This window comes from Neoarius graeffei, chromosome 4 (genome assembly GCF_027579695.1).
Source record: "Neoarius graeffei isolate fNeoGra1 chromosome 4, fNeoGra1.pri, whole genome shotgun sequence".
In the NCBI taxonomy this organism is placed as follows: Eukaryota; Metazoa; Chordata; class Actinopteri; order Siluriformes; family Ariidae; genus Neoarius; species Neoarius graeffei.
Genome location: NC_083572.1, coordinates 81373911 through 81495806, shown reverse-complemented (window position 1 = coordinate 81495806; position 121896 = coordinate 81373911). Strand labels below are relative to the sequence as shown.

The 121896-nt window shown below is 41.7% G+C and overlaps 1 protein-coding gene across 1 annotated transcript; it reads right to left on the bottom strand.

Moving 5' to 3' along the window:
- Positions 1 to 3811: 3811 nt before the first annotated feature.
- On the bottom strand, positions 3812 to 69982 carry tprg1 (tumor protein p63 regulated 1). Its single transcript, XM_060919817.1, has 6 exons — positions 69880 to 69982; positions 66316 to 66620; positions 65085 to 65176; positions 58805 to 58981; positions 18000 to 18153; positions 3812 to 5142 (listed from the first exon to the last, which is right to left on the bottom strand). Exons 2-6 carry the CDS (start codon positions 66583 to 66585, stop codon positions 4948 to 4950), a joined length of 888 nt encoding a protein of 295 aa, XP_060775800.1. The 5' UTR covers positions 66586 to 66620; positions 69880 to 69982; the 3' UTR covers positions 3812 to 4947.
- Between the last annotated feature and the right edge of the window lie 51914 nt (positions 69983 to 121896).

The following is a 121896-nucleotide window of genomic DNA, read 5'->3' as shown; positions in this document are numbered from 1 at the left end:
CGCTTAAAGTGCATCTCATCTCATCTCATTATCTCTAGCCGCTTTATCCTTCTACAGGGTCGCAGGCAAGCTGGAGCCTATCCCAGCTGACTACGGGCGAAAGGCGGGGTACACCCTGGACAAGTCGCCAGGTCATCACAGGGCTGACACATAGACACAGACAACCATTCACACTCACACCTACGGTCAATTTAGAGTCACCAGTTAACCTAACCTGCATGTCTTTGGACTGTGGGGGAAACCGGAGCACCCGGAGGACACGCGGACACGGGGAGAACATGCAAACTCCACACAGAAAGGCCCTCACCGGCCCCGGGGCTCGAACCCAGGACCTTCTTGCTGTGAGGCGACAGCGCTAACCACTACACCACCGTGCCGCCCGCTTAAAGTGCATATCACGGGTAAATTCAGGAGCAAAATCAATGTAATTCTCCTATTTTATATTAAACTTTGGTCAAATATCTGTCACATTTTGCATTTTGTGCAATTTTTTTACCTTTCGCAATACCAGAAAAATTCAGTTGAAATCAAGCCATTTGAGGCGAATTGGTCCGCCTCTGAAAAAACTTGGCATTTGAATTTCCTGGGAAACATTGATTTTCGTGATGTCACGTGCAGGATGCCTCCTTCTGAATCCTATGTCAGCGCTGGTTTGTTTATGAGAAAACGACCTGGTGGTTTTCTGCAAATTTCTTCAACGTTATCGCGTAATTATTAAAATGGTTAACAGATGTATCGTAGGAGGGTGTCGCAACACCAACCTTGATGGGATTAGTACTCATCGTTTCCCAAAAGACCGGACAATGAGAGAGAAATGGGAGCGCTTGGTCTATACAGGCTGTGCACTGAAACCGTGCAAAGCTCACACAGCCTGCTGGCGCTTCCGCAGGTGACGTCACAAATCTGGCTCCAGACTCCCTTGGGATTTTTCCAGACGTGTTTTGTTATTTTATTTTTTTCTGCTGTAGACAGATGGCCTTGTGCAAAATTACCCTTCTGGATGAGTGTGGAAAGGGACATTCTTTAAATTGGTCCAGAATATGCACTTTAATGCATAATATGCAGTAGGCTAACTGTATTGTGCATGTTTATTAAATTTTTATTCATTTCACATGCTGAACCAGGACAGCAGGCTCCCTTTTGCATAAAACACCGGCAGCTGGAAAGAATGCACTTTATTACTAAGTGCTTTTATAACGTACTGAAAAGACTTTATAAAAACGTATCACTACATACAAACAATTAGTAGATGATAATGAGAGCTGTAAGTTACTCATTAGAAATAGAGCTAAAACTGGATCTACTTTTAGAGTACAAGGAGTGACTGATAAGTTTTGAGCCTCCAGGAAATGACAGCCAATAGAAATCTTTTAATGCTTCATTTTTGAACATAATCTCCCTTCAAGTCAACACACTTCTTCCACCAGTGGTGGAGTGTCTGGATCCCACTGGAGTAGAAGTCCTGTGTTTGGGTCCCAAGGTAGGCTTTCACGGCCTCCATGACCTCCTCATCGGTGGCGTAGCGTTGTCCAGTTAGATCCTTTTTCAGGTTTGGGAACAGGTGGAAATCAGGGGGTACAAGGTCTGGTGAGTATGGTGGGTGAGGGACGAGTTGGAAGCTACAGTCATGGATTTTTTGCCATCGCCACCACTGAGGTGTGGGCCGGAGCATTGTCCTGATAGAACAAGACTCCTCTGGTCAGCATTCCTGGCCTTTTCTTCTTGATGTTCTCACACAGGTATATCAGCAGGTCGGCGTAGTAATGTCCAGTGACGGTGTGGCCCTTTTGGAGATAATCCACCAGCAACATGCCTCATGCATCCCAGAAAAGGGATGCCAAGACCTTTCTGGCTGAGACCATGACCTTGGGCTTCTTTGGGGTCGGAGAGGACGGGCGCTTCCACTGCTGTTTGGTCTCAGTCATGAACTCAGGACTCATCCATGTTAATGAACCGAGCCAGGACATTTTCCAGATCAGCTTCAAAGAGTTCCAAATTGTTGGTGGACAAGGTGCACCATGTGCACTTCTGTTCCTGGGTCAGGAGACGTGGCACCCAGCGAGCGCACTGCAGGTCGGAGAAAAGGCCAGGAATGCTGACCAGAGGGGTCGATAAGTCAAGCTCATTCCTCAGAATGTTGCCAGCTCGCTCCTGGGACATGCCCAAACTGTCTGCTATTAGTCGGGCTGTTAAGGTGAGAAATTGTTTACTTTGTGATAGAAGCATGAAATTTGGCACACTAGCTCAAGTTGATGTACAGGGTGTTTTCAAAAAATTTGATATCATTTCACAATCTAATAACTTTGCCAATTCTCGTTCAATTGATCTCAAATTTTAACAGCATGTGTGGAAACAGATCAAAATTTTATGTTTTTATCTTTTTAGGTATAGAAATGCCATTCACTGGAAAAGAAAAGGCATTTTGTGTGTTAGAGTATGCTCAAACACAGTCGAACAAGACAGCAGCGTGCATTTATGAGAGAATTCTCTAAAAATGCACCAACTGCAATGCAGATTTGGACACTGCACAAAAAGTTCAAAGAGGAAGGCTGGGTTAGGGTTAGGCATGCATATTCAAAATTTGTGAAATCGTCCATGGAATCCGCATACCTTTGAATTTCTCATTCAGATTTTGAGGAATAAATCTTATATTGTTCAACATTAAGCCTGTTCAGTTTCATTTGCCTAGACTGTGTAGTTTCTGGGATATTTACATCTCAAATAATATAAAATTTTTTGAAACATGCTGCATATAATAATTCTTGATATGGGGGCATTTCAAATTCGGCTTCTAAACCCTGGAATGCGTGTGTGCAAAATCAACCCAACATGAAAACGAGGCTAAACGAATTTTCTTTTGTTTTCAAGGTATTTTTATAAGATTGCTTACAAAAAATTACACATTGATTGAATGTCTACCTCACAAATAGAGAATTTCTTATTCTCAAAGATATCACGTGATTAGTCACATGACATAGGGATACAGTATTAAGTAAATAAAAAGGCTGCCAGAAGAGCATTTTTGCAGTTCAAAGTTTTAGATGTTAATATGGATTCATATGATCATGTGATATCAAAATATTGAAAAAATACCTCTCATCATTACTGATTACAGTCCCTGCCACAGAAGCATAACGCTGTACACTGAAGATTAGCCTTCATACACTTACATCAACCCGAACACCCTTTCTTGCAACCACAATGAATCAAATGCCCCCATATCTAGAATTATTACATACATCAACTTGAGCTAGTGTGCCAAATTTCATGCTTCTATCACAAAACAAACAATACCATGTTTTTTGTTGCTCAACAGCCGGACTATATTTGACGAGATGACAGTCGCCGATCCTCCATAACCATCCGAGGACAAGGTCAAGGTTCTCTGGTGTGGTCATGGTCGATGGCCTCCCTGACCTTCAAGGCTCTCCCTGCCATACTTGAATTCTGTGACCCAACATTTGACTGTGGCATACGAAAGAGCATCTTCCCCTAGCTAGTGTGCACACCACATCCTCATGGATCTCAGATGGAGTCATGCCTTTCAACCGAAGATACTTGATCACAGACCGGTACTTGAGTTTCTCCATTTTCATGATACCTGTCAAGCGTGTTCATTTCGAGAGGCCGCAAAAAGGAAATGAAAAGTGTTAGAATCAAGAAACTTGGGTAGCACAGATTATGTAGACTAAATTTAATTTGCCTATCTCATTGTTTTCTGGGTGAGGCTCAAAACTTAGTCACCCCTAGTATTTCAAAAATATTTCCAAAAACATACAAGACATAACCAACTATTCAACACACACCGGCATATATTTCACTGTTTTAATAATGTGGAATGAATGGATTGAACAAAAGGATCGTCTGCACACAGGCAGTGATAGCATCATGGGTGCATTTGAGGATTTCTGACTGACTCCCTAAAGGCAATGGAATGTAAAATCAGTTTCTGCATCAGCTGTACCCAGGGATTTGTGTTTAATCTGTTCACTTTGCTGAAGAAATAAACAAGCAGAACTGCAATTATATAACTGGGAAAATTCCAGCACATTGCTTGGCTGTTCAAAACAAGATTCCTACCATCATGCTAATATAACACACACCGTCATGCTTCAGGGAGCCTGTAAGGAGCGTTGCGTTATTGAAGGGGCAGCAAATGGTGGGACTGATGACAGAATTGTTACAGAGTAAATGAAAAGAGAAAGAGACTCTAAGGACGATGGTAAATGAGCTGCTGTATGAGACACTCCTTATTGTACAAATCATGAGGGATTCACATGATATATGCCATGGATGGTAAAACACTCATTCTCTGTGTTATGTTTTGTATCTCAACATTTATTCTTCATTTTTTCCTTAGTTCTGTCCATTATGTGGTTCAAACCTTCCTTAAACTGTGGTACAACAACAACAACAACAACTGCCTCCTAAAATGCCAACTACCAAAGCGGCCTCTTCTGAAACAGAAACTGGGGTAGAGACAATCTTTTGAAGCATCTAGAAGAAAAATATTGTACACTTTGAATATGATATTGTCTCATTTATTAGTGGCAAATCTCTAGTTCTTAAAGAAGAAGGAGTGAAGCTGACATTCTTTTTTTACCCTTAACTCATTTTCATGGACAACATATAAACATCAAGCGTAAAATTTCATGATTAAAAAGTACATTCTGACAAAATATATTGTTGAATATTTTAACATAGAATGCTACACTACTTTAGTTGACGGCAAAGTAAATCATTTAACCAGTTTCACGGTACCAGTAATCACATTGCTTTGATTTGTCAACATTTTTGGAGATGCTTAACTTGAAAAAGAAACAGTATGTCCAATATGTATACAAAAAAATCAACATTATTAAAAACATTTCAGAATTATATTTTTAGAACATACAACCATTCTTTCACTTCCATAAATCTGTTAACTGATCAAACCAGAATTTCCATTCAGAAACCAACGTTGCCTCTTGCTAAGCAGTAGCCCAGCTTGTTCTGGTTGCCAAGCGTTGACATGAGGCCTACATAAGCCTCGATGAGGATGGGCTGGCTCAGAAACAGAACGCCGTTGGCTTTCCCTGGGACTGGATTCAGACTGTGGGCTTTCTGTGCTGTAGCGATCAACTGCTCCTTAAAACTGTGAAGCTATGAGGAGAAAGCAGATATCAGAGGACGTTAGGCTATGTCTGACCTGAGTGCTCACTGCTCACTCTCTCTGGATTGTTGAACTTACATTTAAGGTAAAGTCTATTTAAAAGTAGCATGGTAGTTATAACTCGATAGTGAGACATTTCAATGGTCAACTCTCGAACATCTTCAAACCAACACTTCTTTAAAGTCAGAGTGGGTGAGTTTGGGGAAACCAGCCAGAGTATGCAAGATTTTGAAAGTATCCAAATGAACCCAGCGCTCCCTCCACAGCCACTCCTCTGAAACACATGGAAAAGCCATGGCCTAATGGTTAGAGAATCAGCTTTGGGACCAAAAGGTCGCCGGTTTGATTCCCTGGACCAGCAGGAATGGCTGAAGTGCCCTTGAGCAAGGCACCTTGCACCTTGGGTATGTTGTATGTCACTCTGGATAAGAGCATCTGCTAAATGTAATTAATATAACACATGAATTGGAGGAGTGTTGGAGGAGAGGAGCAGAGCGAATCATTGTCATATCCAACTAAAAAATTCCTCCAAAAAACAAAACAAACCTGATAACTCCCTCAGTTGTCACCGTCGTTTAAAAGCCATACCATTCATTCTGGTTTGACCTCTTGCTTTTGCTGTCTTCACATGCTAGTTGGAAGATCCTAATTCATGAGGACCTCACGTTCACGTCATGTTCAAGTGCTTTGTTTTGGAGCGAAATGAAAAGTAGCTGACACAAGATTCCTTCCTACTTGTTTCCTGGGGAAATCCTAATTTGATTCCGTAATGCACATGCTAAATAGCATTGCTCTAGATCAAGTCAAGATTACAGATGAGATTATGTACACAAGCAACAGCTAACCTTAGTTGTATTACTAAAAATAAACAATTACGTACCACTGTCTTCTTCTCCGGCATGTTGAAAGGATGAAGATCATCCCAACTCAGGAACTCGGGAATCAAAATTATTTCTAAAGTTCCCAATCAAAATTACAAGCTGAGGGGGGCGTTCATATGTAACTTCCAAGTCAGCAACTTGTATTTACCTTAATTCTGATAGCACGTGAAGACAGCGTTTATCCAATTTCTTTTTTCTCGTAGCCTTTTCTACTACAGTCTTTCTCTTCTTGCTTTGTTTAGCAGTGCAAGCTGTTGTAGATGTAACATTAGGTGGCACTGAAAATTTTAGCTGCCTTTTCTCTGCTATTCTTATGCGACATCTCACTAGCTTCAGCAATATGTCTGTCTAGCCTTGTGGAAAACTCTGGTCACATGCAATGAGTGCATGGGCAGTGTGTGCACAGGTAGGCTGATAGATAGGCCATCCAATCATTTTGATTCGAACAAAACAATTGGATGAGCTTTTTACAGCCCTGTGACAAAAATCACACAGTCAGCTTGATGCTCTCTGCCTGTCAAAACAGTCTTTTATATAAAAAAAACTAATTTCCTCCTTTTTTCTCTCCTTTCTGCTCATGTCCATGGGCGTGGTGGAATGTGAGGAATTGTATTGGGGCTGAAAGCTTTGACACCCTGCCTCTCTAAATGAGTGGTTATATGATCTGTGTGGTCACCTATAAGGACACTGCAACTCCACCCAGGTCCACCACGGCCTGCTAAAAACCACATCATGTCTGAAGGGCTTCACAGTCACAAAAAAGGGTGCCTCAGGGGTATTTTGAGAGTTATGGAGAGTTCAGCTTCATAAAGGGGCCCTAGTTGAACTCAGGGAGGCAAAACTGAAGAACCCTTCAGATGGAAGCATGGGCGTAGCGGATTTGTGCCCTCTGTCCCCCGCACTTTTTACAGCCATTACAACCACTCAATTCATTTTTAACATGTGGAAACGCGTTTTTCCGAGCCACCTCTAAACGCATCATGAGCAGGCGGAGCTCAGGCGGCAAACAAACACCGCTGTCGTGTGTGATCAGAGACGCTTTAGAAAATATTGTATGAGTATCTTTAGTGTGATTCAGATCTGGGCAGCGCTTCTGTATGTTCAGCAAACCAGCCAAGAGGCTAAAGACTTTAGACAGTTTTTTCCAAACAAATCGTGTAAGTTGAGTAATGCTGTTGAATGTAGATAATGTTTAGCTAAAAGATGACGAATAGATGTCAATTTAGTTAGTTAAGCTAGCTAGCTAACTTAGAGGCGGTAGTAACTAGTTACATTTACTCCGTTACATTTACTTGAGTAACTTTTTGGATAAATTGTACTCTTAAGAGTTGTTTTGTTGCAAAATACATTTTACTTTTACTTGAGTAATATTATTCTAAAGTAACAATACTCTTACTTGAGTAACATTACTATTTTGGCTACTCTGGTAGAAAATAAGAATATAAATGTATTTGTGTTCTTTTGACTGTTATTTTTGTAAAGATTTAATTTATTTTTGTGGTAGTTAAAGTTTAAAGTACATCAATTTGCTGATTATTATTACTGTATTCCTAATTCTATTTCAAAATGTTAGTTTCCACATATTATTTTAATCTTCATTGCCACAATAGAAAGAGCAGGGTGAGAGAGGAGACAGTGGACCAGAGGCCAACAGGGATGATTATGCAGGGTCACAGGTGAGAAGAGAATATAACTAGCTATGTCACTACTACTATTCTTAACTCTATTTATAAATTTTACTTTATAGATTTTGAATTTAGATTTTGATATCATTTTAAAGAACTAAAGTCGGTTCCCTGGTGCTGTGCTGTTTGTGGTTATGTGGTTCTTTAGCTGCTAAGGAGAGGTACAACTGAATGCGAGAGGATGATAAATCACTCAACAGACCTCTGAACAATTTGTCCCCCTCACTTCTAAAATGATGGCTATGCCCCTGGATGGAAGAACCTACAAGATGGAAGATGATTTCTGAGAGTGCACTCTATGAACTAGAAAGGAAATGTCTAGATACTGATTAAAAATAAACTGCTGCAAATTTTAAAGGCTAACCAGACAGAAAATCTACAAAATTTACTTCACGCAATAACATTGTTTTCCAAACAGGAATTGTATTTTATATATATCATCACACAGTATTATATACTGCGGCACTCTATTTTTTTCATACAAACTTTGTTATAGTTTTCTTTTTCATGACTTCTACATTAACAAGTCAGTACAAAAACGTTTTAGAGTCCAAATGTTTGTTGTCTATGTTCTATTGTGAATACAACTGATATTGTATTCACAGTAGAACATAGACAACATATCAAATGTTGAATGTGAGACATTTTGAAATCTCATGCCAAATATTGGCTCATTTGAAATTTCATGACAGCAATCTCATCTCATCTCATTATCTCTAGCCGCTTTATCCTTCTACAGGGTCGCAGGCAAGCTGGAGCCTATCCCAGCTGACTACGGGCGAAAGGCGGGGTACACCCTGGACAAGTCGCCAGGTCATCACAGGGCTGACACATAGACACAGACAACCATTCACACTCACATTCACACCTACGGCCAATTTAGAGTCACCAGTTAACCTAACCTGCATGTCTTTGGACTGTGGGGGAAACCGGAGCACCCAGAGGAAACCCACGCGGACACGGGGAGAACATGCAAACTCCACACAGAAAGGCCGGCCACGGGGCTCGAACCCAGGACCTTCTTGCTGTGAGGCGACAGTGCTAACCACTACACCACCGTGCCGCCTCATGACAGCAATACATCTTAAAAAAGTTGGGTCGGGGCAATAAGAGGCTGGAAAAGTTAAAGGTACAAAAAAGGAACAGCTGGAGGACCAAATTGCAACTCATTAGGTCAATTGGCAATAGGTCATTAACATGACTGGGTATAAAAAGAGCATCTTGGAGTGGCAGCGGCTCTCAGAAGTAAAGATGGGAAGAGGATCACCAATCCCCCTAATTCTGCGCCGACAAATAGTGGAGCAATATCAGAAAGGAGTTCGACAGTGTAAAATTGCAAAGAGTTTGAACATATCATCATCTACAGTGCATAATATCATCAAAAGATTCAGAGAATCTGGAAGAATCTCTGTGCGTAAGGGTCAAGGCCGGAAAACCATACTGGGTGCCCGTGATCTTCGGGCCCTTAGACGGCACTGCATCACATACAGGCATGCTTCTGTATTGGAAATCACAAAATGGGCTCAGGAATATTTCCAGAGAACATTATTTGTGAACACAATTCACCGTGCCATCCGCCGTTGCCAGCTAAAACTCTATAGTTCAAAGAAGAAGCCGTATCTAAACATGATCCAGAAGCGCAGACGTCTTCTCTGGGCCAAGGCTCATTTAAAATGGACTGTGGCAAAGTGGAAAACTGTTCTGTGGTCAGACGAATCAAAATTTGAAGTTCTTTATGGAAATCAGGGACGCCGTGTCATTTGGACTAAAGAGGAGAAGGACGACCCAAGTTGTTATCGGCGCTCAGTTCAGAAGCCTGCATCTCTGATGGTATGGGGTTGCATTAGTGCATATGGCATGGGCAGCTTACACATCTGGAAAGACACCATCAATGCTGAAAGGTATATCCAGGTTCTAGAGCAACATATGCTCCCATCCAGACGACGTCTCTTTCAGGGAAGACCTTGCATTTTCCAACATGACAATGCCAAACCACATACTGCATCAATTACAGTATCATGGCTGCGTAGAAGAAGGGTCCGGGTACTGAACTGGCCAGCCTGCAGTCCAGATCTTTCACCCATAGAAAACATTTGGAGCATCATAAAACGGAAGATACGACAAAAAAGACCTAAGACAGTTGAGAAACTAGAATCCTACATTAGACATGAATGGGTTAACATTCCTATCCCTAAACTTGAGCAACTTGTCTCCTCAGTCCCCAGACGTTTACAGACTGTTGTAAAGAGAAAAGGGGATGTCTCACAGTGGTAAACATGGCCTTGTCCCAACTTTGAGATCTCATATCTCATTATCTCTAGCCGCTTTATCCTTCTACAGGGTCGCAGGCAAGCTGGAGCCTATCCCAGCTGACTACGGGCGAAAGGCGGGGTACACCCTGGACAAGTCGCCAGGTCATCACAGGGCTGACACATAGACACAGACAACCATTCACACTCACATTCACACCTACAGTCAATTTAGAGTCACCAGTTAACCTAACCTGCATGTCTTTGGACTGTGGGGGAAACCGGAGCACCCGGAGGAAACCCACGCGGACACGGGGAGAACATGCAAACTTCACACAGAAAGGCCCTCGCCGGCCCCGGGGCTCGAACCCAGGACCTTCTTGCTGTGAGGCGACAGCGCTAACCACTACACCACCGTGCCGCCCCTCCAACTTTGAGATGTGTCATGAAATTTAAAATCACCTAATTTTTCTCTTTAAATGATACATTTTCTCAGTTTAAACATTTGATATGTCATCTATGTTCTATTCTGAATAAAATATGGAATTTTGAAACTTCCACATCATTGCATTCCGTTTTTATTTACAATTTGTACTTTGTCCCAACTTTTTTGGAATTGGGGTTGTATTTTATATTACACACACACACACACACACACAGAGTTGTGGTCAGACGTTTACATACAGTGACATGAATGTCATCTTGGATATGAATGTCATGCCAGTATTTGGGCTTTCAGTCATTTCTTTGAACTGTTGTTCTTCTGTGGCAGAATGATTGTACAGCATACATCTTTAGTAAAAAAAAAAAAAAAAAACACTAGAATTTGGTGCACAAGTTTTAATTTTCTTTGGGTTTTCTGAAATCAATACAGGGTCACAATTATACATACAGGGTCAAAAATATACATACAGCACACCTAGTATTTAGGCAAAATGTCTCTTTGCAAGATTCACCTTGACCAAACATTTTTGTTTACCATGAACAAGCTTCTGGCAGAATTCTGGTTGGATATTTCACTACTCTTCATGGTAGAATTGGTAGAGTTCAATTACATTTTTTTTCTCGGCATGGACTTGACTTATAAGCACAGTCCATATATTTTCAATAGGGTTGAAGTCAGGACTTGTTTTAAGCTTAATGTTAGCCTGCTTTATCCTCCACAACCAGCTCTGATGCGTGTTTGGGTTCACTGTCCTGTTGCAAGTCCCAAGTTTCTGATGGTTTATGCTGAAGAATTCTGAGGTTGTCCTCTTTCTTCATTATTCCATCCACTTTGTGTAATGAACCAGTTCCACTGGCAGCAAAACAGCCCCAGAGCATGATCCTACCACCACCACCAGCTGATACAGTGTCCCTCTGTACATGATGGTCATTGTGGCCAAACAACTCAATCTTTGTCTCATCTGACCATACAGCTATCCTCCCAGAAGGCTTTTTCTTTGTCCGTGTGGTCAGCTTCAAACTTTAGTTAAGCTTGAAGGTGTCAATTTTGGAGCAGGGGGTTATTTCTTGGATAGCAGCCTCTTAGTCCATGTTGAGCTGAACTGTAGACAGTGATCCATCAGCTTCCAGTTCATGGCAGGGCTGTGCCATGGTGGTTCCCAGGTTGTTCCTGACCATCCAAACCAATTTCCTTTCAGCTGAGGATGACAGTTTGGGTTTTCTTGAAGCAAAGTGGGTTGGCAAAGTGACTACACCTCACAATAACTTGCATACAATTGTTTGAACTGATCTTGGACTTTGCAGTTGTTTAGAAATTGCTCCAAGAGACATTCCGGAGTTGTGTATATCTGCGATCCTCTTTCTCAGATCTGCACTGAGCTCCTTGGACTTTCCCATTTTACTGTGTCTTGGTCAATCCAATGAGTGCTGTAAACAAACACTTTTTATGAAGGCACAGAGAAGCTACCAGCTGTAGCCAATCATGATCACTACCAGGAAGTTAAGAGACCTCAGCCTTGGCAAGATAAGAGACATTTTGGAAGTTTCAACAACTTTGAATGCATAATCTAAGTGAACGTATGTAAATTTTTGACCCTGTATGCAGGGCCGTACCCAGGATTTTTCAAATACTGAGGTCAAGCATGGCTGACAGCACCGAAGCCCCCACCACCACCACTTAAATAAATAAATAAATAAATAAATAACAAACCAAGGATAGATTTGGTGGTGGACACATTTATTTTAACAATTCTAAAACTGTGGCACCATAACTGTGGTGTTTTATCTGACATAAAAGTAGAAAGGTAGTGAACTCTTGGACTGAGTATACATACCTAAAGTACCAGTTACCTAAAATATTGGCATTATTTACATTGCAGCATACACATGACAGAAAGGGTGTGAACTGCTGAATTGTAAGCTTTAGTATTACACCTTATAATAATAGTGTGTGTGTGTGTGTGTGTGTGTGTGTGTGTGTGTGTGTGTGTGTGTGTGACAGAGAGAGAGAGAGTGAGTGAGTTTGTGTGTTATTTGTGGGTGTCTGTATGTGGAGAGACATTCTGAGCAGTAATGTAAAGGCATCAGTCTATCTGGCTGTCTTGAATTGAGATCCATTTGCATGCATTCTCTGAAACAGAGTGTTCTCACCATTGCCTGTAATGTAAGTTTGGTTCACAACACATTTACTTTAACAATTCTAAAACTGTGCCATCATAACTGTGGAGTTTTGTCTGACATAAAAGTCAAAACTGAACTGAACTGAGTGTATTGCTCAGCTACCTGAAGTATTGGCATTATTTACATTTCATTATCTTAAATTATATTAGAATGTAGGGCTATTAGTTCTGTGTGAAGACTATGTATTAGAGAGAGTGTGTGAGAGTGTATTATTTGTGTGTATGTGTCTGTATTTGTGTGTCTGTGAGTGAGTGAGTGAGTGAGTGAGTGAGTGAGAGAGAGAGAGTTATGTGTGCTCTATAATACGATGTGACTATTAGCCTACATTAGGTTAGGTAGGCATATGTGATAGAGCGTAGACTACACCCTGCCTGTTTTATCCAAAACCCAACTTCCTCGGCCGACACTAGTATAGGCTACGTCGCGTGACGCTGCGTTAGACATGGCAACGATAGAGATAGAGGCTGAGAGATTTCAGATGACATTAGACGAATGTGAATTTTATTGGGGGGAAATACAGATGGGATGTGGACACTGCATTTTACATTGATCACTGCTCGAATTCAGCGTAGACCAATTTGAAATTTCTGAAAAAAATACCGAGGACATGACCTCGGTGTCCTCAATGGTAGTTACGGCCATGCCTGTATGTATAATTTTGACCCTGTGTTGATTTCAGAAAACCCAAAGAAAATTAAAATTTGTGCGCCAAATTCTAGTGTTTTTTTTTAATTAAAGATGTATGCTGTACATTCTGCCACAGAAAAAGAACAGTTCCAAGAAATGACTGAAAGCCAAAATATTGCCATGACATTCATATCCAAGATGACATTCATGTCACTGTATGGGTCATTCCATGGCAAATCAACAAATATCTGACAAATTTATGCTCGACCATCTCAGATTTCAATGTTGTGGTCTGAAGTTTACATATGGGTCATTCCATGCCAAATCAACAAGAGGTTATGCTCGACCATCTCAGATTTCAATGAAATTTGGAGGGCTCAGAGATACTATTAAAAGAAGTTAATCCCCAAAACTTGAGCTTCCTATCACCAATAGTTTCAGAGATACAGGCATTTGAATTTTTCGATTTTTTTGCATTTTGCTCAAAACATACATATTTCAAAGTGTAATATAATCTTTATTATGCAAGATAGAAACCTAAAATTTTGCACAGAGAGACTCAATGTCTTGTACTACAAGCTTCAACTTAGAATTTCAATGGTCATTGTATATTAGATGGTGATTTTAACAAGGAAATTAAAAAGACAAATTTGCATTTTTTTGCATTTTTAATTCATTCTGGAAGCTTGCCTGTGGCAGTAATGCTTAAACTAAGAATGTTATTCAAATCTACACAGAAATATCTACCAATTTCAGTTTTACCAAGTCTCCACTATTCCTAGTTTGTCTGTAATAGGGTTTTGAAATTCGACGATTTCTAAAACATGCCATTTTCAGTAGCAAGAAATCCAATGTGGGATAGCAGTTAGGAACTTGTAAATTTTTTTCAGTAATCCCCAAGACCCATATTTTATATTTCCAAATTTTTGTTCTGTGTCTCTCAAGTATTTTTAAACTACAGGGGTTTAAAAAATCCATTTTCACCAAATTTGAATTTTTGATATATTTTCATATAACTGATATTTGAGGGTTAATAAATGCTTCAATAAGGCTCAAGTAGGTTAGGAGACATGTTTCTTCCTCAATTTTAAATAAAATTTCAATTAATGCTCAGTATTAATTATTTGTAAATTGATTTTAATCTAGGCGGCATGGTGGTTTAGTGGTTAGCGCTGTCGCCTCACAGCAAGAAGGTCCTGGGTTCGAGCCCCGGGGCCGGCGAGGGCCTTTCTGTGTGGAGTTTGCATGTTCTCCCTGTGTCCGTGTGGGTTTCCTCCGGGTGCTCCGGTTTCCCCCACAGTCCAAAGACATGCAGGTTAGGTTAACTGGTGACTCTAAATTGAGTGTGAATGGTTGTCTGTGTCTATGTGTCAGCCCTGTGATGACCTGGCGACTTGTCCAGGGTGTACCCCGCCTTTCGCCCGTAGTCAGCTGGGATAGGCTCCAGCTTGCCTGCGACCCTGTAGAAGGATGAAGCAGCTAGAGATAATGAGATGAGATTTTAATCTAAGACTGTGTAACATTAGCAATCAATGACCAGCTATTTTGTACCAGTCAACAGCTAGCCTTATCAATATCAACACAGCACAATAGGTGACTTTTGATACCAGAACAGGTGGCTCATATCTTATAGTTTTAGAGTCTGTAAACTGCATACTTGTTCAGATAACATTATATTGCTCGGATTATATTAAATACATTGTAATACAGAGCACTGAGAAAATTTACCAATGTTATTAACTGAATGTGTTTCTTTGCAAGGATTGGATATTTTGAATAGTTGACTAGGGAATTTAATTGTAGTTGCTTTCAATTTGAGATCAGTATAAATGAGTTTTCTTAGACATCTAGAAATGGCTGAACTTCCTCCCTGTTCTATAGGAATTGGACTAAAGAAAGATTCTGACTGCCATAAACTAACATACAACAAATTGTAAGTTAAATACACTCTCTCAGTATAGTTTGGAGCAAATTTCATTAATTAAACAGAGAACTGAACTTGAGAACATTTCAAGCACAAACACAGTATGTCTGCATCATGAGAAACTGTTTCTGATGAAATATGAAGAGCTACAGAAAAGTTGTTGTGATCCATATGAAAGGCACAAGAAAAAAAGTTAAAACAGAATTATGTTCAATTCTTCCTGAAACAGCAGATTCACTTTCAAAACTGATAAATAAAAATATTAAACCTGGACAAAAATTGTGTTCTAAATGTTCACAGAGAGTGAAAGAACATTTAAGCCAAGCAGATTCAGCAGGTTCTACAGAATCAGAATAAGAGAGCATGTGTGTAGATGTGGATCCAACATACACTGGTGAGGTACCGGTAGCTGAATCACTTGACTGAGAGAGTGTATTTAACTTACAATTTCTGTTGTATGTTAGTTTATGGCAGTCAGAATCTTTCTTTAGTCCAATTCCTATAGAACAGGGAGGAAGTTCAGCCATTTCTAGATGTCTAAGAACAAACTTATTTATACTGATCTCAAATTGAAAGCAACTACAATTAAATTCCCTAGTCAACTATTCAAAATATCCAATCCTTGCAAAGAAACACATTCAGTTAATAACATTGGTAAATTTTCTCAGTGCTCTGTATTACAATGTATTTAATATAATCCAAGCAATATAATGTTATCTGAACAAGTATGCAGTTTACAGACTCTAAAACTATAAGATATGAGCCACCTGTTCTGGTATCAAAGGTCACCTATTGTGCTGTGTTGATATTGATAAGGCTGGCTGTTGACTGGTACACAATAGCTGGTCATTGATTGCTAATGTTACACAGTCTTAGATTAAAATCAATTTACAAATAATTAATACTGAGCATTAATTGAAATTTTATTTAAAATTGAGGAAGAAACATGTCTCCTAACCTACTTGAGCCTTATTGAAGCATTTATTAACCCTCAAATATCAGTTATATGAAAATATATCAAAAATTCAAATTTGGTGAAAATGGATTTTTTAAACCCCTGTAGTTTAAAAATACTTGAAAGACACAGAACAAAAATTTGGAAATATAAAATATGGGTCTTGGGGATTACTGAAAAAAATTTACAAGTTCCTAACTGCTATCCCACATTGGATTTCTTGCTACTGAAAATGGCATGTTTTAGAAATCGTCGAATTTCAAAACCCTATTACAGACAAACTAGGAATAGTGGAGACTTGGTAAAACTGAAATTGGTAGATATTTCTGTGTAGATTTGAATAACATTCTTAGTTTAAGCATTACTGCCACAGGCAAGCTTCCAGAATGAATTAAAAATGCAAAAAAATGCAAATTTGTCTTTTTAATTTCCTTGTTAAAATCACCATCTAATATACAATGACCATTGAAATTCTAAGTTGAAGCTTGTAGTACAAGACATTGAGTCTCTCTGTGCAAAATTTTAGGTTTCTAGCTTGCATAATAAAGATTATATTGCACTTTGAAATATGTATGTTTTGAGCAAAAAACAAAAAAATCAAAAAATTCAAATGCCTGTATCTCTGAAACTATTGGTGATAGGAAGCTCAAGTTTTGGGGATTAACTTCTTTTAATAGTATCTCTGAGCCCTCCAAATTTCATTGAAATCTGAGATGGTCGAGCATAACCTCTTGTTGATTTGGCATGGAATGACCCATATGTAAACTTCAGACCACAACTTTGTGTGTATAGGCTTCCAGGGCTTCTCAAACCTTTTGCACCCAGGGACCCATTTAACTGTAAATAAAATGCTACAGATTTATTTCACAAACATAATCCAACTAAATATTAAGCTCATCATTTAAAAGTATACAGTTGATTTTTGCTATTTATTGGAGCCAGACAGTTTTTCTGAACATTACTGCCAGTTTCAGCGTTTCATAGCATATTAATATTGATGATGGTCGGTCCTGATTTCCACCACTATTTAAAATAAATAAAATAAATAAAATAAACATTTAAAAAAAAAAGCACAAAATCCCAGACCCCTTACTGTGCTCCACGGACACTTTTCCGTCAGCAGGAGACAGATTCTGTTCTCATTTGTGCACCAAATTTTGAACCGTTCAGAGTATTTAAACCAAAAATAAATTGCTTCAGAACCTGAAAAGTTGGTTTCCAGCTGGAATCAAAATATAGCTGGTTTTTCCGGAGCGAATCATGATGACATCAGTGGGTGTGACATTAGTTTGTAGAGCGCAGTAATGGAGAACGCAATGGAAAAGGATACGTCTTCAGAAAAAAATGGGATAAAAACAAATATTTGCAATAACAACAAAAGCTTGCAGTTAATCAATCAATATACACTGCCATCTTGCTACTACTGTTTACTTCAGTTGTGCATTGTGCAATACCCTCCTTTCATGACGCATCCTTAATTACAACTGTTCCACTCAAAACTGGTGAAAACACAGGCTGGTTTTTCCACCTGGCACCAAGGTTCAAAGAATTCTGAACGGAGCCGGTTCAAAAACCTGTTCCCTGTTGATTGAAAGGAGTATCAAAGGTGCAATGCCAAGAGCTTAATTAATTACTAAAGACATCAACAACATCATCACCATTATCAACAATGACAAGATTGAATATTCAGACACTTTGCTATAAAATTTCCTTTAAATCCACTTCACAGTATTAAGAATCTGCAGAGATTAGCATCCATAAAACCCTAAAAATAAAACACAGATATGGCAAGAATAAAGTTTCTCCACTCATGCAGTGTCTACACTTTCCTGTATACCTGTAGACATGTTATTAGTTGACGTTAGTAGAAATTAGTTAGGTAGAGTTTTCAGTCTCCTCACCTCACAAATTTTGGACAGCTTCTCATTAACATTTCGAACTGGGTGGTAGGTCAGCGTAGTGTAGGGGTAGTCTGTGGCAAAAGGGTTCCAGCGTGATGCTACTGAGGGCTCTCGAAGCTTGTCCCAAAACACACGCAATCCCTCGCCCTCTCGCCTGAAACAATAATATAAAAACAGAGACATAAATACACACAAAATAGGTTTATTTCACCTCTCGTAAGCACCGGGGGGCAGCATGGTGGTGTAGTGGTTACCACTGTCGCCTCACAGCAAGAAGGTTCTGGGTTGGAACCTCACGGCTGACGAGGGGACTTTCTGTGTAGAGTTTGTATGTTCTCCCTGTGTCTGCATAGGTTTCCTCCGGGTGCTCCGGTTTCCCCCACAGTCCCAAGACATGCAGTTAGGCTAACTGGCTACTTTAAATTGTCCATGATCAAAAAGCAGTGCAGCAGAGGAGTGGCTAGCCAGCTGTACGTACTTAGCCAAGAAACCCTAGGAAAGGGACCCAAACCAGAACACACTGGATGGGCGAAGAAGAAGAAGAAGCAGCAGCACCAGGGGCAGTGTGAAACGTGCATGCTTATGCTCAGGCTGAGATCATGATAGCCACAGTAACCATGTTACAAGATGTGCTCATGCAGCTAGTGTTTGAATCTCTTGGAAAGCAGCGATGTGCTTACTGCCTTGGAAGGGGCCATCTCATGGCCCAAACATAAAACACCCTCCTCATACCGAGTGTGAAGCAATGCTGACGAGACAAGCTCAGCTGGCAGACTGAAATTCTGACTCAGTCAAATCTGGACCAAGATCCCTGGCTTAGCTGCAGACTCCCAGGGCTAGCAACGGACAACAAGCACAACATAAAGCCCTGACAACAATCTGCGTTACTTTGTAGAGGAATCAATAATGTAGCAGGAAACATGGCTCTACTAAAATCACTTATCCAAGTGCTGCGACTATGCAGCATGCAGGTCGTTTGTATTTTCCTTCTTATCGCTCAGTGACCAGTCAGAGCAAAATGAAACATGCGGCGCCTAGAGCTGCATATAGGAGGTTCTTCCAAACTGTTACTGACCTACTAGTTGAGCCACCATTTACAAGAGCCTGAGCTCCAAGGTGAGCCAGGTGCTCCAGGTTAATGTGATGATGGATTATGTGCAGCTTGGGTTTGGCCAGATAGAGTACCATGTCCAGATGAGAACCTGGAGGAAATCCACATGGACATGAAGAGAACATGCACAGAAACTCTAGACAGTAATCTGGAGCCATGGGGCACCATGCCACCACATACTACTATTATTATTATTAACTGCACTACAGGCATTTAACAGACGCTCTTATCCTGAGCGATGTGCAACATACCCAGAGCAGCCTGGAGAGCAGTTGGAGGTTAGGTGCTTTGCTCAAGGGCACTTCAGCCATTCCTGCTTGTCCAGGGAATTGAACCGGTGACCGTTTGGTCCCAAAGCTACTTCTCTAACCATCAGGCCACAGCATCATCATTATTATTGTTATTATTACTACCACCACCACCAGTGTCATCCATCAAAATGGATGGCACATTTTGGGTCTCACCTAAACTGCAAGCGTTTCATTTATTTTTAGCAGGACCACAGTGAAATGTAAAAATGATAAAGGGCTACGAAAGTTTATTAGATACGATGCAAAAACAAATCCAAGTGCACATATATTAGTAACGCATTATCACATTAGCTGCTCACTGATTCTCACACACACACACACTTGCATTTTCAAATAGGTGAGCTTGACCTCTCGAACCTTTCTGTTCTCTTCCAACAAAGCTCAGTCATTGCCAAAATCAGCACCATTCCTCTTTAGGGCACCTCCTTTATGCACGAGCCAATCTAATGTTTACTGAGCTTAAAGGCAATTCCCAGTGTTCATCAGATTTTCTTTCACTCCCCCTTCTTTTCTTTTTGCCATTTTAAGTAAATAGATTTTAATGAAACGCCCAGGGGCCATGTCTTTATTTTCCAGGCTGATGAAACCCCAGAAGACAAGTGTGTGCCTGGCAGCAAACACTGAGCTTTAAACCTGCTCTACATTCAGGCTTTGAAATGGTCTTGGCACCCTTCCATTTTCACTGAGATCTTTCACAATGCTCTATTTACAGGTTGCCCATCAATCACGGTTAAGGCACTGATTTTCGTACATAGCTGTTGGATGCACTCCGGAATTGTTTACGGCACTTATCTGACATGCTAATACGTTTTAAATTAATGCCTTATACGAATACCAAGAGACTAATTATTCGACAGGTCTGAGTGGGATAATAGAGAAAGCTTTCCGATATTACACTGAAATGTTTCTGATACGGGGTGGCATGGTGGTGTAGTGGTTAGCACTGTCGCCTCACAGCAAGAAGGTCCAGGTTCGAGCCCAGCGGCCGGCGAGGGCCTTTCTGTGTGGAGTTTGCATGCTCTCCCCGTGTCCGCGTGGGTTTCCTCCGGGTGCTCCGGTTTCCCCCACAGTCCAAAGACATGCAGGTTAGGTTAACTGGTGACTCTAAATTGACCGTAGGTGTGAATGTGAGTGTGAATGGTTGTCTGTGTCTATGTGTCAGCCCTGTGATGACCTGGTGACTTGTCCAGGGTGTACCCCGCCTTTCGCCCGTAGTCAGCTGGGATAGGCTCCAGCTTGCCTGTGACCCTGTAGAACAGGATAAGCGGCTACAGATAATGGATGGATGGATGTTTCTGATGCTTGTTTTTTCTAGATAACAAGTTGCTCAGAGCAATACTCCTAACTGCCTGAAGGAAAAATATATACAGTGGGGCAAAAAAGTATTTAGTCAGCCACCAATTGTGCAAGTTCTCCCACTTAAAAAGATGAGAGAGGCCTGTAATTTTCATCATAGGTACACTTCAACTATGAGAGACAGAATGGGGGGAAAGAATCCAGGAAATCACATTGTAGGATTTTTAATTAATTAATTGGGTAAATTCCTCGGTAAAATAAGTATTTGGTCACCTACAAACAAGCAAGATTTCTGGCTCTCACAGACCTGTAACAACTTCTTTAAGAGGCTCCTCTGTCCTCCACTCGTTACCTGTATTAATGGCACCTGTTTGAACTCGTTATCAGTATAAAAGACACCTGTCCACATCCTCAAACAGTCACACTCCAAACTCCACTATGGCCAAGACCAAAGAGCTGTCAAAGGACACCAGAAACAAAACTGTAGACCTGCACCAGGCTGGGAAGACTGAATCTGCAATAGGTAAGCAGCTTGGTGTGAAGAAATCAACTGTGAGAGCAATTATTAGAAAATGGAAGACATACAAGACCACTGATAATCTCCCTCGATCTGGGGCTCCACACAAGATCTCACCCCGGGGGGTCAAAATGATCACAAGAACGGTGAGCAAAAATCCCAGAACCACACGGGGGGACCTAGTGAATGACCTGCAGAGAGCTGGGACCAAAGTAACAAAGGCTACCATCAGTAACACACTACACCACCAGGGACTCAAATCCTGCCGTGCCAGACGTGTCCCCCTGCTTAAGCCAGTACATCTCCAGGCCCGTCTGAAGTTTGCTAGAGAGCATTTGGATGATCCAGAAGAGGATTGGGAGAATGTCATATGGTCAGATGAAACCAAAATAGAACTTTTTGGTAAAAACTCAACTTGTCATGTTTGGAGGAGAAAGAATGCTGAGTTGCATCCAAAGAACACCATACCTACTGTGAAGCATGGGGGTGGAAACATCATGCTTTGGGGCTGTTTTTCTGAAAAGGGACCAGGACGACTGATCCATGTAAAGGAAAGAATGAATGGGGCCATGTATCGTGAGATTTTGAGTGAAAACCTCCTTCCATCAGCAAGGGCATTGAAGATGAAATGTGGCTGGGTCTTTCAGCATGACAATGATCCCAAACACACTGCCCGGGCAATGAAGGAGTGGCTTCGTAAGAAGCATTTCAAGGTCCTGGAGTGGCCTAGCCAGTCTCCAGATCTCAACCCCATAGAAAATCTTTGGAGGGAGTTGAAAGTCCATGTTGCCCAGTGACAGCCCCAAAACATCACTGCTCTAGAGGAGATCTGCATGGAGGAATGGGCCAAAATACCAGCAACAGTGAGTGAAAACCTTCTGAAGACTTACAGAAAACATTTGACCTCTGTCATTGCCAACAAAGGGTATATAACAAAGTATTGAGATGGACTTTTGTTATTGACCAAATACTTATTTTCCACCATAATTTACAAATAAATTCTTTAAAAATCAGACAATGTGATTTTTTGTATTTTTTTTTTCTCATTTTGTCTCTCATAGTTGAGGTATACCTATGATGAAAATTACAGGCCTCTCTCATCTTTTTAAGTGGGAGAACTTGCACAATTGGTGACTGACTAAATACTTTTTTGCCCCACTGTATATGTACGCCGATGGACCAGGTGCATTTGAAGATACAAGAGATATTCTCAGCCCGTTTATATACAAATATACAGTAAGGTTGAAATAACATCTCTCTCAGACTTATGGTGCAACATGAGACAAAATACAAGACAAAGGGCAAACAAAAACGCATCGTGTTTTGTAATGTCTAATTTTGTTTTCATCCAGCTAAAGTAAAAAAAAAAATCAGTAACTAGAAGAACAAACACAAGTCAAAACCAGGAAGTATAAATGAGGATATAGAAAATAGATAACAAAGCCCAAGGAAAACAAAGATCAAAACTGAAAGTGATATGCTCATTATGTTGCAAACACAGAAAACAGAAAGCGAGCTAGACACAAGTGAACAAATTCAGGGACGTAGCCAATGACAAAACAAGAGGAGACAAAACAGAAAAACGCTGTATTCTTTACTACAGACAGAAAAATACCAATGTATAAATACATCCTACTAGACATTACTATGGCTTTTGGGTTTTTCGTGTTATGTTAGCACCAAGCTAAAGCATGGACATTCCTGAAAACACATTACCACTTAGGGAAATTATGCGAATACGAAAACACACTGGTTTGTTGGACAACTTGCAACATGTTAAAAGAAGAGAAATACATACAGTGCCTTGCAAAAGTATTCATCCCCCTTGGTGTTTGTCCTGTTTTGTCGCATTATAAGCTGGAATTAAAATGGATTTTTGCAGGGTTAACACCATTTGATTTACACAACTTACCCACCACTTTAAAAGGTGCACATTGTTGTTTTATTGGGACACAAGCCAATAATTAAGATGAAAAAACAGAAATCTGGAGTGTGCATAAGTATTCACCTCCTTTCGTATGAAACCCCTAAATGAGAGCTGGTATAAATCAACCTGTTCTGGAAGGACCCTGACTCTGCAACACTACTAAGCAAGCAACATGAGAACCAAGGAGCACTCCAAACAGGTCAGAGACAAAGCTGGGGAGAAGTATAGATCAGGGTTGGGGTATAAAAAATATCCCAAACTTTGAATATCCCAGGGAGCGCCATTAAATCCATTATAGCAACATGGAAAGAATATGGCACCACTACAAACCTGACAAGAGAAGGCCACCCACCAAAACTCATAGACCGGGCAAGGAGGGCATTAATCAGAGATGCAACAAAGACACCAACGATAACACTGAAGGAGCTGCAAAGATCCACAGTGGAGATGGGAGTATCTGTCCATAGGACCACTTTAAGCCATACACTCCACAAAGTGGGGCTTTATGGAAGAGTGGCCAGAAAAAAGTAATTGCTTAAAAAAAAAAAAATCACATTTGGAGTTTGCCCAGCAGCATGTGGTAGACTCCCCAAACACATGGAAGAAGATTCTCTGGTCAAATGAGAGAAAAATTGATCTTTTTGGCCATCATGGGAAACACCCTGTGTAGCGCAAACCCAACACCCTGAGAATATCATCCCTACAATGAAGCATGGTGGTGGCAGCATCATGCTGTGGGGATGCTTTTCATCTGCAGGAACAGGAAAGCTGGTCAGGACTGAAGGAAAGATGGATGGCACTAAATACAGGGCAATTCTGGAGGAAAACCTGTTTGAGTCAGCCAGAGGTTTGAGACTGGGACGAAGGTTCACGGTCTAGCAGGACAATGACCCTAAACATACTGCTAAAGCTACACTGGAGTGGTTTAAAGGGAAACATTTAAATGTCTTGGAATGGCCTAATCAAAACCCAGACCTTAATCCAACTGAGAATCTGTGGCATAACTTGAAGATTGCTGTACAGCAACACAACCCATCTAACTTGAAGGAGTTGGAGCAGTTTTGCCTTGAGGAATGGACAAAAATCCCAGTATTGACTTTTTTTTTTTGGGGGGGGGGGGATACTTATGCACACTCCCAGATTTCTGTTTTTGCATCTTAATTATTGTTTGTGTCACAATAAAAAAAAAAATGTGCACCTTTAAAGTGGTAGGCATGTTGTGTAAATCAAATGGTGCTAACCCCCCCCAAATCCATTTTAATTCCAGCTTATAATGCAACAAAACAGGACAAACACCAAGGGGGATGAATACTTTTGCAAGGCACTGTATCATACTCTAGGAAATACAGGACTTTTCTCTACCAATTCTATATATATTCACAGCTGTTATTGTGTAAGGATCTATGCACATCTTGCGTTTGTCTAGTATTTATTTTGTCTTGGGTATCATCTGTTTACCTCCTGAATACAGCATGTACAGTATTTTGTAATTCTATATGCTGTCATCACATGTTTGCAGCAAAACCTCAGTCCAAAGTCAATAAAAAGTGTTGTTCAGCTTTGCTCTGTGATTCACTTTTGGCTCAACCAACCAATAATTAGCAAGCAACTTCTCCAGAACACATTAACCTTCTCCTGAATTTGTGTGGAATCACAGTTGACTTTTGCAGGAAAGGTCTTGACTTGCCTCTACTTGCACAAAAAGGAAGTTGTATGAAAATAAAACTTTTTTTTTGCTAGTTATTCTTATCAAAATTAAATTAGTCATGTTCTGAATCAGTCAGAGTTGTCCTTCCAACTCTCAACCCCCTTCTGGGATTAAGCATTACACTTCTGCTGAATTTTGAGGAAACTGACGTGCCCTTCAGCTCCCGCTAAACTGTGTCGTGTTAGTACTACAAAGCGCTCGTAAGCAGCCGCAGGAGCCCTCGATGAAAGGTGTTTTTTTTTAAAGCAGATTGATGGACACATTCGGCTGCAGGGCTGTATCATCTCCTCCTCTCTAACCATCTCTCTTCTTCTTCCTCTGTGTCTCTTCCTCTCTCTGTCACACTGTTCTTGCCCTTTTTCCACCCCGAGTCTGTGCTCATGTTTTAACTGATGAGCGCAAGAGCGAAGTACTACATCAATCTCAGATTTCACTGTCAGATATTTCTTTCTCTTAAGCCACAACACACACACACACACAGTACTGTGCAAAAGTCTTAGGCACCCTACTTTTTTTTCATACAAACTTTGTTACAGATTTCTATTTTATGACTTCTATATTATCGAGTCAGTACAAAAACATTTTGAGTCCAAATGTTCGTTTTCCAGCACAAAATTAAATGTTACGGGGGAAAAAAGTTTTTTTTAAGAGACCACTTTTCAGATTAAAAAAGAAAACATAATGAAGGCTCCTGGGTTTTGCTGCAAAATTAAGAAGAAAGTGTGACAGTCAAAGTGTCCAGAAGAACTGTGAAAAAGAACAACTTTATTTATCACACATACACTTAAGCGCAGTGAAATGTCTCCTCTGCATTTCACCCATCTGAAGCAGTGAACACACACACATACCCAGAGCAGTGGGCAGCTATGCTTCAGCAGCCGGGGAGCAGTTGTGGGTTAGGTGCCTCGCTCAGGGGCACCTCAGCCTAAGGCCGCCCCATGTTGGCCTAACCTGCATGTCTTTGGACTGTGGGGGAAACCGGAGCACCTGGAGAAAACCCATGCACACATGGGGAGAGCATGCAAACTCCACCCAGAAAGGTTTCCGTCAACCACTGGGCTTGAACCCAGAACCTTCTTGCTGTGACACACCAGTGCTAACCACTACACCACCATGCCATGGCTGGTTTTGCAAGATGCTCAGTAAAACCTACAGCTCATTCCCTTATAAAACTGCACTCATCGTGCCTGAGATTACTATTTTTTTTTTTTTGCAAAGGGTCATCTCACACCATATACTGACTTTCATTTATTATAGCTTACTGCTGTTTATAGTATTTTTTTATGTTGAAACATTTAATTTCATTATTTTTAAGACATTTCTTTACATGTGCCTAAGACTTTTGCACAGTACTATAAATCCATCCATTATCTGTAGCCGCTTATCCTGTACGGGGTCACAGGCAAACTGGAGCCTATCCCAGCTGACTACGGATGAGAGGCGGGGTACATCCTGGACAAGTCACCAGGTCATCACAGGGCTGACACATAGAAACAACCAACCATTCACATCTACGGTCAATTTAGAGCCACCAATTAGCCTAACCTAATTCGCCTAACCTACGGTAATCACCGCCAGGGCGGCATGGTGGTGTAGTGGTTAGCACGGTCGCCTCACAGCTAGAAGGTTCCGGGTTCAAACCCAGCGGCAAGCAAGGGCCTTTCTGTGTGGAGTTTGCATGTTCTCCCTGTGTCTGCGTGGGTTTTCTCCGGGTGCTCCGGTTTCCCCCACAGTCCAAAGACATGCAGTTAGGTTGATGTGGGGCAACCTTGGGCTGAAGTGCCCTTGAGCAAGGTACCTGACCCCTGACTGCTCCCCGGGCGCTCTGGTGTGGCTGCCCACTGCTCTGGGTGTGTGTGCACGTGTGTTCACTGCTTCAGATGGGTTAAATGCAGAGGATGAATTTCACTGTGCTTGAAGTGTGCATGTGACGAATAAAGGTTTCTTCTTCTGCATGTCTTTGGACTGTGGGGGAAACCGCAGCACCCGGAGGAAACCCATGCAGACGGGCACTGGGCTCAAACCCAGAACCTTCCTGCTGTGAGGCGACGGTGCTAACCACTGCACCACCGTGCCGCCCACTATATATAAGTATAAACAAAGAAAATGAATGGGTTTTGTGTTTAATATGCTAACAGACACTGTGTTATGAAGATCAAGAGAAAGGACTGCTCTGGAAATAAAAAACTGGAAATGAAAGGTATTTTGCTAAAAACAAAAATGCAATTAAGAATACAATAATTTTTAACTGTTGCAGAAGAAAAACGTTAATTTGAAATCTTTCTTACTGGTTAAAAATGTTGTTTTTTTCCATTCTCTGTCGCTCATTAATTACGTTTTACTGCCAAACTCCCATTATGTCTTCATTCAGTGTATCAATTTACACGCGAGAAAGTTATATGACTTCAGTTCAGTTCAGTTCATGGATAAAGAATCACATGAAAATGAAACTTACTCTAAACTTCACAACACAAAACCTGATTAAGCAGGTCATGCAAGTCATGCATCATTACATTACATGAATGACATTTAGCAGATGCTCTTATCCGGCGCAACATGCAACATACCCATAGCAGTCTGGGGAGCAGTTGGGGGTTAGGTGCCTTGCTCGAGGGCACTTCAGCCCTTGAGGTCCAGAGAATCGAACCAGCAACCTTTTGGTCCCAAAGCTGCTTCTCTAACCATTAGGCCATGATTTCCCTAATGCAGCAGGAAGATTAACCCTGTACCTGGTTATAGTTGTGATGCATTCATAAATATATAAGAAAAAAAACCAGCTTAACCAAGCCTAAGGATAGACACTCTGACTAAATCTTTCTAGCTAATTTTATCTTTGAATACTCAAACACAAAAACCAGCAATCAATCAGTTGATATTTGACGTAACGTTTTGCTTTACTCATTAAATGACCCAAAAGAGCTTTAAATTTAAATAACGATACACAGAAATGTGCATATCTTTGCTGTGTAGAACTTTGTTGCACCAGCAGTGCCTTATAGGATACTCTAAGTGTTTGTTAAGCTACTTAAATGTAAAAGAAACAGAAAAAGAGCTATATGGGTTCTCTGTATTGTTTTACTGTCTTAATTTGTCTTCTCTAATAGGGTTCTACAGATATAGAACTTCTCAGGGTTCCAGCAAAGAGACAAACTAAAGAACTCTCAGGATCATAGTGACTGGGTTAGTACTGGAAAAAAACGCAGATTTTCTATCATATGCTGTGGTTGGGCAGTGGAACGGTTGACACCGCTAGCATGATGTTAGTGATTTTGGAGCAAAGCGTTGGCTCAAGCTGAACTTGATTCAACTTTCTGATGGTAATGCAATGCTCATTAGTGTCAGTTTAGTGTATCTAAGGAACATTTCAGGTGTTTTGACCAATCAAACCAGTATGATTCTTATGGGGTGGGACATATGAAATGATGAGAGGAGTTTTTTCGTGAAAGCAGTGTCTCATGGATCCAAACTGAATGAGCAACAACAACATTTATACTACGTCTGTAAGAGGCTTAATCTTAAAAAGCCACAGACGCACCTGACTCACCTGTGGACTATAGTAAAATGTTTGCACTTATGGTTAACAACAGATTGGTTCATTAATTTCTCTCCCCTTCACTGATTCACAAGCTCTTTTGTTTTGAGTGTACACAGAAACTGGGCACTGCGCCGGCTGATAAATCAGGACTTGGAGACAAGCAGCGAGAGTGTGTTGACATTGGGAGGAGATCTGCATGCACTCTGTGCGTGTGTGCGCGCGCGTGTGTGTGAGACATTTGTGCAGCGTCCCATAACCTGACCAGAGCAAGACCATCCTGAACACACCTTAAGCAGAAGCATTTTCTGATAAAGCAAACACATGGCCCAGGACTACCTACCTACCTACACCCACCCACAGCTTCATAAGAGCAGCAGCAGCCCTGCTGTTTACACTATGCTTTCAGAATGCTGATAATGCATGTGAGACTCCACCCTGATGAGCGTGGACGTGAAAAATGGAAAAAAGCTGAGGCACAAAGACTGATCTTGGACAAAGAGCCTTAAACAATAAGTGTACATTCGAAGCAGGGGCGTAACCTGATGGGGGATTTGTGTTTCCGGTGCCAAGGTTTGTTTTGTGTGCATGCACATGTAAGAAACGTACAACCCCAAATCAGAAAAAGTCAGGATGGCATGTTGAAATTAAAATTAAAACTAAAAACAATGATTTGTAAATAATCTTTGACACGTATTGCATTCAGAACAACACAAGAGCACATTATTGGATGTTTTACCTCATGAATTTTATTGTTTTTACAAAATACACACATTTCAATTTTGACTCTTGCAACACATTTAAAAAAAAAAAGTTGGGACGGTAAAGCATTTACCACTGTGTAATGTTGCCATTACTTCTCACAACACTTAATAGATGTTTAGTGACTGAAACCACCAAGTGATGAAGCGTTTCAGGTGTCATTTTGTCCCATTCTTCCTGCAAACAGGTCTTAAGGTCTCTATTGTGGACAGAGGGGACAGGCACCCTCTTATACCACAGCCATGCCTTTGTAATGTGTGCAGAATGTGGTTTTGCGTTGTCTTGTTGAAATCTCGCTGGAAAAGACGTTGTCTTGAAGGCAGGATATGTTGCTCTAAAATCTCAGTGTACTTTTCTGCATTAATGCTGCCATCACAGAAGTGTAAGTTACCTTTGCCAAGGGCACTGACACAACCCCATACCATGACCGACGCTGGCATTTAGACATATGGCCCTTTTCCACTACCCTTTTTCAGCTCACTTCAGCTCGCTTCAGCTCACTTCAGCCCGACACGGCTCGCGTTTCGACTACCAAAAAAACAGCACGACTCGGCTCGCTTCAGCCCTGCTTAGCCCCTAAAACTCGCACCGTTTTGGAGTGGGGCTGAAGCGAGCCAAACCGAGCTGAGTGAGGCTGGGGGCGTGAGGAGACACTCCCCTGTGCACTGATTGGTGAGGAGGAGTGTCCTCACATGCCCACACACTCCCCGCAAGCACGCTGGGATCTGTAAACACCGCAAACCCGGAAGAAGGAGAATTACGAGAATTATGAAGCCTTATGCGCCTCGCCTCATCTATACGCTCTTGCCAGTATCTGTTGGCGTTGTCGGTGACAACAAGCCACAGCACCAAGACCAGCAACACTAACGACTCCATGTCCTCCATGTTTATTGTTTACTATCCGGGTCGTGAGACTACCGCTTAAAAGCTCACTGATGTCACTGTTTGCGCCGCTTAACGACATCACGTGACGTCCACCCACTTTCGCTAACTCCACCCAATGTGTCCACCCACTTCCAGCCAGCACGGTTCAGCGTGGTTGTAGTCGAAATGCAACCCCAACAGCCCCGCTCAGCCCGACTCAGCACGGCACGGCTCAGCCCGACTCAGCCGCGTTTGTAGTGGAAAAGCGGCATTATTGCTGGTAACAGTCTGGATGGTCCTTTTTGTCTTTGGTCTGGAGCACACGGTGTCCATTTCTTACAAAAAAGACCTGGAATACTGATTCTTCGGACCACAATACATTTTTCCACTGTGTGATGGTCCATCCCAGATGCCTCAGAGCTCAGAGAAGTCGACAGCACTTCTGGACACAGTTAACATAAGGCTTCCTTTTTGCACAGTTAAGTTTTAACTGTCATTTGTGGCTGTAACTCTGCATTCAGTGTTTAACAAAGGTTTACCAAAGTAATCCTGAGACCATGTGGTTATATCAGCTACAGATAAATAACGGTTCTTGATGCAGTGCTGTCTGAGGGAATGGAGATCAGAGATCACGGGTGTTCAGATTAGGCTTGCGCCCTTGCCCTTTACACACCGAAATTCCTCCAGATTCCTTGAATCATTTATTGATATTATGCACCATAGAGGGTGAAATATCCAAAGCCCTTCCTATCTTTCTTTGAGGAAGATTTGTTTCTAAAACATTTCAATATATTTCTCATGCATTTGTTGATAAACTGGAGGTCCTCGGCCCATTTTTGCTCCTCAAAGACTAGGCTTTTCCTGGATACTGATTTTGTACCAAATCGTGATTATAATCACCTGTTGACATCGCCTGTTTCAAATCACATCATTATTTAATTATTTTACCTCATTACTTGCCCTAAATTGCCCCCGTCCCAACTTTTTTGGAATGTGTTGCAGGCCTGAAACACAGGAACGGATGTAAATTAACAAATGAAATGAAGTTGACCAAATAAAACATGAAATATCGTGGGTTCATGCGGTCTAAAATGAAAATTTAGAAATCACTGTTTTCTTTTTTTATTTGCATTTTCCATATCATCCCAACTTTTTTTGATTTGGGGTTGTTTACCCTATATATATATATATATATATACATACATACATACACACACACACACATATATATATATATATATATATATATATATATATATATATGTGTGTGTGTGTGTGTGTGTGAGAGGGAGAGATCCTGCATAATCATGCAGAACCATGCATGTGCTAAAAACATGTTTCTCTAGTGTAGTGTAGTACTGAGCTGCATGTTACTCTTGTGTGTGTATAAGAGAGATGTGTGTGTGTTTGTGTGTAGAGAGAGAGAGAAATCTCCAGATGATTACAGGTAAGCTATCAGAATAGGACCAGTCTAGACAAGCAAGAAAGGGCTGGGCTGCACTCGCCAGTGCTGTTACACACTCACTGTTTATGGTACAAAGCTGAGCTTTCACTGATCAACACACACACACACACACACACACACACACACGTTATATATATCACACCCATTCTGACTCTCTTACTCCATTATTCTAAAAGATTAACCGAGACAAAAGGAGAAGTTGGCGGGATGGATGGGGAAAAAATATCACTACTGTTTATGGATGAATAATGCACTTCCATAAGACACCCTGCATGTACAGAGTGCTTCATGAAATCATGTATCAGAGAACAAAATGTAAAATGTTCCTGTCATAAAACAGAAATAATGCTCATTTCATTGCCCTCCCTTCAGCAGACAAACACACACACACACCCCAGAGTATTTTTAACTAAGCTTCATGACAGCGTCTCCAAATTCCTGCAGTGGCTGAGTGCACTCTGTGAGGATGAGGACTAGTAAGTCAACACATTAGACAAATATCAGCGGCTCACTCCAGCTGTCATGGCAAGTGGCTCACACAGCCAAGCACACAAATCCCCCTGATTGCTCAACGCAGCTCCACAGCCAGCTTACTCCCCGGCCGTTACAGCATGCCATACATGAGCCAGTGGCCCTGCACCACCATCTGCACGTGTGGAAAAGCAGCAAGAGGACATCTTCCAGAAGAAGACGACAGGTGAAAGAATGTGAGAATGGAGTATTGTGCATATGAGTACATGTGTGGGAAGAAAAAAACTGCAGTTACCGTATTTTCCTTTCTCCAAAAGTCCACATGCACTCACTCAAATGTTCGTAACACACACTCTGACGCATCCATTAATCTAAAAGATTATGAGAGAGACACAGAAGAATGAAGTGTGCAGGAAGCGAGACGTTTTATTCAATACCAAAGCTCACAACCATGGAGGAATTTTAATATACACCGTTCAAAGACAAACATGTGAATGAAATGGAGAAATGAGTCAGAAATATGCCACAGAGAATAATTTGTGCTTTTATTGTGATGTTGCTTTTCATTGTTTTTTTTAATTTATTCAGTCAGGGTTGTGGCGGATCTGGAGTCTATCCTGGGAACACTGGGCTCCAGGCAGGAATACACCCTGGATGAGGAATACACCCTGGATGGGGCACACACACAGTCAAACACTCGTTTACATCTAGGAGCAATATTGTGTTGCAAATCCACCTACATGTACGTTTCTGGGAGCTGGGAGGAAACCAGAGAACCCAGAGGAAACCCATATAGACACGGGGAGAACATGCAAAACAACACACAGACAGCAACCTGAGTTCAGGATTGAAGTGGGGACCCTGGAGCTGTGAGGCAGCAACGTGGTGTTACTACACCACCACGTTAATATTTTAAGCCATAATTGTAATACAGTGCCTTGAAAAAGTATTCATACCCCTTGAACTTTTTCACATTTTTCCACCTTACAACCATGAACTTAAGCTTTTTACTGAGATTTTATGTGATAGACCAACACAGAGTAGCACATAATTGTGAAGTGAAACAAAAATGATAAAAATGGTCTTCAAAATTTTAAACAAATAAAAATCTGAAAAATGTGGTGTGCATTAGTATTCAGCCCCCTGTACTCTGATACCTCTAAATACAATCCAGTGCAATCAATTGGCTTCAGAAGTCATCTAATTAGTTAATAGAGTCCTACTGTGTGTAATTTACTCTCAGCATAAATACACTTGTTCTGTGAAGGCCTCGGTGGTTTGTTAGAGAACACTGAAGAACAAACAGCATCATGAAGACCAAAGAACTCACCAGACAGGTCAGGGATAAAGTTCTGGAGAAGTTTAAAGCAGGGTTAGGTTATAAAAAAATATCCCAAGCTCTGAACATCTCAAGAAGCACTGTTCAATCCATCATTCAAAAATGGAAAAAGTACGGCACAACTGCAAACCTACCAAGACATGGCCGTCCACCTAAACTGACAGAGCGAGCAAGGAGAGCACTGGTCAGAGAAGCAGCCAAGAGGCCCATGATCACTCTGGAGGAGCTGCAGAAATCCACAGCTCAGGTGGGAGAATCTGTGCACAGGACAACTAAGTCGTACACTCCACAAATCTGGCCTTTTTGGAAGAGTGGTAAGAAGAAAGCCATTGTTGAATGTCAGGCATAAGAAGTCCTGTTTGCAGTTTGCCAGAAGCCATGTAGGGGACACAGCAAACATGTGGAAGAAGGTGCTTTGGTCAGATGAGACCAAAGTTGAACTTTTTGGCCTAAATCCAAAGCACTATGTGTGGCAGAAAACTAACACTGCTCATCACCCTGCACACACCATCCCCACTTTGAAACATGGTGGTGGCAGCATCATGCTATGGGGATGCTTTTCTTCAGCAGGGACAAGGAAGCTGGTCAGAGTTGATGGGAAGATGGATGGAGCTAAACACAGGGCGATCCTGGAAGAAAACCTGTTGGAGGCTGCAAAAGACTTGAGACTGGGAAGGAGATTCACATTCCAGCAAGACAATGACCCTAAACATACAGCCAGAGCTACAATGGAATGGTTTAGATCAAAGAATATTCATGTGTTAGAATGGCCCAGTCAAAGTCCAGACCTAAATCCCATTGAGCATCTGTGGCAAGACTTGAAAATTGCTGTTCACAGACGCTCTCCATCCAATCTGGCTGAGCTTGAGCTATTTTGCAAAGAAGAATGGGCAAAAATTTCAGTGTCCAGATGTGCAAAGCTGGTAGAGACATACCACAAAAGACTTGCAGCTGTAATTGCAGCAAAAGGTGGCTCTACAAAGCATTGACGCAGGGGGGCTGAATACTAATGCACATCACATTTTTCAGATTTTTATTTGTTTAAAATTTTGAAGACCATTTATAATAATGTAATCTTCTTGTAAACAACTTTACGAAAGGCGTCAAACAGCGCGCTACAATGATACTATCCAATACTTATACATTAATATATTTCTATAAAATGTGAATAATCCTTTGAATAAAAATAATTTAAAAAAATCTTATCTTTGGACTACAAACAGAATAGGGCTCTGTCGTGATACTTTCCCCTAGAGTGTAACCTTTGCTAGCACATTGACCCCCTGTGCACAATACAGATGTACTTCAACACTATGAAATGTATGACAAGCAGCTGCTTGCTGAAAAGAAGTGCTTAACAAATCCAAACACAAGAACGGTTAATCCCTGCCATTCCAAAATCAGGAAGTCGATGCATTCAACACTGTGGGATTGTGCTTCGCTTTTGTTGCTTCTGCTCCACCTCCACACTTTGTGTTGAACAGTAAAGATTTACTGTATTGCTGGGAGAATTCTCAAAAATCAGGACAATGCCACAGGCCGGTTAAGCAGCTGTGGACATCAGATCTATGACAATGTAAAGGTACGTAAAGGGGGGCTAGTGGTCATTGTGCAGCTGGGTACAGATGGAAATGTGTGAAACATCCCCCTCTGCTGGCCACACAGTGCATGACTACTGCTTATAAGTCAAACCCACAGAAACACAACTCAAACAGATTAACACTGACAATGTAACTGCTGCGATTGGCCATGTTCTAAGGTGTTTATTATTCTCATCTCATCTCATTATCTCTAGCCGCTTTATCCTTCTACAGGGTCGCAGGCAAGCTGGAGCCTATCCCAGCTGACTACGGGCGAAAGGCGGGGTACACCCTGGACAAGTCGCCAGGTCATCACAGGGCTGACACATAGACACAGACAACCATTCACACTCACATTCACACCTACGGTCAATTTAGAGTCACCAGTTAACCTAACCTGCATGTCTTTGGACTGTGGGGGAAACCGGAGCACCCGGAGGAAACCCACGCGGACACGGGGAGAACATGCAAACTCCACACAGAAAGGCCCTCGCCGGCCCCGGGGCTCGAACCCAGGACCTTCTTGCTGTGAGGCGACAGCGCTAACCACTACACCACCGTGCCGCCCGTGTTTATTATTATTATTATTATTATCATCATCATCATCAGATCTATGACTCCAGCCTTATTCAAATAATATATATTCAGAAATGAAATCCCTACACATATCGTCACTATTTAAATAAAAATCTCACCTCAACTTGTGTCTTTTGACATTTTAATCCATTGACCTCAAAGAGTAGAGTGAAAACTGATAATATGAGGTCAGGGTTCACATTGGTACATTTATATTTACAGCATTTAACAGATGTCCTTATTCACAGTGACTTACAGATGAGCTTTTTGAGCTGCATCGGAAACATACTGTATCTTCATGCTTACTACACTAGGTCAGGGGACTAATGCTAGTACAAGTGCTTTATATAGAATTAGTAATAAGTTGGGACATCTGCACTCTCAGTAATAAACAACTCTGGTTGTGGCGGTACCATCAAATATCCGTTTTTTGTACCTTTCGTATCTACAGTACTGTGCAAAAGTCTGTACTATTTTTTAGTCCAAACGTTGTTATAGATATTTTATGATGTCTACATACATTAGCAAGTCAGTACAAAAAAAATTTTAGATTTCCAGCACAAAAATTAAAATGTTGCAGAAAAAATGTTTGTACGTCAGTAAAGAAGGCAGCATATTAGGCAAGAGACTCTTTTCAGACCAAAAGAAAACAACAACAACAACACTACTATAATGAAGGCGACTGGGTTTTGCTGCAAAATTAAAAGACGCAAGTGTGACAAAGTGTCCAGGAGAACTGTGGCTGGTTCTGCAAGATGCTCAGTAAAACCTACAGCTCATTTCCTTATAAAACTGCACTCATTGTACCTGAGACTAATAGCTTTGTTTTTTTAAAGCAAAAGGTCGTCTCACCAAATACTGGTTTAGTTTCATCTCATCTCATTATCTCTAGCCGCTTTATCCTGTTCTACAGGGTCGCGGGCAAGCTGGAGCCTATCCCTTATTATTTCATTTACTGATCTTTATAGTATGTTTTTAAACATAGAAACATTTGATGTCATTATTTTTGAAGGCATCTTTGCTCCACAGCATTTCTTTGCATGTGCCTAAGACTTTTGCACGGTACTGCATATTGTTCCTTTAATTAGCTTTGAGAGTAAGGCTTTAAACATACATCATCATGGTCCAATTATGAACCTTAAATCATTCTAAAAGATACACCATATTCACATTCCAGGTACAGATACAGTACATACTAAAGCTAAAAAAGATGTACCCTTGATAGCAGTAGTCGAGCAGCAAGAAAAAGTACAGCTTGGTACCTTTATTTCTGAGACTTCACTGGTACTGAGACTAAAAAACTACAACCCCATGGTTCTCAAACTCTTCAGGTCATTAAACCACTATGAAATATTATTGTGCAAATTTAAATAACGAGACTGATATTTGAATTGTTGGTTTATAATCAGAGAATAAATCTGTATCGAGAAGGTTGAAAAGAAAAGAAACATTTCTCAAAAATTTCTCATTCTGTGTCAATAATGCCATTGGTTTAAAAAGGGGAAATTGCTTGACATTGAAATGTCGCCAATCAAATCACATAGTTCTTGTACACTCCCTATACACTCCCTTTCCCCAAATAAAGAGGCTTGGCAAAGGCTGGATTTTTAGGTTAAAGGTGGTGCTACTGTGTAGCCAGTTCAGACCTTTTACTCAAAGGAGTGTCAGTGGTGATTAGTCTTATTGCTAATATGTGAAGCTGAGTCAGCATCTATTTCCCCATGTTAACACAAGTTACCCGGCTGGTTCATTTCGAAACTTTAAGGTTGTTGTTTTTTTTCCCCCACCACTGTGTCACTCAACGTGCAGACTGAAGGTGTATAGTTGCCATTTGGGCTTGGTCATATTATAAATGATCATATACAGTGCCTTGAAAAAGTATTCATACCCCTTGAACTTTTTCACATTTTTCCACCTTATAACCACAAACTTAAGTTTTTTACTGAGATTTTATGTGAAAGGCCAACACAGAGGAGCACATAATTGTGAAATGAAACGAAAATGATAAAAATGGTCTTCAAAATTTTAAACAAATAAAAATCTGAAAAATGTGGTGTGCATTAGTATTCAGCCCCCTGTACTCTGATACCTCTAAATACAATCCAGTGCAATCAATTGGCTTCAGAAGTCATCTAATTAGTTAATAGAGTCCTACTGTGTGTAATTTACTCTCAGCATAAATACACTTGTTCTGTGAAGGCCTCGGTGGTTTGTTAGAGAACACTGAAGAACAAACAGCATCATGAAGACCAAAGAACTCACCAGACAGGTCAGGGATAAAGTTCTGGAGAAGTTTAAAGCAGGGTTAGGTTATAAAAAATATCCCAAGCTCTGAACATCTCAAGAAGCACTGTTCAATCCATCATTCAAAAATGGAAAAAGTATGGCACAACTGCAAACCTACCAAGACATGGCCGTCCACCTAAACTGACAGAGCGAGCAAGGAGAGCACTGGTCAGAGAAGCAGCCAAGAGGCCCAAGGCAAATCATTCATTCACAGAGTGCAGCTCAGGCCCTGCAATTGTGACTGCTACGCGCACTGCATCACTTTCACAATTTCCCCCATGTAGAACTTTTTTTCTAGATCTATTTTTTTCCATTGTCCCAGGATTGTCCCAGATATGATAATTTTGTGTCCCGATGACATTTTTTATGGTCCCCGGGACGTCGGGACACCGTTAGTTTCGAGTGCTGAAGAGGCCCATGATCACTCTGGAGGAGCTGCAGAAATCCACAGCTCAGGTGGGAGAATCTGTGCACAGGACAACTATAAGTCGTACACTCCACAAATCTGGCCTTTTTGGAAGAGTGGCAAGAAGAAAGCCATTGTTGAAAGACAGGCATAAGAAGTCCCGTTTGCAGTTTGCCAGAAGCCATGTAGGGGACACAGCAAACATGTGGAAGAAGGTGCTTTGGTCAGATGAGACCAAAGTTGAACTTTTTGGCCTAAATGCAAAGCGCTATGTGTGGCGGAAAACTAACACTGCTCATCACCCTGCACACACCATCCCCACTGTGAAACATGGTGGTGGCAGCATCATGCTATGGGGATGCTTTTCTTCAGCAGGGACAGGGAAGCTGGTCAGAGTTGATGGGAAGATGGATGGAGCTAAATACAGGGCAATCCTGGAAGAAAACCTGTTGGAGGCTGCAAAAGACTTGAGACCGGGAAGGAGAGTCAACTTCCAGCAAGACAATGACCCTAAACATACAGCCAGAGCTACAATGGAATGGTTTAGATCAAAGAATATTCATGTGTTAGAATGGCCCAGTCAAAGTCCAGACCTAAATCCCATTGAGCATCTGTGGCAAGACTTGAAAATTGCTGTTCACAGACGCTCTCCATCCAATCTGGCTGAGCTTGAGCTATTTTGCAAAGAAGAATGGGCAAAAATTTCAGGCTACATCCACACGACAACGGCAACGAGATGTTATTTAAAAATATATCGCGTCCAAATGGGCAACAATCAGTAAAATATCAGGTCCATATGGCAACGCAACGCTTGCTGAAAACGATGCAATACACATGCCACACCTCTAGGGGCGCTGTAAGACGGTCCCTTCGGAGACACCAGAACAATAGAAGTAGTAAGGACGCATGCGCATAAACTATTATGCGCGAGACTTCATATTAGTCACAAAGTCAGGAAAATCTGTTTGTAAAATTACATTATAATGACCAAATACAATGAAAAGTATTTTTCCAGTCTCACCTGTGAAAGGTAAACCCATGTGATCTCGTTTGGACGGCAAACCTGTTGGTACAGTTAAACACAGCTAATCTTTATTCTCCGCTTTGACCTCTCCAAAATGGCGGCGAGGATGACATGATTCTATGCGGAAGGCGGCGTCTTTAATGGTCCGGAATAAATTGAATGATACACGTTGATGGATTAATTTGTTGTTTCTCACCTGTGAAAGGTAATCCCATGTGATCTCGTTTGGACGGTAAACCTGTTGGTACAGTTAAACGCAGCACATGAATCTTTATTCTCCGCTTTGACCTATCCAATATGGCGACGAGGATGACGTATGATTCTACGCGGAAGGCGGCGTCTTTAATGGTCCGGAATAAATTGAATGATACACGTTGATGGATTAATTTCTTCTACGCCCTTTTTGAGGAATGTATTGTAGGACTTAAACCCACATCTGAAGAGGTGAGATCGCTCCTTTTTTTCCCCTATTTTTGCTGGCGGGATTGACTCTACCCTAAGAGCTATTCTCTCTCTCACTTTGCACCATTACATAATAAATATTCACAGTGAAAATATTTTGTAAGCGCGTTTCATGAACCAAGTTATAGGATTTGCTGACAACTCGCATCGAGTTCGTTACACTTCTACCCGGCGTGAAGCACTCACAGTCATGTGGTTGCGACGTCATCGTAAACAAATCCGTTCTACTCATCCAGACGACTTCACAACGGCAACGTTGCCAGATCTTTCCACTCTGGAACCCGTTCTCAAAAAGATTGGGTTTTGGGCACCCAAAACGCCGGTGCCGTGTGGACGCCAGGCCTATCGGAGTCACCTGAATCCGTTGCCGTGTGGACAGGGCCTCAGTGTCCAGATGTGCAAAGCTGGTAGAGACATACCACAAAAGACTTGCAGCTGTAACTGCAGCAAAAGGTGGCTCTACAAAGGATTGATGCAGGGGGGCTGAATACTAATGCACATCACATTTTTCAGATTTTTATTTGTTTAAAATTTTGAAGACCATTTATCATTTTCGTTTCACTTCACAATTATGTGCTACTCTGTGTTGGTCTATCACGTAAAATCTCAATAAAAAACTTTTAAGTTCGTGGTTGTAAGGTGGAAAAATGTGAAAAAGTTCAAGGGATATGAATACTTTTGCAAGGCACTGTAAGCACTGTTTAAACAGCTGAACCATATACTGTAAAGGTCAAAGGTCTAATAAAGAGATAGACATACAGACTGTTATATTACAGCCCTGCCCGTGACTGTTAACTACAGTATTGAGCACAAAAGCGTTTCGCAGAAACCTTCATTCATCTGAATTTAAAATGAGAAGAAAAAAAAACCCACGATAACATTTCTTTTCTAAAGCATTTTGCTGAATGCTACAAATACAGTTTGAAAATCACCACAACAAGGTGTCCTTGGCAGGAATAAAAGAAGACGTGAGTGATGTGCAGTGTAACTGAGTAATCATCTTGTCTAGACAACTAGAGAGAAAAACGCTTTTTAAAAAACACATCTCCAACTCCCACAGCTTCGCCATACTCGGCTCTCTCTACCTCACACTGGCACAGAAAATGGTTTTTAGAAACAACAGGGCTCACACCGAAGCACAATGAACGGTTTCTCCAGCTTATCAAAACGGTTCCAGGGCCTTGAAAGGTTTGTAGCGAAGCCTGCAGTAGAAACCAAAAGCTGCACAATGACTAGGGCACGATGGAGCTGTAACCCCAACTCAACCACAGTGCTTACTGTAAACAAATAACATTATGAACTGTTGCATTATGTTATTTCTTTTGCTTGATGAAGTCACTCGAGAAGGACTGTGAGTCATGGAAAGAGCTTATCATGCTTTCACAAGGCCTTATAAAGAAATAAGAAGAGAAGGAGCAAGAGCATGCTTTCTCAATTTTTTTTTTCAAAGCCTCCTTCCCAAAATGCCGGAAAAATGATTCATGGTCACCCATCCCTTTGTAGATCATGATGAAGTGAACACTCACCCCCCCCCCCCCCCCCCCCCCCCCCCCCCACCGCTCCCTATAAAACTATGCATGCTTCGTTATTAAACTCTACCTTTAAATGAGTCAATCATTAAATGTGACATTTAATGGCCCACAGCTATACAAAATGACTCATTGCCCTGAACCACAAAATATGATCAGGGTCACATCGGGTTGGCTTAGTAATAGAAAAAAAATATTGCTGTATGCATTAACTGAATAATAATAAATTGAAAATGAACAGATATGTTCTAAACAAATACAGATACAAACACACATACAAATAAGAGGTGCACTTCAAGTTTATTTTAAATACAAAAGGTTAACAGAGCATCTGGTTGCGATTAGACATGCACATCAAGACCTTGAAATGTTTTTACTTTCATGTGGGTGAGTGAACCAGATATGAAATTTGTGGGACAAAGAAAGGGCATGTTCGTTAACATAAACATACAGTACAGCGTTTGTTCATTTCATTTATTCAAAACACCACTCTGGTCAGGGATGTGGTGGATTTATATTTAATTAAATAAAAAACCCTTCCGATTTAGGCCACAGCCACTTCAAACTGAATGTAGACATTTGGAGCATACGGTCATGTGAAAAAGTAAGTACATCCCACAGTAGACTTTTCTCAACATATTTAAAAAAGCAAACATTTTACTCTCTTGATACAGTGCCTACAGATAAAGGTGATATACTCCACTAAACGACATGTAACTTGACTAGAAAATGTCATTTTCATAATTTAAAAAAAAAAGTCAAAAAACTAACACCACCTTGGAAAAAGAATAAAGTACACCCTTACATTTATCACACTTTCAAATCCATAAAATTAGATTCAGGTGTCTGGTGTTCTCTTTGCTACTGAAATGTGTGGTGTCATGCCAAGATCTAAAGAGCTCTGTAAGCACCTCAGAAAAAAAGGTTGTGAGTACCTATGCATCTGTCAAGGGATTTAAATAAGATCTCAAAATTATTAGAAATATCATTCCATGGAAGGAAAAATCATCTACAAGTGGCGTAGATTTCAAACAGCTGCCAAACTGTCCAGGACTGGCTGCCCCAGTAAACTCAGCCCAAGAGCAGACTGGTTGATGCTAAAAGTAGTCTACAAGAAGCCCAAAATTTCATCACTGGATCTGCAGGTAACTCTTGCAGCTGTTGGTGTGAAAGTATATACATCTACAATCAGAAAGGGATTGGAAAAATTTGACCTGCAGAAAAGGCATGCCCGGGAAAAAAAAAAAAAAAAAAAAAAAGTGTTCGCTCTCTAAAAGGAACATTAAAGCAAGACTACAATTTGCCAATGAGCACAGGCAAAGACCAGGCCTTTTGGAATAACGTGCTCTGGACAGACGAATCAAAGGTCAGGTTGTTTGGCTACAGTAAGAGGACATGTGTGGCACAGACCAAAGATGGCTTTTCAGGCAAAGAACCTCATGCCAGCTGTGAAGCATTGTGATGGAAATGTTATAGTTTGGGGTTGCTCAGCTGCCTCACAGACCTGGAAGCTTGCATTCATTGATTCAACGATGAATTCTGAAGCATATCAAAAGAGTGCTTGAAGAAAATGTGAGGCCATCTGGTCAAAAGTTGAAGGTAAACCAGAGGTGATGCAAAACCAGTGACGTCATTTCCCCCTGACGAAGACTCTGGATAGAGTTGGAAACTTGGGTAAGCAAGCTTTTTATGCAGTACAAAGTATTAAAAATCACTTAACATTACAGAGGTGGACCTTTCAACAAGATAATGCTCCTCCTAGCAAATCCACTAAGGAATGGCTCAAAAAGAAGAAATGGAGGGTTATTGGCCTTGTCAAAGCTCAGATTTGAACACTATTGAAATGTTGTGGGGAGATTTGAAAATGGCAGTACATGCAAGAAAACCCTCAAACGTCTTGCAGCTGAAGGAATTTTGCATGGAAGAGTGGTCAAAAATTTCAGCAAGCCAATGTCAGAAACTGGTGGACAATTATGTAAAATGCCTACAAGGCCTTATTTCTGTTAGGCCCTGGTCACACCACAACTCATGATGGGTTTGCGAATACTTGATGAAAAATTGGTAGCATCACCACCAATCGTGCAATAAACAGCGACTGTTCTCTGAGCTTTGAGAGTTGTTTTTTGGTGCATCTCCACCTCCTGAGTGGCCAAAAATATCGCAAAAAATTTCAATACATGCATTGAAATTTGGTGGCGATGTTTTCGTCGGCAAACTAAGCAGTGAATACTCGCAGATGGGTTTGGGAAGATTTCCCGAAGCTCTGGGAACCTTCTTCAAGCCTCTTGAGATGTATTTGTATCGAATCCATATCCCAGATGCTTGCAGGAGCCTTGGTGAGACAGTGGCTTGGCATAGCCTAACCTTCCCCAAGACTTAAAAAGTGTATTTACATTCAGGGCTCCTTTGGAGCACGTTGTGCGCACTCTTAGGACCCAGTCGTTATGGGAAACACCTGATGCTGATTTGAGCGCAATCGGCACATGTAAGTAAGGACGCTGTTTTCACAGAGACTTTGCGGAGTATTCTGTCAGGTATGTGGCGGTAGACAGGTCTAAGTGCAGGAAGAGTGTTTATTAGCAGGCATGATATTTACAAAAACAAAAATGAAACCGAAAGCAGTCATAAACATGGCAAGAAACAAACATGACAGTGATAATACTTTGCAAAGCCTCTGCATCCTTATATGCACATGCTGATTGCGCTCAAATCAGCATCATGTGTTTCCCATAACGACTGGGTCCTGTGAGCAAGCGTGGCCACTTGAGCACACGAAGGCATGACAGTCAAGTGTTTAATGTTAACGTGACAGCTCAAAATAGGCAAAAATGTGATATCAGTAACTATGAATGTCGCTGCATGGTTGTTGGTGCCAGACAGGCTGGCTTGAGTATTTTTAAATCTGCCAATCCTCTGGGATTTTTAAGCATAATAATCTCTCAAGTTAACACTGAATGGTGCGAAAAGCAAAAAAAATTCCAGTGAGTTGCAGTTCTGTAGGTAGAAACAGGAAGGCTATGGTAACTCAAATAACCACTCTACAACCGCGATGAGCAGAAAAGCATCTCAAAAAACACGACACACTGAACTTTGAGGTGGATGGACTACAACTGCAGAAAACCACATCAGGTTCCACTCCTGTCATTCTGTCACAGAATCAGGACCAGCGAAAATGGACAGTTAAATATTAGACCAGGTGATGTTTCTTTTGTTCTTGCTATCCATCCATGATCCAATTTATTAGGAACACATTCATGCAGTTATCCAATCAGTGGCAGCAGCACAAATCATGCAGATCCAAGTCAAGCGCTTCAGTTAATGTTCACATCAAACATCAGAATGGGGGAAAAAGTGTGAGATCTATGACTTTAACCATGGCATGGTTGCAGGTCCCAGGTTTGCGCATTTCAGAAACTGCTAATCGACTGGGATTTTCACAAACAAACAAACAGTCTCTAGAGTTTATGCTACAGAATGGTGTGAAAAACAAACATCCTGTGAGTGGAGGGTAGGCAGGCTGAAACACAATGTTGTTGAGAAAATTAAGAAAAAAAATATTGGTCAAACAAAGTTATTGTGCATGCGTAGCTGGAAGTGTTTAGTAGTATCGCCAAGAGGAGCTAACAGTCCAGTGTGGATAACATCATTGAGTTATGATGACTGAGATGATTGATCAGAGCAGAAATGAGGATTTTTCAGTCACAGTGATTGGGTAGCTGTGAAATGTGGAGGTAGGAGTATACAGATCATTACAGGTGATTTGTGCAAGTTCGGAGTATTGATTGTAGACCTGGTTGACAGTCGCATCCTTAAAGATTAGAAAGAAATGATTTGGTCATTTGTCATTTGTGCGTGCGCTCCTGTTTGGAAGAGGCTGTCGTATGGGCTGGATATCTTCAGACATGTCTGAAAAGTGCACTATGAACATCTCACATCAATCACGACTGTTTTGCAGTCAACAGATGCTTCAGGTCACTGAACTCCATCAATTTTCATACCATTTATAGATGTTGAACAGTAGCCAATGTCAATATCTAAAATGTTCTCCCTGAACTTTTGGCTCCTAACTTGCTTCTGCTGTGTAGCTACACTCTCACATGGTGCATCGGCCATAAATAAATAAATAAACCAACCCAAAAAAAACAACCAACCGACCCACAACCTAAATGGGTCCACCCCTTTTTCCTCGCTAACGCAGGCTGCATCAACCAAGCACCAAAAGGGTCTGATATGCCACACTCCATAATACACCATCTTCTCCGTGAAACTTTCTGCACTTGTGACTCACCTTTAGTCCCACATGGACGCCCTAAAGATCTGAACTTCACACTTATACAGCAATGAATCTCACTTGAATACTCTAGATTTGTATGTAAGAATTGCTGTGCTTATCAAAGACTGCCCTGTGTTCATCTCAGGGCTTTTATTCCCAATATACTCATATTGAACATCCTCTTGACACACTTAGTACTGTTCGAATTTATAATATACAGTTGTAGAACAGTAATGATTTATACTCCTCCTATCTGTTGTCATCCAGAAGAAAAAGGGTTTCCTTTTGAGTCTGGTTCGTCTTAAGGTTTTTTGCCATTGTATGCTCTGGTTTGCTCATTACAGATCTAAATCTACATCCAGACTTCTGTAAAGTCGCTTTGTGACAATGTCTGTTATTAAAAGCACTATACAAATAACGCTGAATTGCATCCTCTGCGTAATAAGAGTACATTATAACAGTCAAAAGGTGGGACACTTTTGAATACGTATTTTTGATTGCTTTAAGGACATTCTGATAAATGTTTATGGTTGAAATTAGTCTCTTAGACAAATGTAAAATAAAGTTAAATTTACTTATTCTATGTAAAGCTTTCACATAGAATTAAACTGGAATTTGTTACAAACAAGTAGTCTTCATTTAGAACTTAAGAGCTCATAATCTATCGCAGAATAGAAAAATACACAAATCTGATTTAATCTGAAGTTAGCACAAAGTACTCCCAAACTGAGTTTTGCTAGAATAAAGCACATTGCACTAAAAGTACAGTCTGTGAATTCACCACGGACATCAATGTCATGGCAATATTCAGCTTTCAATTATTATACAATATACATGCTTAAGGCCACACCAATTCGATTAGTTGGTTCTCGGAATTGCCACTTGAAGAAAATGCAAAATGAAAAAAAAAAAATCAAACGCGACTGCAGGTTGAGGTCACGTAACGTCGAAAACCAATCAAATCACCCCTTTCACGTCAGATAAAGACTTGTGGAAGAAACATGGCTGTGGAGGGGAATCCTGCAAAGCCTGTTTGTGATTGTTAGGATATTCAGCGAATAGAAGCGTAAAATCTTTGACAGGTGTGTCGAAATTCAAGAGGGGGAAAACTTTGCACAGCTGTACTCAAGATGCCGTGAGCTTGTTACCCTGTGATGTGCCAACTTGGACTACAATTCTGTGGAGATGGATTGGATTTATATATTTCATTGATTGATGTGAGGAGCAAACAAAAAATCATTCGAAGTATTTAGCCATCAGAAGTAGCCTACTCCTGGTCAAATCTTTTTTTCTGTGCATTGTAGATGTTCAATTGACTGTAATTCAATCGTTTATTTAGCCTATCTGTTTACTGGTTTGCCTGATAAAAGATGTGCAGCCAGAGCTAGCCCTTAATGCATATGGGTGGAAATAAGCTATTAAAAGAGCCATATGAAATGTGTAACAATAATGTATTGTCTTTGTTTTGTTTCTCTGTTATGAAAGCCCTCCATTTCCACCGCTAATTTTACCATCAGAGCATTTTTTAAATTTTATTTTTATTTCGCGCGCTCGCTTCATATTTTTCCTGAAAAAATCCGAGAACCAACTAATTAAATTGGTGTGGCCTAAGAGACAAAAAAAACCCCCCACAACAACAAGAATGTGCTGCACAAATTCTAAATTATTTTGGGTTTTCTGAATTCAACACAGGGTCAAAATTATACATCCACGGTCAAAAATATACATACTGCACACCTAATATTTGGTTACATATCCCTTAGCAAGTTTCATCTTGACCAGACTCTTTTGTTAGCCATCAACATCAACAAGGACTTCTGGCTGGCTATTTGACCACTCCTCTTGGCAGGATTGGTCAAGGTCAGTTAAATATGTGTTTCACAGACCCGACTTTTAAGCACAGTCCACATATTTTTGATAGGGTTGAGGTCAGGACTTGTTTTAAGCTAAATTTTAGCCTGCTTTAGCCATTCCACAACCAGCTTTGATGTCTGTTTGGGGTACCTGTCCTGTTTAACAACCAATTGTGTCCAGCTTTCTGGTGGTTTGAGGTTATACTGAAGAATTCTGAAGTAGTCCTTCTTCATTACTCCATCTACTTTGTGAAATGCACCAGTTCCACTGACAGCAAAACAGCCACAGCACATGGCTACCACCACCATACAGTCTTCCTCTGTATCTCTGGCAACTGTGGCCAAAGAACTCAATCTTTGTCTCATCTGACCATAAAACTGTCCTCCAGAAGGAAAGGAGGGCTTTTGCTTCACCCATGTGGTCAGTAGCAAACTTTAGCTGAGCTTGAATGTGTCGATTTTGGAGCAGGGGCTTCTTTCTTGGATGGCAGCCTTTTGGTCCACGGCAAATGTAAAACTCACTTGAAAGTAGGCAGTGTTCCAGCAGCTTCCAGGCCATGGCAGGCCTGTGCCTTGGTGGTTCCTGACCATCCGAATCAATTTCTTCTCAACTGAGGGTGACAGTTTGGGTCTTCTTCCAGCAATGTGGCTTGTCAAAGTGGCACAAAGAAGCTACCAGCAGCAGTCAATCATTCTCACTAACAATAAGTTCAGAGGCCTTGGCAAGTTAAAAGACGTTTTGGAACTTTCAGATGATTAACCACTGAATTGATAAACCAAGTGTGTACTGTACATGTATATTTTTGACCTTGTGCTGATTTCAGAAATCCCAAAATAAATTAAAACTTGTACACCAAATTCTTGTTTCTTTTTGTTAAAGATGTATGTTATGCAATCATTCTGCCACAGAAAAAGAACAGCTCAAAGAAATAAATGAATTAAAGCCCAATATTGCCATGACATTAATGTCCGTGATGAGTGTATTTAAACTTCGGAACACAACTGTACATGAAGTACATAATTCATGATGTAGTTTTAAAGAAAAAGACTGAGACCAAGAGAAGGAAAATAAATAGTAAATGGAAGAGATGAAAAGATCTGAGACAGGAAAGATGAGATGGAGGAGAAGAGGATAAAAGAGTGACTGTCTATGGTTTGTGGCTGGCTTTTCTTCCTTGCAGCTCTTTAGGGTGGTTTTCACTGGTGATTTTATTTATAATTGATGTAATGTGTAAAGGATAAAGGCCTTCTAGTATCGCCTGTCTCTCCTAAGCACTTTATGCTGCATTATGCTTTATTCATTGAATTAGTTTTACTTGAGTTGGCGTCTCTTGAGCCTGCTTTAAAAAATTTCCCATGAAAGGCTTACATTAATTTCTGCCACTAATCACATGCACTAGAGCGTGGCTGTGTATTCTGCACATTTCTCCCTTATAACATCCCTCCTCGTTCATTTCCATATAATCCCCTCCAGAAATAAGAGAAGAAACAACATTTGCCTCCTTTTGCTCTGCTGCCACTGTTTAAAGAAATAAGCCATTTTACCCTTAACTCACATGTAATAGATTCACTGGGATATGTTTGATAGACATATACCGATTTAGACCTTTTTCAAAAGCAGATTTTACCCATTTGCATTTGCTAAACAATTAGCATTAGCTAAATGGTGAGGTATTAGCTATTATGCAAAAATTCCTCATTCACAAGGTTGTTCGGTCATATGACATTCTACAATGAACACGAAAGTAAAGCTTCTAGCTACCAATTTAACTGGAACGAATTTTTCACAATTTCGCATCATATCTGGTGTGTAAAGGCTCTTAGTGTAATAAAAATAAACAAATCAAATTAACACTGCTCAATGTGATGGCAATAAAGGTACCGAGGGGGGCATCGTGGCTCAGGTGGATAAGGCGCCATACCATAAATCCGGGGACCCGGGTTCGATTTCGGCCCAAGGTCATTTCCCGATCCCTCCCCGTCTCTCTCTCCCGCTCATTTCCTGTCTCTACACTGTCCTATCTGATAATAAAGGTGAAAAAAAAGCCCACAAAAATATCCCAAAAAATAAAAATAAAGGTACCGAGGAAGAAAGTGAAGAATTCTGGCTTCAAGATGGCCATCATCATGAGTGTGTATAGCTATAAACAGATACTCGTTCATTTTTACAGATAGCAGAGTCTCATACAGCACCAGAATCTATCTCAGATTACGTAACATCTTGACATGATCTGATGCTAGCATGTGATTGATCAGATATGCAGCTTGCGAGTGGCATTGCTATTTAGAGACATTAGCTTACAAGTCAAGTGGGTTTTATTGTCATTCCACCATATGACTTGTATATATTGGAGTAAAATGTCAATTCTTCAGGAACATGGTGCAACATGATGGCACGTTACACAGGACTGCATACCGTACAATAAACACACAAGACTGTGGCGGAACATTGGCGTAGTGGTTAGCACTGTCGCCTCACAGCAAGAAGGTTCTGGGCCTTTCTGTGTGGAGTTTGCATGTTCTCGCCATGTCTACGTGGGTTTCTTCCGGGTGCTCCGGTTTCCCCCACAGTCCAAAAGACATGCAGGTTAGGCTAACTGGTGGCTCTAAATTGACTGTAGGTGTGAATGCTTGTTTGTCTCTATGTGTCAGCCCTGTGATGATCTGGTGACTTGTCCAGGGTGTACCCTGCCTCTCGCTCATAGTCAGCTGGGATAGGCTCCAGCTTGCCTGTGACCCTGCACAGGCCTTGGGCTGAGATGCCCTTGAGCGAGGCACCTAACTCCCAACTGCTCCCCGGGCACTGTTAGCATGGCTGCCCACTGCTCTGGGTATGTATGTGTGCTCATTGCTCACGTGTGCGCGCGCATGTGTGTGGTCACTGCTTCAGGTGGGTTAAATGCAGAGAGGAATTTCACAAGCGTGTGATGAATAAAAGTTCTTCTTCTTCTAGGATAACTGGTGGCTCTAAATTGACGGTAGGTGTGAATGTAAATGGTTGTTTGTCTCGACGTGTCAGCTCTGCAATAACCTGGCAACTTGTCCAGGGTGCACCCCGCCTCCCGCCCATAGTCAGCTGGGATAGGCTCCAGCTTGCCTGCGACCCTGCACAGGATAAGCAGGGAGGGAGGGAGGGAGGGAGGGATGGATGGATGGATGGATGGATGGATGGATGGATGGAGGAGGGATGGATGGATGGATGGATACAGTAATTGACAGGACATCCATTCCTCCAGCCATCCATCCATCATCTGTACTGCTTATCTGTCAGGGTTATGGGGAGGCTGGAGCCAATCCCAGCTGACTTCAGGTGAGAAGTGGGGATCACCCTGGGCAGGATGCCAATCAATCGCTGGGCTAAGACACAGATGAAAGAACATTCACACCCAGGAACACTGGACAGGAGGCGGGAATGCACCCTGGAATGGACACCACTCCATCACAGAGCACAAGGTATACACACACCAAGCAGCCAGTTCACCTACCTAAAGTACATGTTTTGGGGAGGTGGGAGGAAACCAGAGAACCTGGAAGAAACCCACGTGGAAATCAAAGAACATGTGAATCTTCACATGGACAATAACCTGAGCTTGGGATTTCAATGGGGATTAAGAAGCTTTGAGGAGCCAACGCTACCCACTCAGACTCTACATCCCTTTTAATACAGCTAGAATATATGATTCATGTTAGTGTACAGCAGAAGTTTTAACCCTGCAGTGAAGATGGAATCCAGAATCAAAGCAGTGGCATTGAGAATATTTAAAAATCAGCATTTTTCATTTCTAATGAGATTGACAGCAGTAAGAAAACATGCATTAAAGTAATATAAAGTGACTGATGCTTCTGTACAGTGCACCATCTACAGTTAAGTAAATGAAAACACAGTGTAACCTAACACCAGTGATGAATATCATGCTTTTCAACACTCACTAAAGTGCCAATGGCACAAATCAGCAATACTTTCCACAGTCTTATTCACTGCTGAGACATGAACTGTTGAATGACGCTACCCATTTCTGCCAGTGATATGGCTTACACTAGTCAACACGCGTATTAATGAATAATCCAGAAAAAGTATGTTTGGAACAGCAGAACATTTCATTGGCTTCCTGAAAGACCTTTTCCACATCTGTTTCACTGGGTTATACTCAAATCACCTCTGCACATGCTACACTTCCCAAAACAGAGTGAGAAACCCAACCCCGGTATACTGTACTTTAGGATCAGCTACAAAAGGTGAGTAGAAGTTTATCAGATATCAGAGAGCAGAAAAAGTGCAAAAGGAGGTGTTTGTGCTTCTGTTTGGATAAGTACTTTCAAGACCAGATGTGCTTCATGCAGCACATGTTACGGTAATAGTGCTTATCTAGCTTAGGTGTGCAAATATGATGAGCTCTGAACTAACAAAAGAATTCAGGAGACAGCTGGCTGCTATGGTGCACAAATTAGTTGCTGCTTTAGTCTTGTGAGAACGAAGGAAATAATCAAAAATAAAACTACTGAATCAGATTCTTCGATCAGTGACCCCCTAACCTTAACTATCGAACAAGAACAACCAAGAGTGCAGCAAGACTGGATCCCTCCATCCATACCATACATGTGTAGACCATTACAACATTCACTCAGACACATACGTATCTACTACATTATACACTTGATGTTGAAAATATCGTTATTACCAGGTTTAACTGCTATACAGTAAATGGGCTAGCAAGGCTAAAAACAGAGTTGTTTATGATTCACGTATTTATAACAATAAGGTTACATACATACAGTGGATATAAAAAGTACACACACCCTGTTAAAATGATAGGTTTTTCTGATGTAAAAAAAAATGAGACCGCAATAAATAATTTCAAAACTTTTCCCACCTTTAATGTGACCTATAACCTGTACAATTCAATTGAAAAACAAACAAAGCTGTTATGGGAAAAACATAAAAAACGTACAATAAGCTGGTTGCATAAGTGTGCACACCCTTAAACTAATACGTTGCTGAAGCACCTTTTGATTTAATTACAGCATTCAGTCTTTTTGGGTCGGAGTCTATCAGCCTGCCACATCTAGACTTGGCAATATTTGCCCACTCTTCTGTGCAAAAGCGCTCCAAATCTGTCAGATTGCAAGGGCATCTCTTGTGCACAGCCCTCTTCAGGTCATCCCACAGATTTAGGTCTGGGCTCTGGCTGGGCCATTTCAAAATTTTAATTTTCTTCTGGTGACACCATTCTTTTGTCGAGTTCGATGCATGCTTGGGGTCATTGTTGTGCCAAAAGAAGAAATTCATCTTCTTCTTCAGCTTTCTAGCAGACACCTGAACGTTTTGGGCCAAAATTGACTGGTATTTAGAACTGTTCATAATTCCTTCCACCTTGACTAAAGCCCCTGTTCCAGCTGAAGAAAAACAACCCCAAAACACGATGCTGCCGCCACCATGCTTCACTGTGGCTATGGTGTTCTTTTGGTGATGTGCAGTGTTGTTTTTGCGCCAAACATACCTTTTGGAATTGTGGCCAAAACGTTCAACCTTGGTTTCATCAGACCATAATACATTTTCCCACATGCTTTTGGGAGAGTTGATGTATTTTTTTTTTTGGTACAAAATTTAGCTGGGCCTGGATGTTTTTTTTCTTTGTAAGAAAAGGCTTCCGTCTTGTGACCCTACCCCATAGTCCAGATGTATGAAGAATACAGGAGATTGTTGTCACATGTAGTACACAACTAGTACTTGCCAGAAATTCCTGCAGCTCCTTCAGTGTTGCTGTAGGCCTCTCGGCAGCCTCCCTGACCAGTTTTTGTCGTCTTTTCATCAATTTTGGAGGGACGTCCAGTTCTCAGTAACGTCACTGTTGTCCCATATTTTCTCCACTTCTTGATGACTGTCTTCACTGTGCTCCATGGTATATCTAATGCTGTGGAAATGTTTTTGTCCCCTTCTCCTGACTGATACCTTTCAACAACGAGATCCCTTTGACGCTTTGTAAGCTCTCTGTGAACGCTGGCTTTTGCTGGAGGATGCAACGGAGTAAATGTCTGAACTTTATTTGGGGTTAATCAGAGTCATTTTAATCGATAGCAGGTGTGAACCCAAAAAGACTGAATACTGTAATTAAATCAAAAGGTGCTTCAACAAAGTATTAGTTTAAGGGTGTGCACACTTATGCAACCAGCTTATTGTATGCTTTTTTATTTTTGATGTTTTTCTGCCTAACAGATTTGTTTGTTTTTCAATTGAATTGTACAGGTTATAGGTCACATTAAAGGTGGGAAAAGTTTTGAAATTATTTATTGTGGTCTCATAGGTTTTTCTGATGTAAAAAAAAAAAATCATTTTAACGGGGTGTGTACACTTTTTATATCCACTGTAAGGTTGCCATCAACATTGTCTTATTTGCTGTTAACAACTGAAGTGGATTATTTTTTATGCCTCTGCCACAAGGTGGTGGAGCCATTATGTTTTTGGTTTATCAGGACGTCCATCTGTCCATCCATCGGAGTTTCTTTTGGTGTGATATCTCAAGAAGGAGTGGTTTAATGTTTATAGAATTCATATGGAACTATCAGATGAAGTGATTAGATTTTGGAATTGATGAAATCAGGAGCAAGATCACACCAAAGACAAATGTCTGAAATAGTTTTTCTTCAATAGCGTCCTTCCTGTTTGAAGTATATTTTAAGGGTATTCCAGGCATGCAGATTAGTAACAAGAAGGATGAGACTGGTTTGTTGGTGGCTGATCCATCCCCATTGACGCTGTTGGTGTTGAGTTTTACTTGTTTACGTTTGTGGAACAAAGACCAATAGTACTAACACCAGTCATAAGAAATAAAATAATTTATGTAGAGGTTAAAGCCAGTGTTGTGTATGACTGCACTAAACGAGTACCGTTCATTGCAGCAACTAATGAACGTAAGTGTTGTTCTCTCTGGCGAGAGTGAATGATGCTTATGCACCAGAAGGTCCCTACAAGGTGGTGGTGATAATGCACTAAAAAGCTGTTTACCAACCATGGCAACGTTTTGCTGTCATGGCAGAAAAAGAAAAACAGAGAAGTATCACTTTCTAATATGAAAAACTTACTGTTATAATATGTTTTTTGTGTTTTAACAAGATATTCTCACATAACACACAGATTTATCACTTTTTAACAATAACCTTTTCTTATTATAACAATATACTATTTATCTTGTTATAATGTCAAATTATTGTTATAACAAAACGTTCCACATTATAACAAGATCATTTTTGAAACTCATGTTTGAATGAGGAAACGGTATGGAGAACGGATAAACTGAGGAAAACAGTATGGCTCATTTACATGATTTGATTAAGTTCTATTTCATGCTTGGACTGAGACATGACAAGATTCTGCTGTTGTTGTGCATGGTGGATGATAATGTAATAAGTATGCTTAAGATAAATAGCATATTGTTATAATGAAATGTTTCTTGTTATAATGTGAGAAGTTTTTATGTTATACTAATGTGAAAATATCTTGTTAAAACATGGAAAACATCTGGTTATCACAAACTTTTCATGTTATAGGGAGGGAAAGTGAAGCACAGCGATCCTAGTGGTAGCGTTCCTAAGCAGAGAGCCATACTATTGAAAATCCCATAGACCCAATTTAAAAAAAAAAAATCCCACAAAGTTATGACGTGGAACTTGTACACCCCCAAAAAATATGTTGTACATGTTGGGATTATCTACTAACTGTGAAAGTATCAGGTGAAATTTCGCTGTCTTTTAAAAGATCGAAATTGCGCCTAACCTGTCAGAAACGGACTACAACCAAACTGTCTAGTCGGAGTCGCTCATATTACGTCAGCAGTAGGCTTAGCTATCCCACGACCAGGAAGATCCGTGTATTTTGATCATGCTATGTTTTGCGCCAGACTGCAACCACCGGTCAGAGACAAATGGTTGCAAATTTTTTACTTTCCCAAAGGATCCCGAACAACGTCAGATTTGGATTGAAATAATCAGGTGAGTTGCATGTACACAGTCCTTTAGTTCGATTTTTTTGCAATCTATGTTAGCTTCTGACTAATGTTAGGCTAACGTGTGATTAATGCTAGCTGTAGTTGAACAGAGGTTTATAGTCAAGTCAAGTGGTTTTTATTGTCATTTCAACCATATACACTGTATACAGTGAGACAAAATACCATTTCACCATGGATCAAGTGGTGTTACATTTAAACTATATAAAAAGACATTCAGGGTGGCACGGTGGTGTAGCGGTTAGCACTGTCGCCTCACAGCAAGAAGGTCCGGGTTCGAGCCCCGTGGCCGGTGAGGGCCTTTCTGTGCGGAGTTTGCATGTTCTCCCCGTGTCCGCGTGGGTTTCCTCCGGGTGCTCCGGTTTCCCCCACAGTCCAAAGACATGCAGGTTAGGTTAACTGGTGACTCTAAATTGACCGTAGATGTGAATGTGAATGGTTGTCTTTGTGTCAGCCCTGTGATGACCTGGCGACTTGTCCAGGGTGTACCCCGCCTTTCGCCTGTAGTCAGCTGGGATAGGCTCCAGCTTGCCTGCGACCCTGTAGAAGAGGATAAAGCGGCTAGAGATAACGAGATGAGAATGAGATGAAAAAGACATTCAAGACAAGGCAACATATTTAGTGCACGCTATACAAATCGGCATGTTGATGTAGGCTACTCGCCGGCCGCTACCTGCTACAGATTTGGAAAGGCGCTAGACTTGCGGTGACGTCACATACGCGATGTCGGGTCCGTGTAGTCTTTGATCAGCTTATTAAAAAACATTCAAAACAATTCAAATCGGTGGAAAAAATAAAGTATGATCACCAGGATCGATAGAGCTGCCCGACATGCACAACATATGGAAGCCATTGTCTTAACTTTGAAGTGTAACCCGAAATGTAATTTTTTGAAAATATATTCCCATTCATTTTGCCATAGAGGTTGGAACGCATCCAGTAGGGGGCGATGAGATTACTTTCCCTCCCTATAATGTGATCCTGATCCATTTTTTTTTTCCTGGGGTGGCAGCAATATGCTTCCATAGCCAACCACCTAAAACATCAGAAGAAGAAGAACCCTGTTTGACAGCAGAAGCTGAGGAATTACATTTGCAAAACAATTATAAATCTGTTTTGAGTTGTCCTGCTCAATGATACAATCCCAAATCAGAAAAAGTTTGGACGGTATGGAAAATGCAAAAAAAAAAGGTGACTTCTAAATTGACTGACTTGTATTTCATTGCAGACAGACCCAAGATATTTCATGTTTTTGTCTGGTCAACTTCATTTCATTTATTAATATACATCCATTCCTGTGTTTCAGGCCTGCAACAAATTCCAACAAAAATTGGGACGGAGGCAATTTAGGATGAGTAATGAGGTAAAACAATTAAATAATGATGTGATTTGAAACAGGTGAGGTCAACAAGTGACTGCAATCATGATTTGATACAAAATCAGTATCCAGGAAAAGCCTAGTCTTTGAGGAGCAAAGATGGGCCGAGGACCTCCAGTTTATCAACAAATGCATGAGAAAATTATTGAAATGTTTAAAAACAATCTTCCTCAAAGAAAGATACCAAGGGCTTTGGATATTTCACCCTCTGGTGCATAATATCAATAAAGGATTCAAAGAATCTGGAGGAATGTGTGTGTAAAGGGCAAGGACGCAAGCTTAAGCTGAACACCCGTGATCTTCGATCCCTCAGACGACACTGTATCAAGAACCGTCATTCATCTATAGCTGATATAACTACATGGGCTCGGGATTACTTTGGCAAACCTTTGTCAAGCACCACAATATGGAGTTACATCCACAAATGTCAGTTAAAACTTTACTATGCAAAACAGAAGCCTTATGTTAGCTGTGTACAGAAGCGCTGTCAACTGCTCCGGGCTCGGAGGGATCTGGGATGGACCATCACACAGTGGAAGTGTGTATTGTGGTCAGACGAATCAGTATTCCAGGTCTTTTTTTGGAAGAAACGGACACCGTGTGCTCTGGATCAAAAACCAAAAGGACCATCCAGACTGTTACCAGCAACAAGTCCATAAGCCAGGGTCGGTCATGGTATGGGGTTGTGTCAGTGCCTTTGGCAAAGGTAGCTTACACTTCTTACTAACATTCTGCACACATTACAAAGGCATGGCTGTGGAAGAAGAGGGTACCTGTCTCCTCTGTCCACAATAGAGGATGTGTGGTGAATTTTGAAAAGAAAAATATGACAATGACGAGCCTGTACTTTTCCACACGTTAAGACCTGTTTGCAGGAAGAATGGGACAAAAATAACACCTGAAACGCTTCATCACTTGGTGTCTTCTGTCCCTAAACATCTTCTAAGTGTTGTGAAAGGGAATGGCAACATTATAAAGTGGTAAATGCTTTATTGTCCCAACACTGTTTTGAAATGTGTTGCAAGAATCAAAATTGAAATGTATTTCTTTTGAAAAAACAAACAAAAAAAAACAAAATTCATGAGGTAAAACATCAAATAATGTGCTCCTGTGTTCTTTTGAATACAATCCAGGTCAAAGATTATTTACAAATCAATGTTTTCAGTTTTAATTTCAGCATACCATTCCACTATTTTCTGATTTGGGATTCTACATTAAGTGGTAAAACATATTCTCACATTGTTTTTTCTCGACTTTTAAATGTAATCTCTGTCTATGATTCTATAGTAGTATCCAGTAATTTATTTGGTTTGGGAAGTGGCAATGATTGGGGATGGGGATGGATGGGTAGGAGGAGGTTAGACTGAAAAAGAATAGCTCAGAGCAGCTAATTAAAAAAAAAATCTGAAGAAATGAACGTGAAATAGTTCATTTTTGGGACTGTGAGCTTGGTTCAAAAATCAAAATCATGAACTATGAATGTGAACTAGTTCATTTTAATCTGTGTGAATTGAACTTTGAGCTAGCTCTTGTTAAGTGTGAACTTGCACAGTGGTTAAAGCTGATTTCGTTCTTGCCCAGACTGTAGATTTATGCAGCATATCATCGAACACTGTATCAAGGGATTACATACACAGTGAAATGCCCCATAGATTTGGTATCCATCAGGTCGAATTTATTTAAGCCTTCTACGCCGACACATTCATTTCACATCATCACCAAATGCTGGTAATGTAATCCGAAGTGATTAAAATGGGAGGAAAGACAAAGTAAATGGGAAAAGGTGCACATTGTCTTGTACAAAGGGATTAATCTACAGAACCTTAAGTTTTGTGTTCCTTGGTCTGAAAGAAAAAGCTGGCTGACTGCAAGTATAGCTTGCTAATCGAGAAATACAGTATAATTGTTGACTAAAAGACGTGAAAAACAGGAATCATGAATGGTGCCTGGCTGTCTTTCGGTGATTGTATATTCCTGTGTCTTGTCACTATATGATCAGACCCTGAGCTAAAAGGTTCAACCATAATGGGATCCTAATAGTAATGATGAGATACTGATAAAAATGCTATATTGGGGTGGGGTAATTGCACAAAGAAGAATGAGATGCTGCACTGCAATCTGTGGTAGATACTCACGTGAGGAGGGAGCGAGGAGGGAAAGTAAAGGCACCATGGGTGATCCGGTCAACAAGATTAAGAGGAATTTTCTGGATCTGCTCGCAGTTTAGCATGATGAAATCGTACTTGCAGATGAGGAGGGACTTCTCTGTGATCAACACCAGTCGCTCTTTTTCATTGTTCCAGTGATCGATCCTGGAGAACAAAGAAATATATTTAATACATACTTAAGATTTAAAAAAAACCCTCTTGACTGCTGTGTTCAGTAATGTATTGTGATTGTCCTGACAGGCCTACATTCACAAGCAAATCCAAAATTCTTCATCAAAATACGAAGACACTAGGGAGGGGGAAAAAACCCAACACTGCTGGAAATGAAATTAAAGAATGATGGATAAGGGATGAAGGTGTCAGTGACAGGACTGGGAGAATGAAACCTGTGACAGATGAGTAGTGTTTCAATCTATTCCGCTTTCCGGGATTACTGAGCATATATTTGCTGAATACATCTTCAAGGAACTTCTGAATAAATTCAGAGTAACAGAGTGAAACAGAGAAATTACATCTCAAACTGTGACACCAAGACAACTAAGCCACTGAACATCAAGTTTAACTACAATACACAGTGGAAACAATGCCATCATAGGCACAGGAAAATACATAAATGACTGTGGTGTGATTCTTAGAAATTAGGAACATATACTGGCATCGCTCTTCCCAGGAGACTGGAACATGACTGCTCAAGAGGTTCACATGAAAATGTAATCCTGCAGTCAGGATGGTATAATTTGACAGTAAGCTATGTTGAGGTAAGACAAATATACAAAACCTCTCAATTATGTAGATACTCTAAAAGCTTCAAAATTTCATGAAGTGCCTTTAGGAAAACCTCATCAAATATGTATGCTTGCATTTTTAGTTCCCAGATGTGATACTGAGCATAAAAGTAAACGAGTTCAGAAGATGAATCATTGATACATAAGCCCTGAATATAAATGACCTTTTTGTGAAACAAAGACAAAGCCAGAAGACAAAACAACAACTTGCAAAGTATTGTTGTGTTCTTGCCTCATTTTGTTGCTGCTGCAGATACGTATGCGAGAAAAGTAAAGAGGAATTTCCAAGGCTGATTTAAAGTGGCAAGCAATTTCAGCCTTTTATTGGCATGCATGTTGTTTCGAAAAGACATTAGTGACTCCTTCTAGCTCAGAATGGATAGGAAATGAAAGGCAGAACATCGAAGGAACATCCAAGTCACACATCTGGAGCTCACATTCAGCTCCAGAGTCTCTAAAATCCCACACCAAGGATACTGAACTTCAACCACAAGAAACACATCGGAAAATCATGAGGAAATTCAATATTTAAATCTGAGGACAGGGCGGCACGGTGGTGTAGTGGTTAGCGCTGTCGCCTCACAGCAAGAAGGTCCGGGTTCGGGGGCGTCGTGGCTCAGGTGGATAAGGCGCCATACCATAAATCCGGGCGACCCGGGTTCGATTCCAGCCCGAGGTCATTTCCCGATCCCTCCCCGTCTCTCTCTCCCGCTCATTTCCTGTCTCTACACTGTCCTATCCAATAAAGGTGCAAAAAGCCTAAAAAATATCTTTAAAAAAAAAAAGAAGGTCCGGGTTCGAGCCCCGTGGCCGGCGAGGGCCTTTCTGTGCGGAGTTTGCATGTTCTCCCCGTGTCCGCGTGGGTTTCCTCCGGGTGCTCCGGTTTCCCCCCACAGTCCAAAGACATGCAGGTTAGGTTAACTGGTGACTCTAAATTGACCGTAGGTGTGAATGTGAGTGTGAATGGTTGTCTGTGTCTATGTGTCAGCCCTGTGATGACCTGGCGACTTGTCCAGGGTGTACCCCGCCTTTCGCCCGTAGTCAGCTGGGATAGGATCCAGCTTGCCTGCGACCCTGTAGAACAGGATAAAGCGGCTAGAGATAACGAGATGAGATGAAATCTGAGGACAACCAGAAAGCCACAGGTGGGCACTTTTGCAAGTTTCTTAACCCTCAACTGTTCAGTTCTATGATTCTGATTGGATTCTTAACCATTTGTCTGACAAATGAATAAATGTAATCATAATCAATCAATCCCTTGTCAATCAAAGTCAGCTCATGTATGCAGAAGAGGGCAGTTAGCGCTTTTCTCTGAAAAAGATGTCATGGCTGGTTTCATGTGTCTTGGAAGAAACGTGCCAGCTTGGGTCATCCTCCTCGGCTGGTAGCTATTATGACATAGGGGAAGGTTAGACAGTGGTGGTAGACAGTAATGACCAAATCGGGGTTTAAAAAAAAAAAAAAAAAAGACAGTAAGACTGCTATAAAGAGTATTTATGTCTCTAGAACAGTTAAAAGAAAAGTACAGTTTGACAAATAAGGATTTCCTTAGTTAACTCCAGTTACGTGACTTTATTAGAGCCAATCAAAAAGGAGATTGGAATTTACCTCCCACATCTCCAGTTGAGCATCTGTGGCATGATGGCCAACCATTATTTAGAACTATCTCAAGAGTGTATACAGCTCTTATGTCGACTTTATCAATACCAGATATGGATAGATCAAGGGTTAAATGGGAGAAGGACCTGGGAAAAAGTATTGAGGAGCAGTTATGGAGGGACTTGTGCAGAGATGGTGTCACCTCTACTTTAAATGCTAGGTATAGGCTGATACAATTCAACTTCCTGAATCAGTTATATATTACCCCATATAAATTACATAAATACAACCCCAATATATTACCTTTTTGTTTTAGATGTGGCACAGAGGAAGGAACACTACTTCATTCTACCTGGCAGTGTTCTAAACTGCAGGGGTTTTGGCAGGGGGTATGTGAAACTTTATCAAACATCCACGGGGTTACATTTCCACTGCACCCTGAAATTTGTTTACTGGGGAACTTTACTAATTCCAATCTTGAGACAAATTAAATGTATAAATTAATTAAGTGTATAAATAAATAAATAAATAAATAAATAAATAAATAAAGTGGAAATCAGACGCCTCCCCTTCCAATTAAAATGTGGCTTCGTGAAATCAATAGTTGTGTGCCTCTAGAGAAAATAACTTATTGGATGCAGAAAAGTAGTAAGATTTTTTACAAAATATGGCAACCATTTTTAATTTATATGGAAAATCTACCAGCACACCAGATTGACCAATTTCCCTGTATTCGAGTTTGACATGATCTAGGAGTAGTGATGCTATCCTTTGTCTTTCTCTGTATCTTCGATTATTGCATAATGCATTTTATTTATTCATTTATTGCTATTATTATTATTATTATTATTATTATTTATTTTTCCACTTTCTATCGTCCTGTCATTGTGAGTTCATTTAATTTTTACTTTGCCACCTTGTGGATATTGAGTTTTTCCTTGATTTGAGTTTGTCTTGTCAGTTTGTAAATGTAATATTTGGTTCTTGTTCTTGAAAAAAAAATCAAAAATAAAATATTCAAAAAAAAAAAGAAAAAAAAAAAAAAAAGACAGTAAGTGCTTTATCCTGGAAAGGGTCGTGAATGATCGAGACTATTCCAGGAACACTGGGTGCAAGGTGGGAGAATTCACTCTGGAAGGGATGCCAGTCCAACACAGGGCACCGATCACACACTCACTGGCACCTTTAATGAAGCAAAATTATCTACCTGCATGTTTTTGGATAATAGGAAGAAACCAGAGAATCCAGTGGAAACCCACATGAACACAGAAAGAAAATATGAAAGTCCACACAGACAGTAACCCAAACTCAGGACTGAACCAGGGCACCTGCAGCTCTAAAATCTGACAATATCCTCGGTGGCAACACGCCACTCTATTTCTTCATATATATTAATGTTATACTTTATTCATTATTTTTTAGAGGAAATTGCTTTGAGCCATATCAATCTTATTATTAAAGCAAGGGTTGGCAACATTTGAGAAACCTGCAAGAGTATGCTAGTATGGCAGTGGGGGCGTGGTTGAGCGTCGGCTGTGAACAGCAAGGAGTCGGGTTGAACTAGTAGGTAACGTGATGAGGTGCACCTGTGTTTAATTCAAATCAAAGTCCTTCCCACTCCATGTGGTGCATAGGGTGGCACCGATCCCCGTTTCCGTAGCCCTCGGGCCTCTCGCCTATTACATAGTTAGGGTTACAGTGGGGGGGCTAGTCCTCTGGTAACCGCGAGAGTTTGACTCCCCACTCGCTTTGCCAGATGGCAGCAGGCACCACTTTTTTGATGGTCTTTGGTATGACCCAACCGTGAGTAGAATTCGCGATCTCCCAATCGAGAGGCGGACACGCTAACCACTAGGCCACTCGCCGGTCTGTGTCTAATTACTGACTGTCTATTAACCTGTGTCTCTGTGTATCTTTCAGACAGCCAGGTACGAGAGAGAGCTGTGACACCCCATCGTGCGTGTGTGCGCACCGTGTCCACTAATTAGTAAAAAAAAAAAATCACTGAAAAGTGTCAAATAAAACTGAAGCTTACCTTGAACTACAGCGCCTGCTTCCAGTTCCTCATTAACCATCCCCACAAAAGTGTTACAGCTAGATTTTGAAAATATCCAACTGAAAAATCCCACCTCCCCCTTCAACTCTCCCTCCAAAGTCACTCCTCGAAAACACATGAACGCACACTGCCTGACTACTGCTGGAGGATGAGTCCATGGGAGAGCACGTTGGGGGAGGAGTGTAGCGCAACACTGTCATATCCAACTACCTCATGCCTCATTCACATGTAAGAAAACACCTCAAATTATCATAATGAATGTAAACAACAAACATGGCTATTGTTAATACTCACAACTCTCGATTAGCTCACTGACTTTAGCAATCTGTCTGCATGCAATCTGTCTGTCTAGCCTTGTGGAAGACTCTGATCATGTGCAATGAGGTGTGTGCAGGTCAGTAGGTAGACAGGCAGGTAGGCCATCTAATCATTTCATTTTGACTGATTTTTTTTTTTTAATTGTCAGAGCATTTTATGCTTTCAGGATATAAAGATAATTTTATGAAATATAACAAACACTTCTAAAATAAATTGCCTACCCTAGCTTTAATATTATTATTACAGTTATTATGGTGTAATTGTGCTGTACTGTTTATTCAATAAACCCATAACACAAGTGCAACACAACGTAATATTGTCTCCAAATTGGGTGAAAGGGAAGCTTTTGCACCAAGTATTCAGAATGATTTGTTTACCATTTACGCACAGGCTTCCTCCTTGTCACATACTGTAGTAACTAACGCACGCTGAACAGATGATGCAATTACTCTATCTTTTTACTTTGGAACATTGCCTAAAGTACAAGATGGACTTATAAATACATTGCACTGATAAAGATGTAAAGGTCACAGGAAACGTGGTGTGTGTGTGGCGTCTATTGGCTTGAGGAAAATGCAATATATTATTCATTCACATGCAGTAAGCTCTTAAAAAGAATTTCCTGAAAGCTTGTGTCCACAGACAGAAGCTGACATCCCCCTGAACATTTTGTAATACTGCTCTCAGCAGCTCTGCTTTACTGTCTGTTTATTTTATTTTAATAATTTCCCGCACGTCTGCCTTATTTACAAAAAGGCATGATGGAATAATGGACTGTCAGGTGCAACCCTGCAGTTTGGGTTCTCATGTAAGAAGGATTCCTTAGAATACCATCCGCGATTGTGTTAGTTCTACAGTGTTGCCACGTTACATGGCACGTGCGGGCTTGTCTCCAAATTGGATGAAAGGGAAGCTTTTGCACCAAGTATTCAGAATGATTTGTTTACCATTTACACACAGGCTTCCTCCTTGTCACATACTGTAGTAACTAACGCACGCTGAACAGATGATGCAATTACTCTATCTGCAGGTACAAGAAGCACACAGCCTGGAAGGTAAACTGTAAGGGTGGATTCTAGTCATACAGTTTTAGACTTCCTGTACTTGACAGAACCTGTAACACTAAAGTGTATTTTCCAACAGAGGTGTCACCACCAACCTAACCTCACAAAAAGGGTTTTCAGTTAACACAAATAAAATGCTGAACAGGAAGTTCTTTACAAAACAGTTAACGTGGTTTCACAAATAGGAAACACAGTGCAACTGAGCAATCTTAGTTTGAAGAAATAAAGCAGGTAAACCCTTTCCTAGAACAATACCATACTGCAAAAAAACCTACTGATGGTCTACTCACTATTGTTCCAAACAACTGCGCAATGATTATATCAGGGTCTGGAGGCATACTGTCTATACTGAGCATAGAGGATACTGACATATTACAATGTCTGATTTTGTATGTTTTATTCACAATAACAAAGGAATAACATACTCAACCAGTAGCCAAACACTCTGGAAAGCACCGTCCACCTTCTGGTCTATCAGTGATTTGATGTCCTCAACTGCGTTGTCCAGAGTCCCAGGCTAAACCCAAAACCAAAAAACAAACATCAGTCAATGAGATGAGAACGTCAAATTGACCATTAGGATAATACAGCTCGGTTCACTGACAAGTTGTTGATGCTTTTAAAATTTTATTAAAGGGACACTGGACATTATAGGATTCCTAGAAACAACAAAGGAGTTAGCAAAACAACACAAATGAACTAACACCTCATTCATAGCTAATTTAATATTAGATTTCTCATTTTAAATAAATTATTAAAGCTTACAGGACGTTACAGATATATAATTAAGTAGTATTTTTTTTCTCTTTAAAATACTGATAGATGTTTTAGGGGTTTATGCTGGACATTTATTTTGTGCATAATTGTGCTTTGTTTTTGTTGTTTTTTAATCTTTGCCTTTATCAGAGAAGTTAAACAAGAACCTGGGCATTTTTAAATGTGAAATCTTGGACTGTCTTGTCACTTCAGAGCGTTCGGTTACTGCGACAAGGCTGTGAACAACGTCCAGGCTAGTTGCCAAGCAAAGAGGATTTGATTAACAAATGCTCCAAGGTCAGTTGTGGAAAACCACCAGATAGATAGATGTAGGTGAGAGAGCAAGAGAGAGACAGGAGAGTGTGTGTATAATAAAGGAAGGAGGGTGAGCCCTATGGCACACACATGTGATTAACTTTATTTACTATGGGTGGGTAGATCACTTTATTGTTAGACCTGAGCAAGCTTACCAGTGTAAGAAGAACACTGAGACTAAAACACATTATAACCTGCATTTTACTGGGAGTCCAGGCCAAAAAAAAACCATGCACAAAGCTAATTCACAATTTTGAGCACTATCAAGAGGAGCCGGTTAACTTTTACAGAAATACAACTAAAGTTTATGTTGCTGAGGAGTGCTGCTTCTTCTGCTGCCTGTACCTAACAAAAGCATCAAGATTCACATTGACAGGTCGAAATAATGCAGCTAGACTTCTATTATATTCTTGAAAATATTTTGAGCAGGATAATCAGTTAAGTCTTCAAGATTAACATTAACTTGCATTTTAAATTACTTGGATTTACCAAAAAAATGTTATACACATCAAGTCTTACTTTACATACCTCCTGTAAAAATTGCACAGTTAGAGATTTTAACTAAAACAAGATCCTGCATATTACCCGAAGGACAAAGAATCTCCTGAGCTTGAACTGGTTCACGGCTGTGGCCCACTTCTGTCCCTGTTCTGCATTGGTATTGGTGGTGGTGGTAGTAGTGGTGGTGCTGGATGCTGGTAGTGACGTCTCCCTTTCAGTCTCAGTGCTCTGAGGAACAGTTGAGGATGGGGCACTGGGGTTGGACTGGAGGACCTCGGGGTGTGCGCTGGATGAATCGGCTTCATGCTGCTCAAGCTGCACAGATTTAAACGACTCCTCGTCTCTTTCTGACATCGTGCTGCTTATTTAGCCAGGGAGAGCCTGATGATCTGAAAAAAAAAAATGTATGGAAGTAAACAGACAAATAGACATGCAGAGACATACAGATTAAGAGACAGAGGCAGGCAGACAGACAGAAACAGATAGACACCATGGCAAAGAGTCAGAGACATAAAGACAGACACACGTTGGTCTCACTATCCTTGTAAGGACTGTCTTCTTCTTCCTCCTCCTCCTCCTTGTCCGGCACTGTTGCCATGTCAGGGTCCATGTGGATCCTACTGATCCACAGAATTAATTGGAGCATAGTTTTACACCACATGCCCTTCCTACCACAAACATCCCATTTTACTTACACACACGGGCAATTTAGAGTAGCCAATTAACCTAACTGCATGTCTTTGGACTGTGGGGGAAACCGGAGCACCCGGAAAAATCCCACACAGACACGGGGAGAACATGCAAACTCCGCACAGAAAGGCCCTCGCTGGCCGCTGGGCTTGAACCCGGAATCTTCTTGCTGTAAGGTGACAGTGCTAACCACTACACCACTGTACCACCCCCTTGTGAGAACCTTCCACTGACATACACTACCGTTCAAAAGTTTGGGGTCACCCAGACAATTTTGTGTTTTCCATGAAAAGTCACACTTTTATTTACAACCATAAGTTGTAAAATGAATAGAAAATATAGTCAAGACATTTTTCTGGCCATTTTGAGCATTTAATCGACCCCACAAATGTGATGCTCCAGAAACTCAATCTGCTCAAAGGAAGGTCAGTTTTATAGCTTCTCTAAAGAGCTCAACTGTTTTCAGCTGTGCTAACATGATTGCACAAGGGTTTTCTAATCATCCATTAGCCTTCTGAGGCAATGAGCAAACACATTGTACCATTAGAACACTGGAGTGATAGTTGCTGGAAATGGGCCTCTATACACCTATGTACAGTGGTGCTTGAAAGTTTGTGAACCCTTTAGAATGTTCTATATTTCTGCATAAATATGACCTAAAACAGCATCAGGTTTTCACGCAAGTCCTAAAAGTAGATAAAGAGAACCCAGTTAAACAAATTAGACAAAAACATTATACTTGGTCATTTATTTATTGAGGAAAATGATCCAATATTACATATCTGTGAGTGGCAAAAGTATGTGAACCTTTGCTTTCAGTATCTGGTGTGACCCCCTTGTGCAGCAATGACTGCAACTAAACGTTTCTGGTAACTGTTGATCAGTCCTGTACACCAGCTTGGAGGAATTTTAGCCCATTCCTCCGTATAGAACAGCTTCAACTCTGGGATGTTGGCGAGTTTCCTCACATGAACTGCTCGCTTCAGGTCCTTCCACAACATTTCAATTGGATTAAGGTCAAGACTTTGACTTGCCCATTCCAAAACATTAACTTTATTCTTCTTTAACCATTCTTTGGTAGAACGACTTGTGTGCTTTGGGTCATTGTCTTGCTGCATGACCCACCTTCTCTTGAGATTCAGTTCATGGACAGATGTCCTGCCATTTTCCTTTAGAATTTGCTGGTATAATTCAGAATTAATTGTTCCATCAATGATGGCAAGCCGTCCTGGCCCAGATGCAGCAAAACAGGCTCAAACCATGATACTACCACCACCATGTTTCACAGATGGGAGAAGGTTCTTATGCTGGAATGCAGTGTTTTCCTTTCTCCAAACATAACGCTTCTCATTTAAACCAAAAAGTTCTATTTTGGTCTCATCTGTCCACAAAACATTTTTCCAATAGCCTTCTGGCTTGTCCACATGATCTTTAGCAAACTGCAGATGAGCAGCAATGTTCTTTTTGGAGAGCAGTGGCTTTCTCCTTGCAACCCTGCCATGCACACCATTGTGGTTCAGTGTTCTCCTGATGGTGGACTCATGAACATTAACATTAGTCAATGTGAGAGAGGCCATCAGTTGCTTAGAAGTTACCATGGGGTCCTTTGTGACCTCGCCGACTATTACATGCCTTGCTCTTGGAGTGATCTTTGTTGGTCAACCACTCCTGGGGAGGGTAACAATGGTCTTGAACTTCCTCCATTTGTACACAATCTGTCTGACTGTGGATTGGTGGAGTCCAAACTCTTTAGAGATGGTTTTGTAACGTTTTCCAGCCTGATGAGCATCAACAATGCTTTTTCTGAGGTCCTCAGAAATCTCCATTGTTCATGCCATGATACACTTCCACAAACATGTGTTGTGAAGATCAGGCCTTGATAGATCCCTGTTCTTTAAATAAAACAGGGTGCCCACTCACACCTGACTGTCATCCCATTGATTGAAAACACCTGACTCTAATTTCACCTTCAAAGTAACTGCTAATCCTAGAGGTTCACATACTTTTGCCACTCACAGATATGTAATATTGGATCATTTTCCTCAATAAATAAGTGACCAAGTATAATATTTTTGTCTCATTTGTTTAACTTGGTTCTCTTTATCTACTTTTAGGACTTGTGTGAAAATCTGATGATGTTTTAGGTCATATTTATGCAGAAATATAGAAAATTCTAAAGGGTTCACAAACTTTCAAGCACCACTGTAGATATTGCACCAAAAACCAGACATTTGCAGCTAGAATAGTCATTTACCACATTAGCAATGTATAGAGTGTATTTCTGATTAGTTTAAAGTGCTTTTCTTTCAAAAATAAGGGTATTTCAAAGTGACCCCAAACTTTTGAACGGTAGTGTAATGCAGTTAATTAATATGATGTCTGCACCTAAACCTAACCTTAGTAATGAAAAGGAAACTTTCTGGCTCTTATTTTGAAATAATTTTCTTGTGGGGAAAGGGTGAAACTGTCAGATTTTATTATCCTTGTGGGGACATTTGGTGCTCAGTAGTATACAAAAACAAACAAGAAAACAAGCAGCCAGCCTGGGATCAGATGATCAGATTAATTGACGAGATGGGCTCCAGTCGTAACATTTTAAACTCACGACTTTTTCACTGAATATTGTTTCTTCATCTTTACTTCACCGTTATAGGATTTTTTTAAATGTCATATTTCCGACAAAAACAGTTGCAATGAGAAAACTGAATAATCAATCCAAAAAAAGTTTTAGAAGTGCTACAGAAGGAGCATATGAATTAAATAAATTGAAATATATGAATTCAATATTTTAACTAGAATAAAATGAAACCAAAGCACATCTTCCGCGCGCCTGTAACACAGAGCTAGCACTTCACTGCACACACACACTTTATATCTAAAATGCAAGTAAGTCAGTTCTGGGGGGTCCCTGAATAAAATTAATTAAAAAACCAAACCAAACCAAAACCGGACACTTACCGAACAGTGGCAGGGAAAGTTATATCGATATGATACCGGATATGTTTATACCAACAGCAGCAGGTGCACGAGACGCGTCTTCCTTCTTCCGGGATGATTAAACATTGGGCGTGGCCAAATAAAGAAATAGCTTTGGCCCAACTTAGTATACCGACTATCTGGTCTGTCTATTTATTAGCTCTCTATAATGTACACACACACTCTGTCTCTCTCTCTCTCTCTCTCTCTCCATTTCACGTGTCCTGCACAACTTTATCAGTGCAATGTACTTATAACTCCAGCTTGTACTTTAGGCAATATTTCAAAGTAAAACATACCCATATATTACATTGTGTTGTACCTATGTTATATTTTATATACACAGTGTATATATATGGGCGGCACGGTGGTATAGTGGTTAGCGATGTCGCCTCACAGCAAGAAGATCCGGGTTCGAGCCCCGTGGCCGGCTAGGGCCTTTCTGTGCGGAGTTTGCATGTTCTCCCCGTGTCCGTGTGGGTTTCCTCCGGGTGCTCTGGTTTCCCCCACAGTCCAAAGACATGCAGGTTAGGTTAACTGGTGACTCTAAATTGACCGTAGGTGTGAATGTGAGTGTGAATGGTTGTCTGTGTCTATGTGTCAGCCCTGTGATGACCTGGCGACTTGTCCAGGGTGTACCCTGCCTTTTGCCTGGGATAGGCTCCAGCTTGCCTGCGACCCTGTAGAAGGATAAAGCGGCTAGAAATAATGAGATTATATATATCTCCTTCTCACCCCCGGCGGGGGGGTGGTATCCATGTCATCCTCAAGCTCGGGTCCTCTACCAGAGGCCTGGGAGTTTGAGGGTTCTGCGCAGTATCTTCGATGTTCCTAGGACTGCGCTCTTCTGGACTGAGGCTTCAGATGTTGTTCCTGGGATTTGCTGGAGCCACTCTCCCAGTTTGGGGGTTACTGCCCCAAGTGCCCCCACTACCACGGGGACCACGCAACCCTTGACCTTCCACATCCATTCCAGCTGCTCTTTCAACCCTTGATACTTCTCAAGTTTCTCATGTTCCTTCTTCCTGATGTTGGCGTCAGCTGGGATCGCCACATCTATCACCACCACCCTCTTCTGCTCTTTGTCCACCACCACTATGTCCGGTTGGTTAGCCAGGATCTGTTTGTCAGTCTGGAAGCTGAAGTCCCACAGAATCTTGGCCCTGTTGTTCTCAGCCACCTTCTGTGGTATGGCCCATTGGGACTTGGGTATTTCTATTCCATACTGGTTGCAGATGTTCCTGTATACTATCCCAGCCACTTGGTTGTGCCTCTCCATGTATGCTGATCCAGCTAGCATCTTACACCCTGCTACTATGTGCTGGACTGTTTCAGGGGCTTCTTTGCACAGTCTGCATCTTGGGTCTGATCTACTCTGGTAGATCCTGGCCTCTATGGCTCTTGTACTTATGGCCTGTTCTTGTGCTGCCATGATTAGTGCCTCTGTGCTGTCTGTCAGTCCTGCATTATCCAGCCACTGGTAGGATTTCTTGATATCAGCCACTTCCTCTATCTGACGGTGGTACATGCCATGTAGGGGTTTGTCTCTCCAGGTTGTCTGTTCCTCCTCCTCCTCTGCACTCTCTTCAGGGTTCTGCTGCCTGAGACATTCACTTAGCAGTTCATCCTTTGGGGCCATCTTTCTGATGTATTCTCGGATTTTCGATGTTTCATCCTGGACCGTGGTCTTGACGCTCACTAGCCCTCGGCCTCCCTCTTTCCGCTTAGTGTATAGTCTCAGGGTGCTGGACTTGGGGTGGAACCCTCCATGCATGGTGAGGAGCTTTCTAGTCTTGATATCTGTGGCTTCTATCTCCTCCTTTGGCCAGTTTATGATACCAGCGGGGTATCTGATGACTGGTAGTGCGTACATGTTGATGGCTCGGACCTTGTTTTTACCATTCAGCTGACTTTTCAGGACCTGCCTTACTCTCTGGAGGTATTTGGCTGTGGTTGACTTCCTTGTGGCCTCTTCATGGTTTCCATTAGCCTGTGGGATGCCAAGGTACTTGTAGCTGTCTTGGATATCACCTATGTTGCCCTCTGGTAGGTCAATCCCTTCAGTCCGGATCATCTTGCCTCTCTTTGAGACCATCCGGCCACACTTGTCCAATCCGAATGACATCCCTATGTCATCGCTGTAGATTCGGGTGGTGTGGATCAGCGAGTCTATTTCTTGCTCGTTCCTGGCATACAGCTTGATGTCATCCATGTAGAGCAGGTGGCTGATTGTTGCCCCACTACGGAATCGGTACCCGTAGCCGCTCTTCGTGATGATCTGACTGAGGGGGTTCAGGCCTATGCAGAACAGCAGTGGTGGAGGATAAAGCGGCTAGAAATAATGAGATTATATATATATATATATATATATATATATATATATATATATATATATATATATATATATATATGGGACTTATTTGAACACCAGGAGCTGGAGACATTCACAGGAACGGTGCTGGACTATATCAAGTTCTGCATCGGGAATGTGACAGTGGATAAAAACATCCGGGTCTTCCCAAACCAGAAACCCTGCATGACCAGCCAGGGCCGCTCACTCCTCAGGGCTCGCGATGCTGCCTTCAGGTCAGGTGATACAGCGCTGTACAGAGCTGATCTGAAAAGAGGAAGAAATAAAGCCAAGGCAGACCACAGGCTGCGCATAGAATCCCACCTGTCCAGCAACACCACACGGGAGGTGTGGCAGGGCATTCAGGACATCACAAACTTCAAAGACTGTGATGCACCAACAAGAGACTGGAGTGCGCCGCTAGCAGAGGAGCTAAATCGCTCCTTTGCTCGCTTTGAAACATCTCAGCAGCACTCATCTGCTCCTGCCCTGCCCCCACCACCACACAGTTCCTACACCACTCCTTTCACTGTACAGGAGCACGATGTCAGACGGGTGCTCCTGGCAGTGAACCCCAAGAAAGCTGCCGGCCCAGATGGTGTACCTGGTAAGGTGCTCAGAGCGTGCACCCACCAGCTCGCCCCTACCTTCACCAGGATCTTTAACCTCTCCCTGGTTCAGGCAGTCATCCCGCCCTGCCTAAAATCTGCAACAATAATCCCAGTGCCGAAGAAGTCTCCCGTCACCAGCCTGAATGATTACTGTCCTGTGGCCCTCACCCTGGTAATCATGAAGTGCTTCGAGAGACTAGTTCTTCAGCACATCAAGGACCACCTCCCCCCAGACTTCGACCCCTACCAGTTCGCATATCGCACAAACAGATCCACAGAGGACGCCATCGCCATAGCTCTCCACTCTGCGCTAAATCACCTGGAGCAGCAGCAGAGCTACGTCCGCATACTCTTTGTGGATTACAGTTCAGCTTTTAATACAATAATCCCAGACATCCTTATTAGAAAACTGGACACTCTCGGCCTCCCCACTCTCACATGTGCCTGGTTAAAGGACTTTCTTACTAACCGGCCCCAGACTGTGAGACTTAGCCCCCACTTCTCTTCCACCCGCACATTGAGCACCGGCTCTCCACAGGGCTGTGTGCTGAGCTCCCTCCTGTACTGCCTCTACACCCATGACTGTAGTTCGACCCACAACAACAACCTCGTCGTCAAGTTTGCTGACGACACCACAGTGGTCGGACTCATCTCAAAGGGAGACGAGGCAGCCTACAGAGAGGAGGTCCTGAAGTTGGCAGCCTGGTGTTCAGAAAATAACCTCGCTCTGAACACCAAGAAAACCAAAGAGCTCATTGTTGACTTCAGGAAGCACAGCACCGACCTAGCCCCCCTCTACATCAACAACGTGTATGTGGAGAGGGTCCACACCTTCCGGTTTCTCTGTGTCCTCATCTCCGCCAACATTTCCTGGTCAGTAAACATCACAGCAGTCATTAAGAAGGCTCAGCAGTGGCTACACTTCCTGAGAGTCCTCAGGAAGTACAACCTAAACTCCAACCTGCTGCTGACCTTCTACCGCTCATCCATCGAGAGCCTGCTGACGTACTGTAGTACAGTATGGTACGGCAGCTGCACTGCTGTAGACAGGGAGAGGCTCCAGAGGGTAGTTAAGGCAGCACAGAAGATCATTGGCTGCCCTCTCCCCTCCCTGTTGGACATTTACACCTCCCGCTGCCTTAGCAGAGCTAAAAACATTATCAAGGACTGCTCCCACCCTGGCTTTGATCTGTTCGACCTGTTGCCCTCAGGGAGGCACTACAGGTGCATCAGGACAAAGACAAACCGATTCAAAAACAGCTTCTTTCCAAAAGCCATAACCACCCTGAACTTGGATATGCTCTGACTTTATAGTCTATTTATTTTACTATGTGACTCTCCTCGTGCAATAATTTATAATGTGCAGTACTTTATAAGGGACTCTTTCCATGCAATACTTTTATAATGTGCAATACCTCACTCCATAATGTGAAACACAACACATTCACCTCACCTCAGGACTGTGCACCTTACATACAGCACATGCACCTCAGGACTGTGCACCTTACACACAACACATACACCTCAGGACTGTGCACCTTACACACAGCACACACACCAAGTCTGTGCACCTATCTTACCTTGCAATACTTCATAAATGTGTAATATTTTATTTTATAATGTGAATCTCTCGTGCAATAATTTATATGTGCAATGAGCAATACCTCACTCCATAATGTGTAACACAACACATACACCTCAGGACTGTGCACCTTACCCCCTTACACACTACCCCCCTTTTTTTGCCCCCCCTTCCTCTCTCTCTCTCTACACGCTGTTTTGCACTGTTATTGGAGATGCTTTAATCTCATTGTACATGTGTATAGTGACAATAAAGGCATTCTATTCTATTATATATGGGTCCGTCTCAGAAACTGGTCTTTCATTTGGGACATTATGGTAAAAAAATAAATTTTATAAATTTTACTTTTTTTTTTGCATTTACCTAACACTCAATGTTTCTTTTGTCATGTTTAGTAAGAATAAAGATAGCATCTTGCTTTATCTGGCCTCCACTGTGGAAATTTTTTTTTGATTACAATTCAAATGTTTTTGTAAAATTGATTTACATATAAAATAACAGCGGCACAGTGGCAGGGGTATAGCCATCATTTTAGAAGTGGGGGGACAAATTGTTCAGGGGTCTATTGAGTGATTTATCATCCTCTCGCATTCAGTTGCACCTCTCCTTAGCAGCTAAAGAACCGCATAACCACAAACAGCACAACACCAGGGAACCGACTTTAGTTCTTTAAAATGATATACTATCAAAATCTATAAATCTATAAAGTAAAATTTATAAATAGAGTTAAGAATAGTAGTAGTGACATAGCTAGTTATATTCTCTTCTCACCTGTGACCCTGCATAATCATTCCTGTTGGCCTCTGGTCCACTGTTTCCTCTCTCACACTGCTCTTTCTATTGTGGCAATAAAGATTAAAAAATACTAGTGCATCTCAAAAAATTAGAATGCCATGAAAAAGTTCCTTTTTTTCACAATTTAATTCAAAAAGGTAAACTTTCATATATTCTATATTCATTACATGTAAAGTGAAATATTTAAAGCCTTTTTTGTTTTAATTTTGATGATTATGGCTTATAGCTGATGAAAATCAGAAATCCAGTATCTCAAATTATTAGAATATTCCCTAAGATCAATTTAAAAAAAAAAAAAGGATTTACAATACAGAAATGTCCAACTTCTGAAAAGTATACATTTATACACTCAAATACTTGGTTGGGGCTCCTTTACCATGAATTACTGTATCAATGCGGTGTGGCATGGAGGTGATCAGTCTGTGGCACTGCTGAGGTGTTACTGAAGCCCAGGTTGCTTTGATAGTGGCCTTCAGCGTATCTGTATTTTTGGGTCGGGTGTTTCTCATCTTCCTCTTGACAATACCCCATAGATTCTCTATGGGATTCAGGTCAGGCAAGTTGGCTGGCCAATCAAACACAGTAATATCATGGTCAGCAAACCATTTGGTAGTAGTTTTGGCACTGTGGGTAGGTGCTGAGTCCTGCTGGAAAAGGAAATCAGCATCTCCAAAAAGCTCGTCAGCAGATGGAAGCATGAAGTGCTCTAAAATCTCCTGGTAGATGGCTGTGTTGACTTTAGACTTGATAAAATACAGTGGACCAACACCAGCAGATGACATGGCACCCCAAATCATCACAGACTGTGGAAACTTCACACTGGGCTTCAAACACCTTGGATTCTGTGCTTCTCCACTCTTCCTCCAGACTCTAGAACCATAATTTCCAAATTAAATGCAAAATGTACTTTCATTTGAAAAGAGGACTTTGGACCACTGAGCAACAGTCCATTTCTTTCTCTCCTTAGCCCAGATAAGACACTTCTGACATTGTCTCTGGCTCAGGAGTAGCTTGATATTAGGAATGCGAAAGTTGTATTCCCTTTCTTGAAGATGTCTGTTCGTGATGGGTCTTGATACACTGACACCAGCCTCAGTCCACTCCTTGTGAAGCTCTCCCAAGTTCTTGAATCAACGTTTCTTGACAATCCTCCTCTCAAGACTGCGGCCATCCCTGTTGCTTGTGCACCTTTTCCAGCCACCCTTTTCAGCAATGACCTTTTGTGGCTTACCCTCCTTGTGGAGGGCATCAGTGATCATCTTCTGGACAACAGTCAAGTCAGCAGTCTTCCCCATGATTGTGGTTGTGTGTACTGAACTAGACCGAGAGATACACTGTGTTCATACTGTTTTACTCAAACTCGAAATATTCTAATATTTTGAGATTTTTTAAATGTTTTTGTACTGTATGCCATACTGATTAAAATTAAAATAGAAAAATGCTTGAAACATTTTAGTTTATGTGTAATGAGTCTATAATATATAACATTTTCACTTTCTTAAATAACTGATGGAAAATATTGAACTTTTTCACAATATTCTAATTTTTTGAGATGCACTAGTATATCCCTCATCAAAAAATTCCAAACTAAAAGTGATAATTTTGAACTTTTGTCTATGAGATTGAATCTTGGCATCAACTCACTGGAGGCAGCCATGTTTGTTTACGTCGAGCGACCTTCAACTTGTGTATGTACAGTGTACCATGTTATCACTTAAAAAATTTTTTTTTCATAATTTTTATTTATTTTTAACCATGCTATCACCTGCCTTGCTAGGCATGATCATGATACATAGATCTACACAAACTGAAATGCTCACGGAGCCACAGCTGTGACTTGAGTCGGCTGTACAGCTTGAAATTGTGACGTTAGTTCATGGTATATCCAGAATATACAATGACTGACTCACACCATATCCATTTTTTTTTTAAATTTTGACACTATTTTATGTCACGTGAGCCATCCTTGGCCAATCCCTGAACGGGAATCTTTTGATGAGGGATATTTAACAGTTATTCCACAAAATCGAGTCCTATATGAGCTGATAGGCATGGAGTGCCGAGTTGGTTATAAGCCATGCACGACGAGATTAAGTGGAATGACTGTTTTATTGTATCCACATTCACTGGATTTTGAGAAACAGAGCAGTTTTATAGGCCTGCGATAATCTGGTGATTTGTCCAGGGTGTACCCCGCCTCTCGCCCATCGTCAGCTGGGATAGGCTCCAGCTTGCCCATGACCCTGCACAGGACAAGCAGTGATGGGTAATGGATAATGGATTATCCATTACCCATCACTAATGGATAATGGAGAGCATTTTTATTATTTTGCAAATTCAATAAATAAAAACTTTATACGAAACGTCCAACAAAATCATTTCTGCTTAGAATGTAAACAAACCAGTGAAATGGCGGTAGCAATTTGTGAAAAATGTGATAATTCTTGAAAAATAAAAAAAGATACATTCTTACTAACAAATACTTTTTTTTGGGGGGTTTTGTTTTTGAGTTGAGTTTTTATTTTGTCCTCGGTTGGTTCAATAACACACTCCAATTTACAGAGGAAGTAGCATATGCTGTGGCTATAATAATATCCGGAATATCACTCGGAATCATATAGTATTATGTTTTAATTCAACAAAATATTATGACATGTTAAAGAGTGTTGCATTATGCTGCACACATTATTATTTACAGTAAGATCACACCAAGCAGCATGTTTTCGTTTTTAACATGTGACACTGTACACCTTGAGCATGTAAGTGGATACAGTGGGAGGCTGCTGAGTGACAAGAATGCACACATGCACAGAGTGGCGTGTATAAAACCTGGGAGCAGTGTACACATTAACAGTGGGCCATTGTGTAGAGCAGGGGCGTCAGAAGTGTTTTTAATGTGTGTGTGTGTGTGTGGGGGGGGGGGGCACACTGACAGGGGGTCTGGGGGTCCTCCCCCAGAAAATTTTTAATTAATTAGATGCCATTTCCTGCATTCTGGTGTATTTTTAACAGGTTGTTAAACACCTAATTTTACCGACAAAAGTCACTTAATTCAATGACTATTTTAGAGACTCAACAATAAGTCCTCATTCAACTAGTCCATATATTCATCAGCCTGTTTTTAAACCCTCTGCCTAAGATAATGAGATGAATGTGACACAATTTATCACCAACAATGACTTTATGGGTGCATTTTACTTTTTATTTTGTGTTTCCTTTTTTATTTAGTTTTAGATGTAACACAACCTGCCACTGTGCCAAGCAATAGTGGCACTCAACTGAATGTTTAAAAACAAGAATATTCACAATTTCACACAATGAACAGGCATGACATGGCATCATGCAAACTTCATAACACAAAATCACACTGTGTCAAGCAACGGTGACACATAAAAAAATAACTTCATGCAATGAACAGGTGTAATTTTGTTCACCACCAGCAGTGACTTTAGTGGGTGCATTTTACTTTTTTCCGATTTAGTGATACTTGTAACAAAAATGACATGGCATCATGCAGTCTTCATAACACAAAATCACACTGTGTCAAGCAACGACACATAAAAGAGAACTTCACACAATGAACAAGTGCAGTTTTGTCAACCTACATGCAATGGTGGTACTACAGTAACATTTACAGATTAGCATAACAAATAGATTTATAGATATAACTCCTTCTTACATTGGTGCCACCACAATTTCTACCACTTCATAACTTTTATCCCCCTTTCCTTCACAATCCACCTGGAATAACATCCATCTCTCTCCATTGCTTTCCTTTCTACTGTTCCTTCCCCATACACTGATTTCCCATGTTACTTTCCAGAAAACTGCCAAAGACCAGACAAAACAAGTTCTTCAAATCACAACAGGGAATCAATAAACATCATCAGAGCAGACTTGACCTCATTCTTGGCATTACAGTAAGGCAGGCCTACTGGGTTTGAATTAAATGACAGCTAACATTAAGCTAGCTGATACATCTCCTAACATTGACTAGCCAGCTAACTGCACTAACATTTCCATTGGGACAAAAACCCTGTCCTGTGGGGAAATTTTGACTGACTTTCCCCTTCTTTGTAAAGAATGTCCTTATGTCCATCGTGTCTGGGGAGGGAGCAAATACTGCAAACAATTCATCATCAACCAAGAATACCCCATTAGGCTAAGCTTATTTCATTGTTTAGTTGAACATTAATTTAACATGGCCTAGGGTTAATTTTGAGGGCATACCGTATAACAAAAGAATAAGCTAGACATTGTGAGGTGGCAATGGGGCTGACGTCACCTCCTCCACTTTCGAGCAGCTGCACTAACATTTCTGTGCTCGCGCTGAGATTCACTTCACTCGCGTGCGGTGAGCTGTTGTAGGTAACGCCCGGAAAACCCAGAGTGGATTTTCAGTGGTATGTGTATTCTCTTATCGATCAAGTGGAATGGATTCTTTCACGAAGCAATAGAAATGGCGCTAGGTGAACTAATATTTTATGTTAAATGTGGGGGGGGGTCCAAACAAAGAATTATGAAATGTGAAGGGGACACACCTCTTTCACATTCAATGGTGAAGGGGGCAGACTCTACACGCCCATGGTGTAGAGTCTGAAAATGCAATCAGATGAACATGAGCTTAAAGTGCATATCACGGGTAAATTCAGGAGCAAGCTCAATGTAATTCTCCTATTTTATATTAAACTTTGGTCAAATATCTGTCACATTTTGCATTTTGTGCAATTTTTTTACCTTTCACAATACCAGAAAAATTCAGTTGAAATCAAGCCATTTGAGGTGACTTGGTCCGCCTCTGAAAAAACTTGGCATTTGAATTTCCCGGGAAACATTGATTTTCGTGATGTCACGTGCAGGACGCCTCCTTCTGAATCCTACGTCAGCGCTGGTTTGTTTATGAGAAAACGACCTGGTGGTTTTCTGCAAATTTCTTCAACGTTTTCACATAATTATTAAAATGGTTAACAGATGTATCGTAGGAGGGTGTCGCAACACCAACCTTGATGGGATTAGTACTCATCGTTTCCCAAAAGACCGGACAATGAGAGAGAAATGGGAGCGCTTGGTCTATACAGGCTGTGCACTGAAACCGTGCAAAGCTCGCGCAGCCTGCTGGCGCTTCCGCAGGTGACGTCACAAATCTGGCTCCAGACTCCCTTGGGGATTTTTCCAGATGTGTTTTGTTATTTTATTTTTTTCTGCTGTAGACAGATGGCCTTGTGCAAAATTACCCTTCTGGATGAGTGTGGAAAGGGACAGTCTTTCATATATATATATATATATATATATATATATATATATATATATATAAAATTGGTCCAGAATATGCACTTTAATGCATAATATGCAGTAGGCTAACTGTATTGTGCATGTTTATTCAATTTTTATTCATTTCACATGCTGAACCAGGACAGCAGGCTCCCTTTTGCGTAAAATAAAACACCGGCAGCTGGAAAGAATGCACTTTATTACTAAGAGCTTTTATAATGTATTGAAAATACTTTATAAAAACGTATCACTACATAGAAACAATTAGTAGATGATAATGAGAGCTGTAAGTTACTCATTAGAAATAGAGCTAAAACTGGATCTACTTTTAGAGTACGAGGAGTGACTGATAAGTTTTGAGCCTCCAGGAAATGACAGCCAATAGAAATCTTTTAATGCTTAATTTTTGAACATAATCTCCCTTCAAGTAAACACACTTCTTCCACCAGTGGTGGAGTGTCTGGATCCCACTGGAGTAGAAGTCCTGTGTTTGGGTCCCAAGGTAGGCGTTCATGGCCTCCATGACCTCCTCATCGGTGGTGTAGCATTGTCCAGTTAGATCCTTTTTCAGGTTTGGGAACAGGTGGAAATCAGGGGGTACAAGGTCTGGTGAGTATGGTGGGTGAGGGACGAGTTGGAAGCTACAGTCATGGATTTTTTGCCATCGCCACCACTGAGGTGTGGGCCAGAGCATTGTCCTGATAGAACAAGACTCCTCTGGCCAGCATTCCTGGCCTTTTCTTCTTGATGTTCTCACACAGGTGTATCAGCAGGTCGGCGTAGTAATGTCCAGTGATGGTGTGGCCCTTTTGGAGATAATCCACCAGCAACATGCCTCATGCATCCCAGAAAAGGGATGCCAAGACCTTTCTGGCTGAGACCATGACCTTGGGCTTCTTTGGGGTCGGAGAGGACGGGCGCGTCCACTGCTGTTTGGTCTCAGTCATAAACTCAGGACTCATCCATGTTAATGAATCAAGCCAGGACATTTTCCAGATCAGCTTCAAAGAGTTCCAAATTGTTGGTGGACAAGGTGCACCATGTGCACTTCTGTTCCTGGGTCAGGAGACATGGCACCCAGCGAGCGTACTGCAGGTCGGAGAAAAGGCCAGGAATGCTGACCAGAGGGGTTGATAAGTCAAGCTCATTCCTCAGAATGTTGCCAGCTCGCTCCTGGGACATGCCCAAACTGTCTGCTATTAGTCGGGCTGTTAAGGTGAGAAATTGTTCACTTTGTGATAGAAGCATGAAATTTGGCACACTAGCTCAAGTTGATATACAGGGTTTTTCCAACAAATTTGATATCATTTCACAATCTAATAACTTTGCCAATTCTCGTTCAATTGACCTAAAATTTTAACAGCATGTGTAGAAACAGGTCAAAATTTTATGTTTTTATATTTTTATGTATAGAAATACCATTCACTGGAAAAGAAAAGGCATTTTGTGTGTTAGAGTACGGTACACTCGAACACAGTCGAACAAAACTGAAATTTAATTGGAGAAATTTAGAGTACAGGCGGCGGTTAATCCTCGCCTTACCCATTCGATAATTTTGGGGACTGATTGGGCGAGATTCAGGGAATTAATGACTCATCTAGTGAAGAGTGGGGCGTGCCATAATTTAGCGGGGGGAGGTCCCGGTGTGGCTTTGGCGGGAGCAGCTGTCACAGAGCCGTCCATGTCACCCTAACGAAGATGGGTCCGCAGGAGTACGGCATGCCACGAATGCCAATTAGTAAATCCAGCGGCCATTCCAAAAGTACCTCTGCGCCCTCTGCCATTAATCGAGACCCCATTCGAAAGAACTGGGATGGGTCTCATTGAGCCATTAGATTGGTCAACACGAGGATATTGCTTTATTTTAGTTCTGGTGGACTACCGGTATGCAACACGATATCCGGAAGCGGTTCCTCTTCGCAATATCTCCACACGCAGTATTGCGGAAGCGCTCTTCTGCGTCATCTCCCGAGTCGGAATCCCCAAAGAGATTCTGACTGATCAAGGCACTATGTTTATGTCACGCACACTGCACGAACTGTATGGGTTACTGGGAATTAAGCCTATCTGCACCAGCGTTTATCACCCACAAATGGATGGCTTAGTCGAACGGTTCAACTGCACCCTCAAAAACATAATTAAAAAATTTGTAAGCGAGGACGCACGCAACTGGGATAAATGGCTCGAGCCCCTGTTATTCACAGTGCGAGAGGTCCCACAAGCCTCCACAGGGTTCTCCCCATTCGAATTATTATATGGGCATAAGCCGTGCGGCATTCTAGATGTGCTGCGTGAAAATTGGGAGGAGGGACCTTCAACAAGTAAAAATGAAATTCAGTACGTTACTGACCTGTGCGCCAAACTCCACACCCTCATGCACTTAACCCAGGAGAATTTGCGGCAGGCCCAAGAACATCAAGTCTGTCTGTACGACAGGGGCACGCGCCTTAGGGAGTTCACACCGGGAGATAAAGTACTCATGTTGTTGCCCACGTCGAGCTCCAAATTAATCGCCAGGTGGCAAGGACCGTTTGAGGTCACACGGCGAGTCGGGGACTTCGACTATGAGGTGAGGCAAATGGACAGGGGTGGGGCATTACAGATTTACCACCTCAATCTGTTAAAACTTTGGAATGAGGAGGTCCCCGTGGCATTGGTGTTGGTGGTTCCAGAGAAGGCAGAGCTGGGGCTGGAGGTTCAAAAGGGAAAACTGACATTGCCCACCGCTCTGGTCCCCTGTGGAAACCACCTCTCCCCAACCCAGCTCACGGAGGTAGCCCAGTTGCAAACAGAATTTTCTGACGTGTTCTTGCCCCTGCCCGGCCGTACCCACCTCATAGAACACCACATTGAGATGCCCCCGGGGGTAGTAGTGCGCAGCCGCCCTTAGAGACTGCCCGAACACAAGAAAAAGGCAGTTCGGGAAGAACTTGAGGCCATGCTTGAAATGGGCATCGTCGAGGAGTCACAGTGACTGGAGCAGCCCGGTGGTCTTGGTTCCCAAGGCAGACGGGTCGGTCCGGTTCTATGTGGACTATAGAAAAGTCAACGCAGTGTTTAAGTTTGACACATACCCAATGCCTCGTATTGACGAGTTGCTCAATCGACTAGGCACGGCTCACTTTTATTCGACACTGGATTTGACAAAGGCATATTGGCAGATCCCCTTGACTCCGCTACCCCGAGAGAAAACGGCCTTTTCCACACCGTTTGGCTTACACCAGTTTGTCACACTTCCTTTTGGGCTGTTTGCGGGGCCCACTACGTTCCAGCAGCTTATGGACAGGGTCCTCCGCCCCCACACCACCTATGCGGCTGCATACCTGGACGACATTATTATTTATAGTAATGACTGGCCGCGGCACCTAGAACACCTAAGGGCTGTCCTTGGGTCACTGAGGCAAGCGGGGCTCACAGCCAACCCAAAGAAGTGTGCGATTGGGTGGGTGGAAGTACGGTATCTGGGCTTCCACTTGGGCAATGGGCAGGTGCGTTCCCAAATCAATAAGACAGCAGTGATTGCGGCCTGCCCGAGGCCCAAGACCAAAAAGGGGGTGAGACAGTTCCTGGGGCTGGCTGGCTACTATCGTAGGTTTATACCTAATTATTCAGACGTCACCAGCCCGCTGACTGATCTCACTAAGAAGGGGGCACCAGATCCGGTCCAGTGGACGGAGTAATGCCAGCGGGCTTTCTTTAAGGTAAAGGCTGCACTGTGTGGGGGGCCCACTATTACACTCCCCTGACTTTTCTCTCCCCTTTGTTTTGCAGACAGACGCATCAGACAGAGGGCTGGGGGCTGTTCTGTCCCAGGAGGTGGAGGGTGAGGACCGTCCAGTGCTGTACATCAGCCGCAAGCTGTCGGTGCGCGAGGGCAGGTACAGCACCATAGAGAAGGAGTGCCTTGCCATCAAGTGGGCGGTCCTCGCCCTCCGCTACTACCTGCTGGGGCGCCCTTTCACCCTCTGGTCAGACCACGCGCCCCTGCAGTGGCTCCACTGCATGAAGGATGCCAACGCGTGGATCACCCGTTGGTATCTGGCATTCCAGCCGTTTAAGTTCGAGGTGGTCCACAGGCCGGGGGCACAGATGGTCGTGGCAGATTTCCTCTCCCGTCAAGGGGGGTGGGGAGTCGGCTGCAGGGTGGACGGCTCCCCGGCCTGAGTCGGGCGGTGGGGGTATGTGGCAGCAGGGGCGTGGTCAAGCGTCGGTCTGTGAAGGGAGGGCGGATTCAGGGAAGATAAGTGGCAGAATCACTGCACCTGACAGGAATTAACCTGTGTTTGTGTGTCTTCCTCAGTCATCGCGCCCTATAAGAGGAGAGAGAGAGCAGAGGAAGGGAGCTCTCCCGACCAGAACGTGTGTGTGTGTGTGTGTGTGTGTGTATGAGCAAACACTGAAAAGCTTGAAAATAAAAGAGTTATTGAGAACTCAGTTCTGGCCTGCTGTGCTTCTGTGCTACACCCACCTGGTATAATACTACAGGGGAGAACATGCAAACTCCACACAGAAAGGCCCCCGTCGGCCACCCCACACATTCAGGAGAAAAATAATCCATTAGTGTTAAGATAATTTTGACTAACCCTGTATAACCAAACAGTTTCCTTAAGTAAAATTAATATTAATATTAATGGCCATCTTTCTTACCATAAAGTTTTCTCTGATGATTAATGCTGCGAGTCGATTCCAAAAGAGTCGATTCTACAGTTTCAGGCATTTTGAACATAGATTCAACTCCAACAGATCTGGAATTGATAAAGAATACAAGTAGAGACATGTAGCTCTTCAGATATTGATCCAGGCATTGACCCACTGTAAACTAATAATCAAATATACCATGCACTCAGAGGCTCCGGTTGAAATTATGGATTTTCCGAGGTAACTGGCATAGTACTATTTTCTGATGGGCGCAGCCCCAAAGACAATAGTACTATGCCAGTCACCGAAAAGAATCCATAATTACCAGTGCCTCTCAGTGCATGGTACTGTATATTTGATATATACTAGTGCATCTCAAAGAATTAGAATACCATGAAAAAGTTCCTTTTTTTCATAATTTAATTCAAAAAGGTAAACTTTCATATATTCTATATTCATTACATGTAAAGTGAAATATTTAAAGCCTTTTTTGTTTTAATTTTGATGATTATGGCTTATAGCTCATGAAAATCAGAAATCCAGTATCTCAAATTATTAGAATATTCCCTAAGATCAATAAAAAAAAAGGATTTACAATACAGAAATGTCCAACTTCTGAAAAGTATGTTCATTTATACACTCAATGCTTGGTTGGGGCTCCTTTACCATGAATTACTGTATCAATGGGGTGTGGCATGGAGGTGATCAGCCTGTGGCACTGCTGAGGTGTTATTGAAGCCCAGGTTGCTTTGATAGTGGCCTTCAGCGTATCTGTATTTTTGGGTCGGGTGTTTCTCATCTTCCTCTTGACAATACCCCATAGATTCTCTATGGGGTTCAGGTCAGGCAAGTTGGCTGGCCAATCAAACACAGTACTATCATGGTCAGCAAACCATTTGGTAGTAGTTTTGGCACTGTGGGTAGGTGCTGAGTCCTGCAGGAAAAGGAAATCAGCATCTCCAAAAAGCTCGTCAGCAGATGGAAGCATGAAGTGCTCTAAAATCTCCTGGTAGATGGCTGTGTTGACTTTGGACTTGATAAAATACAGTGGACCAACACCAGCAGATAACATGGCACCCCAAATCATCACAGACTGTGGAAACTTCACACTGGGCTTCAAACACCTTGGATTCTGTGCCTCTCCACTCTTCCTCCAGACTCTAGAACCGTGATTTCCAAATTAAATGCAAAATGTACTTTCATCTGAAAAGAGGACTTTGGACCACTGAGCAACAGTCCATTTCTTTCTCTCCTTAGCCCAGATAAGACACTTCTGACATTGTCTCTGGCTCAGGAGTAGCTTGATATTAGGAATGCGAAAGTTGTATCCCCTTTCTTGAAGATGTCTGTTCGTGATGGGTCTTGATACACTGACACCAGCCTCAGTCCACTCCTTGTGAAGCTCTCCCAAGTTCTTGAATCAACTTTTCTTGACAATCCTCTCAAGACTGCAGCCATCCCTGTTGCTTGTGCACCTTTTCCAGCCACCCATTTCAGCAATGACCTTTTGTGGCTTACCCTCCTTGTGGAGGGCATCAGTGATCATCTTCTGGACAACAGTCAAGTCAGCAGTCTTCCCCATGATTGTGGTTGTGTGTACTGAACTAGACCGAGAGATACACTGTGTTCATACTGTTTTACTCAAACTCGAAATGAAATATTCTAATATTTTGAGATGGGTTTTTTTAATGTTTTTGTACTGTATGCCATACTGATTAAAATTAAAATAGAAAAATGCTTGAAACATTTTAGTTTATGTGTAATGAGTCTATAATATATAACATTTTCACTTTCTTAAATAACTGATGGAAAATATTGAACTTTTTCACAATATTCTAATTTTTTTAGATGCACTAGTATGGGGAAAGCAACATTTTGAAATAGAATTAGGAATACAGTAATAATAATCAGCAAATTCATGTACTTTAAACTTTAACTACCACAAAAATAAATTAAATCTTTACAAAAATAACAGTCAAAGGAAGACAAATATATTTATATTCTTATTTTCTACCCAGAAGTGAGTAATCTTAGAGTAGCCAAAATAGTAACGTTACTCAAGTAAGAATATTGTTACTTTAGAATAATATTACTCAAGTAAAAGTAAAATGTATTTTGCAACAAAACAACTCTTAAGAGTACAATTTATCAAAAAAGTTTCTCAAGTAAATGTAACGGAGTAAATGTAACTAGTTACTATTGCCTCTAAGTTAGCTAGCTAGCTTAACTAACTAAATTGACATCTATTTGCCATCTTTTAGCTAAACATTATCTACATTCAACAGCATTACTCAACTTACACGGTTTGTTTGGAAAAACCTGTCTAAAGTCTTGGCTGGTTTGCTGAACATACAGAAGCACTGCCCAGATCTGAAATCACACCAACATACTCATACAATATTTTCTAAAGCGTCTCTGATCACACACAACAGCGGTGTTTGTTTGCCGCCTGAGCTCTGCCTGCTCATGATGCGTTTAGAGGCGGCTCGGAAAAACGCGTTTCCACGTGTTAAAAATGAATTGAGTGGTTGTAATGGCTGTAAAAAGTGCAGGGGACAGAGGGCACAAATATGGGAAGTGCAGGGGACATGTCCCCTGCGTCCGCTACGCCCATGCACAGTGGTGTAGTGGTTAGCGCTGTCGCCTCACAGCAAGAAGGTCCGGGTTCGAGCCCCGGGTTCGAGGGCCTTTCTGTGTGGAGTTTGCATGTTCTCCCTGTGTCCGCGTGGGTTTCCTCCGGGTGCTCCGGTTTCCCCCACAGTCCAAAGACATGCAGGTTAGGTTAACTGGTGACTCTAAATTGACCCTAGATGTGAATGTGAATGGTTGTCTGTGTCTATGTGTCAGCCCTGTGATGACCTGGTGACTTGTCCAGGGTGTACCCCGCCTTTTGCCCGTAGTCAGCTGGGATAGGCTCCAGCTTGCCTGCGACCCTGTAGAACAGGATAAAGCGGCTAGAGATAATATATAAAATAACTACATCATGAAGAATTAAAGCCCCTCCTTCACAGAGGAGTGAAAATATTGAATAAATTTCCTCTTTTTGATTGCTTGGGTTAAAAATGCCAAATTATGATGACTGAATTGATTATTCACTTAAATATGAATAATATGATACATTTTGGGTATTTGATATGGTGAAATAGGACAATAGGACGCAATGGAAAAATCAAGAACACACCAGAAAGATGAGAATAACGGCGGTGGTAAAAGAACAGCGACTGTACCGGCGGAAGGTCACGCGGGTCTCTCCTATGGCATGCAAGCATCAGGACATCACTACCGCACCGGATGCAGTGTGAGGCGGGGCAAAATGACTGGCCATAGATTCTATCAAAAGTTCAATCTAAATTGACCGTGGTTGCAAAATATTGGCCAAAAATACGCAAACACTACGAAATATGAAAGTAAGATGAAAAAGAAGCATTCCATTGCCTTATACTGCAAGACTAAAACAAAATAAAACTGTCAAAACTCACCTTTTCAGTGATAACGTCCGAACAGATCACCTGCGTAACAGAAAGACCACAAATGGAAGCATGATCAACTTCTAACTGTTGGAGTGGAAAATTCCATTCTACACATGCAAATTGTTAATGTGTGTCCTTCCCCGCACACAAATAACACGCTATGGTAAAAAAATAGACCACAACTCATTTTATAGCTCAGAAATTCATACAAGACCAGCTACCATCGTAACATATTTTGTAAGAAACATATTCTATACCTAACTTTCAGCTTTTGTTTTAAAAAAAACAAAATCGCAGATTTATAACTAAATTTTTATATAGCATAGTGATTTTAAGTTACTACTTTTGGTGAGGTAGTGACTGACCCTGAGGCTCTCTGTTTAGATCAAAACACACGATCGTATTGGTTTTGGGTATGCAGAAAATGGAGTTACAACGGTGATCAAATATTTTGCATGATGTTTTATTACGATTATGATTATTCTGTGAGCACACCAATCCTTAGGTGTATAAAGTTACAACTTAAAATACAATTAGTGATAACTGTAGACTTTTCAGTGGACTACAACCTTTTTAAGGGAATGTGATGTAGTCAATCATTTATCATGTCCCAGATCAAGCCGCCATTTTTCCACAAATTTGCAGAATTTTTGCCAAATTCTGAACAGAGTATTCACATCAAAGATTTAGTTTTATCTGTATTATTTCTTTCATCATTTTATTTCAAATTAAAACCAACATCACTATTCAAAACCATATAGTTTATTGACTGAGTATATTTAGTGGGGTACCCCCACAGTATCCAGTTTCTGAGACAGACCCATCTCCATCCATCCATTATCTGTAGCTGCTTATCCTGTTCTACAGGGTCGCAGGCAAGCTGGAACCTATCCCAGCTGACTATGGGCGAGAGGTGGGGTACACCCTGGACAAGTCACCAGATCATTGCAGGGCTGACACATAAACAACCATTCATACCCTCATTCACACCTACGGTCAATTTAGAGCCACCAATTAGCCTAACCTGCATGCCTTTGAACTGTGGGGAAAACCGGAGCATCCAGAGGAAACCCACGCAGACACGGGGAGAACATGCAAACTCCACACAGAAAGGCCTTTGTTGGCCACTGGGCTCAAACCCAGGACCTTCTTGCTGTGAAGTGACAGTGCTAACCACTACACCACTGTGCTGCCTATATTTTATATTTTATATATATATATATATATATATATATATATATATATATATATATATATATATATATATATATATGCATGTATGTATTGTATAAATACACAGGTGATTATAGAAAATCGCAAAAGCTGACTGGTCACCTCGAACAACTTGGCAAAATGGCGGCCAATCGCTTTGTCACCGTAAGTGAGGAAGAATTACAAATTATGAAAGAAAATGCTGTTCCTAAAAGCAGTAAAGATGTTAAGAAGTTTGATCTGAAACTATTCAAAGGTAAGATGGAATTGTGATTTATTTTATCTGTTTCAAAACAAAGTATTTTATGTGAGTCGGCATAGATAAGTGCACCTTTATTACATTTGCATGCTGCTTTTGAAGTTTGAAATAAATTATTAAATTTTTTAAATAATTATCTTTGTATTTATACTAAAACAATTATCCGCCTCAGGCTCAGTGAATATCAGTGAATAATAACAGAGACATCATCTCGGTTATTATTCCCCAATCATCATCATTCAACTGCTGTCGAGATAGACAACACAGTGCTCCACCATAGGGGCCTATTAGACATTGCCTGAGCTAATTCCTCAAAGACTAAGCTGGAGTCTCTGGATAGAGTATCAGGGAACGTTAAAGGTCTAGTTCCCCTTTTTGGGCATGGTAATCTCCATAGAATGACATCGGAGAGGATTTGATCTTTTGCTCGGAAACAATGGTGTAACCCACATCAGGTTACAGAGCTTGCTTTTGTGAGGTACTGCAATCCTTTGCCCCGCTAGCAGGTGGCACGTGCACTGTAAAGAAAATCTTCAGCCCGTATTCACTCTCTTTGGATCGAGACATTGCCCGGGAGCACACAGTCATCCTACTGAGAACTACTGGTATGGAAATATCCTTTGAGGGATAGAAAATCATAAAATCTCGTACCAAATATTGAAATATTGTGTGTCCATTAGGTTGAAAGCTGTGAGAGAGAGAGAATTGAGCACCATGAATCTGCGAGCGCCTCAAGATACCTCCGTTAAGGATGCTAATGCGAGTGTTATGCTAACTGTCTAGCTCCATTTTGTCATGGAACACCGTTCTTTTAAAACCAGTCGGAGTTGTGACCCTGATACTTGCTGTTTGTTACCGTGTAGAGACAGATTCAGGTTGTTTTATGTTGTTGAAGATGCTTATAAAAGATCGCTAATCGCTAAGCATTTGAATGTGAACTTGTTTTAGCTCTGCTGCTAGCCCAGCTAAGCTAGTTACCACTGTAGCAGATCATCAATAGTTTCACACCATTGAAGGTGCCTATACCTAGTTGTTTGAGTTTAAAGTTATTTCACTGAAGGAGCACTTGCCCTTTTATTGATCAGATATCATTGATTTATGTCATTTAATGGTTAAAATGTGTTCGATATGAATACAAAAGAGCTATGCAGTTCATCTTAAGTCTAAAAAAGGTGAATATATTAAAGGATATATGGTTGATTAAGAATATGTTTAAGTTTTTTTTTCCATGTCCCTTTAGGGGCTCCGTAAAAATGTTATATTTAAAGTGCAGTTAAAAAGCATAAATAGATTTAAAGTGTTAAAAAACATAAATATCTGGTTTCAGAACTGTCATTATTTTATTTCTATGCTGTGAAATGGAAGTACATGATTGATTGATGATTTTTCAGTGGAACTGACCTATCTTGTGTGGTGTGATGTGTACCTATTCATTTACATAATGATTAGAGTATAGTATTTATATCCTTTACAATTGGTTATACTTGATTTGACATTTGAAAAGGAGATAAATTGATTGGATTTAAACTGAAATGACAATAGTAACTAATGCATTCTGTACTGTATGCATAGATTTTTTTTTTTTTTTGATGAGAGCGAGAGATCATTTGAACCTGACCCTGACGGTCAGTGGTGAGCCAACCGCAGAAGTCGACAGTGAACGGACTAAGAGCCTGGTGTGGCCAGCCGTGGCGTCTTTGGAACCATCATTATCACTCTCCTTCATTTGAGATACAGATAAGATCACACGTAAACCTACCCGGGTAGTAGAAGAACATACATACTTCAAGAAACACACACACACACACACACACACACACACACACACACACACACAGAACTAGAGACAATGAACCAACTTTGTTTCCTTTAACTCCAAGAAGAATCTCACAAAAAGACAGTTTATTTTGAATTTATTTATTTTTGGGCCCTTTAATGTGCGCCTGTGCACTCAGGAAGCCGGCTTAGATAGATAGGGAATGTGAATGTCTATAATTTTGTATAATACATTTTTCAAACTTACCTTTAAAAAGTTTCAAACTTACCTTAAGAACAAACTTACCGTTGTCTGTTCTCTGCTGACCTCTTATTATTTTAGGCTCCGTAGTCATACCTAGAGTCTTCTGATGTTAGCCCAGCTTTAATTCATAGCTAATTAAATCAGTTATCAGTACACTTACCTGGAGACACGGGTTACAATGGTCTATGAGCCTAGCTCTCCTTTGTGTCACTGTTCTAGAGATGGACAGGACTTCACCATAGATCACAGTTTCGGTTGAGTGGTCTTTCCAGGATCGGTTTTGGACTTGCATTTGCAGTCTTATGTATATACCATCATGGCATTTTTCAAGTTCTTTACTAATGGTCCATGTTTCAGCACCATAAAGTAGTATGCTTTCAACACAGGCCCAAAAGAAGCTAACCTTGGTAGATTTGGCGATGTCCAACTGCCATATACGCTTTAATCTGTTGCATGTGGCCCACGCTTGACCCTTTCTTGATATAAAGTCCTTTTTACTGTCAGTAGCAAAAGGTCCAAGGTATTTAAAGACGTTCACTTCTTTTATAACAGAACCATCTCTTGAGTGGATTGGATTGTGGTCCTCATCTTCATTTATAGCCATGCATTCCGTCTTCTTCGTATTGCGCACAAGACCAACTTTCATTGCTGCTTCTTCTTGAGACAGGAGGAGCTCCTGTGCTGATCAGCTGCTTGGCTATAAGGGCAATGTCATCAGCATGGTCTAGGTCAGTTAGGTGCTTACAGCTCTGAGGACCAGATCGTCTGCCTATGGCAAGACCCTTATGGCTGATGGTGTCAAGTGATTGTCTTAGGACATTGCCCACAGTGATGACAAAAAGAAAAGGAGCGAATGTATCACCTTGGAGTATACCTGCTGTTATAGGAAATGCCTTTATTGGACTGTCCGGAGTCTGTACAAAGCATGATGGATTATGGTACATAACCGAAATCGCCTTGACTATCTCCTCTGACATGCCATAATCGAGTAGGATGTGGAGCATCACTTTTCTGTACACACGATCAAATACATTTGAGAAGTCTACAAACACAAGTGATGCATTCTTTTTTGAGACTTTCAGTTCTTCAATTATTCATCTGAGAGCAAGGATCTGTGGTAGTGTAGATCTTCCTTTGCAGAAACCATTTTCACTGATATTCACATTGCCTTCTGCAAATAATTGCTAATTATATATATATATATATATATATATATATATATATATATATATATATATATATATGTGTGTGTGTGTGCATACATACAGTGGTATGCAAAAGTTTGGGCACCCCTGGTCAAAATTGCTGTTACTGTGAACAGTTAAGCAAGTTGAAGATGAAATGATCTCCAAAAGGCATAAAGTTAAAGATGACTCATTCCCTTAATATTTTAAGCAAAAACAATTTTTTAATTTTCATCTTTTACATTTTCTAAAATGACAAAAAAGGAAAAGGGCCCGAAGCAAAAGTTTGGGCACCCTGGATGGTTAGTACCTAGTAACACCCCCTTTGGCAAGTATCACAGCTTGTAAACACTTTTTGTAGCCAGCTAATTATCTTTCAGTTCTTACCTGGGGGATTTTCGCGCATTTGTCCTTGCAAAAGGCTTCCAGTTCTACAAGTTTCTTTGGCTGTCTTGCATGCACTGCTCTTTTGAGATCTATCCACAGATTTTCAATGATGTTTAGGTCAGGGGACTGTGAGGGCCATGGCAAAACTTTCAGCTTGTGCCTCTTGAGGTATTCCATTGTAGATTTTGAGGTGTGTTTTGGATCATCGTCTTATTGTAGGACCCATCCTCTTTTTAACTTCAACTTTTTAACAGGTGGTGTGATGTTTGCTTCCAGAATTTGCTGGTATTTATTCGAATCCATGCTTCCCTTGACCAATGAAATGTGCCCTGCGCCACTGGCTGCAACACAACCCCAAAGCATGATCGATCCACATCCATGCTTCAGAGTTGGAGAGGTGTTCTTTTCCTGGAATTTGGCACCCTTTTTTCTCCAAACATACCTTTGCACATTGTGGCCAAAAAGTTCTATTTTGATTTCATCAGTCCACAGGACTTGTTTCCAAAATGCATCAGGCTTATTTAGATGTTCATTTGCAAACTTCAGAGGCTGAATTTTGTGGCTAAGAAGCAGGAAAGGTTTTCTTCTGATGACTCTCCCATGAAGGTCATATTTCTTTAGATGTCGCTGCATAGTAGAACAGTGCACCACCACTCCAGGGTCTGCTAAATCTTTCTGAAGGTCTTTTGCAGACAAACAGGGGTTTTTATTTGCCTTTCTAGCAATCCAATGAGCGGTTCTTTCAGAAAGTTTTCTTCATCTTCCAGACCTCACCTTGATCTCCACGGTTTCTGTTAATTGCCATTGCTTAATAACATTACAATCTGAGGAAACAGCTACCTGAAAACACTTTGCTATGTTCTTGTAGCCTTCTCTTGCTTTGAGAGCATCAATTATTTTATTATTCAGAATGCGAGGGAGTTGCTTAGAGGAGCCCATGGCTGTTGATTTTAGGGACAAGTTTGAGGAGTCAGAGAATGTATACAGCTTTGAAATCTGCATCATCTGACCTTTCCTAACAAAGAATTTGAACAAGCCACAGCTCAATAAGCTAATTAAGGTCTGGAACCTTGGTAAAAGTTACCTGAGAACTCAAAATGTATTAGGGTGCCCAAACTTTCACATGGTGTTCCTTTTCTTTTTTCACTCTCCAATTGTACAAAACAAAAATAATACACAAATCTTGCAGAAAACACTGAAAAGAAATGTGTCATCTTTACCTTTATGTCTTTTGCTGATCAGTTCATCTTCTGCTCACTTAACTATTCACAGTAACAGACTGTGGCAGCGAGGGCGTGGTCAAGCGCCGGTCTGTGACAGGAGGGCGGAGCCAGGGAAGGTGAGTGGCAGAATCACTACACCTGACGGTAATTAACCTGTGTTTGTGTGTCTTCCCAGTAACCGCGCCCTATTTAAGGAGGCAGAGGGAGAGCAGAGGAGAGCTCTTCCCAGGACAAGAACACAGCGTGTGTGAGTGTGTATTTACCAAATAGGAATGATTGTTATACTGAAAAGTCTGGCAATAAAAGCCTGTTGTTCCCTGAAGCTTTGTCCTGCCGTCCTCTGTGCTCCACCCACACCTAAGAGAGCTCTACAGTGGTGCTGAAAACCGGGAAAAAGGTGGAGCACAGAGGACGGCAGGACAAAGCTTCAGGGAACAACAGGCTTTTATTGCCAGACTTTTCAGTATAACAATCGTTCCTATTTGGTAAATACACACACACACACGCTGTGTTCTTGTCCTGGGAAGAGCTCTCCTCTGCTCTCCCTCTGCCTCCTTAAATAGGGCGTGGTTACTGGGAAGACACACAAACACAGGTTAATTACCATCAGGTGTAGTGATTCTGCCACTCACCTTCCCTGGCTCTGCCCTCCTGTCACAGACCGGCGCTTGACCACGCCCCCGCTGCCACACAGACATTTTCAGTAAGGGTGCCCAAACTTTTGCATGCCATTGTGTGTATATATATATATATATATATATATATATATATATATATATATATATATATATAGACAGACAGACCAGAGGCTTAAGCTGTGACACGTGAACCGTGGGGTGGATGCGTTGCATGGCGAGTGGTAGTGCCAGTCTGACGGAACATGGATTGATAACCTTTTTGATGAGGAAGAGTCCTAGGTACCTGGGAGCCAGCTTGCGGGAGATGGTTCTGAGTGGCAGATGGTGTGTGGAGAGCATGACTCGTTGCCCCACCCGGTAAGTGGGCGCCTTAAAGCGGCGTTTGTTGGCCTGCCTCTTGGATGCTAGGGCGGAGTGAATGAGTTTTCTCTGGGCCAATGCCCACGTCCTCCTGCAGTGGCGTATGATGGTCTGGGCTGAGGGTATGGCGATCTCCTCCTCTTGGTTGGGGAAGAGTGGTGGTTGGTAACCTAGGGAGCACTGGAAGGGTGAGAGACCTGTGGCAGATGAAGGAAGAGTGTTATGAGCATACTTGATCCACGGTAGGTACTTACTCCAAGAATTGGCATCCCTGGACACTATGCACCTGTGTGCAACCTCCAAAGCCTGGTTCGCCCATTCTGCTTGGCCGTTGGTCTGTGGGTGGAAGCCTGAGGTGAGACTACAGGTGGCCCTGATGAGTTTGCAGAAGGCCCTCCAAAACTGTGCAGTGAACTGAGGGCCCTGGTCAGAAACAATGTCGGTGGGTAGTCCATGTAGGCGGAAGACGTGGTGGATGAGTAATTCTGCCGTTTCTTTGGCTGAGGGGAGCTTGGGCAGAGGAATGAAGTGGATGGTCTTGGAGAAACGGTCAATGACAGTGAGGATGCATGTGTTGCCACCTGAGTTGGGGAGTCCTGTGATGAAGTCTAGGGCGATGTGAGACCAAGGTCGATGTGGAGTCGGGAGGGGTCTTAGCAAGCCAGCAGGGGGTCGATTGGTTGTCTTGTTCTGGGAGCATGTGTCGCAGGCTGCCACAAACTCCTGAATGTCCTCCTTGATGGATGGCCACCAAAAGCACTGCTGGATGACTGCCAGGGTTCGGGCCGCTCCCGGATGACAGGCCAGCTTGGAGCCATGACCCCACTGCAGCACCTGGGTTCGCACAGGACAGGGAACAAACAGATGGTTAGGAGGAATGTTGTTGGGGTTACCTTCACCGGGGTCCTGCTCCAGGGCCTTCTGCATGAGCGTCTCAACCTCTAGAATGGCAGCTCCCACCAGGTAGCATGGAGGAAGGATGGTCTTGGGTGGCTTAGACTCCTCTTGGTGGGAAGAAAACATCCTGGACAGGGTTTGCCGTTCTTGGAGCCTGGGTGGTAGGAAAGCGTGAAGTTGAACCGGGAGAAGAAGAGAGACCAACGGGCTTGACGGGAATTAAGGCATTTGGCAGACTTGAGATACTCCAGACTCTTATGGTCGGTCCAGACTAGGAAGGGGAGCTCCGACCCCTCGAGCCAGTGCCTCCACTCTTCCAAGGCTAGTTTAACAGCCAGTAGTTCTCAGTTGCCGATGTCATAATTCCATTCAGCTGGGGATAGCCAGCAGGAGAAGAAGGAGCATGGGTGGACCTTGTTGTCACTGGCCCTCTGGGATAGTATAGCTCCAACCCCTGACTCAGAAGCGTCAGCCTCGACAATAAACTGCTTGGTAGGATCGGGTATGGTGAGAATGGGTGTTGTGGTAAACCTGTGCTTGAGTGTGGAAAAGGCTTTCTCTGCTTCCTCCCCCCACTTGAATTGGGTCTTGGTTGAGGTCAGGGCTGAGAGAGGTCCGGCAACCATGCTGAAGTTGCGAATGAAGCACCTGTAGAAGTTGGCAAATCCTAGGAAGCGCTGGAGCTCTCGTCTGAAAGATGGGGTGGACCAATCGGCAACTGCCTCGAGCTTGAGGGGGTCCATCTGGATCCTTGCCAGGGAGATGAATCCCAGAAACGAGACAGAGCTCTGGTGAAATTTGCTTTTTTCTGCCTTGACGAACAACTTGTTCTCTAGCAGGCGCTGGAGGGCCTGCCGGACGTGACCCTGATGTTCCTCCAGGGAGCGGGAGATCAGGATGTCATCCAGGTACACAAAAATGAAGATGTTTAGGAAGTCCCTTAAGACGTCATTAACGAGTGCCTGGAAGACTGCGGGGGATTGGTCAGGCCGAAAGGGACCACGAGGTACTCGTAGTAACCAGTGGTGGTGTTAAAGGCTGTCTTCCACTCGTCCCCCTCCCTAATCCTGACGAGATGGTATGCATTGCGTAGATCTAGCTTGGTGAATACATTGGCTCCCTGGAGTAGTTCAAAGGCCGTGGTCATGAGCGGTAGTGGGTAGCGGTTCTTGACCGTGATGGTGTTGTGACCCTGATAGTCAATGCAGGGGCGGAGTGACTTGTCTTTCTTTTCCATGAAGAAGAATCCCACCCCTGCTGGGGAAGAGGAAGAATGCATGATCCCAGCTGCCAAAGATTCGGAGATGTACTTCTCCATGGCTTGCCTTTCGATGTGAGAGAGAGTAGAGTTGAGTCATCCTTTGGGTGGCGCTGTCCCAGGTAGGAGGTCGATTCCACAGTCATAGGGTCTGTGAGGAGGGAGGGACACTGCTCAGGTCTTGCTGAAAACAAGTTTGAGATCCAGATATTCCAAAGGCACATGAGAGAGGTCAGAGAACTTGCTGGCTGAAGGCTGCGGTGGTTTGGCGGGAGACAGAGCGGAGTTCAGACAGGAAGCTAGGCAGGACTGGCTCCAGCCTAGAATGGTGTTGTCAGCCCAGTTAAGGTGGGGGTTGTGCTGCATTAACCATGGTAATCCTAGGACGATGGGTACGTGGGGGTTGTTCATGACATGAAGCTGGATGGTTTCTGAGTGGTTACCGGAAATCCTTAGGGTGAGCTGGGTGGTAAGGTGGGTGATACTGGTCAAGCTGGTGCCATTGAGTGTCAGGACAGTGAGAGGGATGTCAAGAGCAAGTAGCGGGATTCCCAGACGCTTGGCAGTGGCAGAGCAGATCAGGTTCCTGTCCGCCCCTGAGTCGACGAGGGCCTGGAGGTGCTGATGCTGGTTGTCATGGATAATGATGACAGGAAGTAACGGATGATTAGCGGGGGACTGGTTCCGAGCGTTGCCCACCAGGGCCCCTTGATTCACTGGTGGGCTCGTCCTTTTAGTGGGCAGGCTCGGCAGATGTGTCCCAGCTGACCGCCCGCAGTAGAAGCAGGCCCCTGTGCTCTGCCGGTGATATTATTCCTCCGCTGACACCCGAACCCAGTCTACCTGCATGGGTTCAATGGATGCAGTGGGAGTTGAAGAAGAGTTGAATCTGGGGTGGTTCTTCTCTCTCCTCTGTTGCTGGATCCAAGTATCGATGCGGTTGGCAAGGTCCATGAGGCTGGAGAGGTCTGACGGCAGTTCCCGCGATACCAACTCGTCCTTGATGGTGTCGGACAAGCCGTGCAGGAATGCGTCGATCTGGGCATTCTCGTTCCAACCGCACGAAGCCGCCAACATCCAGAACTCGATGGTGTAATCCGAGGTAGACCGGGACCCCTGCTGCAGCTCCATGAGCTCTCTGGCCGCCTCCCGGCCGGACAGAGAGCAGTTGAAAGTTCGCCTCATCTCCTCGGAGAAATCCTTGAAACTGGAACAAAAGGGTGCATTGGCATCCCAGACCACAGTTCCCCACTCTCTGGCCTTGCCGGTGAGGAGCGTTATTGTATATGTTACCCGGGAGCATTCTGTGGGGAAGACCAGAGGTTGCAGTTCTAGGATCAACGAACATTGAGACAAAAATGATCTGCAAGTACCTGGTTCTCCATTGTAGGGTTGAGGTGCTGGAAGTCTTGGTTCTTGGAGAAAGGCGGTGGCAGGAGCTGAAGTAGGAGATGGCTGAGCAGCGGTAGGCATGGTTTGACAGCGCTACATCTGCATGGTGAGAAGGTTGAGTGCGTTGGACAGGGTGGCGAGGTTCTGGGTAATTTGTTGTAGGTCTTGTTGGTGGGTCCCAAGGAGAGTCCCTTGCTGCTGGATGGCCGTTCTCAGATGGGCGAGTTCCGCTGGATCCATGTTGGCCAGAACGTACTGTTAAGGCTGGTGGAGGTATGGTGAAGTTAGGATCCAAAAACAGAACACAGACAGTAATCCAGTAAATAAGATGATTTAATACAGGGAAGAAAAGGTGTGGCAAAAGATAAACAAACAGGACGAAAAACAAATAGCAAAAATAGTCCGGGCAAAATGAGACAAACAACTTGACAAAAACATGAGACAGGGAAAGACAAAAATGCTAGCGCAAAAAGCCATAAACAAGAAAAGACCCTTAGTGTAAGAAACCATGAACCACAAATAACCCTTAATGCAAAAACCATGAACCAGAAATAACCCTTAATGCAAAAAAACAAGAACCAGAAAAACGCTAGTGCAAAAACCATGGACAAGAGAAAATCACTAGAGAGAAAACCCATGAAGAGCAAGAGAGGCACAGACATTCTGGCAAAAACAGAGTCTGAGAATGGCCTTTAAATAAGCAGCAGTGAAAACCAGGAAGTGAGTTCAGGGGAGAAGGAATTCCTGTCCTGGATCCAGATCGGCACTGGCATGAGAGATCCGTAATCTCCGGAGTGGATGTCCGGGGCGGAGCATGACCTATTAATATCTACAGGCAGTGAGCAGGTCGCCAGCTGGTGACCTAACAGCCGGAATAGTGGAAGCCAACTCCCTCTGTTTTATATAACTGGCAAGTAACTTTCCTGCTTTGTCCTCCAACTCGAAATATGTTTGTCTAGCCTTAAATAAATTAAATTCAACCTTTTGGGATAATGTTATTATACTGGTATTTTAACTTTGTCAGTTTTCTCATGCCGTGTTGTGTCATTTGTTGCTTCAACTCTGTTTCAGCTTGTTTAATTTTATTTTCCAATTCTAGCAACTCGTGTTTTAATTTTTTTTTACAATATGAAGTGTGTTGGATAAGACATCCCCTAATCACAGCCTTTAGGGCCTCCCACACCACGCCTGCCGATGATACAGACTGCCAATTAATCTCTAAATAATTCTTTATTTCTGTTCTTAGCCACTATACATTTACTGGGTCCTGTAAAAGGGATGAGTTAACATGCCACCTGTAAGACTTTCTTCTCTCACTTTGGGGTAATAGGTCCAAGCCAACCCAGGCATGGTCAGAAATGAGAATATTCCCTATTTCACCACCCACAGCAGAAGAAGTGAGTGCTTTAGACATTTAGAAAAAAATCTATTTGGCTATAAATCTTGTGTACTGGTGAAAAATATGTGTAATCCCTACCAGAAGGGTTCATGATCCTCCAAATGTCTATTAATCCTAAAGATTTGCAAATTCTCTGCAATGTCATAGCGGCCTTCGTCACCTTACGCAACCCTGCCCCATTGTGGTCAAGAGCTGGATCCATTAAAAGGGACATTCCACCGAATGGGTGCCATTTGCTTGTTGTACCACTCCCAAATTAAACTTAATTTGCTATATCTTTTCAACACTGATTATAATAACACACATATTTAACTATTCAAAATGTGTATTGGTCAACCTCAGGCTACGTTATTTATTTATTTTTTACAAGGTTTGGAAGTCAAAGATGGCTGCATACTCTTTATATGAGTAACAGGACTGAAAGTAACAGGACTGAGTTTTTAGCCTAGGATTCACTAATACATGGAATTAAGCCACATTGCATCATTGCTAATAGCATGACCACACTTGGCACATTCTAGTGATTTACCAAAAATCTGTATTTTTAAAATAAACATCATCTAAGAAATAATTTAAGTAACAGGACAGTATGTTGACATTGACCTTATCAGTCAAAGTTAAAAAATCATCAAATATACAGAAAAGTAAATGAGAGAACTAACTTTTGGTCTTCCCATGGCCTTCAGAAGACACAACTGATGTAACTTCCTGTTGAGCATGTGATTTATGGAATGTTCCAAATTTGTCAGATGGGGTAATATGTTTGGGTAACAGGACTGAGTGAAAACCCAGGGACATGACTAAAATGTGTATTTTAACTAAGATATTGTGGATTTCTTATGAAAAAATATATTTAAACCATGGATAGGATATGGAGTCACACAACAGTGCAAAATAAATACTGTTTCTGAAGGATTTTAATCATAAGATTTCATAGTTAAATATAAAGTTAGACTGCGGGGACAGGTAACACATGCTATTTTTCAGTGTTTTAGGTAGTTTTTATTAATCCTTAAAATTATATATCTTAAATTTGAAATCAGATCAATGTGCAGGACATTCTGTGTAATAAGGAAATGCATTTTAAAGTACATTTTTATGTGCATTTATACATATAATTTTCTAGGGACGGAAATGGCACCGATTCGGTGGAATGGCTCAAAAGATTAAAATCCCCTCCCAGAACAACAGCATGATTCCCAGTGGCTTGAAGCTTCCTTTCAAGATCAATAAAAAATTTTTGATCATCCAAATTAGGTGCATAAATGTTAGCCAAGATTAACTTTTGAGATTGTATTTCAGCCAGCACAATAATCATCCTTCCTGAATTATCCTTAATTTGCTTGAGACATTTAAACTGTAAATGTTTACTTACTAAAATTATGACACCCTTGCTTTTACTAGAGCCTATACTGTAAAATACATGTCCAACCCATCTTACACAGAGCTTCTCAGACTCCTCTGTTGACGTGTGTTTCTTGGAGAAACACCACATCATACTTTTTACTCTTGAGCATGGTCATGACCTTTTTTCTCTTAATGGGGTTCCCCAATCCATTTACATTCCAGGTGGACAGACGCATTTGAGAGGACATGCCTGCCTACACAATAATGACACACAACCATATATCAGAAACAGTACAGTTAAGCAGTGGTGATGACTAAACACAAAAATCCCCCTAAAACTAATAAAATAAAGAGTGTGCAACTGAACCTGAACTTTGCACATTACAACCCCCACGAAAGTCCCCCCAACGGAAATCCAACAGTCCGTGTCTTGTTCGCGAGGCTCCACTCGTTGTGACTCCTCCTCATGCAGTGCTACCGTGAAGTCTACACCAGTGTCTTTAATTTAACATTCAGGTGCATAAGAAGAGGATGGGAACACATCAGGGTACCTTTTGGCCCTTTTCCACTACCCTTTTTCAGCCCACTTCAGCTCGCTTCAGCTCACTTCAGCCCGACACGGCTCGCATTTCGACTACCAAAAACCAGCACGACTCAGCTCGTTTCAGCCCTGCTTAGCCCCTAAAACTCGCACGGTTTTGGAGTGGGGCTGAAGCGAGCCAAACCGAGCCGAGTGAGGCTGGGGGCGTGAGCAGACACTCCCCTGTGCACTGATTGGTGAGGAGGAGTGTCCTCACACGCCCACACACGCCCCGCGAGCGCGCTGGGATCTGTAAACACCGCAAACCCGGAAGAAGAATAATTACGAATTACGAGAATTTCTGAAGCCTTATGCGCCTCGCCTCATCTATACGCTCTTGCCAGTATCTGTTGGCGTTGTCGGTGACAACAAGCCACAGCACCAAGACCAGCAACACTAACGACTCCATGTCCTCCATGTTTATTGTTTACTATTCGGGTCGTGAGACTACCGCTTAAAAGCTCACTGATGTCACTGTTTGTGCTGCTTAACGACATCACCTGACGTCCACCCACTTTCGCTAACTCCACCCAATGTGTCCACCCACTTCCAGCCAGCACGGTTCAGCGCGGCTGTAGTCGAAATGCAACTCCAACAGCCCCACTCAGCCCGACTCAGCACGGCACGGCTCAGCCCGACTCAGCCGCGTTTGTAGTGGAAAAGCAGCATTTGACTCACAGCTGAACCCAGTAAAAACACAAAGCCTCCTTACTCACTGCATAGCGTCTATGAAAGCCATGGCCCTCTGGGGACACTCAAAAGCCTTTTCACCCTTGCAGGTCTCGATTCTCAGTTTAGCCGGGTACAGCAACCTGAAGTTCACCCCCCATTCATGCAGTTTTTTCTTGCACTCCTTGAATTTGCCATGCTTCATCTGGGTGGCTCTGGAGTAGTCTGGGAAAACCATTATAGTAGTGTTTTCCCAGCTCAGCTTGCCTTTGTTCCTCGCTGCCTGCAACACCACATCCCGGTCCGATGATCTCAAAAACTTGGCCAGTACTGGTCTGGGTCTGTCTCCAGGTGTGGATCGCTGGCTAGCGACTCTGTGTGCCCGCTCAATCTCTCGTCTCCCCTCTATGTTCAGCAAATTTGGCACCAGCTCCTGCAGAAATTTCACCATGTCTCCTCCCTCTTTGCCCTCTGGAAAGCCAATGAATCGAACATTGTTGCACCGCGAGCAATTCTCCATGTCTTCTAATTTTTCCCAAATCTGTCCGACATCTGTCTTGCTAGCTGGTGGGTTAGCTTGCCACTCCTTCTCAGTCATTTCCAAATATTTCACTTGCTTCTCAACGTCGTCCACTCTTGTAATTATGGAGGAGAGTTTAGTCTCCACCGACGCAGTGGTACGACGTATTTCTGCCAGCCCCTCCAAATCCTCAGAAATCTTTGTTAGTGCCGTGTAAATGTTACTAAAATCCTGGGCTATGCCGTGAACTTGTTGCTGATCGGGCTTGCCACTGCCATCTTGGTCTTGCATCATGGCATCAACCCCGTGCGATCTTAGATGTCTTTTTAATATCTCCACAGGCCGAAGACTTGGAAAGTTTCGACATCTTTTGCACCCCTGTTAGTTAACAAGTATACTGGATACTAATATCTCTGGTGTAAATGTTTTAAAGGATAAAGGCAGGAATGCAGTGCAGAGCTCCCTACTCCATGGCTCCTTCTCGCATCGCGTCAAGTGACCCAGCTACTATTATTATTATTATTATTATTATTCACAAAAGGAACAATTCATGTCTTCAATTATCTTCATTCATTTTCAGTAAGTGCTTTATCCTGGTCAGGGTTGCAGTGGATCCGGAGCCAGTCCCAGGAACACTTTGCACAAGGTGAGAATATACACTAAACGGGATGCCGGTACATTGCAGGGGCCCCATGCATACACGTTCATACCTACAGGCAATTTAACATGGTTAATTCACATACTAGCCTGTTTTATGAGAGGTAGGAGGTAATCAAAGAACCTGGAAGAAATCCACACAGACAAGGGGGAAAAAATGAAACTCTACTCCTGAAACTCCTGAGCACATGATCGAGCAGGGGACCTTGAAGCTCTGAGACAGCAACGTCACCTGTTTATGTGGGAGGTTGGTGCATGAAAAAGCTGCACTAACCTCAAACAAACCTCTAACTTTGTTAGCTGCACTAACAAAGCTGTTTTATTCTGATTTTTTTACTTGCTTAGTTTATGTCTTACTTTTGCCTTTCTCATACTCACTTTAACATAGGAAGCACATATACACTTGTTTTTGCCATTAATTGTTGTCACTTGTCTTGACACCATATTATGGAGGCTCACTGGTGTAAAAGGTGAAAAAAGTGTACTTGCACACACTCACTCATATCAACCACACTGACATTTTGTCTATAAACATGAGCAGATCAGACCCATTCTCTTAAATGCAAACAAACTTAGGTTGACTGTATAAATGGAAACTTATATTATACTAATGGCACATGAGATAAATCTGATCACCCTGGGCTGCCAACTCTTATGCAATGAGCGTGAGACACATGCATTTGATTGTCTTCACACGCTCACACGCCATACCTCCAATTTCTCACGCTAGAAAAAAATCTAGTTTATCTATCTAATCTAGGCTACCCATTGCGTCGCGCCAACCACTTGCGATTGATCAATTATGCCTTACACACGGCTAAACAGGCAGAGAGGTGTTCCCTTCTGTACACACTCCCCTATGGTAGGTGGCGCATCTAATGATGCTGCACTCGCCGGAAGTTGGAAAATTGCCTACCGTCAATTTAGAGGAAGAGGAGAGAGAAGAAGGTATCCGAGTTGAAGACGGGTGTCTCAGACAGGTTTGTAAATATGCACGCCAATGTGTGGTGTTACTGGCGTAATTATGAACTTATATAAAGTTTCTTAATCGTTTTAGCCTATAAGTGTTGTGAGAATATTTAATGCCATATCGAGAGCTGTGTACTAGGCATGCTAAATCATTATAGGCCTCCTGCCATGCCGCAGCCTCTATCTTCCCCAACAAGCAGCACGGGAGAGCACCTCCTTGGCACACGTTTATTAAGGTGCATTTTTAGTTTGTTTACTGTATGTTATCATACTTTATGACTTTATTTGAAGCCATACTGGAAATGTTGTAAAATAAAGCAAGTAAGAGATAATATTACAAATGCAAGAAGAGCCATTAGCCACCATACCTATTGTTTATTTACAGGGTATTTATTTTTAATTATTTATGATGTATGTAATTGCTCAGTTAAAGTAAATAAAGCATGGTCACCTGTAATATCAAAGAACTTGAACTTGTGAATAATTAAAAAAAAAAAAGACAGAGAACAATCTACTGAGGAGACAGGGTTTCAAAGAGGGCAAGACAGGTAGAGAATATTTGTCAGATAACAGGCCCTGACGAATGCTCTATTACTAATAAGAAACATAGATAATAAATAAATTAATAAGAAATATATTAATATAGCTTATTTAAGTATGACCAAAATTTTTAAGCCCAACTTTGTGTGCACATTCCCACCTATGGCCAAGGTTCAGCTTTTTGTGTTTCAATACTGTTCAAACTTAATCATTTTAATGTTTCTTGTAGCACATGCACATTTTGCTTACTGTTTAAGCATTTTATTTGTTCTTTTGCTGTTGATATTTTTCCCCATGCCAATCTTCTGCTGAACCCAGTGGTGGGGAAAGCCCTTAAATGCATAATGAATAGTCAGTGAGGGACAATCTTATTTTTTGCAAGTTATTAAAAACTTAACATTTAGTTTCAATTCAGAAGGTGTTTACGTAGGCTTAGCTGATGAAATATTTTCAAACATGAACTTGCCTTTAAATCTGAAACACAGGTCTATAGGGCTACAGGAACATTGGCAGTCATCTGTAGTTTTCTAGTGTGGGGGCTTTTAAGCCAAAACTTGGTGCTTTTGTTGGCCACAAGCTGAAGGCCTGGTAAGTCAGGGTGTGTAAGAATGTAGGTATGGCACAGCAGGCCACTCCAAAAATCCACCAGAATGCAGGAACATCTACTAAATCCAAAATCCCCCCCCCCCCCCCCCCCCATTGTCCATTTCCAGCTGGACGACCCACAAACAAAACACCAGAATGCAGGGGGACAAGTGAATATCAAACTGAATACAAAATTCCCACTTACTGCATGGTGTGCGGAAAAATTTTGCCGTCGAACCCCCCCCAAAAAAAAAATCTCACTCCAAGGAATTTCGAAAAGTTGGCAGCCCTGGATCACCAGTAAATTCAATCACCACCAGACATTCCATCCTTATGATGGAGAATATCTACTATTAAAAAGAAAGACAAAATCTTTGAAAGAGCTCAGCCACCTACAGTTCTGGCCAGAAAAGTTGGTTTTGCAGAGTGGGATATAGGACAAGGATGGTTAAGACGACATGCTTTTTAGACATGCTGGCTGCAATCACATTGCATTGGTTACTCCTATTTAACACTTTTGTTCCAGCACACCCATAATTTTCTATAAATAAGCATACCCTCACCTTGCACAGCAATAGTCTTTAGCTGTCAATTGACTGAGTAGGATGCTGTGAATTGTTCCACCAGAATTATGGCATTTCCCTCCCACATTAAATGAAAAGCTTTCATCTTTTAGGTGTCAGTTTCCATTTGTGTTAATCGCCTGTGATATGTCATGTCCTACAGCAGCTGCATGAGAGAAACAGCTATTCACACATACTGCATGGCTATTAAAAAAACACCAAGGCATTGAGAATCCCTCTCTATCAAAGGCATATTAAGCATGGCTTCGGAATAAAGCTTTTTTGAAATGGATTCTTTCTTCAGTGCCCACATGTGATGTTTTCAGACACTATTTTCAGATGCAGCATAGAGCTAATACCCTCAACAGTCATCTTGTGAAAGGCTTAACGTTGGGTTTGTGCCCAGTCCGCAGGCACATCTTATTAGTCTGCAAGCTTCACTACTCAATATTATGTTAATAGTGCTCTTTTGTGGCAAGGCTTCTGATACACTAATAGGGCAATCCATCAAACTGTTGCAACTCATGGTTTTCTAGGAAGAAGGCCTGACAAAGGGCCCCCCCCCCGCTATTCTGTTCCTATTGGCTGTATGCACACCTGGATATGAAACTGTCTCAGTGAGCTAAAATGACTACCTTTGCATTTGATAATAATTCATGACTAATCATACAATCAAAAGGAAACAGATTACATTTAGAATGCCTTGTATCTCTGAGGGTTTCTCTATCAGAGAGGGTTCTCAGTGGAACATCCTTAGGAAGTGAAGAGCCCTCAACTATCTGAAGAGCCCTTGTGGAGCTCACCCTAACCCTTTTTATAATAGTGTCCACTCTTAGGGAAATCTATTAGGTAGGTGAAGCCATGGCTTAATGGTTAGAGAAGCAGCTTTAGGACCAAAAGGTTGTCGGTTTGATGCCCTGGACCAGCAGGAATGGCTGAAGTGCCCTTGAGCAAGGCATCTAACTCCCAACTGCTCCCCAGGCTGCTCTGGGTATGTTGTATGTCGCTCTGGATAAGAACATCTGCTAAATGCCTGTAACATAATGCAATGTGGGCAAAACTGTTTACAACATCACAGCATGCATGGTCTCAAATCACATAAAAAAATCTTCTTGGAATAATCGTGTTGTCACGTTGGTCACTGCCTCACAGCTCCAGAGTCCCTGGTTCGATCCTGAGTTCAGGATACTGCCTATGTGGAGTTTCTGTGTGATTCCTCCATGTTCTCTGGTTTCCTCCCTAAAGCGGTGACTGAAACTAAGTGACTGATTGTGTGTGTGTGTGTATATATATATATATATATATATATATATATATATATATATATATATGTGTGTGTGTGTGTGTGCACATACCATACATACATACAGTTGTGGTCAGTTGTTTACATACAGTGACATGAATGTCATCTTGGATATGAATGTCATGGCAACATTTGGGCTTTCAGTCATTTCTTTGAACTGTTCTGTTTTTGTGGTAGAATGTAGAGCATACATCTTTAATTAAAAAAACCACTAGAATTTGATGCACAAGTTTTAATTTTCTTTGGGTTTTCTGAAATCAACACAGGGTCAAAATTATACATACAGGGTCAAAAATATACCGTACATACAGCACACCTAATATTTGGGTAAAGTGTCTCTTCGCTAGATTCACCTTGACCAAACATTTTTGTTTACTATGAACAAGCTTCTGGCAGAATTCTGGTTGGATATTTCACAACTCTTCATGGTAGAATTGGTAGAGTTCAATCAAATTTGTTTTTTTGTTTGTTTTTTTCTTGGCATGGACTCGACTTATAAGCACGGTCCATATATTTTTAAAAGGATTGAAGTCAGGACTTGTTTTAAGCTTAATGTTAGCCTGCTTTATCCTCCACAACCAGCTTTGATGTGTGTTTGAGTTCATTGTCCTGTTGTAAAGGCCTCTGCATGCTCTTGCGACAAGGCTTTCGCAGATAGCTTTTCGCAGACAGTTGTAATTTATCGTTGAGCGGGGAGTAATGGGCGTGCGCGATGTTATGCACCTCCACAACGCAAGGGGGCGCGAAGTCGCGAAATTGCTAGGAGTAGTTGGTGGGTGTGGTTAGTGGAGTGTTTATCCTCCAGTTACTTATAATGACTAGAACTGGAGTCGTATAGATGTACGTACTTCCTCACTTCCTCGATCAACCGCTCTTCGTGCTGCTCCATCTTCGCTCGTGTTTTTAAAAATGGCGGTCATGAAAACAAACCAAACCGGGAAAGTAGGGAAGCGGAAGTGCGTGTACAGCGGATGTAGAGTGGACCAATCAGAGCCCTCTTGTCTGCGAGGCTTCTGCGGTGGTCACAATTTTTGGGAGGTGCGCGCAGAGCATCTGCGAAGGTGGGGGGGGGCTACGCAGACACTATCTGCAACACCGTCTGCGAGGACTGGGTTGTCAGCATAAATTGGCCTTAACTCCCAAGTCATGCTCAAGTTTCTGATGGTTTATGCTGAAGAATTCTGAGGTAGTCCTCCTTCTTCATTATTCCATCCACTTTGTGCAATGAACCAGTTCCACTGGCAACAAAACAGCCCCAGAGCATGATGATCCTACCACCACCACCAGCTTGGTACAGTGTCCCTCTGTACATAGCACTGGTGGCTCGTTAATAGGGGCGATTTGGGCGACGCACTCCCAAACAGGGAGGGAGATTTTTTTTTTAATCACTCCTACTACCACAGCAGCAGTAATGTCATTGTCCAATCAGGCTAAGGTCACGCCTGGTGTAGCCATGCCCTTTTAGGGCGATTTCTGTCAGGTTCAGATTTGCCCCAAAATCTCCCATTGACACTAATGGTACGTACGTTTTTTTCCGAAAATCATGCTCCCAATGCATTTTCTATTAGGTTTTATGTGCTCGCACAAGCAGCATGCTTACGTCATATGCCTGTTGCGCCACGCAAGTGTTGCCAGATTGGACGGTTTTAAGTGCATTTTGGTGGGTTTTGAACATAATTTTGGGCTGGAAAATGCAACTTGCGTGGGAAATGTGTGAACATTCTATGAAGATGGCGGTGAGTGTTGAGTGCAACAATACGATAGCGTCTCTGAAAGAAGTTCCCTTTAGTTGTCGTACCAATGAGGAGAAAACAGCAATCAAACAGCTAGGACCTCCTAGACCGAATTTAAACATCAAGCAAGTGTCTACGAAGGGGGAGAAGAACTACTCAAGAGGTTTTAACAAGAACTGGTACCACCGGAAAACTTGGCTAGCTGGCTGTGATGTAGTCAATGCTCGTTTTTGCTACCCTTGCGTTCTCTTCCACCCTGGAAGTAGCACAGCAGACAGTACAGTGATATCTGATATTTGAATTTACTAGGCAAAAGTTGTTGTTTTTTGTGTGTGTGTGTGTGTTTTACCAATGGCAGTTTAACATTGCCATGTTTTTGTTTTACCAATGGCAGTTTAACATTGCCATGCTTGGAATATTTCAGTAGCCTCAAGTTCTCTCTGACTTGGTGTAAATTAAGCATATTTTCAGTTTTTATATATTGTACAGTATGTGTTCATTGGAGCCAGCAGCACCTTACCTTTTTTCCAACTTGTTAAGCCAAGTTGCACTGACTACAAAACCTTGTGTAACCTTGTGTGTATATAACTAAATAACTAAAGCCTTTTGTGTTCATTGACATGCTTGTAATACTTTAAATTTCCTTTTAAGGCATGGCTTTCTGGAGGAATTCTTGGGAAAAAAAAACTGCAGAATTTATTTAGAATTATTTGTTGTTAAAATGGTGCAATTCCATATTTAAAAAAACACATAATTAAGCTGCACATGTTTGTTTGATGGTTATGCTTTTCTTCATCTTTTTCAAAACTTAAATAAACACTTGTTTTGGATTTATATCCTGCCACTTTAATTGCATTCTTTAGAATTGAAGAAATTAGAATATGTTTATAATTAAGAATTTGTGTCTACTTATTATAGAATACTGGAATAATATGAGAAAATAAATGAGTAATGTAATATTAATTGATTGTGATGCCAAATGTTTTGCTTTGAAGGCTTCACAATGAATCTTCCTTAGTTTTAGCCTGGCAAGCCAGACTAAATGTGAATATTTGCCACTCGTAGGCAAAAATATTTTTGGCCGCTAGGCGGGTGGGTCTAGTTTACTAGGCTACCTTAGTTTGCCACCTTTAACTTGTTCAGTGTTGCCACCTAGTGGAGAGAAGAGATATTGTCTATATTGATATCTGAATTTACCAGGCAAAAACAAGTTCGGCCAATTGATTTGCTACCTAGGTCAATTTACTTCAGTCCTGTGGACATTTACGGTCCGTGTAGACATAACGGGGGAAAATTGCCCCCCCTGAAAAAAAATTCAGGAGCCGCCACTGGTACATAGTGGTCATTGTGGCCAAACAGCTCAATCTTTGTCTCATCTGACCATACAGCTATCCTCCAGAAGACTCTTTCTTTGTCTGTGTGCTCAGCTTCAAACTTTAGTAAAGTTTGAAGGTGTCAATTTTGGAGCAGGGGGTTATTTCTTGGATAGCATCCTCTTAGTCCATGGTGATCTGAACTGTAGACAGTAGGGTTGCCACCATTCAGAAATGAAAATAAGGGACGCCGACCACGGCTCCTTGGGGCCATGACCACCACGGGCACGACTCCCATGGGGTGGGGTGCCCACAGCAGTGGTATGTTTTATTTTGTAGGTGTTTTTAGTAAAGGGGTGATCAAGAAAGCAATTACTCATACTTAAAGCTTGAAATGCTTTATTGCCAATGCTGTAAAAATGTATAATGTACAAGTGGGCAACAATGAACTTTTAAAATATAATCTAAATATATTGAGAACTTAATATCACTGTAAATGTAAGTGCATAACTGTTCTTGGTGTAGGGACTCTCTTTGTGAACCTTGGGGACATTTTTACTTCGAGAGGAAAAAAGAGAACAAAAAACAACAAAAGCACAACAAACATGTATGTCTGCTTATTCAAGAATGCAGAAAACAAGAAAGTGCAAAACATTACTCCTTCCCTCAACAGTCCAGAGTTCATCAGGAACTGTTGTGTTTCTCTTGTCTGTGGAGTAGACCAGATTTAAACAGTCAACAGATTTCCCTCACTTCTTTTTCCAAGTGTACTTCTTGTTACTCCTTGCTGCACTGAGTAACTCTTTGTCTTTCAAAGCGCTGTTGTAAAACTCGGTTTTTTTGAGCAGCGCCGGTGTGTGTTGTCTGTCTCTAGGCAACCGTGACAGCGCCACACGCAGTGACGCAGGCAGCCAGGCACAAACGCACAGAGCGTGACACAGAGTGGAGGGGTTTGTGTCCTGGGTAGATCCAGCAACATAGTATTTCCTGTTTTATTTTGTTCATTATTGTTAGATTTAGTGTTGATATGCGTGAGACAGACATGTGTATTGGACATTTATGAAAATACAGAACAAATCGCGTCCCGTATCGGTTCAATACGGGACACAAGATTTAATTGCCAAATAAAGGACGATTCCGTATTTTATGGGACGGGTGGCAACCCTAGTAGACAGTGATCCATCAGCTTCCAGTTCATGGCAGGACTGTGCCATGGTGGTTCCCAGGTTGTTCCTGACTATCCAAATCAATTTCCTTTCAGCTGAGGGTGACAGTTTGGGTTTTCTTGAAGCAAAGTGGCTTGGCAAAGTGACTACACCTCATAACAATTGTTTGAACTGATCTTGGAATTTGCAGTTGTTTAGAAATGGCTCCAAGAGACATTCCGGAGTTGTGTATATCTGCGATCATCTTTCTCAGATTTGCACTGAGCTCCTTGGACTTTCCCATTTTACTGTGTGTTGGTCAATCCATTGAGTGTTGTAAACAAACACTTTTTATGAAGGCACAGAGAAGCTACCAGCTGTAGTCAATCATGACCACTACCAGGAAGTTAAGAGGCCTTGGCAAGATAAGAGACCTTTTGGAAGTTTCAGCACCTCTGAATTAATAATCTAGGTGACCGTATGTATAATTTTGACCCTGTGTTGATTTCAGAAAACCCAAAGAAAATTAAAACTTGTGCACCAAATTCTAGTGGGTTTTTTTTTAATTAAAGATGTATGCTGTACAATCATTCTGCCACAGGAAAAATAAAAAAAAATATATAAAATCTCTCTCTCTCTCACACACACACACACACACACACACACACACACACACACACACACACAGAGTGTGTATGTGTGTATATGTAATATGCATGTATGTATACACACACAACCCCGATTCCAAAAAAGTTGGGACAAAGTACAAATTGTAAATAAAAACGGAATGCAATAATTTACAAATCTCAAAAACTGATATTGTATTCACAATAGAACATAGACAACGTATCAAATGTCGAAAGTGAGACATTTTGAAATTTCATGCCAAATATTGGCTCATTTGAAATTTCATGACAGCAACACATCTCAATAAAGTTGGGACAGGGGCAATAAGAGGCTGGAAAAGTTAAAGGTACAAAAAAGGAACAGCTGGAGGACCAAATTGCAACTCATTAGGTCAACTGGCAATAGGTCATTAACATGACTGGGTATAAAAAGAGCATCTTGGAGTGGCAGTGGCTCTCAGAAGTAAAGATTAGGAAGAGGATCACCAATCCCCCAATTCTGCGCCGACAAATAGCGGAGCAATATCAGAAAGGAGTTTGACAGTGTAAAATTGCAGAGTTTGAACATATATCATCATCTACAGTGCATAATATCATCAAAAGATTCAGAGAATCTGGAAGAATCTCTGTGCGTAAGGGTCAAGGCCGGAAAACCATACTGGGTGCCCGTGATCTTTGGGCCCTTAGACAGCACTGCATAACATACAGGCATGCTTCTGTATTGGAAATCACAAAATGGGCTCAGGAGTATTTCCAGAGAACATTATCTGTGAACACAATTCACCATGCCATCCACCGTTGCCAGCTAAAACTCTATAGTTCAAAGAAGAAGCCGTATCTAAACATGATCCAGAAGCGCAGACATCTTCTCTGGGCCAAGGCTCATTTAAAATGGACTGTGGCAAAGTGGAAAACTGTTCTGTGGTCAGACGAATCAAAATTTGAAGTTCTTTATGGAAATCAGGGACGCCGTGTCATTCGGACTAAAGAGGAGAAGGACGACCCAAGTTGTTATCAGCACTCAGTTCAGAAGCCTGCATCTCTGATGGTATGGGGTTGCATTAGTGCGTGTGGCATGGGCAGCTTACACATCTGGAAAGACACCATCAATGCTGAAAGGTATATCCAGGTTCTAGAGCAACATATGCTCCCATCCAGACGACGTCTCTTTCAGGGAAGACCTTGCATTTTCCAACATGACAATGCCAAACCACATACTGCATCAATTACAGCATCATGGCTGCATAGAAGAAAGGCCCGGGTACTGAACTGGCCAGCCTGCAGTCCAGATCTTTCACCCATAGAAAACATTTGGCACATCATAAAACAGAAGATATGACAAAAAAGACCTAAGATAGTTGAGCAACTAGAATCCTACATTAGACAAGAATGGGTTAACATTCCTATCCCTAAACTTGAGCAACTTGTCTCCTCAGTCCCCAGACGTTTACAGACTGTTGTAAAGAGAAAAGGGGATGTCTCACAGTGGTAAACATGGCCTTGTCCCAACTTTTTTGAGATGTGTTGTTGTCATGAAATTTAAAATCACCTAATTTTTCTCTTTAAATGATGCATTTTCTCAGTTTAAACATTTGATATGTCATCTATGTTCTATTCTGAATAAAATACAGAATTTTGAAACTTCCATATCATTGTATTCTGTTTTTATTTAAAATTTGTATTTTGTCCCAACTTTTTTGGAATCGGGGTTGTATGATTGTACAAGCTATAAATGAAGATGACAAAATATGCTTAGTTACTACGTAAAATGCAAGTCTCAACATGAACCAAACATATTCAATTGCACAAAATCTTTCATCAAAGGCTCGCAATGATCACAACACTGGTGTTCATCTGAATAGATCAAAACATTGTCACTGACTTTGATATTAATCAGTCAGTTTATATAGAACATGGATTTCTCAAACTGAAATCAACTTCACTGAACTGATGAAATATAATAGTACTTCAAAGAACCAGGGGAAAAAAAAGCAAAATCCAGTCTCTCTAACTGCAGAACTCGTACAAAAAGACTATGCCCAACAGGATGAAAATGTAATCCATTCATACATTCATCTTTGTCCTGCTTTGTCCTGTTAAGGGTTATAGTGGATCTGGAGGCTAGGAACATTGGACACAAATCAGGAATACGCCCTGGATGAGACAGCAGTCAAACACAAGTCATTACATGCAATCATTTACACCAAGGAGCTCGGGGTTGACCAGGGTAAAGCAACATTTTATTTTCAAATGATTGTCCTACAGCAATTCTATAAAGCAATCATTTTAATTCACTGCGCACCCAGCCAAGTAAGTATAATCAAAGTAGTGACGTTGACATGCACAGAAATGTTAATAACCCTGTTGTGCAGATGAAATACTGAGCCAAAGGGTGTATGTCAAAGATCATTCATTTACACTGAACCTTGATGAATAAACTTTCTAGATTATGATTCACATGCTATGATTCATATGCTTACCAGTTTCAACTCCTGAGAGGTTCCCAATTTTCTTCAATTAATATTCATTCCAATAATATTTCATTTCTTTTTTTCATGCTAACCTGTTCCAGCTAGCACACATTTAATCACTGAAAACCACTTTTCACAAATGAATTTGCTCTTAAACCTAAAGGACGTTGACTTGAGACTATATAAAAAGTCAGTCACTTTGACTATGTACATATCTTTTGGGATAATCAGATTAAGTATCATAATGTCTCAACAGCCTTCGTAAATCATGATGACTTAATGATAATGATATACCAACAGCTTTTAATTTGTCCTCTGTGACTACCTCTTTTTCCCATCTACTGAACGGTGTAATAGGCTTCTTAATTTTTTTTTTAAACACAGAATCAGAACATACTGTAACACTGTAATTAGTGTTGGTTCTGGGTCTGTCTCAATGCTCCATTTTTAATAAAGAATTTACTTAAAGTTGTTACCACTCTTTTCAAACTAAATTCAAGTCAAGTTTATTTATATAACGCTTTTAACAATAGACATTGTCCTTGAGAGGAACCAGACTCAAAAGGGAACCCATCTTCATTTGGGTGATAACAGATAACATGATTATAAATAACTCCCTTCTATAACAGTTTCCTATATAGTTACAAAGTATAACTGTGAAACCAGGAAATTCATTATATTTTTAATATGAAGTCTGTTTTGTTGAAGTTATAAACTGTTCATGACAACTGCAGTCCTAAAGTTAGCAAGTCAACTGTAGTCCTCAGACATAAATGTATTACTGTAAGTGTTCAGAGCCATCTTCTAAGTGCAACTTTCAACTGTCCATATGGGGCCATCCTCTACAGGAGCAATGTGATGAGACTCCAGCCAGACATAGGGCATCAGGATGGATCAGGCAGGTCCGAGGAGCAGAAGAGGGCAGCAGCTTGGTCTCAGGATCGACATGTAACTCAAAGGGGGGGGGGGGGGGGGGGGGGGGGGAGCGAGAGAAAGAAAACACAGGTTGTTAGATATGCCCAATGTCACCTAATTAGTAAGAACAGGATACATTTTGCACTGAGTGCAAGTAGGGACTCCTGCAAGACTAACTATGATAGCATAACTAAAAGGGGAGAGCCAGAAGGTAACACAGGCATGAGGGAGCCCCGGGACAAAGCAGCCAGCCACTACACCGTCAACAAACCCGAGTGAGTGAGTGGAGGCCGATAGCATCCATACATCCCAGTTTACCAAAACACACTATGCCTGAGGACCCTCCAGATCTACTCCTTTCCCTCAAACACTATTAACAAAAGGCTTGACTAAACAGATATGTTTTCAGCCTAGACTTAAACACTGAGACTATGTCTGAGTCCAGAACACAACTTGGAAGGCTGTTCCATAACTGTAGGGCTTTGTAAGAAAAGGCTCTGCCCCATGATGTAGCCTTCACTATATGAGGTACCAGCAAATAGCCTGCACCTTTTGATCTAAGTAGGTATGGTGGGTCATAAAGGACCAGAAGTTCGCTTAGGTACTGTGACGCGAGACCATTCAGTGCATTAAAGGTTAATAGTAGCATTTTATAATCAATGTGAAATTTGATTGGGAGCCAGTGCAATGTGGATAAGACGGGTGATGTGTTCATATCTTCTAGTTCTAGTAAGGACTCTTGCTACTGCATTTTGGACTAACTGGAACTTGTTTATGCACTTAATGGAACATCCAGACAGTAAGGTATTACAATTATCCAACCTAGAGGTAACAAAAGCATGAACTAGTTTTTCTGCATCATGTAGTGACATTATATTTCTTATCTGAGCAATATTTCTGAGATGAAAGAAAGCTATCTGGGTAATATTACCAATATGAGTTTCAAATGAAAGACTGGAGTCAATGATCACCCCGAGGTCTTTTACTGCTGCACATGAAGGAGCAGAAAGGCCATCCAGAGTTACTGTGTAATCAGAAAACCTGGATCTAGCTGCATGTGGCCCTAGTACAAGTACTTCTGTCATGTCAGAGTTAAGTAGAAGGAAGTTAATAAGCATCCAGCATCTAATGTCCTTTACACATTCTTCAATTCTATTAAGCTGGTGTCTCTCATCTAGCTTTGCAGAAACATACAACTGTGTGTCATCAGCATGACAGTGGAAGCTAATACCATGTTTATGAATAATATAACCTAGGGTTCTCAACCAGGTTCTTAAAGTGAATTTCATATCCTTAAACCCCACTTTTTTCCTCGTACAAAGCAACAATCATTATGTTGATTGACTGTGTTTTCAAACCATAGCTGATCCAAAAGGCCATAAATTAATAGAAACTCAATAAAATTGGCCAATTTTCACGGAATCTGCTGAGACTGAACTAGAAGATTCCGACGGGTTGCATGATGTCACACGTGTAACAAAGATCCAGATATCAATTTCGTTTATGTGCACAGCAGTGGTTAGACCAGTCTTGATCTGGAATCATGTTTTGGAGAGAATTCTGATCGTGATTGGGATTCTTATATGTTGGATGAAGGGGCAGATGATTATCAAGGATATTCCAGAGTAAATGGTTATTCTTTTTAAGCCCCCAAAATGAGAAACTGCCAGTTCACTCAGTTCATGACAGTCCCACTCACCACTGATAGTGCACCACCAGCCAGAGAGAACTGGAAACACAGAGTGGTTTGTGGATGTTTATTCTAAGCTGGCCACTGCAAAATATAGGGAAAATATTTATATGTACTTCGATAAATGCAGAAATATAATCTTTAAAACATACACATTCAGTGTACAGTGGTGCTTGAAAGTTTGTGAACCCTTTAGAATTTTCTATATTTCTGCATAAATATGACCTAAAACATCAGATTTTCACACAAGTCCTAAAAGTAGATAAAGAGAACCCAGTTGAATAAATGAGACAAAAAATATTATACTTGGCCATTTAGTTATTGAGGGAAATGATCCAATATTACATATCTGTGAGTGGCAAAAGTATGTGAACCTTTGCTTTCAGTATCTGGTGTGACCCCCTTGTGCAACAATAACTGCAACTAAATGTTTCTGGTAACTGTTGATCAGTCCTGCACACCGGCTTGGAGGAATTTTAGCCCATTCCTCCGTACAGAACAGCTTCAACTCTGGGATGTTGGTGGGTTTCCTCACATGAACTGCTCACTTCAGGTCCTTCCACAACATTTCGATCGGATTAAGGTCAGGACTTTGACTTGGCCATTCCAAAAGATTAACTTTATTCTTCTTTAACCATTCTTTGGTAGAACGACTTGTGTGCTTAGGGTCATTGTCTTGCTGCATGACCTACCTTCTCTTGAGATTCAGTTCATGGACAGATGTCCTGATATTTTCCTTTAGAAATCACTGGTATAATTCAGAATTCATTGTTCCGTCAATGATGGCAAGTTGTCCTGACCCAGATGCAGCAAAACAGGCCCAAACCATGATACTACCACCACCATATTTCACAGATGGGATAAGGTTCTTATGCTGGAATACAGTGTTTTCCTTTCTCCAAACACAACGCTTCTCATTTAAACCAAAAAGTTCTATTTTGGTTTTATCTATCCACAAAACATTTTTCCAATAGCCTTCTGGCTTCTCCATGTGATCTTTAACAAACTGCAGATGAGCAGCAATGTTCTTTTTGGAGAGCAGTGGCTTTCTCCTTGCAACCCTGCCATGCACACCATTGTTTTTCAGTGTTCTCCTGATGGTGGACTCATGAACATTAGCCAATGTGAGAGAGGCCTTCAATTGCTTAGAAGTTACCCTGGGGTCCTTTGTGACCTCACCAACTATCACACGCCTTGCACTTGGAGTGATCTTTGTTGGTCGACCACTCCTGGGGAGGGTAACAATGGTCTTGAATTTCCTCCATTTGTACACAATCTGTCTGACTATGGATTGGTGGAGTCCAAACTCTTTAGAGATGGTTTTGTAACATTTTCCAGCCTGATGAGCATCAACAGCACTTTTTCTGAAGTCCTCAGAAATCTCCTTTGTTCGTGCCATGATACACTTCCACAAACATGTGTTGTGAAGATCAGACTTTGGTGGGGTTTACATTAGACCGTATCAGTGGATCATCAGATTAACGTTTTTAAAACGATTAGCGTGCACACAGCAACACCAATACACGATTCGCGTGCACACAGCAACACCAATACACGGATACGCTCGGCTCCGCAGGCATCCTTGGCTCCAAATCACTCCGCCCTGAACAGCGAGTGCCCTCTGGAGGGTGCGCACTCCGGCCCTGCGCAGCTCACAGAGCGCGCGAGTATAGCGCACGAGCAGTGATTCGGGACTGAGCCGCTGTGTGTGTGATCTCAGTGCATATCACTTAGCACTTGCAAGTGGAAGGATGGCAAGCCTAAAGACAATCATAACTACACAATGGGCAGTATTTGCATCAGTATTTGCAGTATTTTCATACTTTTATACTCTTTAATGAAAGGTGATACAAGGCGGAAGTCCGCGCCGTTTTTCAGCAGTCGCGTCACATGACCAACACCAGCGAATCAGGAAGGTGGATGTCACAGTGACGTTGTCCAATGACGATGCCAGCTAGAGCTCAGCACAGCGTATCCGCGTATTCTCAATGTTTACACAGCACCGGACCAGACACGATTTGGATTGAATACGTGGACCCTGGCGGATTCCTGTTTCCCGGCGTTTCCAGGCGTTTTAATGTAAACGGACAGTGCATCCGCGAAGAAAACGAGACAGATACGGTCTAATGTAAACTTGGCCTTTGATAGTTCCCTGTTCTTTAAGTAAATCAGGGTGCCCATTCACACCTGATTGTCATCCCATTGATTGAAAACACCTGACTCTAATTTCACCTTCAAATTAACTGCTAATCCTAGAGGTTCACATACTTTTGTCACTCACAGATACACTATATTGCCAAAAGTATTCACTCACCTGCCTTGACTCACATATGAGCTTAAGTGACATCCCATTCCTAATCCATAGGGTTCAATATGATGTCGGTCCACCCTTTGCAGCTAGAACAGCTTCAACTCTTCTGGGAAGGCTGTCCACAAGGTTTAGGAGTGTGTTTATGGGAATTTTTGACCATTCTTCCAGAAGCGCATTTGTGAGGTCACACACTGATGTTGGACGAGAAGGCCTGGCTCTCAGTCTCCGCTCTAATTCATCCCAAAGGTGTTCTGTCGGGTTGAGGTCAGGACTCTGTGCAGGCCAGTCAAGTTCATCCACACCAGACTCTGTCATCCATGTCTTTATGGACCTTGCTTTGTGCACTGGTGCACAGTCATGTTGGAAGAGGAAGGGGCCAGCTCCAAACTGTAAAAACAGTCTGCATGCCTAGGTGCTTGATTTTATACACCTGTGGCCATGGAAGTGATTGGAACACCCGATTCCGATAATTCAGCTGGGATAGGCTCCAGCTTGCCTGTGACCCTGTAGAACAGGATAAAGCGGCTAGAGATAATGAGATGAGATGAGAATATAGTGTATGTAATATTGGATCATTTTCTTCAATAAATAAATGACCAAGTATAATATTTTTGTCTCATTTATTTAGCTGGGTTTTCTTTATCTACTTTTAGGACTTGTGTGAAAATCTGATGATGTTTTAGGTCATATTTATGCAGAAATATAGAAAATTCTAAAGGGTTTACAAACTTTCAAGCACCACTGTAATTACTGAAAGAATATGAAGTGGGCGATAATAGGGGAATCAGCGAACTGTCCAAATGTCAGATCAAATGTCATTTATTAAATAAATGTGTTTCTTTTTAGCGCCAGTAATTCCCATGTGGTCGTTCTGGTGGTGATGAACGCTTGTTGAATCAGATTTATTATTAGTAGGCAACACGAAATCTGCCCACTTCGTTTGCACAAACCTCAACCACTGTCGCTTTAGATTTGTGTCATTTCTCAGAAATTTGTGAACTGAATGTCGTGTTGTGTAGGAATTTGTTCATCCAAACACAACGCACTGCTTTCCCATCATTATTTTTGTAAGATTCCAACAACAATATCCAATTTCAGTGAGTAAACAAGCACGGA

Bases quoted from the DNA above. Each gene is read 5' to 3' on its own strand.
- tprg1 (XM_060919817.1), bottom strand. From the start codon at position 66,585: ATGTCAGAAAGAGACGAGGAGTCGTTTAAATCTGTGCAGCTTGAGCAG. The intron at 18,154-58,804 runs GTGAGTATCTAC...TTATTGTTTCAG, and splicing joins CCTCCTCGCTCCCTCCTCAC to GCGAGAGGGCGAGGGATTGC. The intron at 5,143-17,999 runs GTGAGGAGACTG...TTCTCCTCATAG, and splicing joins AGCTGTCCAAAATTTGTGAG to CTTCACAGTTTTAAGGAGCA.